This window comes from Vulpes lagopus, chromosome 23 (assembly GCF_018345385.1).
Source record: "Vulpes lagopus strain Blue_001 chromosome 23, ASM1834538v1, whole genome shotgun sequence".
NCBI classification, from domain to species: Eukaryota; Metazoa; Chordata; class Mammalia; order Carnivora; family Canidae; genus Vulpes; species Vulpes lagopus.
The window spans coordinates 23,878,686-24,022,864 of NC_054846.1; the positions used below are offsets into that span (position 1 = coordinate 23,878,686).

General features: G+C 38.0%; 1 protein-coding gene across 4 annotated transcripts; it reads right to left on the reverse strand.

Annotated features, from left to right (window-relative positions):
- Positions 1-243: 243 nt before the first annotated feature.
- On the reverse strand, positions 244-95,466 carry UTP20 (UTP20 small subunit processome component). Of its 4 annotated transcripts, none has more exons than XM_041738209.1 (62): positions 95,268-95,466; positions 94,293-94,373; positions 90,837-90,903; positions 90,581-90,713; positions 89,539-89,727; positions 86,220-86,301; positions 85,295-85,432; positions 84,660-84,815; positions 83,963-84,109; positions 83,746-83,880; positions 82,506-82,583; positions 80,612-80,790; positions 75,457-75,612; positions 75,224-75,312; positions 73,721-73,826; positions 72,132-72,282; positions 71,414-71,476; positions 70,483-70,641; positions 69,339-69,415; positions 66,310-66,389; positions 65,840-66,080; positions 61,714-61,899; positions 57,954-58,044; positions 56,643-56,728; positions 55,948-56,073; positions 48,407-48,573; positions 46,267-46,475; positions 41,165-41,308; positions 40,191-40,270; positions 35,829-36,046; positions 35,145-35,289; positions 33,915-34,002; positions 32,756-32,899; positions 32,510-32,560; positions 32,241-32,393; positions 30,296-30,451; positions 29,830-29,970; positions 29,252-29,389; positions 25,978-26,117; positions 25,430-25,512; positions 22,701-22,990; positions 21,532-21,671; positions 21,160-21,316; positions 18,779-18,877; positions 17,755-17,922; positions 16,212-16,378; positions 15,488-15,629; positions 14,454-14,570; positions 12,925-13,095; positions 12,530-12,661; positions 11,950-12,060; positions 10,026-10,105; positions 9,288-9,357; positions 8,977-9,159; positions 7,979-8,110; positions 7,352-7,484; positions 5,749-5,936; positions 4,926-4,997; positions 2,638-2,907; positions 2,323-2,449; positions 848-993; positions 244-577 (listed from the first exon to the last, which is right to left on the reverse strand). In XM_041738209.1, the coding sequence occupies exons 1-62, from the start codon at positions 95,310-95,312 to the stop codon at positions 422-424; spliced, it is 8,349 nt and encodes a 2,782-aa protein (XP_041594143.1). In that variant the 5' UTR covers positions 95,313-95,466; the 3' UTR covers positions 244-421. The 4 variants fall into 4 exon arrangements, 3 of the variants coding, with proteins under 3 accessions (XP_041594143.1, XP_041594142.1, XP_041594144.1); XM_041738208.1 differs by having other exon boundaries at positions 22,701-23,017; XM_041738210.1 differs by lacking the exon at positions 4,926-4,997 and having other exon boundaries at positions 22,701-23,017.
- Positions 95,467-144,179: the final 48,713 nt, after the last annotated feature.

Consider the following 144,179-nt stretch of genomic DNA (forward strand, 5'->3'; position numbering starts at 1 on the left):
TCCAACTTCTTACAATACTAGATCTTCCTGTCCAAATAACATGGTTATTTTTCCATTTGTGCAGATTTCTTTTAATGCCTTTCAATAAAGTTTTCTAGTTTTCTCCATAAAAGTATTATATATTTTTTTCATAAAAGTATTATAAATCACTTATTTCTAACTTCTACATTCTGTCTTGCTATTTTAATGTCTTAAAAAAATTATCACTACTGTCACGTTTTTTAGACAGTGAAGATACAGTAGAATTATGAAAATGTTTTAATTTAAAAAATCTGAGCATGATTCTATTAAACTGTATAATATACAATATATGCCAGTTTAACTTAAATAATAAAACCTGCTATGATTTCAGACCAGCAGATATCCTGAGAAATTCATGCTTTGGGGTAAATTGAGATACTTTATCAGTAGAGGGGGCACATCATTCCACAATTGCTAAATCTTTCAGGCTGTAGCTCTTTTGTCTCTTGGTCTTACAGCTTGGACGCAAGAACTCTATTTTTCTCTTCTTGGCTTCACTTTTATTTTTGTGTTTCTTGAGCTTTTTCTTGGCAGCAATATCAGGATTTGTTACAAACTTGAAAAAAAATAGAAATTTTATATTACTTTTAAAGTAAATGTTAAACCAATAAAAATCAAATGCAGAAATGGGCCATTTAAATATCACATGCACACAGTCCCATTAAGGAGAATGTGGAGCTCTAGCTGTAAGGTCCCATCTCAAACATAGCCAATCCCTCCTTCTTCCCTGGGTAAGCGTGACACACATGCATGCACACGATTCAAAATACTGGTTCAAAATACTTAAGTCTAATGAACACACCACATTTTCAAATGGCAAACGTACCTCTAAAGCCTTCCTCTTTTTCCGGAGTGCCCTTTTCTCATTAGCCTGTTTCTGTACAGAGGCAAAGGCTAAGGAGAAGTTCTCAAGCCCAACCAGCTTTTTGAGTAACTCTATGATTTCCTGGGACAGATTCTTCAGCAAAGGATCTAATCACAGAGAGTAATAATCAGAGATAATCACGAGGAAAGGGCACATTTAAACATTGCTAAAATCAACAACATGCAAAATTTAAATTCCTGCAGCATTATCACTTTTATTATGTGAGCATTAAACACTGACCTCAAAGCAAGCTCTACGTTTCTGAGATGGGAGAACAGAGTGTTGGGCATGACCCTCCCAGCCAGCACCCCTCTGCATGTGCCAGGAGACCACAGTCTGTGAAGCCTGTTTTCCAGAGAAATCCTGGCTCAGAAGATGCTAATTTGAGAACCAGACAGAAATATTTTGCGTTTCTGTATTAACCTGCTCAACTCTGTGCAGATAGGGGAAAGGTAAGTGTGACTCTAGGCCGTCTCTAATTCACGGGTCACAGATGTTTAGCTGTGTCCATAACCTTTTTTCCTTGAGGGGGACGGTGGGGAGCAAAGACTTCTCAGAGACAAAAATCTTTGTTTTCCCACTCTTCCCTGCCTTCTGTCTCCCAAATGCAAATAACCCACTGATTTTTGTACTCAATTTCAGGAGCTGTTCTAGATCACAAATTTCTTGAAAATGGCGACTAGGTCCTTTGTACCATTGAACCACCAGTTCCTGGCAAATATAGGTGCTCAATAAATGCTAGGTGATGAGAACCAAAGCCGACCCAGACTGGACCACTGCTTTCTCAGGGTTGTAAGACTAAAATAGCTGCTGCTTTGACATTCAGTTCATTTTATTTTAAAACTTAATATCTACTTTACCCCCCCCCCCCCTCTTTCCAATCCCCAATTCTCTCTTTTCCTACTATCAAAAGAGACCATTTAGGATCAGGGAAGGAAAGACATCAAACACCCAGGGAAGAAAAATGAAAAAACAGGAAAAGTAAAAAGATTTTAAAAATACTTTATACTTTTTTTATGTTGGCAAATCAAATTAAAAAAAAAATTGTAGCAGTCCTCTCCCCCACCCCCCCCAAAAAAAAGAAAGAAAAAAAATATCTCACACTTTTGCCTTATAATCCACAGAGAATATTCTGACATATTGTTCATTATTGTCCACAGACCACAAGGTTCAGAACTACCTCCAGGTACAGTTTTCTTTGCTTAGGAGTAAAGCATCTTTTAGGAGAGAAGCATTCACTCTTAAACATGAGGAAGCACACAGAAGGCAGTCAAATAGAAAAGATATGCCTCATTTGCTATTGATTGTTTTGATCTCTAGCAAGTTTTCTTAACATGAACTCTGGCAGGGAGGGTGGACAGAAAGGAAAAAGAAAGCATGGAGGAGAAAAGTGAGGGTTCCTAAGGTGCACGTCTTCAAAGACAGGCTGTAGTTACCCTGGTCCGAATAGGTGCTGTTCAGCTCTCGGAACAGAGGAGCTAGGATCACGGGGAGGTACGGCTTCACCTTGTCCGCGCCAAGATCCATGGCTAGAGCGCCAAGAAACTTAAAGATGCACGTTCTCTGAAAGTACAGATCATTCATGGTCCTTTGAGGCGCTTCTCTTACTGCGGCCATACAAACAATTTAGAAAACAAGGTCTCCTTTTGGGTTAAAACTTCTGAGAGACTCAGGAGGATTGCTCTTACACGCCTAGAACGCTTTTATAAAGAAACCAGCACCTGGAGTCACGAGGCACTCACTGTATGTACCTTTAAGGGGTTTCTAGGTGAATAGGCAGCCTCCAGCTTCGCGATCCGGGACAACCTCTGCACCAACCACAGCAGCGTGGCCGGCCTGCCGTGCTCATCCTTTGCCGCCTCGGTCTCCTCTTTGTCAGGGTCCAGCGTCTCCTCGGCACAGGACGCTCTGGCCCCACCATCTCCTAAAGCTGCTTGTTCCTCCCTCTCAGCTCGCTGATCCTCAGATTCAGGTTCCAGTAAATATAAGACTTTGGCTACAAATAACAAATTCTTAACAACCTTTAGAAAAGGGGAGAGAAAGGAGGAATTGGGACTTTGATTTTGAAATAAATACGGCTTAGGAAAAAATAGGTTCTACAATTAGAGAAAAAACCCCATAACTGGGCATTGCACTATTAAATTGATGATTGTCCTAGATTTTGATCATCTTCAGTTCTACCTCATACTGTATCCAAACCCATTTCCATGTAACTCATCTACTGGGTCCAGATCTACCTTCAATGTACCAATAAGTACATGATTTTATTCCAGACTATCCATTACATTTTTTAAAATTTTATTTATTTATGCATGAGAGACCCGCAGAGACACAGGCAGAGGGAGAAGCAGGCTCCCTGCAGGGAGCCCGACACGGGACTTGATCCTGGGTCTCCAGGATCAGGCCCTGGGCTGAAGGCACTAGACCACTAGGCCACCCAGACATCCCCCTATACGTTACAATTTTTAAGAGAACTTTTCATCCCTCCTCTATTAAATCTCTTCATTTATTGAGCAATGACTGTATACACAACATTCTAATTTAATTCTAAAATATCACTATTAAGTACTATTATCAGGAGAGAAAACCAAGATTCAGAGTTATTAAATGACTCCCCCAAAGACAAGTGGTCAGCCAGGATTGAAGGGTCTTTAGAATTTAATCCTAAATTCTTAAAAACAGATCTTCTCAAATTCCATCTGATCCAGTTAAACAGCCCAGGGACCAATTTTAGACTTATAATAACAGGCCCCAATACTGGGTCCCTAACTCTGACATCCATGAAATCTTGGACATAGGTATTTCACACTAATTATGAGAAGGAGGAAGCCACGTTGGTTTTGAGTTCCTTTACTATCGTGGATGCTCTGTTAGAGGTGCTGTGTGCCCAGAGTTTCCCCCAAATGTAGGACACAGAACCCTGCACATTGTCTGAGGCTAGCCTGACCGTCAGGAATTCATGTGAAGATTATAATTTCCTTCTCCTGGAACCTTGGCCTTCCTGAAGACAGTCCCAGTTTTGGAGGCCTTGTCCCCTATGGCAGCCACTTCACCTAAGACTGGAGTGAACCACATTCTATAATTTCTTTCTTCCTAGGTCAGTACTAGTAAATCTCTTCCTGTCCTGAATTTCTATGGTTGTATCTGTCAACCTCTATCAAGACTGATACTGTGTGAGACCTCACCTGCTACTACTCAGGCAGGGTTTCTTTGGTCTCACTTCGCTATCCACTGAACAGCTTTCCGTTCTTTCTCTGATCCTGCCATATAATGAAGCAGGCTGTATTTTCATGTAAAAAGTGATGGCAGTATTAGGGTTAATGGCATGCTACTTGCGATCACTCTTTGGATACAGCATCCACTTAGTTCCCATTCCATCTTGTCCATAATGACAAGAGTCACAATCAAGTGCATTGCTCATAACTAGGCACTGCATCTGTGTCATCTCTACCAACAGCTTTATCAAAGGAGGAAAAAAATAAAGGGAACGGTAGACCCTATTCAAAGGTAATTTACATTTACTGAACATTTATAAATGCTTCTGTTTACATTTTACTTATAGTTACATTTTATAATATAAAATACATGGAACTTTTTAGTGATTTATCTGCCTTCTGTTCACCACAGACGATTCTCAGACCACCCTGTAACATGACCTTTATTACCTTCTCTTCAAGCTCCAGGGGTAAGAGAAGGAAATGTAGTAATAGAGTTTAATATAGGATCACAATCAATCGGTCAAGCAACTAATGGCCTTCAAAGCTTTGGTCACAATGTGGGATAGATGTTAAAACTGAACATGAGAAGATTAACAGCCTCTCACTGGGAATTTTAAATGGAGCCAAGAGTAACCTCAACAGGGACCCAAGTGCTGATGAGATTTATGTCACAAGTGAACATGTATTTCAGTGTATGTCTGTATTTCATTTAATTCCCCAAGCATTAGAATAGGAAAAGCATACACAAATACCAAATGTAAGCCTATTCCTAGACTTGGGAGACTAGATCCTTTCTATTCAACCAGGAGGATACTACTCACCTGTTCTCCTAGAGACTGATCTAAGAATTTGGAATGCAACTGATGGCAAGAGGCTAGGGAGATACTTTTCATCTGTGAAAACAAAGTGGACATTGGCAGACACAATGCAGGCATTTCTCATTGTTCTTAAAAACTCCAAGTCACTAACCATTATAGTAAACTAGGTGCTAGATTTTGACTTGTATAGGTCTGGAGAGGGGAGGTCCATGACCAGAAAGAAACTGTCACTGTTTCCTTCTACCTGCCCCAAGTATGTTAGCCCCACCCGCCCCCAAAAGGGGGAATACTTTCAAGCTCTGGGGCAATACAGATAATCCCTCAGGTTATCAGTAGAAAACTTGACAACATCCTAATATATTTTTTCCTTCTTTCCTTCCCTTCCATCTTCTCATTCAGTGTTTATGGAGTTCCCACTATGAGTCACGCATTGTTTTAGGCCCTAGGAAATCCAAGATGGATATAACATGGTCTCTAATATTTCCATGAACATGATCTCATTTACGAGGCAGGACAGACAGTATCAATTTCATTTAAAAATATGTATTTTTTTTTTAATACTGATATCTGAAGTGGTAAAAAAAAAAACAAAACAAATAATAGAAGATGAATGTTCTAAATAAGACTGACAGTTCACAAATTCTCTTTGGAAAGCCTTGGCCTTGAGGCCCACCCTTCTCTAGTACCCACTACTCCTATAGGATCTATGTGCAACAGTCAGATGTAAGAGTTTCTGCTGAGGGCCAACCCCAAGACGGTTACAAGAAGCAGAATGAACATCCCACACCGACCTCAAAGAAAGGGAAAAGTTTTAGGGAAACCTTACCTTTTGTTCAAGGTCATTTGTTAGAAATCTTACTGCTACGGGTACTGAGAGTTTCTTTTTAGTGTTTTTGGTCTTCTGTTTTCTAATAAGTTCCTCTGGTTGGCAAGAGGCAAAGAGTAATCCAAAAATCTGGGCCGCAGTGAGCCACACCCAGCTGTGTGGATGTCTCAGGTGACAGTGCACATAACCTAAGGGAACCAAGATGTACCTTCAGTATCTTAGCTCTCCTGACTCTTTGGTGGTAAATATGATTAGCGTAGGCATTATCTATTATCTGCTTGGAGCTAGGGAGAGGTGAGGTGGTGAGAAACCGGAAACAACCAGAAAACCAGCTCCTAACGTGGTGAGTGACAGAAGAAGTATGAGTAAGCCTAAAAACACCAGTTCCATCAGAATTAGTTTCAGGCCCAAGGGAGATAAGGTGGCTGTGACATTTACGAGTTCTAAATTAAGTAATATAAATACATATGAAGGCACACGCTTGTTTCTAGTAATTACTGAAATTGGGGGGAAGTCGTCATTTCTTGAGGCTTTCTCTGTGCCAAGCACGGGGCTAAGTGTGCTACATACGTTATTTTGTTTAGACCCCACACCAGTTCTGTAACATTAGACTTATCCAGTCCATTTCTCAGGTAAGGAATCTTAGACAACGGGCTAGATGAGGTGCTGTGCTTTAATAGGCAGAACTAGGCCTGGGCCCCAGCTTGACCTGGCTGGCCCCAAGCTTGTACTCCTGTGTTACGTGGACACTTTGAAAACCTTGTGGGTTTTAGGGAACATGATTAAAATTCTGGATGAACTATGGCATATCTGAGTTTTAGTCTATGCTGCTTTATTTCATTAACAGGGTTTTACTTTTGTTCTTTGTGTATTTTGTAATAATGTGGCCATGGCTCGGTGGAGTCATACCACAGTAGGCTTATTATAGTAACTTAGTAACTGTAGGACTTCTCATTGAACCCTGAGTTCTCTTAAAACAGCTGTGTACTTAAAGCATTCATTCCAAAGTCTATTTCCTACTGACTAATCAAAATTGAATATGTTAAGTTAAAAATATTAGGATCTTATTTTTCTTTTAAAGAGTGATATTAATAATTTAAATGCCACATAGAGGTTAAACGGTTTACTAATCACGGCACATTTGCATGGGAGGCTATATATAGCCATTTTAAGAAAACTACCTACTAAGTGTGTTATGGTACGATGATATTCTTATTTAGGTACAAACAATATATGAGAGTTTATGTGGAATTATGTAGTCTGTTTACAGAACCCTAAGTCTATTTAACAAAAGACTGGATGGAAATAAATACCAAATTATTACCAAGCAGCAAGGAGGACTCTGAGAAACTTTTTTCCTCTTTTACTTTCCCATAATTAATATTCCTTCTTTTATAAATGAAATATATTACTTGTGAAGTCAAGAAACATTTTCACTGTAATTAATTTGAAAGAGTCTTTTAAATCTTTCTCTTAGGGACTTTTCCCTTGACATTATATACTTTCTAAATATTCATATGCTAATTTACCAAAACTGTTTTCAATAATTCTATCACAACTAGTATGTTTGTTTTTATATTTAAGTTAAAAAGGAAACACTTACTCCAGATTTTATTCAACGTCGCAGAGGGCTTGGTAAACTGAATAATATTACATTCCTTGATGAGTTTACTAATCAATGTAAGAAAACTAAACAGAAGGCGATCTGCAGCTTTTTCTTCAGTCTCCTCCATGATCTAAAAACAGGATGGATAGAAATCAATCAAGACAATTTCAAAGTCTATAATGGCTGTTTTTACTCCAGCATGTAAATTGATACCAAGGTGTCTCAACATCAATGGACATTTTGGGTCAGATAATTCTTTGTTGTGCTGTGGGGACCTGCCCTGTGCACTGTGGGATGATCTGCAGCATCCTGGCCTCTGCCCACAAGATGCTAACGGCACCTTCTACCCTTCATTTGTGACAAACAAAAATGTCTCCAGATGCTACTAAATGTTCAGAGTGGGTGGTGGTAGGCTGTGAAATCACCCTGCTGCAGAAATTTCGATCTTCATGTACTACGGAAGATAACTTACCTTAAACCTCATTTAAAATGAAGACCCAACTGTACTATAAATTCTTGCCTTCGTTAGTAAATATTTTTTGAACACAAATATTTATTAGCTAAGTCATCTTAGGTTAAACTATAAAAATAAGCAAAAGTTTTATTCTCTGGCAAATTACTTACATCTTTAAAGTTTTCAGGATCAATTTCCTTTTCAATCATGGGAAGAACAGTTCCAAGTCTCCTCTCAAAAGAGACTCCTTCACTTTCCACAAACAAGCCACAGATGAGGGCAGCCAGCTGTCTATTTAAGCTCTACCAAAAATAAGCCACCAGAAGACAATGTTAATACAACTTGAGAGGCCATTTACAGAAAGTACAAAATGAAGGTGGGCATGACTCTGTCCTCAATATTATGGGTCATTGGTGGCTAACATGAAAAATATGGAGAAATACTCATATGCAAGATTATAATTTAAAAAAATGGAACTCACCATTATCCATAATTAATACATTCCCTCCCCCAAAAAATCATTGTGAGTACCAAGTAATGTACAGAATTGTTGAATCACTATATTGTATACCTGAACTAATATAACATTGTATGTCAATTATACCTCAATAATAAAATTTTAATTAAAAAAATGGAAATACATTTCATACAGTACCCCCACTCCCATTCTAAATTTATTACTGTATATAATCATTAATAGAATGATAATTCATTACATGAATAAGCAAAATTGAAAACAAAGATATTCATGATCCACTCATGTAGCCATGTAATTGGCTGACGATCATGGACTATATCATGAGATTTTTGTTACTCTCTATAACTTATATGTCCTGGAATTTTACTATAAGAATATATATATATTTTTTTTAATTAAGTTTTTTACTTTAATTCCAGTACAGTTTTAACACACAGTGTTTTTAGTTTTAAGTGTACAATACAGAGTTGATTCATCAATTCTATATATTACTCAGTGCTCAGCTAAATGTACTCTTTACTCTCCACCTATTTCACCTATTCCCCCCACCCAGCAAGAATATATTAACATAATCAACTAAAAATAAAATTGTTTGGGAAAAATTCAACAACGTATAATATGTATTCTTATTTAAAGTGAACACCAAAAGCTAAGACTTTTCATTGAAATATGACTAAAAGCAACCTTTACCTTTTTTGCTCCAAACCAGGTGATAACCATATCAAAGAGCCAGTCTTTTTTCTCAAGGTTGATTTTCCTGAGTAAAGATTTGATTGTCATGGATGCCATCTTTTTGCACATGGCAGAGTCATCATTCACCACCATTAGACAAAGAGGAATAAAGAACATTCCACAGTTCTCATGGAGCAGCCCCTAAAAGAAAGCAAAAGCAGGCAGTTACGAGCACACTCAGACTGGAATTCTCAGAGATGCCCAAATGGGAGGCCTGCAGGCACCCAGGGCTCATGGGGAACACAGCTACTGTTTGTGATTGAAGGTACCTGAGGGAACGTGTCAAAGAGGTAGGAGATCATTTCCAAAGCAGACTCTCTCCCGGTCTCATGTTCATAACTAGGGCAAGAACATGAGACAGACTTGTTAGTATCTTAAATTTACCAGTAATTCTTGAAAAACTTTTATTTTATTTATTTTATTTTTTTAAAGAATTTTTATTTATTTATTTATCCATGATAGTCACAGAGAGAGAGAGAGAGAGGCAGAGACACAGGCAGAGGGAGAAGCAGGCTCCATGCACCGGGAGCCCGACGTGGGACTCGATCCCGGGTCTCCAGGATCGCGCCCTGGGCCAAAGGCAAGCGCCGAACCACTGCGCCACCCAGGGATCCCTCTTGAAAAACTTTTAAACATTGTTTCAGGGCATCCATCTATTTCTTAAAAAGTGGAAAAAACTCCCATTTTCCCAACTTTAATGCTTTTATATATATCATGCTACTATGAAGCTTTGAATGTAAATGTTAGATTTTTTTTTTTTTACCATTCTCTTTAAGTAGACTCTAATGAAAATCAGTGTTCAGACTGAATTTGAAAAGCAACCCACAGAATTGTCATATGAAGTCATGCATATCATTGGACAATCAAGTCAATGACGCACATGGTAATACCCTTAGAGACGGTGCCATTATGTTTAGGATTGATTTATCACTTTCAAATGGCTGCCACGTTAAAATGAGAGAGGTTACTAACCCTCTGCCTGGGTGTAGTTTATGGCTTAAACTTACTTCAGTTGAGCAAGCATGAATTCCAAGTTTGGTCTCAATTTGTCACCCAGGGGATAGTCAAGAATGTATTTCAGAAAAACCTAGAAACAGAAGTCACACAGATGATTACTTGGCTCCTGTCTGTCTCCAGGATTCCTGCTTCCTAACCTGCTTTGAGACACACTTCCCTAGAGTGATCAACCAGGTGAAGCTTGCCTTCTGAGTCAACTGTGCACTTCTCCTTTCTCCTCTGACCTCACTTACTCAGGTCCTGCCCCGCATGCCTGCTTAAGACTAAATGCTGGCCTACCACTGGCATGGTTGTTTTGGGCTCCAAAGCTTAGCTCACATGTAGGAAACACCTCTCTCCCATAGGGTACCGTGTGGTGGACTCAGTGTGGACTACAGTTTAACCCTGCATTTCCCCTTGAATGACAATGGGGGTAAAGTTAATACTGAGAATAGTAACTATTTCATTAATTAAATATCTTCTATATGCCAAGCACTGTGCTAAGTGTTTCTCAGTTAATGGTCATCACTCCACTGGAAGACGGGATATTAACCCCATTTTACACACCAAGAGAACGATGCTGGCGCAGAGAGGTAAGTAACTCGCTCAGGTGACAATGCCAGAATTCCATGCCTAGTCCAAAGTCTCTGCTTTCAAGCCATCATACTAGTCAGCCTCCTCTATTAATAAACTGCAAGAACTGAGGCACATCATGAAACTTTAAGGCCTGTTTCTTCCCAGCCATAAAATGGGGATACCATTTCTTCGGAAGGTAACTACAAACAGAAGTCATGTATATAAAGTGCTGGGCACACAGCTAGTGCTTAGTAAGTGCTAGCTGGCTCTCACTCTTCCTAACAATACTCAAGGAGACTTTCTCTAGAGACATGCTCCTCTCTTTCCAACGTGGCTTCCTTGGGAGCCCACACCTTCCTTCAATCCCAAGTTCATATTTCCCATTCAGACCTTTCCACCTCCTGGGTGTGATGTGCACTCATATAATCATAGGTGAACAAATGTAAAAATACACATCTGCTCATGTCACTCTCCTTCCTCGATTTTAGGGATTGCTATCAGAATAAAGCCCCAAAATCTTTAACAAGACCATAAGGGCTCCCTTCCCCACCTTCATTTAGCTCCTCCAATAAGTGAGACCCTGATCGAACTCAAGTTTTATCCTCCTCAGGCATTGGCTACCCCCTTCCCCTAGAGAGCTAAGCCTTAATCTTCCTTATAGGCCAGTCCTCAGGAAAGCCCTCCCCGATTCTAACACTAAGGTGGTCCTCAACCATCATATGTGCTCCCATATTTTCTCAATTCTGAGCAGTTTTTCACATTTTAATATATCTGAAATTAGAAAATGTCTTAAAACTGATGGCATCTTACCACTGTGTCATAGATTTTTTCTTTCTCTATCTAAATAATGGTATGTCTTGTAAAAGATGAAATATGACAGCACTTTCCCCCTCCGGGCACTTAGGATGTCTGTAATTTTAACTGTGGACTTTTTGCTTTGTGCTTGTCTCTTGTAAAAATTTCACTGATAGAGACTATAGAAATCTTTTTGACTGCTTTTCCAGCAGCACCTGGCACACAGTTATATGCACAATTAGTTGGTTACTGGACCCATAGATGGAAAACCTTTGGTGCAGGCTACTGTGCTGCAAAGGGGAAACAAATGTCTTCACCCATTTAAGACATCTCATGTGTGATGGGCTATACTCAAAATGCTCATTGTTAACTGAAAATGCCCTGAGGACAAAGCAGAGTTGCTGCTCACACTGGATAAGTAAATGGGTTCCTGAGTCTCAGAATAAAGCAACAGTGTGACATAAAATCATCTGCAGAATTCAGGCAGTGTTGACATGTCTCTTTCTAAAAACCAGAGAAGACAGGACCCAGCCCTTCCTATGGGAATAAGGTCTCTCCACTAACCTGTCTGCACTGGACTCTGACAGGTTCACTTTGTGCAGAAATTGCCAACTTGGATACTTTCCGAATGACATCATCGATTTCCGGGACCAATAACTTTCTGGATAAAATGGCCTAAAATACAAAAGGAAAAGACATCTCATTTCCTGTTCTACTGCAGATGGGTGTAAGCCAGCCTGATGTTAAGGCAGTCATAGGCAGCTTCAAAAATAATGAAAGTAATCTCTGAAAGAAAAATAACATATCCTTAAAAATATTTAAGATCATTGAATTTTAGGTTTTATATATATTTTACAATAAAAAAGGGAAAAAAACCTTCAATGTCCAATACAATAACTACAAACATGAAATATTTTTAACATCTATTTATTTTCCTATATTTTTGTATAAGTCTCTGGAAGTGTTAATAGAGAGTTCATGTTCAGTTTAATAATTAGATATACTAGCTTATAATTAAAATCCACCAAAATCATAACAATGTTTGTAAGTTAAGTTTGGGAATCTAAAGCTAGTCAAAACACTGTGTCCCACATTATTCTAAGTATCTACCCTGAGACTCATAAACATTCTGCTGACACCATACCTTCAGAAGACCAAATGCAGTGGCCTGCCTTGAAGAATCATAAATGTCTTCCTCAGCATATGCTAGTAGAACTTGAAGCTGCTTTTCGGTTATCTGGTAAGATTTCACTTTCTTGACAAGTATGGTCACACACTGCAAATTACAATAGTGAGGTTAATAGCCAGGACATCCTACAAATGAAGATCCATCGAAATGGTATGGACTTAATACAACATCAGTGTTTCTTTTTTTTTGTTTTGTTTTGTTTTTTTTAACACAGGATACCAACCTTCTGCCCTTAGCAAATTAATCTGGAAAAAATTTTGACTCAAGACCACAAAGGACAATGGGGACAACTATGACTCTGATGGTAATTCTTGTCCTGGCTATTTTATGCACAATTGAAAATGCCTCACCTTGAAACAATTTACTACCAGGTGGAAGTTCTGGCCCCTGGCAGCTCCCAGTTTTGCATAGTCCTTCAGCAACAGGAAAAGGTGTTTGGTCAGCTGTTCTGCTTTTGTTTCTATGGAAGGCAGAGGGAACCTCATGACCCAGATCAGGCATTGTAAAGCACCTGTGATCACCTGAAAAACAAAAATAAAACCAATCAACTTATGTAGTGACCAAACCCAATAACCCAACACCCGAACCCAAGGCTGTGTAGACTCTAAAAGTGATCAAGTTGAAAGAGTAAAATACTTTGCCCAACCCAGGCTGGAAGAACTGTACCAAAAGTGTAAGAGGATAGGGAGGTTTTCTAGTCTCTGTGATAGAACTTATTGCTTCTCCATAGCAAGGAAAGATATATTGCAAGCAAATAAGAAAGAGTGGTCACTGTATTCTTAACCTGTAGGAGTAAATGACTGGCTGGGTTGGCCAATTTTATCAATTTTGTTTTGTGTGTGGAAAATACATTATAAAGGACTTTTCTTTTTCTAGAATGGCACTGTAACCATTCTAAACATACGCATGTAAGACATTCTAAGTATTAAAAATATAAAGATAGAATCTCATCTCCCTATCTTTTTTTTAATTTTTAAAATTTTATTAAGTAGGCTCCACACCCAATGTGGAGCTTGAAACCAAGACCTGGAGATCAAGAGTTGCATGCTCTACCAATGGAAGACAGGTGCCCCATACCATTCCGCTATTTAAGGAGCAGAGAGCTGGCTCTGAAATCAAGCAGAGGAATAATACACTGCGGAATTCCAAATAGCTAAGTGCTGTGCAAAAAATATGAAAAACATATGCTGGGACCTTAGAGATTGCTGAGATCAGCTAGTTCACCTAATTCAGCTCTACCTAACAGACTCATGCTGCTCTGGTGGCTGTAACGGTCTTGGGCTAAATCAGATGAAAACACAGAGGAAAGGCTTTAGGAGTCACAAAGGCCAGGGCTCAAATCCCAGCTCTGCAGTTTCTTCCCTATTTGACTACAGAGATGTTACTTAACCTCCTGGCATCTTCACTGTAAGACAGGCAATCAGGAAATGGGAGTTGTGCAGGCTCTGGAGTCTGACAGGCTGAGGCTCATGTACCAGATCTGTCATCTGGGCCAAGTCACTTAGCCTAAAGCCTAGTTTTCACGTTGACAAAACAGAAGCCTTCATAATATGTGCCTCGTGGGTCGTTACAAGGATTCACAGCTGTGGCGGGTAGCAGCATCAAGGATGATAAAAAGGATTAGTGCTGACGGGGACCCCACTACTCACCTTCATAACACTACCGTGAGGATTAAATGAAGTAAGTAATGTACATTCCAGGGCTGGTAAAACTGTTAAAGACTATCCAAATATATTGGATTATTACAATGGGAAGCAATGTAATGCAGGGAACAGAAGCAGTTTATAATCTCTAAAAACTCAATCATCTTGTGAAGCACAAGCCTAGAAGTTCTGGAGATTTTGCACAACATAGCTCTTGTCAAAGAACAGAAGCTCACCTTCACATCCACGGAGACAAGGCAGTCTATGAGGAGAGAGACAAAAGGATCCAACATTTCCAGAACAGGTTCACTTGAAGACTTGATCTTGGAAGTCTTCAGACTCAGATGTAGCAGCTAAAAGATTCAAAATAATATTTTATGCCAGGAGACCAAATGGAGTTGGGTACAAGTGAAATGATTTGAAGAGACCCATGTAACATGATGCTTCTGTATGAAGTGACAAAAATTTTGAAGGTATTGGGAAAGATGCTTCTGTATGAAGTGACAAAAATTTTGAAGGTATTGGGAAAGGACCTGGGAGACTGTCAGTAAATGAAGAAAGAGGGAGCTCACAGTGAAGCTGAGATGCCAAGTTCATTTACCAAGTGATTCCTCAGCATTTACTTAGGCACTGGCTCCGCAATATAGGACACAGCAGCGATCAAGATGAGCAGGGCCCCTGCTGATGGAGCTCAGCCAGGAAGACAGACTAGCCAATTGTTAGCTGTAAAGGCAGTGAGCTTGGGGACCTGTGGAATCCAGGTGGAGGGAGGTGCAGGTGGTAAGGTCTCGGAGTGGGAGGAGATGGGGACCACAGAACTGAAAGGAAGCCAGTGTGGCAGGGATGGGTGTTGCAGTGGTATGACAGGAGGCTACACCCTTACAGACCGGATGAAGGTCTGGGTTCTCAGGAAAAATGGGAGCCAGTGAAGGGTTTTAAAGGAAAGAAATAATCAAATTTGTGTTTTTAGAAGCTCACATCTTTTTTAAAAAATAATTTAAAATAAATTTAGAGAAGTCCATGAGCAAAACAGTAGTGAACCCATAAATGTTAGGTCAGAATCATTAATTCTGAGACAGGTAGAGCATCAAATGAAGTATTAGAAAGAAGAAATGGTAAATGGATCAACTCACCTTTTTTTAAAAAAAAATCCTATGATTTATTTATAGTAAGGCAATTAGAATGGAAATGAACGGGACTGGAAATTTAGCAGAGGATTAAAAGGCACTCCCCCGTGGGCAGCAAATTGCACCTTAAGGTTAATTCTTACCCGAAGCCCAGACTCAATAAATATGTGCATGTTGGTTTTCCTGCTCACAACAGCTTTCTGCCCACCTCGAGCTGGAGTTGGGGGCAGCAGAAGACAGCTCTGGGGTGGAAGGCGTGGGTCCGCTGTAGGGGCTGCTGGGTTTCTGTCAACCACAAAGGAAAGATAGGGAGAGGAATCCTGTAGCTGCGTTCCAACAAGTCCCCGCTGCCCTGTCTGCTGACTGCAGCCCAGCACTAAGTAACGTGCTGTGCACTGTGGGCTTTTTCTCTCCTTTAACCATGAAACACAGAGATTATCAGGTTGTTCATCAAGGGCGTAGAACAACTCCAGAAAGAGATCACACTGATGAGCATGCATTTAAATTAAGATGAACAGTGAGGGGATCTTCCTTTGGTTTTTGAAAACATAAGCCAACCCAGAAGCAAAATCCAAAGGAAGGTATTTTAAAAACCTTTGAAGGTCTAAATATCTGTTTAATCAGAGCAAAAGGTGTATATTTAAAATCTATCCTAACTTTGATTCAATAAATAAAACAAAAAGGTCTCAAGATGAAATTTATCACTTAGAAGGACTTTAGCCCAAACACCACAAAGCAGCACCATCTTCTAACTCAGATATGTAACTAAGGTGAATACTAAATTCATCCACTTACGAGTAAATAAGAACTGAATGGCTTATCAGAAGCAAGTACTTAAGGATAACTTTTTTTTTCTTTCAAACTTACTTTTCTTTCTCTGTTAACAGGGGGAGATTTTCACTGACCAAACCATAACTGAGCAACAGGATGGATTCTGCTGTCATTTCTTGATTCACAATTAATCCTGCGATGATTCGGCGCAAGGTTTCATGAACCTTCCGGGCCAGTTTTAAACTTGTGGTATTTTGTAAGACCTAAAGGCAAACATAAAAATCAGGCTGAGGTGATACAGAACTGCATTTTCATTTGTTGTAATGGTAGTTTTTAAAACAGACATTTGCTTTTTAATATTTTTTCCTAATTGAAAAAGAAACATTCTTAATAAAAAATTTCGAACAGAGCATACCAAGTATTAATCTACATGTAACATCAATCCCATAGACAACCACTGTCTACAGCCTGGGGATTTCTTGCACTCCCTCCTGTGCTCTCTGCTGGAGACACCTGAGGACCTAGGGCTGGAGATCTGATGTGACACTTGGAAGATGTTACTCTCCTCATGCATCACAGGCAAACACACACACATATACGACAGTGACAAGATTCAGTCACTACTCCTCTGAAACCATGCTAATAAAGTGCTGAAATGGCCATGCCTCAGGGTTGGATATTAGTAATTGGGCCAAATCAGAGGAACTCAATGGGAATCTAGAACCATCAACCGCAAAAGAAACCTCAGCACTTTATTTGCTTCCCACAGGACACAGTATTACTTACTTTCATTACCTTGGAGGGATTTGATAATATACACAGAAGATTCATATGCTCTGTTGACTCTTTCATCCTCAAAACATAGCTAACATTCTTAGGTTTAGTAAGATTAATGCATTCTAGGAACAATTATGGAGTTAATCTCACACCAAAACATTTGGAATTATGGCTAATTTATGTCATTAAATAGTGCTAGTTTTAGTACATAAAATTGTAATAAAAGGAATTAATAACATTTATTGAATGACCACCCCTGCATTAGGCATTATGAAGGTAAGTAAACTATAGTCCCCACCCAATAGGAGGCAGAATGAAAACAGTGCAGAGCTTTGGAACAGAAAGATCTACGACTAAATCCTTACCTTCCTACTTATCCACGAATCTTCTATCTTTCTGAACCTGTATTTTCTTATCTGTTAGTTAGATGGATATACTACTGATCTCAGAGTGGTTGTGTGGATTAGAAGTGATAATGAAACAGTGCTCAGAACATAATACATGTTCAACCAATGTCAAGAGGGAGAAGATCTGGCATTGACAGCAACCTGGGAGTAGCAATCTGACTCCACCAAAAGCTGTGTTCTAGCTGCTGACTTGACCCAGCTATAAAATTCACCTGGATTTCAATTTTTTTTTTTTTTTTGCTTCTGCATCACATGGTTTACATCCAGAACTCTGGTTCATGGTTTAGAATGCCCAACTAAGACAGCCAGCTAGTGGCTATGTGGTACAGGTGCCCTTAGCACCAGAAAAGATCCTGGTTGTCAAGTGCAGCATTAAGGTTTATCCTGCATGGCTCTTTTTAAGAACTCATGATAGTGTAACATGAAGATCACCTGCACTGCACTTAAGTCCTTACCTCTTTTAATGGAAGGATAAGTTTTGTAACCTGATCTTTCCCTATAAACTTGCCCAGGATTTCATAAGAATCATAACTCTTGCTTCTTCGTGCCTCCATGACTTTGGAGAGGATCTGCTTCACTTCCTTCTCTTCAGCGATGGCACCAAACAACTCATGGTTAAAAATCTTTGAGAGAAAAAAGCCAAATGGCAATTGTCTGCAATTAGCAAGGTATGTCAACAGAAGTAGTCTCTGATACATCCAGATCAGGGGAAAGAAGTTGACAGGACTGAAATCAGATGGTGGAGTTCTATTAGATTACACTTTTTCAAGGTATTTCAGGGACCAATTACTGAAAGGCAACCAAATACAGAAACGCCTAAAGGTTTGTACTAAGGGGAAACAAAACAAGAATACTACACAGATTTACATATATAATCCTATAATATACAGACACTTTTTCTTTGATATTACCAAAGAGTAGCTTAATTTCTCTTTAAAAAACTCATATGATATTTGCAACTTAATTATCACAACTGATGTGTTTAATTTAAAATGTTTAAGTGTCTACATTTTTTAATGAATGAACAAAGGAAGGCTGTGTGGCAAATTTAGTTTCTTCTTAATCCTACCTCCCCACCACCCCCCATGATCACATTATCCAATTTTAAAAGTTGACTGTTAATTGTTTTTCATTATTATAAGTAAAGCTTTATACTTTAATATAAACCCCAGACTAAATATATCTGTGATTCTTTAAAACAGATTCTTGGAAGTCGTTGAAATTTTGCTTATTTTAAAGCCCTTAACACACAACATCAACTTTCTTTCTAGAAAGGTTATACTAAAACTCATAACCTACTAGCAATAGCAGAATGCCTATCTCATGTCACTTGAATCAGCTTTTAAACCTCTGCTGATCTAAGAGATGAGACAGTATATTATTTTCATTTCTATAGGCTATAATTATTTCTAAGTTTGTGAACTGATTTTCTGTCCTTTGCCCACTTAGACAGTGAAACTCCCCTTTTCCAAATCTTACCTCAATCATTATATCTAAACAAGAGTCCAAATCCCCAACTTGTAGCTTGTTGGTGAGGCCTTGTAGCAACATGTACACAGTGAAAGTTAGCACATGGACCTAAAATGCAATGTACAGAAAGAGTATGAGTGTTTTTTTTTTTTTAAGATTTTATTTATTCATTTGAGAGAGAGCGAGAGAAAGAAAGAGTGCGTATGAGTGGGGAGGAGGGGCAGAGGGAGAAGCAGACCCCCACCCCGCTGAGCAGGAATCCCAATGCAGGGCTTGGTCCCAGGACCCTGGGATCATGACCTGAATGAGTCAAAGGCAGATGCTTAACTGACTGAGCCACCCAGGCACCCCCAGAATATGAATAGTTAAGAATACCATACTAGAAAAAAGAAATAAGGTCTAAGTATTGTAGAGAGCACTCAAAGTTTATATCTGTCATTACTGTACGGAGAAGCTTTGACAAATACTACCATCTAAAAGATTTTAACCAATTGATCACTTTGTACAAAAGATGCTCAGAAACACATTACAGTGCTTGAATCTATTACTGTGACTAAAACGGGCCACTGATTTATAAAGAAAGGCATGAGAACCTTGAGCCAACCTGTGAATTAAGAAGCCTACCAATGCTGAGTGTAATCAAAACTGTCATGAAGGAAACAGACCAGTTTTTGCCCTTAATAGTAACCATAGCTAACGTTACTAAGAGCTTACCCTGGGGCCTCAGGAACCAGTGGGATGAAAACAGAAACTCTAATACTCATTCCACTGGAGTTTCAGGAAAGGACAGAGTATAACGCAGAAAAAGTATCTGGAGAAATAATAGCTCAAAACTCCCCAAATTTGGTGAAACTCAGCAAATTTCAAATAGGGTAAGCAAGCTCAGACACATCATAATCCAACTACTGAAAAATAAAGGCAAAGAAAAAGTCCTTAAAGCCGCCAGAGGACAACAATGCATTACTTGGTTTGGACAGTGATTCGACTAATTGTGGAGTATTCATCAGAAAGGCTGGAAGGAAGTGATACAACATTTTTAAAGTGCCAAAAGAAAAGTACTGTCAATGAGGACAGAGGACTAAAATCATTTGCTGCCACCATACCTGCCCTACAAGATTGCTGACGGAAGTCCTTTAGACCAAAGGAAAGTGATCACCAGAAAGAAACATGGAAATTGAGAAATGAAAGAATAGCAGAACTGATAAATATCTGGGCAAACACTATTTTTCCCTCTTGAGTTCTTTAAAATATGTCTGGCAATTACAAGCAAAAACTACTATTGCCTGACGAAATTTTCAATATACAGATCTGTAATAGACAGACTACTATAAAGCAAAAGAAGGGTGAAGGGATCCATATGGTGTTAAGGTTTCTATATCCTACTCGAGGTCATAAAACATGACTTCTAAGTACGCACGTATATGGTAATTCCTAAAGCAACCATTAAAAAAAAAAAACTATTCAGAGAGACCGTTAAATTGAATACTGATATTTTGTGTTAGATTTATAACCTATAGTTAGAAGCTTACCTTTGAGCAAATCCAGATACAGAAAGGAAAGCTACCTCCCAGAAGTCTTGACTGGGTGCTTGAAAAGAACAAGCTACAGTGTTTCTCAAACTTGAGATCACTCAGGGATCTTACTGAAATGCAGATGGTGTAGGGCAAGTGTAGGGCCCTAAGTTGTACATTTCTAACAAGCTCCCAGGTGTTGCTTATGGCACTTGTCCAAGAGCCACTCCTGGAGTTAGTGAGGAGCTAGCCAGCTATGTCACTACTCAAAGAGCTTTGTATTCCACCTGGAGATCCTATTATTATTACTTATGTCATATCATTTAACTCCTAAAAAATGTTTATGTTCTTTATTATTCACGTTTGTGGTAATACATTCAACAAGGATATTTTTAAGAACTCAGAAAATATAAACCTTCGTATCAAATGGTCTGGGGAAAAAAGGTTATATAACCAAGGCCTAGAAGTGTCTTTATAAAAATCAAATATAAGAATTTTTTAAAAATATATTTTTATTGTTTTTTAAAGATTTTGACAGAAAGAGACAGAGCAAGTGAGCAAGCACAAGCAGTGGAAGTGGCAGGCAGGAGGAGAAGCACACTCCCCGTGGAGCAGGGATCCGGATGCGGGACTGGATCCTAGGACACTGGGATCATGACCTGAGCTGAAGGAAATGCTTAACCAACTGAGCCACCCTGGTGTCCCTAAAAAACAGGTTTTTACAATGCTGATTAGAAACTTGTGGATATTCTTGATTGCTATCTTGGTGGATCAACTTTACTGAAGATAGACCCAAATCACCATCACTTAGTGGTCAAATTGCAAATACTTGAACTTCAATTCAACTTGAATGACTGCAAGGCACATAATGCAATTTACCTGATATCCACGGACAAGGGTAGTCTGTAATTCTTTTAAAATGTATTGTAGGTAACGCACACCCAGATCTTCTATTATTTTTGCTAGAGTGCTGCGTGCAATATCTCTGATTTCCTGTGCTCTGTTCTTGAGGAGGGCACATACTTTCAGCAAAATACTAGAAAATGAAACATTGAAAAGCACTAATCAAAAAGCAAGCAAATAAAATTACATCCTTTTGTCTCTTATTCAGTACCCCAATTTCCCAATTAGGATTCTAAATCACAGCAAATTGTGACAGTACTTCTCTTCCTCACAAGAATTTCAATAGTCAGAAAGAAAGAAACACTTTTTGAGTTTCACTGAACTTTTCTAATTTGTCACACAATATACCTTGGCAGATTAGCCTCCATAACTTCTTGAGGAAGGGACTGCATCAGTTTAACCATGGCAAAAGCTAAAGGAACTCGAACTACTTCCTCATCATTCACAACCTTAGATTTTATGAGCTTGTGTTCTTCTTCCCTTTTAGTCTGTAAGAAAAATTTAGGTTAAAGTAAAACAAAAATAAATGAATGGGGGCCCTACAAACACTAGTGCAACCTTGCAGTTGAAAGATAAACTCTTTTGATATATCTTATGACCATTTCTAAGTTTATCATCTGAAAAAACTAAATTATGCAATTTGAGAATAACCTTTTAAAATTATAAAAATAGTAGGAATAAGGTTTTTTTCCCCAAAGCAGCAACCAGAAAAAAAATAAAGCCACATTTTCACTGACACAGATTAACACTGCTGTGAAATACATAAAAATCCTAAGAGATTTCTATCAATTGGGATTTTTCAAGAGTTTACATGACACTTGTTGGTATATAAGAAATACAGCACCTCAAATAAGTTATATCTACAAATATACAAAATGATCATGTCAATATTTTATACCAGGTGCTGGTAAACTTCTGTAGAGGGTCAGAGAGTTAATATTTTTAGCTTTATGGTCTTGGTTGAAGCTATTCAACTTTGCTGTGGTAATGCAAAAGCAGAATTAGACAATATATAAAACAGTAAGTGAAACTGTGTTCCAATAAAAACTTTATTTACAACAGGCTGCTGGACAGATCCAGCCAATGGACCACAGTTTGCCAATCCATGTTTTACAACTGAAGGAAAGGCTCTGACTTCATGAGAATCCACTGTTAACCAGGAAGAAGATGAATTTTGAACATTAGAGAAGTGCCCAAGATGTTGATAAGGGAAACATACTCTAATTTTTAAAAATTTTCTTTTCTTTGGAAATGAGATTCATCTAATTAACTGCTTTGGAGATAGAGAGCATTTATCTACCATATGGAAATCATAATGAAGGAACACTGATGCTTAGCTGCAACAGGAGAGGAATCCAAACATGATGAGACAAATCAAGGGAGGTAAATTCTTAAAGGTTGAGGTAAAAGAAAATCCAAAAGCTGAAATCAATTAATGGTTAGGAGCCTCAGTCTGTCAGGACCCCACAAACATCCAGGTTCACAAAGACCTCCTGAACCCCAAACAGAATGATTACCGTAGATACGAGGCATTTGTGGAGTCTGGGTAGGATATCCCCAGTTATCGTTCCTTGGATATTTTTAATTGTTCTCTCCAATTCTTCCTTATTCCGAGGAAGGAAAGAGATAGACTCCATGATACACTCAGGTTCTTTAGCTGATGTCCCTTCACGACTAGCTGGATCAGGGTTTTCTAATTCCTTGTTGTCGTCTGACAAAGTTTTACATTTGTTTTCCTTCTCTTCCTCATCCATTTGCTCTAATTCCATGGTTTCATGCTCTGGCAACTCAATCACTTCTATTGTGTCTAGGTTTAGTAAACAACAAAAGTCACCTTAAATCAAATAAGGAAACAACACAGTTGTGTTACATAGTCTTTCCCACCAATATCTAATAAAAACTATCTAGTTACCAGTATGGGTAGGTAGGCAGGGTAAGTGATGAGGAAACAGCACTAAATGAAAGGGTTATGGTTTTTTGCTTTCTTACAGTTTGGAGCCTAGTGAGAACAGAGACAGGTAAATGGACAATTATGAATGTAGGACAGCAAGTACAGGGTACTTTGGGAACACACCAGGAGACTAGGCCGGAAGGAGAGTCTTAACCAAAAGAAAGCTTCCAGGGACGCCTGGGTGGCTCAGTGGTTGAGCCGTTGGCTCAGGGCATGATCCCAGGGTCCAAAATCGAGTCCCGCCATCAGTCTCCCTGCAGGGAGCCTGCTTCTCCCTCTGCCTATGTCTCTAGCTCTCTGTGTCTCTCATGAATGAGTAAAATTAAAAAAAAAAGCTTCCAAAGTACTGTGGGTGGAGGTTTCCAAAAACAAAAACCTATATTTATGAGCATGAAAAACATAATGACAACCAACAATTCTCATGCAGAAATGTCCCTTACTATATAGGGTTCAGTTTACTAAAGAAAATTAGGCAGTGCAGTACTATGGGGCAAGTCTAGGCTTGGCTCTGCTAACAATCCATGTGACCACAGTCAATTAACCTAAGCCTAGTAGGCTTTGGCTTCTTTATCAGTAAGATGGAGATGGCACCTACCTTACAAGGCTATTATGAGGATTAATTGAGATAAAGTTTAAAATGCACCCAAAATATGTTTGACAATGCACTGACTTTCAAAAATGGTAGCTTTTAGTCTTTATTCTGTTTACTGGCCATGTAGCTTTAGGAAAGTTACTTTACATTTTTGAACTGTAACTAACAACTAAGGTTCTTATAAGATTCTTATGAGAACAAATGAGATAGTATCTATAAAAGGCCTAGGTCATAGTAGGCACTCAATAAATGTTTCAAACTTCAGTCATATCTAAGAAGAGAGATAGTTAAGCAAATTAAGTATTTTAATTTTTAATGTTTCTTTTTATGCAAAATTGCAAAATGCAGATCCCACTGCCTGAAGATAAACCATTGAGGGGCTTTAGTACATTAATGGTTTAAAACACAAAATAGTTCCTATAAATTCACCCCAGTCTTTGTTATTAATTAGCGTGGCTCTATAGTAATTTTACTGTGAACCAAAGAATTAGAAAATTTTGAATAGGAAGGAATGCTGGGAGTAGTGCAAACTGAAGGCCAGAATATTTCAATGTCTTTAGCAAAAACAATTAATCTATTCACCCATTTAAGTGTTCATTTTTTTCTTTTAACAGGTTAAGGAAATTTCTAATTATTCCTTATTTGATATCATGGATACTGAATTTAATCAAATGTTTCCCTTTTGTCTCATCAAATGACCACATTTTTGAATGCGTTCAATTCCACTAACCAGTTATAACAACTTTGTGAGTTTGTGGAGGCTTCCTCTATCAATCATCTCAAATAGCAGGCATAACATTGAAATTACCCATTCCTTAAATATTTATAGAATTTGCCTATAAAACTGTGAACCTGGTATGTTCATCAGAAGTCTTTTAATTATAGAGTCAATTTCTTTAGTGGTTAGAGAGAGATACACCCAGATTTTCTATTTCCTCTAAAGCCAACTTTTATATTTTATTTTTCTAAGAATTTGTATGTCTAACTCAAGTTTTCAAATTTGTAAGTACTGGGACACCTGGGTGGCTTAGCAGTTAGGCGCCTGCCTTCGGCCCAGGGCGCAATCCTGGGGTCCCAGAATCGAGTCCCACATCTGGCTCCCTGCATGGAGCCTGCTTCTCTCTCTCCCTGTGTCTCTGCCTCTCTCTCTCTGTCTCTCATGAATACATAAATAAAATCTTAAAAAAAAATTTTTTAAGTACAAAGATCATAACATTATTTTACCTTTCATTTAATTGTGACCTTTTAAAATTTCTAATGTTGTTTATTGTGCCTTCTATTTTCACTGACCAATCTTGACAGAGCTTTGCCAACTTATAATCTTTCAAATATCTATTTCTAGATCTGATGATCCTTTCTTATTGAATCTACTTTATATTTCATTAACTGTTGCTCCAATTTTTAATTCTTTTAAATTTTGCATTCATTGCTTAATGTGCTTTCCATACATGCAGGTGTAAAACTGGATTTCTACATAAGTAATCTACAGCTCAGATTTTTTGGACCAGCCTTTTCTACTGCTAAATAAGTTTTTACACAAATTTTCAAACCCTCTGCTTTAACTTTCCCCTGACTCATTCACTAGTCACTGCTTATAGGAGCAGAAAAAGATGGTAACCTCAATTCTGTCATCTTTAATTCATTATCATCAATTATCCAAAAATAGAATGGAAATTTAGTTTAAGAAAGTTTTAAAAACTTACTTTCCTCATTCTGAGCTTTTCTCATTTGTTCTTCAAGAGTTCTGTGGTCAAAGTGGAATGCTTCTAACACAATTACTAGCAAACTGTTAAAAAAAAAAAAGGTACAAAGAAATGTTTGATTCACAATATCATTTGACGATTACAAGGAAACATTTAAAGACTTATAGACATTAAAATTATTTTTATCAGCTTTAGTTATTTTTGACTTTAACAAACATTAGCATAACTTCATTAATAGAAGGTAAAAGTAAACTGAGATTAAAGAGACTGCTTCAGAAAATAATCCAAAATTGATTCTTTTCTTTTTCTTTTTTAAAGTTTTTATTTCTTTATTTGATAGAGAAAGCAGGCACACACAAGCAGGGGGGAAGCAGGCAGAGGGAAAGGGAGAGCCTGCCAAGCAGAGAGCCTGATGCAGGGCTTGATCCCAGGACTCTAGGATCAGGATCTTTGCCAAAGGCAGACACTTAACTGATGGAGCCACTCAGGTGCCCCCAAAGTTGACATTTTAAAAATAAAACAAAAATAAGAAGTTTGACCATACATACCTGACACCCAACTTTTGATTGATCTGTCCTGTCTGTAAAACATGAATGAAATGTTTCAAGTAATATACATATGCTGACCAAGAGAGATGTCTGCAAATAGCTCCAATAACTTCTGTGGCAGCAATGGTTATATTTTCATGCTGTAAAACAAATCCAGAGCATCAATACAAAATAAACATTTGCTAACGAAATACAGGGCTAATTTCATACAGTTAAAAGCTTAGACAGTAGGTGATCAGCAATTACAGCAGAGTGCCCTAACCATACTCCATTTCCCCTCCTAGCTGTAGGAAAAGATGCTGTCAATTAAAGGAGTGACACTGTACTTTAGTATGCTTAAGCCTACAGGCTGTGTCTGAAATTAAATTCATGTGTAAAAAGTTGACAAATGCTAAAGTTAACTTTAATGCACAGCTCAGCATTCAAGAGTACACTGCCTTGGAGACAGCTCTTTCATACCATCAGAGAATAGGGACTGGATTTATCCTCATACCTTAAACCAGAAAAGTAGACAAAAATATATGAAACAGCAGTTTTCAGATTTTGGACATCAAGCAGTACAGTTCAGTGTTCCTTGAGAGAAAGGCAAATGAAGTGTGTCTTATAATTGCCCTAATTCACTGTGTGAAAAGAACTGTCAGGTTCTTTTCATAGGAGGAGAAACACACAAAGGGCTCAGTGGTCTCCCTGATGTACGGAGGCAGAGTTGAGGATGTGGCCAAGTAGTGTCCAAAGGGCAGAGCATCAGAGAGGAGAGAGCTACACAGAGAGGAAAGCTGCACAGGCATACCAAGAAGCAGCAAAATACCTCTCACAAGAAAAACCAACCAGTTGAAACAGATCCCCAAATGACACAGATGACAGACCTATAGTAGACAAAGACAGTAAGACAAATGATGAAATTACATTCTATAAGATCAAGAAGGGAGAGGAAAGCAAGAACATATTAAGCAGAGAGAGATAAGAAATAAAAAAAAAGGCCCAAACTTAATGTCTAGAAATGAAAAAGACAGTTCTGGGAGGGAAGACACACTGGATGGGATTAAAAGCAAATTAGAATCTGCAGAAGAAAAGATTAGTGAACTTGGAGATATAGTGATACAGAAATGAAACAAAATGAAGCCCAGAAAACTAATGGAAAAAAAAAAAAAGAGCCTCAGTGTATTTAGAACAAGTCTGAATGGCCTAATATATTCTGGGGTCTCCAAAGGCAAGAAGGGGACCCAAAAGTATCTTTGTAGAAATAATATCCAAAATTTATGTTTGAAAAACACTACAACTCAGTAGATCCAAAAAGCTCAACAAACCCCAAGCACAAGAAACAAGGAAACTACACTAAGGCACACTGTAATCAAATGATTTAAAACTAGTGTTAAAGAGAACATTTTCAAGGCAGCCAGAAAAAAAAAAAAAAGATACACTCAGAGGAACAAAGACAGGAATGACTTCTTGTTGGAAATTATATAAACCAGAAGGTAGTAGAGCAATTTTCTTTAAAAAACAGAAAGAAAAAAAAAACTTGTCAATCTAGAATTCCATACCTAGAAACAGTCTGTAAAAGCAAAAATGAGAAAAGATAAATAAAAACTGAAAGAATTCATCAACAATAGAACTGTGCTACAAAAAAATTTAAAGGAAGTCTTCCTGTAAGAGTAAAATGATAAAGGATTATGTCTGGATCTACCCAAAGGAATGACTGGAAAATTGTAAATAATTGGAAGAGACCAGAAATTATAAATACGTAAGCAGATATAAAAGATCTTTCCTTATTTTGAAAATCTCTTTAAAAGATAATTGTTTAAAGCAAAAATACTAACAATGTATGGTATGGTTTAAAACTGATACAGAGGTAAAACCTACAAAAAAACAGCTCAATGATAACTAATAAGCCAAGAGAGATAAAATCATTTTAAAAAACCAACTAATCCAAGGGAAAAAAAAAGAGACAAGTGGAAAAATAAATAAAATCAATGATTTAAACCCAACCATATTAATAATATTAAATGTAAATGGCCGGGGATCCCTGGGTGGCTCAGCAGTTTAGCGCCTGCCTTTGGCCCAGGGCGCAATCCTGGAGTCCCGGGATCGAGTCCCACGTCGGGCTCCTGGCATGGAGCCTGCTTCTCCCTCTGCCTGTGTCTCTGCCTCTCTCTCTCTATGTCTATCATAAATACATAAATAAATCTTTAAATAAATCTATAATAAATAAATAAATAAATAAATAAATAAATGTAAATGGCCTAAGACTAATGAGAAGGCAGAGACTGTCAGATTCGATAAAACCAAGACCCAGTTATACACTATATACTAGAAACCAACTGTAAATATAAAGTGATAAATGTTAAAAATAAAACATTAAAAAGATACATCATGTTAACATCAATCAAAATAAATATAATTTATGTTTTGCATCTACACCTTTTCCTATTTTGCTGCCATCAAAGTATAAGTTGGTTGTGCTTACTGACTTTAAACTGGAATTTAGAGGAGTACTTTTTTATTTAGGTAATTCTTTAAAAATTTTTGAAACAAGAGGAAATCTAACTTTGTACAACACCATGTGATCAACACAGTGTAAATTCAAGTCACAAATCCTGATATCACCTCAAATACACTTAAATTTCTGGGTACTGCTTTTCATTAACCTAATCAATAAATATCTATCAAGGCCTTACAACATGCCAGACAGTTTTTGGTACTATGTAGTAAAATAGTGAAGACAGTCCTTAGTTCAAATACTGATTCTCATTCTGTACATCTTTGAGAAAGTTAAATATCTCACTTATTCCCAGGTTACTTTCCTATAAAAGAGTAACAAGAGTCCCCACAGGGTTAAGCTGTGGTGAGGATGAAGTAGGATTATTCCTTTAACTGGTATAGTGCTAAAGAAAAGGTAGCTATTGTTGAATTCATTTCTTATGAGCCATTTGGAAAAATAATGATTGTTAATGCTGATTAATGGCATTTACCATAATTAAGTCTTATGATACAAAAATAAAAGTATGCTATGTTGTAATGTGATCATTTATTTCTAAGAGGGGAAATATTTTGTGGCTGGCCTTTCTGAGCTAATAATAGTTAAAATAAAAATTAAAGCTACAATTTATACAGCATTTACAATGTGCCAAGTACCATTCTGAGGGCTTCAGAAATATTTTAAATCTCTAATTATGGTGACAACATCAATATGGATGTTACCAACTCCATATGCATTTTGGAAAAGTGTGTCCTGGTATGGGTAGAGGTTTAATGGTTTCTAGATCTCATGTCCTACCTTGAGCATTTTCTCATCAAAAATTGGAGTCATGGCATAAGGCATGATGTAATTCTGAAGAGTTTTAGAAGATAGTACAACTTTGCCTTCCATTAGTTGTTTTGCCAATTTCTTCAAGGCTCTTGCTCTTCTGTGAATCTGTGAGTTAAATAAAGTAAGAATTAGTTACTGAACACACTTACCCACAACTAGCTCCATTTCAGCATGTTCCTTTTCCATGAAAAGATTAAAGGAATGAAATACAGGCCATGTGTTATGTAAGCCTGTAACACCTGTGCCTTGATTTGCTTCCAGAGATAGAATCCACGGCACTTACTTAATGATAGAGCCTAAAGTATTTATACATTATCTTAGAAAATGGCAGAGAAATATGACGCTATTGTTTTGGTTTGTAAACCAAAAAAGAAAACAGACCCCAAGAAAATGATCATTTTCTGCGCTAATATGACTGACAATCGAAGACCAAGGAATGAGAAGCTCAAAACTTTTTGGAAAATTGTATCTTTTTAAATGAGCAGAACAGTTTGAAATTCTTATTTTATACACAGGAAAAAGAACAACACAGAACTGTCTTCTACCTGAATGTGTTTCATATTCTCAAAGAAGTCCATTTCTGGATCATGGCAATCAGTAAGCTGCACCAAGTCTTTAAATTCTGGTTGATCTGGAAAGGTTTGAATTAAACAGGAAAGCACTGTGGTATAATCCTGTTGAATATTCTGCAAATGCCAAGTTGAGAAAATTTTTTTTTAAGAATTTGCTATCTAGGTAATACTAAGAAACACAGGAAAAAAAGCTACTATAATTTTTTTTTGTACATTTTTTTTAAGTAAAATGTTCCCACTGTAAACACAGAGGGGGTCACTCTCCTTCCTATTCCCACTCTCAAGAGTTTGGAAGTATTGATGCAATGAAGTATTTTAATTAAACGTACTAACCCTGATTGCTTTTCAACAACAGCATAAGTAGGGAAAATTAAAAACGAAACCAAAACCCATAACAGTAGTACGTAAGAGACAAAGATACAACTCCAAACCCAAATACCTCTATCTGGTTCTTTAATCCTTTCCTTAACTTCTCCAAGAGTGAACGATGAATGATTTCCCTGTATTCTTTCTCTGTGACATTCAAGGCAGCTAGCTTTTTGATGATACTCATTAGGCACATGCTGGCATTATCACTTAAAGACATGTCTCCTAACTGGAAACAGGAAAAAAAAACCAAATTATTCTGTGTAATAACTATAATATGGTATATTACTTTCCAATGGAAGAGTTTATAAAATGTTGCCTCTCTTCTATGCAAACTCCCTCCTAAGAAATGTCCCCCAAGTACATCATACCTAAGGAAGAACCCGATGTAGGGCTAGGCAGGCATACCTCAGAGATACTATGAGTTCGGTTCCAGGCCACCACAGCAAAGTGAAAATCACAATAAAGTGGGTGAAATGAATATTTTGGTTTCCCAGTGCATACAAAAGTTATGTTTACACTATACTGTAGTCTATTAAGTGTGAAATAGCATTATGTTTAAAAACACAAGGTACATACCTTAATTAAAAAATACTTATTATGATCTGTGATTTCAGTATGTAATAATCACTGATCACAGATCACCATGACAAATATAATAATAATGAAAAAGTTTGAAATAACTTGAGAATTGCCAAAATATGACACAGAGATATAAAATAAGCAAATGCTGTTGGGAAAATGGCACTGATAAGAATTGTTCAAAGCAGGCTTGCCACAAACCTTCAATTTGTAAAAAACAAAAACAAAAACCCCCAACAGTATCTGCAAAGTGTGATAAAATGAGGTATGCCTATAGTAAATAACTTTGAAAAATCATGCTTACTGAAAAATAAAACTCTGATTAGGAAAATATGATGAAATAGACTTTTCAATTAGTTTTATTTCTCCAAGCAAAAAGAACAAAAGCACTAAGCCAGTTTTCAATATTCAATATCACATGATCACTGAAAATAACAAAGTTGGCTGATATAATTCTGGTTAGTTGTGTTCCAGTTCCTGGTTTGAGCAATGTAGGTAGTGAACGTGGAAAAAGTATTGCCAGCTCAGCCAACCAGGCAGTGATGTGGAATTCTCTGTGCTGGAATTTGACATGAAGTATGAAGAATTAGCCCCAGATGGGGAGATTACTTTTTCATATATTACATAATTACATAATATCAGAGAATAACTATAAAATTCCACCAAGAGATTACGGATACCCTTACATAGTTAACAATAAACCAAGGGTTTTATTTTCCCCAGTTTTGGGTTTTAATTGAGTGACAAAAACATAGTATTTAATATCGTCCAAACCCTTTATATTTATCAATAAAAGAGGGCACATTGTCAAGTAATATAGAAATGAAACTTCAAAAAACTGATATAATTGAAATACTATAAAACTCATCCTTTTAAAGTGTACAATTCAGTGCTTTTATAGTATATTCACAAGGCTATGTAACCATCACTGCTATCTAACTTCAGAACATTTTCATCAGCCTCAAAACAAAACCCTGTACCAATCAGAGGTCCTCCCTCCCCAAGCAGCCCTTGGTAACTACTAACTTACTTTCTATCTCTATCAATTTCCCTATTTTTCTTTTTAAATTTCCTGATTTTACTACACAGCTTTCAGATTTTTCAAGGTGCTTCCACATGCATTATTTTATTCAAGATATTGGTCTTTTAAATCATGAGAATGTAAAATCAATCAATCAATCAATCAATCATGAGAATGTTCTCATATGGTCTTCACCAAACAAAATAGCCTGCAACTAAAAGAAATTTTAGTTATACTATATGTTGGCAAATTGAAATTTTTTTTTTTTTGGTAAATTGAATTTAAATTAAAAAATATTAAAAAAATTTTACACAAAAACTCGTCTTGCTCAAAACACAAATTAAGAAATCAGGTCACAGTTGTGTTATCAAAACAACGAGAAGCAATTCATAAATTTTTTGCTATAAAAACCTACCTCCATATTATAGAAACAATTATGCATAACTGGAATTAGGTAGTTAACATCCACAGTTTGCATCTCTTTAATGTAAGAGGCGATCTTCTGGAATGTTGAGAAGCGAACATCAAAGTTGATATCATCAAGATGTCTTTGATCAAAGGCGTTAAGCTACAAGAAATAAAAACATTGAAATACAGAAAACATAGATGAAGGTATATAAATCTTAAGGAAACAAAAATGATAATACTTTTGAAGCAAAAGAGAAATAAGACTTTCTCTCTTACCTTGACAACATCAGTAATATATTTTAATCCATTCTCAAAATCAGAAAGCGTCTAAAAGGAATCAAAATAGTATATTATTACTGAATAAAATCTTAACTTTTCTGCCCCCCTCTCTTCAACTCCCTCTTTCCACTTAAATTTATATGAAACATCATATTGGCACCAAGAAAGCTGTTAATATGTGTTATACGTCAGATATCTTTTTTAAAAGGGGTGTGGTTTGGGGTAAAAATGAGTATTACAGACCTGGAAAACTGTACAAAGCAATTGTCTTGACAACTTATTCTTAATAACCGAGAAGAGTTTTGCTAGAGGCTTGAGGAAGCTTGTAGGCTCCAGACAATGTTTTAACAGGTTTTGTACTGTCACCAAAATATCAACTTCTGTATCCTTAAGAAGAAATATTAAGAGAAACATTTCGGTAATTTAGAAAACTGGTCAACTTGACTTTATTATATACCACAGACTCTCTGTCTCAAATAAATAAATAAATTCTTAAAAAGCGGGGGCGTGGAGGGGGGACCTCGGTAGTTCAGTTGGTTGGGCGTCTGCCTTTCGGCTCTGGTCATCATCTCAGGCTCCTGGGAGTGCATCAGGCTCCTTGCTCATTGGGGAGTCTGCTTCTCCCTCTGCCTCTGCCCCTTCCCACCCTTCATGGTCTTTCTTTCTGTCTCAAATAAATAAAATCTTTAAATATGTATTACTGCATAGAAAACAATCATGAATAAGAAGCACAAGTAGTAATTATAAAAGTTATTTTATAGGCCTTTAAAAGTTCTTAGCATCTTAACATAAAATCCACAATAATGTCCATTAACAATTTCTCCCTTTAATTCTAATTCTAATAGAAAATAGAATAAAACTGTCTACTGTCTAGTCCAAAGAAAAATCCACACTTCCGGTTATCTATAGATTTGTGGTCTCCCTACTCCTGAATTACTGTGTGGTAAGAGATAGTGTAGCTACTAAAGCTTCATTAAATTTGAGCCACAGGAAGACTTTTTTACTTGAGATTGAACTAAGGTTTGAAAACCATCTTAGAAACTCAGCTACAAGTGATATTAATATAGTCTGACTTTTCATTCAGTTCTACAACTGTGATCCATATATACGATGCACTTCTTGGGCTCCAGATTTTTTACTGATCAAAATGAGAGAGGGAAAAGAATCGTGAAATGCATTGGAAGCTAAAGAAAGGATTGATGATGAATGCTTTCACCCTTTTGCTTGCCCCCATTCCTACCTCTGTTCCAACGTTTCTCCTCTGTTTTTAATTTTATATTTCTGTGTAAAGTCTTTTCACAAATACATCACAGAATCTAACCACCAAAATTACTGCTCGCTGATTAATCTTAATAATAAAGTGCCACTTTAAAGACAAAGCCAATGTCCTGTGAATTTATACCTGAGCAATATTGCCACGTTGGAGGAAAGGAAGGAGAAGTGTAATGAGTAGAGAACTCTGTTCTTTGTCTCTCATGAACTTGCTGATCCTAGAGAAGGGGAAAAACTGATATGTAAGGAAGACATACAAGTTAAGAATACTTCTCTAAGAAATTAAATTTTGTAGAAAAACATGTAACAGACACAGGCGGTTTTTATGTGTTCATGTAGGAACAGTTTAACACACTTACTCAGCAGTATCTACTTTCCAACTTCAGGTTCACGGCTACTAATCTAATTTCTCTTATAATGTCTGATTTTATAGGTGGGTCAGAGTAAACACCGATGCTATAATTTGACCTATTTCTTTTACAAAGAAAATAACATTAAATGCCATTTTAAGGCTTTATGTGCAGTATTTCAATTTAACTCCCACCAATACCCTTCAATGTAGGAATTATATTTAGCCCCATTTTGTCCAAAAAATCCTGAGACTTAGAGAAGCTGATGTCACATGGCTAAGAAGCAGTAGAGCAGGCCTTTCAAACGTTGGTCTTCCTGGTGTCTAATCTCTTAGCCTCTTTTCACTAGCATACAGCCTGCGATAAAATTTAATGAGTGTATTTTGTGTGGTTTCCCATTCTGAATAACTTAGAAATGCAATAGTAAAAATAAAAAATTTCAAAGAAGTTCTTGAAAGACTCAAATATATCATTTTTGTCATTGTTGGGGTAACAGAAATAAACTGTAACAATTTAGAGCTGAAATAGAAACATTTTCTGCACTCTTGTTTACCAACCTTGCTACAGAAATCACAATTATATATTATTAGGTCTACTGCCAAAGAGTATCTTTAAAAATCTTTGGAAGATCTCCACTCTTAAAAAACAAAACAACCACAACCTGCTCTTTTAAATGAATTATTTTTATCAATTAAACTTAAACAAATATGAAAACCAAGTGATCTCATGTAACTCAAAATTCTAACTGAACAAAATACACAAATCTACTAGTCTACTTTAGAATTTTGAAGACTGTTCTTTCATAATAAAATGAAGATGCCATAAAAGTTTTCTAATGAATATTCCAGGAGAGAAAGGAATTCTACATTAACTTGAAAAGGGAGGGCATTTAAAAATACTGAAAACCTTTTCAACTTGTTATTAAAATAATTGAAAAACTAGATACAATTCAGCAAAAATTAAAACCACGGATAGTAATGTTATCTTTTAAGGACCAGTGTATCACTTACTTTGATAGAATGCCAAGTTCCTTACTGACTTGTGCCCTATTCTTTTTCTTTTTCACCTTTTCTGCACTTATTGTGGTTTTGCTGAGATACTGGAGAATTACAGGTACATGAGGCAGAATTAATCGTCCTCCCATCGTGATAGATTCTGAAAAAACAAAAACAAAATCAAAAACAACAGTGATGTTTTGATTTTAATTAACTATTATCTTAAAGGATAATCACACACTATCTTCATAAGGACAAAGCACTCAAATTTTTATAAATATTTAACAAATTTAAACTCCAAAGATTATATTACTTATTTTCTTAGTCATAATAGATGTATTATTAGCTAAATTAAAAATTTACGTAAGATATCCCTGAGGTTTTATTTAAACCGTTTTTGGTAGTAGTAAAAGAACTGCTAGGATAATATGACAGGAAGAATTCAGAGACACGGCAGTGGAAGTCCTTTAATAATTTCCTGATGGATAGTTGAGTGTTCTGGAGCATAAGTAATCTAAATTTCTACTACTGCAAAGAAAATTCAGTTTATATGAATTGGCATTAATTCCTATTATCAAAAGAAACTCTTTTGATAATATAAGTAATTAAAAGAGTCAAATTGTATTGACTTTTTCCTTTCTGAGGGCACAAATGCTACTTCAAAAACCAGGACTCATTTGCTTTGTACAGCACACATACCATCTGCACTTTCTGTGTATATGCATCCAGTTACTGGCAAGCTCAAAAGTGTTTCTGTGGGTTCAAAATCTGGAAGGTTAAGAAGGTCATCGGCTATATCCATCACCATAGAGGCTGTGGCTTCAGAGAGATTCTTTGCTGAGAGAATTGCAAAAACGTTGGTTAGGATATCATACTCTGGGTACCCAGGCTTCTGTTTAGCCAGGAAAGGGAAGTATCTGCAAAGAAAAACATTGAAATTGTCATCTTATTTCTCAATACATTTATTTCTGAAAACATATTCCATATGAATTTTCATATTGAGTTTATATATATATATGAACACTAATAAGATTACTCAAAAGGGAAATTACTTTAAAATCTAAAATTGGATGGATAATTTTAGGCACCTCACGAACATTATAGTATTTAGGCACTTTATGTATATCTCTCATTTAATCCTCATAACATCTCTATAATGTGGTAACACTGTACCCACATTACAGATAAAAACCTGACTTGTCTAAAGCCACTAAGCTAGAAGTAGTAAAGCTGAGATGTGAGCCATAGTCTAACTCCAAAATCTAAGCCTTTTCTAAAAGAAATGTATTGAAGACAGGCTATTTTTTTATTTAGAAACCTTCTAGAACATGAATGTTCATACACTCACAAAAAAAACCAGTGCTTCAAACATGAGAATCAGGAGTACAGACCAAAGAAACATTTGCTGTACCAGGATATGCAACATTCAGAGATCAGGATCATTTTTTGGGAGAGGTGGGTGAATCCATCCCCAATTATCAAAGATGAAAGACTCACATAAATGATAGGAGCATCCTACCCAGAGAAAACACACCAACAGGGTAAAGAGCACAAAGGCTTTCCACCAGTGGAAAACCAGCAATTGTTTTACATCAAGGATGTAGTCCTCTTAACAATCAACAGGAAGGTAAAACCAAAAAGACTCAGAGTATGGTTTCACCAATTTATCACTGTTGGAAAAAGAGCTCAAGCACCTATAATATACTTAGTAGTAACAAACTGAGGAAAAGTTCTAGGTGGTTGTATTCATACATCTTTGTCCAACAGGTATTACGCAGAGCGTGCGCAGGAACCAAGCAGGGTCCTTTACATGTTATCATCTCTATTATCAGTAAGGTAGGTACTGCTATTATTTCTATCTATTCTACAGGTGGTGAAACTGAGGCTCAGAGAGGCCAATTTTGTCAAACAACCTGCAGTGGTGCTAGGATTTGAATCTAGGTTTGTGTGGCTTTGGAGACTGTTCTCTTAACAGTATGCAGTACACTGTCTTAACATTTTTTCAAGCACAAAAGGTGAGAGGACTGCTTTGATTGCTGCCAAGGTCCTAGCAAGAACCCATTTAAACTCAATGCAACTTCTAAGTGACCATATTGTGTTTACTAAACAGCAGTATAACCTGATGCCAAGGTACACTAGACATGCTCCGTGTACGGCGCTGTCAGAAATTTCAGTCACTTTCAAAATGTAATGAATACCGGGCAGCCCGGGTGGCTCAGCAGTATAGTGCCGCCTTCAGCCCAGGGTGTGTGTGATCCTGGAGTCCTGGGATCGAGACCCACATCAGGCTCCCTGCATGGAACCTGCTTCTCCCTCTGCCTGTGTCTCTGTGCCTCTCTCTCTTTGTGTCTCTCATGAATAAATAAAATCTTAAAAAAGAAAATGTAATGAATATTGACTAACCACGGATTAAGAGGGGCACAAAATCCCCTGTGGAGGGAGATGCAGTAATAAATATGAAACAGTCTCTGCCCTCAGGCAGCTTTAGGTAGGTCAGCTATTAAGAGATGAGTGTACTAATGGTGGCATGTGATCATAGACCCTTCCAGGGGTGGAAAGCTCAGAGGAAGGAGAGATGGAGCCTCATGGAGGCCATGGCAGTCAGAACCAGAGCAGCTATTAGAGAGTGGCCAGGGACATTCCTGGTCTATGCTGGTTGTTCTGGCTTAATTATTTATAGCATCTCTTTTCGCCCTCAGGCATACAGTTGGGATTATATAATCACTCTAGTTAGGGAGCAAGTTTTTGTTGTCCTGAGATCACTTCACTTCTGAGACAATTTAACCTTAGTTATAAGCTTGAAGATACTGGCTATAGTTCAGCTCTACTTGCATCTGTCCAAATACAAGGTAAAATGCTCAACTTCTCTGTAGATGAAAACCTGCTGAAATGTCTGGCACTATGTAAACTGTAACCATCCTTCAAAATGGATTTTTTTTTTCTTTTTTTTTACTGAAGAATCACATTCCAATGAAGGGGTTCTGAAATATTCTTTCTTCAATTCTCCCACACACAACAATATACGCACATCAGCTGTTGGAGATTTCAAATAAAGTTAATCCATCCAAAGATTTCTTTCACATATGAAAACATTTTTTTACATACCGAAAAATTTTTAAAAAGTTCTGCAGCATACCTCCTCTATTGCTCTGTGGCTTCTATTTTTCTCTGACCCATAATGAGAGAGAAACTGCAGAACATATGATGAGGTAGCATCCAGTGATGAAGGTCTGTACCCTAAGTAACAAATGATCCAACTAATATAAAAGGGAGTTACTATTGCCAGGTCTTCTTGGATGAGATGTCCTTCATGGGTCATTTGCATACAAATTATACAACTATAAAGCATTCCTCAAGCATGCCTATGAAGTGCTGCTTATAAATGTCCAGTTACAAGACAAGATAGGAAACTACTTTCTCAAGTTGGGAAATAAGAGAGTCCTTACTACCAGTAAAAATATTTTAAACAGGTTTTCCTGAGGAAGATGATGTCAAGGTATTTGGTTTGTTTCTGAGGACTATTTAATGACGTGGGGTAATATTCATGATATAAAGGTACATAAAAAAATAAAATCAAAAGCCGGTTATATAGTATGATACCAATTTTGTAAAAAGTGATGCCCAAGATATTAAAATGTTGGCATTTACTGAATCAACAGTTTTTTTTTTTTTTAATTCTACCTTTCATTCTTCAAGACAGATGAGGGCAAACTTAAGTCTGTTTCCATCACTGAGATAAACAACATATGTTTCTACACTCTTCAGGAAATGTGCATTAGGTCTGTGACACAAGCATCTCTGAACCATCTATGGAGGAAGGTCCTGTGAACAGCTCATAATGTCCTCAAAAGGATGTTGACTTATGACCATGAGAGCTCTCTAAATATTTGGACGTAGTTTCATAAGAACAGGAGACATCTAGGAAATCTAAATGGCCTGTGAAAATTTTCTGATTTTAAGTGGTAACTGGGAAAAAGACATAGAATGCCAATTACAAATCAGTTTTTATTTTTAAGCAAGAATTCAAAAAATAGTATTATTTATATGCTGGCATAAATACAGGTATCCCTGGCTTTTCAAAAATTCATGTTATAACCACTTTGCTTTTATGAAAGAAGGTGGTAAGCTAAAACAGACTTCACCATTTGTTTTGCAGCAAGCCGTTACAGGGACAGCATGCACCTTTTGAGCAGTGACAGTGGCCCCTGTCAGGTTCCTTCCCTAGAAACTACACTCAGCGTGTCTGCATTCAGCCACCAGAGCTGTGAACTGTGTCTGGGAGCATCTGTGCTTTATCTCAATTTATTTTGTGCATCCCTTAGCAAGATGTGACCCAAGGTATTGGAAAAGCTTAAGAGAAGTAATTTTTTGGATCTAGGAACACTAAAACATTCTTCCATTTTAATTAGTAGTAATTACCTCTTTGTTTGATGCTATTTCAGCTTATGAAAGGTCTCATAGGAATGCTCTACTTTCAGAGAGCAGTGAGAACCTGTATCTGCCATGTTTCACGTTCTGTTTTTCCCTTTTCTGGGCCAAATCAAACTACTGAAACAATTACTACACATTAGAAGAACATCCGTATCAATTCCAATACTTTTGATTTTTAATGAAACTGAACTAGTAAAAGTATATAAGTTTTGCTATAATATATACCCTACAATCTTTAACTTAAGTTGTAAAATGTTATTTTACCTATATTTTCTGTTTTTTAAAATTATAAATGAACAACCCAAAGATATATCATAAAAAGTACCTCTTCTCTGCTCTGGGGTACCCAAACCTCCACACTTAACATTAGTAGTTTCTAGACATTTTCTACTTCATTTTATATTTATATGCATGCACAGGTATATTTCTTGGATTACATTGTTTGGCAACTTGTATTTTTCTTTAAACTGCATATTTTGAAATTCAGCTGCCTTATTCTCTTTAACTGCATCTGTGGTATATCACCACAAATTACATTATTAGTAACCTTGACTCATTCTGGTCAAACCTAGTCCTTTAAAGTCCTTTAAAACACTGTCCTTTTCAAAGGTGGGAGAAAAACGGTCATACCTTGCATTTCTGCTCCAGATACTAATTAGTTTCAGCAGAGGAGTAGGAAAATACTGACTCTCAGATCCAAGCCTTCTGATCTAAGACAAAATTAAAAACAGAAACAAAATAAAAACATATACAGAATTGTTGGGAAAATACAACTGAAAAGCAGGACCAGTATAGAAACCACACCAGAGGGGACGCCTAGGTGGTTCAGCAGTTGAGCATCTACCTTCAGCCAGGGCATGATCCCAGTCTGGGGATCGAGTCCCGCATTGGGCTCCCTGCGAGGACCCTGCTTCTCCCTCTGCTTGTGTCTCTGCCTCTCTCTCTAAATAAATAAAATCTTAAAAAAAAAAGAAAAAGAAAAAAGAAAAGAAAAAAAGAAACCACACCAGAGGATAAAAAGCCAAGGGGCAGAGATTAACATTTAACATTTAAAGGAAAAAAAAAAAAAGGAATCCAAAATAATATCTACAGGGGAAAAATAACAAAGATGAGCAAGAAGTGCTAGACATTTAAAAGGAAGGAGGTACTGTAGGTTTCAACTGGTTAGAAATGACAGAGCTAAAGCAGCTAGAATTCCTAAAATCAAGTCTCCTCTAAACTCTTTTTAGCTATAGTTTCATCACAAAATGGTTACAAACAAGGAAATATGTAACAAGAATATCTGTATTTTATCTTCGCAAAATCCAGAGACACATCATTGAGGTGCTACAACAGTTACATTCCATTTGCTTAAGAGACACAACCATATTCAAATTGACCTTAAGTATAAATGTCATGGTATTACAGAAACCAGCTCTTGAGCTTTAGGTGACAGTGGAGGCAAGAAAACAGTTCTAAAACTTCCAGAAGCAAAGAAAGACTCGCCGTAAAAGAAAAGACCAGGACAGGCACTAGTGTCTGGGTGTGGACTGCCCTGGTTAAATAACACAATAATAAAGGAAGAAGCAGAAGGTATCCATGCAGAGTGTAGTAACAAAGCTCACCTGGGGCCAAACGGCGCCGTGAAAGACAGCATCAATTTCTTCTGTTCTGAATTGGTAAGACTCCCAATCCAAAAAGATGTCAGTTACCATTTTGATTCCAAGACGTCTTAAATTTTTCAGTGGGTTAATAAACCTGAGTTGTATCTGTAAAACAAAGATCTTCCCTTAAAAAAAAAGTTATTTCATTTTTTATCTTTGATTCCTTAAGGAGGCACTATTGCTCAGATGACTAAAAATCAAACTGGAAATCCTATTATTAAGTCTTGTGACTCTGGCTCTGAATCACATGGAAATTCCACTGAGCATTATAGTATTGCTGTTCTCATTGAACAAAATGGGAAAGGAGAGACTTAAAAAGATCAAATGGTGAGATGCGCTCCATTATGTTAAAGTGTCCGTGAGGAGGGGGGATCACAAGTCAAACAGCTGTCTTGTGTCCTACATTGTTGTATTTCTTTATCCAACTAATTGTCTCAAATAAAACCCTGATTTCTTCCTATGAACAGAACATTCTAAATAAAACAAAACTTTTTTTTAGTTTTTGACATCACAATGCCTTAGATTAGGGGGAAAAATTAAACCTTTATATCAAATGAAAGTCACTTTCTTTTTTGTTTTCATAACTTGTATTATTATTTTTTACTTTTTCTAAAGCTAAGAGTTTTCAATTATTCTTGTAACTTAGTCTAGGAGACTAGTTAAAAGAATTTACTGTCTTTCTATGTATTAAATACTTCATACAGTATAAGAGAATGAGGTGCCTGAATCAAGGCATGGGAAGATCTCAAAATATATAATTTAAAGAAAAATATAATTTGAAAAAAATCAAAATTTATCTGTTTAGAAGCACAAAGTCTGGAGTGGGTGGGAGTCTGAATTAACAGCAAACCTCTTTCATAACATAACTACTTCTAGTGGCACCCCCCTTCCCTATGAGTTACAAAATCATAAATATGTGGCCAGTTTGTTCAGGCTCTGAGTAGAATAATTTACTCAGGCCCCACCAATGACCCCAATGGCATGACAGCCATAGTTCTGACTTCAGCTTAAAATCTCACTGAAGGAAAATGTATTAAATTATGTGACAGACTGAAAATGACAAAGATACTCAATAGGAGAGGAATTATAAATTTGAAAAAAGGAAAAGCTTCATGAAAGAGGTAGAATTTCTAGTGGATCTTAAAGGAATGTTGTAAAAACCAAATATATGGGGAAAGGTGCAACTTCTGATTGTTTTTCCATTTGATTAATATACTGTGGGCTCTGGATATATAAGTGGCAACTTATTTTTACATGGGACTTAATTATCTACAAAAATTAAACACCACCACCCTGAAATTTATGAAGACAACACAATAATATAATGAACATCAAGTTTTATGGCCATAATATCATGAAAAAAATGAATAGGGAAGTTATACTGTCAGGAAAACTGGATACTTTGATCAATGGAAGTATCTGAATCTAGGACAACACATTTTAAAGGCAAGTGAAAAGGAATAAAAATTTATTAATATGCCATGCAAGGTCTCAGGTATCATCATATTTCATGTACCCATCAGACTTCTACCATCTACTTTTGGCTAATTATCTCTTTATGCAAGTTACAAAGACAGGAGATAACAGGCAAGCCCCAGGGGATACAGTTGCAGGTCACTGTGCTTTGCTTCATTTCTAGGGCAGTATTTTCATTATCAGCTCTGTCATGTTCACTGAGAGATAAAAATTATTACTGCTTTTGAAAAAACATGGTATCATGATCCCCTGGAACAAGTTTAAGAAACTAACCTTAGCAAAAATATGATATCAAGTCAGATACCGCCACCTTCTCCCTCTTCCCACTGCCCTGTGTAGGATCCACATCTGTTACTATGGTGCCAGCTGCCCAGTTTAATCAATAATTTTCAGTAAACTTGAGAAAAGCCCAGGAAGCAATTGTAGACTCTAGTTCCAGAGGAATAGTCCATATGCCTGAGTTATTCCATTGTTTAAATGTTCCAAAATAATGAAAGCAAAACCAAAACAACCCCTGTGATATTCACTTCAGTGTCAGTCCATGACTTGGAGGAACTAAAAGATACAAAAAATGTAAATGTGTAACTTAGCTCAAACCCACCAACAAAGTTTAACTTACTTAAGCAGTATTACTATACAGTAATTCATTACGGTACCTCAAGGAATTCTTTGAACTTGTCCAATATTTTTTTTTAAAAGCTCCAAACTGTCAAAAAGTTTAGCACCTCACTAACTAATGATCTATGAAATTGCATAAATGACTTTTTGAGTTACTGACTGTTGACTCAGGAGTAAAGCTGCATTACTGAGTAACTTCTTCTAAGTTAACCAACAAGTCAGAGAACTTACACGGTTTATAAAATCTCTAACCTTTCATGATTTAATATATCCATATATAGATAAAGTCATTGTCACTCACTATTTGGCACAAAATGAAAATTCTCAGAGTTCTTCCTGTGGCCATGAAGCTCTTAAATAACAGAGAGAAAGAATTTCCCAAGACTTCTTTTCAGCTTCCACTGTTGCCTGCCCCCCAAGCCTCTTTCCCACAGAGTAAGCAGAGTGAAATTTTAAAAACATCAGAGAGACCTTATCCTGGCTTCAAACCTTTTCAGGTTTTCCAGTATACTTTGGAGTCAATCCATGTGGAACCCATAAGCCCATGAGGCCCCACCTACCTCTCAACCTTATGTGATAGGCTTCTTCTCGCTCCTTGTGCTCTAGCTATCTTGCCCTCTGTTCTTAGAATGTGCCAAAGCGGTTCTACCTCCACAACTTGGCACCACTAGTCATTTTTCTCTGCTTGAAATGTTCTTCCCATAGCTGGGTAAATACATGAGTTCAAATACCACCTCCTCAGACACGACACTGACCATCCATTCCCAGTTTGGTAATTTTCTATCACATCCTCTCATTTTATTTTAAATTCTTCACATCCTCATGTCTCTCCTCAACATGCTCATGTTTTCCTCTACTTTTGTGAATCTATGGAGTATACTCCTACTACCTTTTTTAAGTTTTTGGCTAATTATATCATCTATGCCACTGCTGGGTCTGCTTCTATTGACTGATTTTTCTCCTCATTATGAGGAAAATTTTCATCCTTCTTAGCATGCCTGGTAAAACTTGACTGGATGTCAGACATTGTGAATTTTGTTTTCATTTACATCATTTGAAAGCTTTTGAGTTTTGTTCTCATATGCAATTAATTTGTTTGGGATAAGTCTGATCTTTGTCAGCTCTGTAAGGTGTTGCCAGGGCAGCCTTTACTCCAGAGCTAATCTGGTTCCCCTACTGAGGCAATCCCCTGCCTAGGAATCTTCCTGGTGCCTTGGGCATTAGGAGGATTCTGCTCTAGCTGTTGAGAACATGAGCTGTTCCTAGCTTGTGTTAGAGGACTGTGGCTGCTCCTCTCTCATGGTTTCTCCATATCTCTTCAAGGTGGATCAACAGGGACTAGATTTGGCCTTCCCTCTCAAGCAACTAAAAACTAAAGGGAATACATGAGACAATGATTTTCAGCTACTAGACAGCAGGCAGCAAAGGACAGTCAGTCCTGAGATGGTAAACAGATGAGGTAGAGTCCTGTACGTCCCCCAGATTCCTGCGGGGAGTTTCAGGCATCAGTGTGAGAAGGAAGAGTCCAGGCTCAGGTCAGTCAATGGATATAAACCTGTCTCATTCCCCACCTAGAATGATGTCTGGTAGATAGGAGGTGTGAAATAATATTTATTGAATAAATGGACAGGAATTTTTGTTTGCTTTGTTCACTGTTCCATTTCCAGTGCTTAGAACAGTGCCTGTCACATAACAGGGGCTCAATTAATATTTGTTGGAGGAATGAATGAAAGAATAAAGAAAACAAAATGGTGCCTAACAAAACAGAAGATGTATTCTAAATCCCTGGAGCATGGTAACCAGAGAATATTATTTACCACTAAAGCAGATTTATAACTGTGTGTGGCCCAAAAAACAGCCTAAAATTTTGGCTGTCAATTTTCAGTTATCATGACCATATCTGAAAGGCAGTTGACCAGGCATATCCATAAATCAAATGAAAAGATTTTATCCCAATTAAAACCATGCCTATTTATCATTAACTGAGAATTTACAGTAGAAATCTGAGTCTAGATCTTCAAGTCCCACAAAGAAGCCTTTAGTCCATAAGGACATTAAATTTCCCTAAGCTCTCCAGAGAGTATACTTATGCCCACATACTTCTTCCAACAGAATATAAATATATTGCCTTTAATGCAATTCAGAAAATATTTACTGAGCACTAACTTGTGAGGCCTCTGGCAATTAGGTGGCTGCCAGGTCTTGCTGCTTCTCTGTCTTTATTCAAAACGTTGCACTTATACCAGGCAAGCATTTACTTTTAAAAGACCTCTGGCAACTCTTATCTCAAAATAACAAGAATGATATTATTAACAGTATTTTGTTCATTCTCCAACCATTCTGGATAGTGCTGGAAAATATCCTATACCTCTAAGCTCTTGAAATTAAAATAAGAAATATCAGCTCAACTATCCCTGACTTGAGCTTCTGAGATGTGTACAAAACTAACTCACATCCTATTATTTGAATCTCTTTAAAATATACAAGTGACACACAGCTGACCCTTGAACAATGCAGGGGTCAGGGGCACTAATCCCTACACCGTAAAAAAATCCATGCATAACTTTTTATTCTTCTAAAACTTAACTACTAATAGCTTACTGTTGCCTGGAAGCCTTACTAACACCATAAACAGTTAACACATACTTTGTATGTTATATGTACTACATACTGTACTCTTTATAATAAAGTCAGCTAGAGAAATGATTATTAAGAAAATAATTAGGAAGAGAACGTATATTTATGGTAGTGTGCTGTGTTTATTGGGGAAAAAAATCCCATTTATAAGTGGACTCACACAGTTTAAACCCATGTTGCTCAAGGGTGACCAATAATTTGCATTCTCCAACTACACATAAATATTTAGAACAGTGAAGACTGCTAGATATTCAGCTCCCAACCAATTTTCCGAGTGAAATGCAGACTCTTACTGGCCCAAGAAGAAAGCAACTGCAGTGAATCTCTCTCACCTTTTCTCGTTGGTCGAGGACGTGTGATGCAGTTGCTGTCAAGCATAGCAGTATCTGCAAAATCTTTGGTAAGTATGCACTGATCAGATGACTAATGTTCTTCAATACTATTTCAAGGCTATTTAGAATACCATGCTGACGACCTAAAGGCAGAACTTTAGACAAATCCAAGTCTTCTACTGCTTGAATGACAGCAGAATGGCATTCTCCTAGATGGCGTGTAAAAGCAAATATTAGTTACTTACTCTCTAATTACAGCTTCCTCTTAATTTCCCTCAATGATACAGTATTTTCTGTTCTAATGATTTATAGATGATAATATACTTTCCTAATGTATTTTCTCCTGATTCTCTTACCAAATATTCAATGAGCTAGGCATGTTGGGTTTTAGTATTAGCACTTTGTAGATGAGGAAACTGAGAATAAAGGAGAAACTTGTGCCAGGACTAAGTCTCTAAGCCCCATTCTCATCCTATTTAGACTACTTCCCCAAACCTGAGTTATCAATAGTCTTTTGTTCTACCTAGGGACTTCCTATACATTTTTCTCATTCTCAGCTTTCACTGTCTATGTTGACTTGAGCAGTTTCAGAGAAAATGTCCTGTCTGCTACATTAGAAGCTTCTCAAGTGCTGAGAATCAAATGTTTTCTCTTGCCGCCCCTGGTGAATGAATAAAACAATAGTCCTTTATAAACAGGTACCAAATTGATTCTATAATTTACTTAAAAGACTTGAATTGTTATTGCTTGAGCTTTACTTGAAACCAACTGGTATGGAATCATGAGCTTACTAATTCATACACCTAAATAATCTAGCCAATAAAGAGTATCATTTATAGCTGCCCTCTTACAATGGAAGTTGTTTCACTGAGCAAAAAGCCTTTGTCTTCATCAGGGCCAACTTCCTTCACAGGGCAATATTATACTGAACAAAAACATTTTAACAGCTGAACCCATTATCACAGAAAAAATACAAAACTTCATCCAACACATTAATGTACAAATAAATACCTGTGTTTGCCCAAGGCAAAGCAATTTTGGGATAAGAGTAGAGATTCTGTAGTCAGAAAGATCTGCCATTTTTTTTTTAAAGATTTTATTTATTTATTCATGAGAGATACAGGGAGAGAGAGAGGCAGAGGCACAGGCAGAGGGAGAAGCAGGCTCCATGCAAGGAGCCCAACGCGGGACTCAATCCCTGGAGCCTCCAGGATCATACCCTGGGCTGAGGTGGCTCTAAACTGCAGAGCCACCGGGGCTGCCAGATTTGCCATTTTCTAGCTGAATAGTCATAAGCAAAATACTAAACTCTTTAAGGCTCAGTTTCCTCATTGGTAAAATGGGAATGGTCAGGTAATGATACCTCAGGAGGCTGTCTTAAGGATCAACGGAGTTGTACGCAAAAGGGCCCATTATAACATCTGGCATGAAGTAAGCACTCAATAAATGTGAGCTATTATTATTGTTAATTACTAACACTGCATACCAGAGAACAGACCATAGAGCTGTTGGTCTATGGCATTCTCCTAGATATGGAGAATCAGTTCACTGTACCTACTTATTACCTCTACTTTGTTTAGGTAGTGTGGTTGAGAGCATCAATACTTACTTTTCTGCTTTCAAAAGTGAAAAGTGTACAGGAGGTATTCAACAAATCATTACTCCATAGATAAATGACTTTGTGAATGGATAAAGAAAAACCTATTCATTATATTTGGGTAAGTAACATTTTTCAAATGCCTAAATGCACAACAACAATACATGTTCCTTATCTTTCCTTTTTAGTTTTCTTTTTTTTTTTTAAAGTAATCACTATAATCAGCATGGGCCTCAAACTTACAACCGCATGATCGAGTCACATGCTCCACCAACTGAGCCAACCAGGTGCCTCCCAAAATACACATTTTCTAATTAGGGGCTTATTGATCCATGGATGATGGTAATCTCCAGGATCAACTGTGAGCTCCATCTAATTTAATCAAAATTTTAAAATGATTATACTTTAGCCAAAAGGCAGCCAATGAGATTGGGAAGAATAATCCTATTAGAAGATGTCCAAGAGCATGGGAAATCTAGCCTGAGACATTCAAAGTCTACAGCAGACAACACACATTCAGAGTAGCAGGAAGTTGATAGCTACCATTCTTGAAGTGCTTCACAGGTTCAAACAGCAAGTCTAAGAACATCTGGATCTCCTCTGGTTGGGTCCCAGCGAGGAACCTCAGAACAATGGACATACGAGTGCCTGAAGCAGATTTCCCCTGAGTTTTACTGCCAGTCTTATTCTTCATTCGGCCATACAAAATTCTAAAAAGTCAAAAAACATTATTTTGTTTGCACATTAATCCTAAAACATAATGCTAGTCATTTTGTTTTTCTAAGAGGTTAGAAGAGCAATTCAAAAGACTTAAAATATAAAACAAGGAAGGATGAAAATAGAAATTAGATATTGAACATACAAAATTTAGAAAAACAATGACAACAACAAAAACTATGGCTGAGGGAAACAGGAAGAAGAAAATAATAAAAATAAAGGCCAAAAGGTGGTTCTTTGTAGAAGGAAAAAAGTAGTAAAATAGGCAAGCCAAATGAAAATGAAAAAAAAAGAAAAAGAAAAAAGAAAAGAATATGTAGATTAAAAGGAAATAAGTGAATACAACTAAGTAAAATAAGGAAACTGGAAAGTCTTAAGTGGGTAATTTTCTGAAAAAGAAAAAAACAAAACAAATAAGGAAAAGGAACTTAAGAAGAAAACCTGAACAGAAGAGTAATCATGAGTAAACATGAAACTCAGATGAATTTTTTAAATTTTTAAGGAAAACTAATTCCCATGCTATGAAGTTTCATAGATAAGAGAAAGAAGGAACAGTCCTTTTCCATTTATGAAGGTGGTATAACTGTGATACTGAGATGAGATGATGAACAAAAATAAAATTATATACCATTCTTGCTTATAAACATAAAACCCATTTCTAAATACAGAATCCAGTGCTGCATTAAAACAATATTAAATTTTCCCCTGGAAAACAAGAAACAATCACTAGCAAAGTCTAATGAGTTGATATAGATCAATGGCTCATTGGAAAAATATTATCATTTTAATCCATGCTTAATAGACATTCTAAAAAGATTCAACATCCATTCCTGATAAAATACTAAACACCCTAGTCATAGGACTTACTTTCTTAGTACAAGTGTTAATTTATAACAAATGTTATTGCTTTAACATTCAAAATTTAAACACCGTGGTTTTTAAACTTTTCAATATTAGAACCCCTTTATACTCATCAGCATTTTTGAGATCCCCAAAGAGCTGTTGTGTGAGTTTTATTTACTGATATTTATCTTAGTAGAAGTTATTTTTAAAAAATATTTTATTTATTTGAGAAAGAGAGCATAAGAGACAGCGTTGTGTGAAGACATGTGTGAGCATGCACAAGCAGGAGGGAGGGGCAGAGGGAGAAGCAGGGAGTCTGACATGGGACTGGATCTCAGGATCCTAGGATCATGACCCAAGCTGAAGTCAGACACTTAACCTACTAAGCCACGGTGCCCTATCTTGGTAGAAATTAAAATGAGTTAATGTAAGTAACATTTTTAATGAAAAATTTTATCTTCCAAACCTCTCCCCACCAAAAATTAGTAAGCCTAAAGGCATACTTTAATTTTTCCTCCCCACATTTTTTTATTGTCTTGTTTATTAGAAAATAACTGGATTTTCCTATCTGTTTCTGCATTTAATCAGCTGCATTATGTTACAGCTGCAGAAAAGCCAGCCGTAAGCAAATATGCAGTTGGCGAAGGGAAAAATATTTCATAAACTTTCAGATAATTCTTTTGAGATAATTGTGGATATTCCACTTTGATACTATACCAGACCTCAACAAGTGGTAGTTTCTTAAAGGCTAGTTGCAAGGCAGATTCCAGTCTTATTAATAAGCTTTGTGATCTCTGTTACATTAAAACCTATCTATCTTGCACTTTGAATTGATCTTTAGCTGTGAATGATTGTGTAGCATGCATTGGTTATTTGGAAAACATGCCAATCAATGGGATAACTAATATTCAGAAGTGCTTTATGCGCACTTCCCATTTTGTCATATAAATCAATACAATGACAAGCACTCAAGGATTAAGATTCACCAAGAACATGAAATGAAACTAGCGTTTGTTTTTTTTTTCTTAAACACCAGCTGTGTGACAATGAAGACTGACTCGTATGGTTTGGAGCCACTGTCGTGATTAGTGCTAAGGCACTGGCAGTTTTACATTTGTTTTTTGCGTTGTCAGCACAAATGTTGGCAGAGTGGGAAAAGGTGTCTGAGTAGTATTTTTTTTTTTTTAATTGGAGTTAAATTTGCCAACATATAGCATAACACCCAGTGCTCACTGCGCCAAGTGCCCCCCTCAGTGCCCACCAGCCAGTCACCCCAACCCCCTGCCCACCTCCTCTTCCACTACCCCTTATTCATTTCCCAGAGTTAGGTGTCTCTCATGTTTTGTCACCCTCACTGATATTTTCATTCATTTTCTCTCCTTTCCCTTTATTCCCTTACACTAACATTTATATATTCTCCAAATGAATAAGACCATATAATGTTCGTCCTTCTCCGATTGACTTATTTCACTCAGCATAATACCCTCCAGGTCCTCCACGTTGAAGCAAATGGTGGGTATTTGTTGTTTCTAATGGCTGAGTAATATTCCATTGTATACATAAACCACATCTTCTTTATCCATTCATCTTTCAATGGACACTGAGGCTCCTTCCACAGTTTGGCTATTGTGGACATTGCTGCTAGAAACATTGGAGTGCACGTGTCCCGGCATTTCACTGCATCTGTATCTTTGGGGTAAATCCCCAGCAGTGCAATTGCTGGGTCGTAGGGCAGATCTATTTTTAACTCTTTGAGGAACCTCCACACAGTTTTCCAGAGGGGCTGTACCAGTGCACATTCCCACCAACAGTGCAAGAGGGTTCCCCTGTCTCCACATCCTCTCTAACATTTGTTGTTTCCTGTCTTGTTAATTTTCCCCATTCTCACTGGTGTGAGGTGGTATCTCATTGTGGTTTTGATTTGTATTTCCCTGATGGCCAGTGATGTGGAGCATTTTCTCATTTGCTTGTTGGCCATGTCTATGTCTTCCTCTGTGAAATTTCTGTTCATGTCTTTTGCCCATTTCATGATTGGATTCTTTGTTTCTTGGCTGTTGAATTTAATAAGTTCTTTACAGATTTTGGAAACTAGCCCTTTATCTGATAGGTCATTTGCAAATATCTTCTCTCATTTTGTAGGTTGTCTTTGAGTTTTGTTGACTGTTTTGGTGTGCAAAAGCTTCTTATCTCGATGAAGTCCCAATAATTCATTTTTGCTTTTGTTTCTCTTGCCTTCATGGATGTATCTTGCAAGAAGTTGCTGTGGCCAAGTTCAAAAAGGATGTTGCCTGTGTTCTCCTCTAGGATTTTGATGGATTCCTGTATCACATTTAGATCTTTCATCCATTTTGAGTTTATCTTTGTGTATGGTGTCACATGACTGTCCAATTTTCCCAGCACCATTTATTTATTTATTTATTTATTTATTTATTTATTTATTTATTTATATTTTATTTTTTTATTTATTTATTTTTTTCCCAGCACCATTTATTGAAGAGACTGTCTTTTTCCAGTGGATAATCTTCCCTGCTTTGTTGAATATTAGTTTATCATAAAGATGAGGGTCTACTTCTGGATTCTCTATTCTGTTCCACTGATCTATGTGTCTGTTTTTGTGCCACTACCACACTGTCTTGATGATCACAGCTTTTTGAAATCCAGCATTGTGATGTCCCCGGCTCTGGTTTTCTTTTTTAATATGCCCCTGGCTAAAAAAATAAAAAATAAAAATAATAAAAACAATAAAAATAAAAAAATCCCCTGGCTATTCAGGGTCTTTTCTGATTCCACAAAAATCTTAAGATGATTTGTTACACCTCTCTGAAGAAAGTCCATGGTATTTTGATAGGGATTGCATTAAATGTGTACATTGCCCTGGGTAACATTGACATTTTTTCACAATATTAATTCTTCCAGTCCATGAGCATGGAATATTCTTCCATCTCTTTGTGTCTTCCTCAATTTCTTTCAGAAGTGTTCTGTAGTTTTTAGGGTATAGATCCTTTACCCCTTTGGTTGGGTTTATTCCTAGGTATCTTATGCTTTTGGGTGCAATTGTAAGTGGGATTGACTCCTTAATTTCTCTTTCTTCAGTCTCATTGTTAGTGTATAGAAATGCCACTGATTTCTAGGCATTGATTTTGTATCCTGCCACACTGCCGAATTGCTGTATGAGTTCTAGCAATCTTGTGGTGGGGTCTTTTGGTTTTTCTATGTACAGTATCATGTCATCTGCGAAGAGGAAGCGTTTGACTTCTTCTCTGTCAATTTGAATGCTTTTTATTTCTTTTTGTTGCCTGATTGCTGAGGCTAGGACTTCCAGTACTATGTTGAATAGCAGTGGTGAGACTGGACATCCTTGTCTTGTTCCTGATCTTAGGGGAAAGGCTCCCAGTGTTTCCCCATTGAGAATGATATTTGCTGTGGGCCTTTTGTAGATGGCTTTTAAGATGCTGAGAAATGTTCACTCTATCCCTACACTCTGAAGAGTTTTGATCAGGAATGGATGCGGTATTTTGTGAAATGCTTTCTCTGCATCTCTTGAGAGGATCATATGGTTCTTGTTTTTTCTCTTGTTGATATGATCAATCACACTGATTGCTTTACGAGTGTTGAACCAGCCTTGCATCCTGTGGATAAATCTCACTTGGTCATGGTGAATAATCTTCTTAATGTATCATTGGATCCTATTGGTTAGTATCTTGTTGAGAACTTTTGCATCTGTGTTCATCAGGGATACTGGTCTATAATTCTCCTTTTTGGTGGGGTCTTTGTCTGGTTTTGGAATTAAGGTGATGCTGGCCTCATGGAACATGTTTGGAAGTACTCCATCTCTTTCTATTTTTCCAAACAGCTTTAGTAGAATTGGTATGGTTTCTTCTTTAAACGTTTGATAGAATTCCCCTGGGAAGCCATCTGGCCCTGGACTTTTGTGTCTTGGGAGGTTTTTGATGACTGCTTCAATTTCCTCCCTAGTTATTGGCCTGTTCAGGTTTTCTATTTCTTCCAGTTCCAGTTTTGGTAGTTTGTGGTTTTCCAGAAATGAGTCCATTTCTTCTAGATTGTCTAGAAGACAATTGGCATATAACTGCTCATAATAAGTTTTTAAAATCGCTTGTATTCCTTGGTATTGGTGGTTATCTCTCCTTTCTCATTCATGATTTTATTAATTTGAGTCTTTTCTCTCTTCTTTTTAATAAGGCTGGCTAATGGTTTATCTATCTTATTAATTCTTTCAAAAAACCAACTCCTGGTTTTGTTCATCTGTTCCAAAGTTCTTCTGGTCTCTATTTCATTGAGTTCTGCTCGAATCTTTTTTAATTATCCTCTTCTGCTGGGTGTAGGATATATTTGCTGTTTTTTCTCCAGCTCCTTTAGGTGCAAGGTTAGCTTTTGTATTTGAGTTCTTTCCAGTTTTTGGATGGATGCTTGTACTGCAATGTATTTCCCCCTCAGGATGGCTTTTGTTGTATCCCAAAGATTTTGAATGGTTGTATCTTCATTCTCATTAGTGTCCATGAATCTTTTTAATTCTTCCCTAATTTCCTGGTTGACCCTTTCATCTTTGAGCAGGATGGTCCTTAACCTCCACATGTTTGAAATCCTTTCAAACTTCTTCTTGTGATTTGGTTCTAGTTTCAAAGCATTATGGTCTGAAAATATGCAGGGGACGAACCCAATCGTTTGGTATCGGTTAAGACCTGATTTGTGACCCAGTATGTGGTCTCTTCTGGAGAAAGTTCCATGTGCACTTGAGGAAAATGTGTATTCAGTTGCATTTGGTGTAAAGTTCTGTAAATATCTGTGAAATCCATCTGCTCCAGTGTATCATTTCTTTGGACATGTTGTGCTTAGAATATCTGTCAATTGCAGAAAGCACTATATTTAAGTCACCAAGTATAAGTGTTATTATCTAAGTATGTCTTAACTTTGGTTATTAATTGATTGATATACTTGGCAGCTCCCACATTTGGGGCATAAATATTCATGATTATTAGGTCCTCTTGTTGGATAGATCCTTTAAGCATGATATAGTGTCCCTCTTCATCTCTTACTACAGTCTTTGGGATAAACTTTAATTTATCTGATATGAGGATGGCTACCCCTGCTTTCTTTTGAGGACCATCTGAATGGTAAATGCTTCTCCAACCTTTTATTTTCAGGCTGTAGGTGTTCTTATGTCTAAAATGAGCTCCCCCTTGGATGCTTTTTTCCATCTGTATTTTTTTTTTCCATCTTCCTACCTTGATAGAAGCACAAACTCTTCTCACTGTAGCGTTCCAGCTGTTCTCTCTTTAAATCTTAGACCGAATTCATAGGTTTTCAGGATGATTTGAAAGTTATCTAGGTAAGTGGGTGGGGACAGGTGACTTGGGGACCCTACTCCTCCGCCATCCTGCCCCACCTCCCTGGGTAGTATTTTGAAAAAAGCTTTAACCTTGTGGGCCCCTGAAAGCATCTCAGTGACAGCCCCCGCCAAGAAGGAGCAAAACAAATTTTAAGAAGGGCTGCAACAGAAACATTACTGTTAAATCCAGCAGCAAGACAAGGATAACCACAAACACTACCACCACAGTAAATTCTTCTATACTGTGTGGGTAATATGCAAAGTAAAAAAAAGAAAAACAGAAAAAAGAGGTTTTAAAAAAATCTTTATGATTAAAAATTAATTAAATTAGATTAATTAGGCTTAGATTCACTATAGGCCATGGAGTTTACCTTCTGGCAGGGGAAACAAATGATAAACAAGAGGCTATGTCAGATGATTGTGAAGAAAAATAAAGCAAGGTTAGGGGACTAAAAGGTGATTAAAGGAAGGTGGGACTTTACACAAGGTGGTGAAGGGAGGCAACCTGACAATGACATTCGAGAGGAGACTGAATGCAAAAGAAGAGCTAGTGCTCACGTGTTCCAAGCACAGGGACCAGCAGGTCCACTGACTTTGAGGTGGGCTCCGAGGGGGCCAGGAAATGGAAGTGGTGTGGTTGGACAAGAAGTCTGAAGCTAGGTCATACCAAGCCCTCAAAGGAGCAAGGATTCCCTACTTTTTTTTCAGTAAAATGGAACCTCAAAGGGTTTTTTAGAAGACTAACAATTTGATGACTATTACTGACTATTGCTTTTTCAACCAAGAAAATTCAATGAAAACAATTAAAGCTAATAACAAAGGTTTGTAATGTGAATGTTTAAATAATCAATACCAAAAATCAACAGCTTTTATACCTCATAATTAGTTATACACCAAATGAATGAATTATTTTTATTATTTCTCAATAATAAAACTTAAGAGGAATACAGGATTTAATTTTAACATTATTATTAAAATAACTGCATGGCAAGATCTTTCCTTATGTTACAGACAAAATATTTTAAAATAAGTCTCTATAACAATTTGACTTTGTTAAAAAAAAAACAAAATAAAAAATGGAATATTCCATTATAATCACTGAAAATCATAATACCATATTCACAATTACTTTTGTAATTAACTTTTAAAAAAATTCAGTTTTAAACTGGGTAAATACCTCATCAGAACAGGAAACAGATCTGCTCGGTGGGCCGTTTTCACTACCGTATTATCTTCAGAAATGCTAAAATGCACTATCTCTTCCTTAAAGCTTCTGTCTTCAAGCAATCTTTGTAAGTTTTCCCTTTAAAAACGGAATATAGAACAAATCATCACTTAATAATCAATGGTATTTTTAAAAAATGCAATACAGTAGTACAGTGATATGTATAATAGAAATAGGAATTAATATATTATAGTTGACATTTATAAAGGAAAATTTTCAGGAAATGACAAGTTTTCAAATTTTAAAAAGTAAAGGTGATTATGAGGAATTAAAACTTAGTCAACAATTCAGCCATTTAAAAAAGATTAATACAAAAGCTTTCTTCAGTTCTTATAGAGAGTGATCATGATTCCCTAAGTAATCACCAAGATTCTGACATCACTGAAGCAACAAGAAATGATATCGCCAAAAAAAAAAAAAAAAAAAGAAATGATATCGCCTTCTCTTTTCTACCTTATCTTTGGAGAAGCACTCTTAATACACAAATATACTTTGAGTTTTCATTTTTTACCTGAAAATAGCCTTATGATTATAGTCAAAAAGGGAAATTTCCCAGGCCTTCACAAAATTATTTTAGAAGAGGTGCTCAGGTAGAAAGGTAAAAATCAGCCAAAGAAATAGCATTTCTTTAGCTTCAAATAACTTACCTGTAAGGGAGGATATGTGGATGTTTATATGTCATTATACAATCCAGGGCTATTTTTTGCACCGTTTGATCTTGATGTAGCAACAACTAAGAATAATATTTTATAGAATAAATTAATGAAGTCACATATACACATACCATGGAATAGTAATTTACTTGGGTTAATGTGCTAAATTAGATTTCTTAGAATCTAAATTTTTTAGATGTGGGTTAAAGGTGATCCCTGACAACAGCCTTACATTTTCCCAGAAGTGCAGCATGAACAGAATATGTGCAATGAACTAAGTGAAAACAAAACTCTGACCCCTGAATCCTACATGCCAGACTCTCGGGTTTATCAGTCTTCTGGTCAAGGCCAATTTCCTACATAAATTTGGGTTCATACCAGCTGGGCTGGTCCTATGATGACAGAAAGCTCCCATAATGCCGTGAAAGTAATGGCAGTCAGTAAGATGCCAGGAAAGAGGGCCTAGTACAGAGCCTCTCAGATCAGATGGTTTAGAATTTAGCTTCCTACAGATTTGAGCTCTGGCTTTATAAACAAACTGTATCTGAATTATGGGCATAACGAGGATAAATTCTGCTGAAATCATATAAGTTCCATCTAAAAAATTCCAAATGAGGGGATCCCTGGGTGGCTCAGTGGTTTAGCGCTGCATTTGGCCCAGGGCCTGATGCTGGAGACCCGGGATCAAGTCCCACATTGGGTTCCCTGCATGGAGCCTGCTTCTCCCTCTGCCTGCGTCTCTCTCTCTCTCTTTCTCTCTCTCTCTCTCTCTGTCTATCATGAATAAATAAAACCTTTAAAAAAATAATAAAAGACATCCAAATGAAAAAAGGAAATCTTGTTTCCCCAGATGGCTTAGAATGACATCCAATGCTTACTCTGTTTCTGATATTAAATTTTTTTCTGCAATCTTTTCTGTAACTGAAAATTATACATGTGACTACAAAAGATACTTACTCCAACTATAAGCTTTTACTCAGTGTAATAGATCCTGAAATCCCAGCACTCTGTAAGGTTACCTTACCTAGAAGTGAAAAGTAGCTAGCTTCTTTTGACACAGCCTCCACTGTTAATACAGCTGATCAAGGTTTAGACACCTAAAATGTGTTTATAATCAACAAAATAGCTAAAGTCTAAAACTGTTTATCAAGATACAGAAAATAGTTATTAATTTTTAAAACACAGTACTTAAAATGTAGACATGGGCCTTATTCATCAACAATTATTAAAAGCCTAAAAGTTATTTTGGTAAACAACAGAGAAAAGTCACAAAAAACTGCAGTGGCAAACATTTATTTTACTTACCTGAAGATATAGCTCATATAATCTGGATTCCAGATATAAGGCGCGTGGATTTGAAAACTTAGAGAAAACTTGCAAATGAGCAATTAACTGCCTAAAAAACAAAAACCAAAAACCATAGGGTAATACAGAATTAAAGAAAAGAGATTTTCTTTTTTTGGGGGGGAGGGGAGAACACACATGTTGGGGGTAGAGGGTGGTGAGCAGAGGGAGAGGGAGATGGAGAATCCCAAGCAGATTCCACTCCTAGCATGGAGCCCAACATGGGGCTCGCTCTCATGACCCTATGATTATGACCTGAGCCAAAATCAACAGCTGGACACTGAACCAGCTGAGCCACTCAGGCACCCTCAGAGATTTTCTTAAGATGATAGTACCCACCAATTTTAGTCTCTCTGACAAGTATGCCAAATGCCCTGACTATAGTTTCACTGTTAATTACACAAACAAGTTTTAATTATTTGCATTTAGGAACTTATTCTCCGGAAATTCTAAATCTTAGGCAGGACTTCCCCTGAAATTCAGGCTTCCCTACCCCAGAGAATCATTCAGGATGTGCTTAGAATGGTTTATATTAAACCAGACACGGGAAGAAAGTAATCAAAACAGCGATACATTGCAAAGCTGAACACAGATAATTTTTGGAATGATTCCTTTTCTAGGTTCTATGCAGCAGAAAGGAAGATTGGTAAGGTACATTCTTCCTCACTTTCATATGACATAAACACTGATGCCAGGAGCCAGAGGTCCATATGTAGATAACCATAGCTCTTGCTTAAACCAAAAAGGAAGATGAAAGAACAACATTCTGTGGTCAAAAGTTAAACACGGAGATGAGACAGCAAGCCAATTACATCACCCACTGAAAGAGGTCGAGAAGAGAGCTTCTACAACAGCTACTCACTCGACTTCTTAATCCACAGGCTCCAGGAAGCTTTAAAAATATTTGGGAAACAAACTGTTTTATCTCTACATATAATTGATAAGAAGTATTAAGGCTTAAAACAAACAAACCCTGAATGAATAAACAGTCACAATTTGGGGGGATTTTATTTGCCTATCTCAAGAACAAAAGTGGGGAGAAGTGAGGAGACAGAAAATACAAGCTGTGTGTGTGGTACTGACTCAGGGGGATGGGACTGAGTGCTTCAGAGCCTCATCTTCCTCATCTGGACAAAGAAAAGACCCCCTGGACTTTGTGCAAAGACTGAACAACAACAACAAAAAGAGTTGTGGGGCCTCTGCTCCACAAAATAAATTGCTCCTGGGCAAAAAATGCAAAACTGTAAAAGTCCTACTGGTTAATACAGACAAAATAACCTGGCCATTATGACCTTCTTATATATGATAGAGAAATACGTTAGCACTTTTGCTTATATTTAGCTTATGTGCCAACCTGTCTACATTATGTGTTTGGTTTTGTTATCAAACACTAATTTATGTGTTGCAATGCAAGTATTTTGTAGATGTTCGCATTTATAATCAGCTGACTTTAAAGGGGACTGCCCTCAGTAATGTGCACTGGCCTCATCCATGAAGCCCTAAGTGCAAAACCGGGGGTCTCCCAGAAAGATTGAATTCTACCACAAGACCAGGACACAGAAATCCTACTCTGTGAATTTTGAATCCAAGGCTACAATAAAATCCTGCCTAATTTTCCAGCCTGTTGTCTTGCCCTACAAACTGTGCACCTACTGGGTGCCATAATTGTGTGAGCCAATTCCTTACAATAAACCTGTTTAGTCATACATATGTACACCCTCATCATATCTGTCTGCTTCTCTGGAGAGCTCTTATATAATTATCACCAAGCCCTTGCAGTTTTACAAAGTAACTTAAAATTTTCTTTTGAAACATCCATTCTTTTCAAACATTTATTATTATTATTTTTATGAGCTATGTAGCCTTCAAGACCCAAAGAGAGGGACGCCTGGGTAGCTCTGTCAGTTAAGCATCCGACTCATAGCTCACTCAGCTAAAATCTTGATCTCAGGGTCGTGAGTTCAAACCCTGTGTGGGGCTCCATGCCCAAGGTGGGGCCTACTTAACAACAAAATAAGAGTCAAAGAGAACAGAAGCCAATTTACATGTTTTCAATAAATACTCGTCATCAAGGAGCATGTTCTGTGAAGGATTATGAATGTATTGAGGGGGCACTAGGAATGTGATTACCCATTTACTCACACTTTCAATGGTGTATGTTAGCAGTATTCTAATTTTGGCTACGGGGGGGGGGGGGGCAGAAAAATTAAGATGTGGACCTTATCTTTGGACTTTCTGATTTACCCGGCAAATCTGTAAAAAAGTAACTAACATCCAAGGTAAGGAGAAGCACCATGCTAGAGGTGTGGACACCTGTTCTGACAGTCTGAAGCTGAGTTACTTGAACCTGCAGTCTAGAAGACAGGAGAAACACTGGTGAAGAAGTAGCGCAGGAACTGTTTCTGGAAGTAGGAGCAGAACTTCAGTCGGCAGAAATGAGGCAGGGCCACAGAAGGAGGGGAGGACACAGCAAAGGTCCAGGGGTGAGAAAGGAAGAGACATGACTGGTTAAATAGCTTATTCAATTATTCAGCAAAGAAAGATGAGGACTAATCTTCTGCTAGCTATCTGCTGAGAACATGAAGCAGAAAACAGCCATCTTTCTCTGAAAGGAAGTAGCAGGGGACAGTTCGTTCGCTCAGGGTTCTGTCAGGTAGAAACAGGACGGAGCTACAGCATGAGGAAGCGTGGCCATGCTCCTTCGTGCCCCTGTGCTTTGCACACTGCTTCCACGAGCTGGCAGGGGCCTTCCCTGCCCAGCTGCCCTTTGCCTTTCAGCCTCAATGGGGCCCTCCCCTTGGTAACAGTCTTCTCGTTGTGGTGGAGTTAAGTCATCTCTTAGTATGCTCCTAGAACTCCTCGGTGTTTTGGTTGTTTCTCTATTTGTCCTCTCCTAGAACTCCTTTAAAAACACTTCTTCTATAAAAATATTCAACCAGGTGTTAGACTGTGCTTCCTGTATAGCAGAGGCTAAGTAAGTACCCTTCATCTTTGTAGCCCGATACTTAGCAAAAGGCACCCAATACAGCTGCTGAATGGATGGACCAATAAGTGGCTCGCGGGAAGACTGGACAGGTAGGTGTAGCAGATTGAGATCTAAAGTGTTAAAATAACACAGTAGCACAGATACACGGGTCCTTGTTGCCCTTAATTCAGTCTTCAAGGAAGCTGCAGTAACTTTTGAAAGCCTGATCACTCCTACTTTCTCTAAGGTTTCTTAACAACTTAGGTAAATGAACAACCCAGAGAATAGGAAAGAGAATGTAAAAACATGGAAACAAAAAAGGCAACCAGACATAAGTCAAACAGCAAAGTAAAAGTGCTGATGCATTTGTTTTAAGAGAAGGGATATTCCATTACATGTTCCCCTAGAACACAACCTTAACACATGGTGCCATGAAAGTGACGGGCAAAGGCCAAAGAGCATTCAATCATTACAGGCCCAATGCTCTATTTGTAAAGAGAACTTATGATGAGAGAATCCTAAAAGTCCCAACTCTAAGAGTCTGAGACCAAATAAAAAACAAGTAACAACAAGCAAGCAAACAGCTCTGAAGGTAGGATGTTTTCTTTGGGCTATAAAACAAAATCCCAGGGGGATGCAGCACTTCAGTAACTATCTGAAGCCTTGTCCAAGGCCTTTTCACATATAGGCCATCAGAGGTCTCCCCATTTCTCCTAGAGCCCTGTATCTGTGCGCTTTCAGCAACACTGAATTTACTTTGCTGCAGCTCTTCTGGTCTTTTTCTTCTGTGAGGGTTCATCTACGGGCACCGCCTCCTCCTCCAGCTCTTCATCATCTCCAGCAGCAGGTTCCTCTTCTATTTCCTCTGCTGCCACCCCCTTGGCTTTCCTTCGCAGATCCTGGGTCGGAGCGACTTGCAGGTCTGCTGGGTAATACTCATTGCTACAGTGAAAAGAGATGAAGGTGAAATGTCTTCATTCTGTTTATGACAGATGTGTGACCATGGTTCATAGTCACATGCCGAAAAGTCATCAATGGCACCTTAGCCAAGCCTCATCACATTCTTTTTTATTCAGCCCAGCTTAAGTACCCTACTTGACAAATCTATTGCTAACTGCAGTTATGCTTTTAAAATCCCACTGTTACACTGCCATGAAAAGTCCCTTTTGGACTGAATTGAAATCAGTCTCCCTGTTTCTGGAACCATAATTGGAGGAGGGTGGGTGTAGGATTGGATTATGTTAAATAATTAAAGCATAGCATTAAGACCATGCTGGTCACTCTGCACCAGACGCTTTCTACTTTGCCAGTGTTCTTTTGCAAATACAGTGCCACAACAGAATTCCGTCCTCTGGACGTGGTCTGCTAAGACAGACGGACTGACAACTCCGTGGCTATGGGGACAGTCATGACATAACACAGACTCAAACTGGATGTCCAGGCAATGAAAATCAGTCAGTCTTTATCTTTTGTCTCTTTAAACTAAGCTTGTATACTTGGTGTTCACATTTATTTCATGACATTCCATCCCTTTGTGACCCACTATTCTAAGGAACTACTATCATCTTGTATCATCTTGAAGGCTGTCACAGAGTGCATTGGTTTTGTATTACTTTAATTCATTCATCCAACAGTTATTCATTTGTTGTCTGTTTTGTGCATGGCACTGGGCTATGGATATAAGGAAACTGATCAGATGAACCTTAAAGTCTGCATTCAAAAACATACTGGTAAAAAAAAACAAAAACAAAAACAAAAACAAAAACAAAAACAAAAACAAAAACAAAAACATACTGGTGAAACATGTTTGCGGATAGCATCCTACCAACCTGGAAGTAACCCCAGGTTAATAATGTTAAACTCCTGGTAAATATACTAAACTGCACCTGGAGAGCTGGGAAGCTACACCTCATTCACCTTCGTATTCTCACCCAGCACGGTCTAGTGCTTAACACATAAAAAATGGATGAATGAATAAAATGAGCAAAGTTGCTGTGTCAGTTACCAACCATACCATCATCCATTTAATGACGTCCCTGCTGTATTCTCAACACTCAGTTAACCATATAGGACATATTTGTTTAAACCTTTTCTGCATGCTCAGCATGTTCCCTCATGTTTATTAAGTAAGATAACTCAGAGCATTTACAAGCATGCTCCCAATACGCAGCAAGTACTCCTTAGATGTCACCTTTTTCACTGTATTGTTGCCATTGTTGGTCATTCCAGCTTCTGGTTTGCTCCTCTCAAAGAATGCTTACAACAGATTCACGAATTAGTTCTAATATTGAATTGTTTGAAACATATTTAGAAATGCAAACTTCTAGTCAAAAAATAAAAAATAAAATAAAATAAAAGCCTAAAATATATTTTGAAGATGGAATTAAAGGTGATATTTAAGTTTTCCATTAGCTTGGATCATCTATAAAAGTATTTGCTACAGGTAATCATTGCCAACTAATTTTAAATATCTTTAAAAATTGTATATCTTTAGTTTCTAAGTCTTCTTAAATGCAGAAAGCTCTTCTTTTTACAGGCTCCTTTCCCCATCTCCAGTAATCCATTTGTAACCTACTTCTTTTTTTAGGGAAAAATTTGGAAACTCAACATAGTGAGAAACTGATTTCCTATTAACACCGTTAGTCCTAGCTTGCATATGTATAGCTCTTTGAAATTCACAAAACAACTGATAAACATTATTTTGCCTGCAAAACAAGGCAAGGAAACTAAATATCACTGTCTTCATTCTATAAATACAATTAAAGCCTGAAGAGTTACGTGAAAAAAATCACTACTCTTCTACCACAGTATCGACTGACCTGCCTGAATCTTTGCTGCAATGAATTAGTCACATAAACTTTTCTACTTATGCACTGGATCCTATCTTCTTTTAACTATTCAAAGACAGGACTCCAACAATTTTATTCCCTTTCTTGCATTACGAATTTTCCCTCCCTTCTGGATCATTCATACCAGCATGATACAGATTTATGCTGTTTAAATCTTAAATAGCAACCTAGCAACAGCAGCTCTCTCTGCTCTCACATCTCCCTCCACCTGTCTGCTTCCTTTTTTACAAGAAGTGTCCATACTTGCTGTTTTTGTTTTTCATTTCCTTTTAAGCTCATTTTAATCAAGCTTTATCCCCTACCCAGTTAACCAAAACAACTCTTGTTAAGTTTACTTCTAAAGTCAATGGTCAAGTCTTATGCTTCATCTGACTGATGTCTCAGATACGTCTGATCCAAGTCATTACTCCATTTTGAAATACTTTTTTAACTTAGCTCCTGGGATACTACGAGGTCTTGGTTCTTCCTCTGTCACTCACTCTGTCCTGGCTTCCTTTGCTGGTTCCTTATCTCCAATCTCTAAATATCATTATGAGTCCTTGGAAGTCTTCTCTCTCTACATTTGCATTTAGGCATGGCCTCATTCCCCATCTCCCAATTTAAGAAATTGTCTGTATACTAACGATTTTCCAATTTACAATCTTTAGGCCAATATTCCCCTTTTGAGTCTATACTCCAAATCCAACTGTCTACCTATTACCCCTACTTAGATGTCTATTCAGTATCCCAAACTGAACACGTCTAAAAATGAACTATCTTCCCTCACAAATCTGCGAACCTCTGCAATCCTCCCAATCTCAGTAAATGGTGACTCTTCTTCCAGTCGCTCAGATCAAAACCTTAGGGACATCCCTAGTTGCTCCTTTTCACCTTCCTCTACCACTCCCCAGCACCCCCAAGACCCAGATATCTGATCTGTTGGCTGACCAAACCCCACAGAGGCTGATCTGGTTGCAATCCTTCAAAAAGATTTTTTACTGAGTTGAAATCCAAGAATATCCAGAATTCAACCACCTCTCATCAGTTGCACTATGTACAAGGTATAACTAGTACCTAGTACCTTGGTACCTTGGTCAAGTAACCATCATTTCTTGCCTGGAATTTTATAATCTCTGAAACCGGTCGGTCTCTCCGCTTTGGCCAACCTACAGTCTATTCTCAACATGACAGCTAGAAAAATCCTCAGGAAAATTTAAGTCATGTCCTGACTCTGTTGAAATCTTCTAATGGCTTTCCATTTCACTAAAAGAAAAAAACAAAGTCCCTTACTATTACTTAAAGACCTCACACAATTTGTCCTGTAAGTTTTTGCCCTCATCTTCAACTACTTTCTCCAAGGGTCACTGCTGCAGCCACTCAAACCTCCTGGCTGTTCCACAAACAAACCAAGCATGCTGTGGTTTGTAGCCTGCTTACTACACCAAGAATATTTTCCCATATGATGAAACACTAATGGAAAATATGTATTTTTACTGAATAATTAGTACTGCTCTGTACAATACATCCCTTATCTTTAGAGTTTTAAAGCAATCCAACTCTCACACAACCTATCTAGTCAAAACAAAACAATGCTCCAGAAAGTTCTTATTATCCTTTGAGAATACATTCCATCAGCATCCTGGGAAACATTGGGAGGCTCACCAAAGAGTGGCAGGGGTTGTGTTACTGGAAAGTACTTTAAAGCCTCAGGCAGGCAATAAAATGACAAACAACAGGGCAAGAAATAACAAGGGCTTTGTACATTGATCTAATATGATGGCCTTTTTTGTTTTGTAACCTGGAATTTTTAGATTTTTTAATTTAACCTGGAATTTTTATTAACACCATTTATAGGCTGGTAAAATCCTGACTCATATAAAATCAAGTGGTGAATAAAACCAGTTGTTCTCTGAGACAGCCAGTGCTTTATAGAGGTGTCGATGATCTGAAAATGTGACGGACATATAAAAACACTGAGGCTACTTGAGAGCTTAAGACTTTGCATCTTCTCTTCCTCACACCCTACCAGGACGTTCCTAGAAAGGAAGACTTACTTGATAAATCTCAAGAAAAGTGGAGAGAGCTCCCTGGACCGTGGCTCTATCCTCTCTGGGAATTTTGCCAGAGCTCGCCAGAGCAAAAATCGAAAGTTGGTGTGGTCCAATCTTTCCTGACAGTCAGTTTTCGACACTAACTGCTCATGATAAAGAGCTCCAACATCTCCTTCCTGAGTCTGCTCCCAACTTTCATCTCCAATGGACTTCTCATCTCTGACATCATTTTGTAGCTCCTTCTCTGCAAGGAAAAGGTCAGAACCGTTAAAGAACTGTAAACATTTGTCCTACGTATTTCTTCAAGTGGGGGCATTTCTTTCTCTAGTAATATGAGGAAACAATAAACTATATCGAAAGATCATCAAAATAATAAATTCCTCATTTGTTTCCCCATTCATGTGCAATTAAGCAGGAAAAAATTAAACAATCTCTTTTCTTCCCAGTCACCCCCTCCACTTCTGCTTACATACCAGCATGTACAGCTGCTTTTTCTAGATGTTCATAGTAGACCTTCCAAAATTGTTTATTTTCCATTTCGTGTGCATGAGAACTAAGAGAAAAGATCACAAAAAAAAGTATGTGGAATAATCCTTTTTAAAAGATCTCTTGCAGGAAAAAAAAAAAGGTGAAAAGATATAACTAAAATTTAATTAGGTTATCCCCAAGTATGGGGCTTAAAAATTTTGTACTTCTTTATATTTTTTAAAATGCCTAAACTGAGCAGGAATTATTATTACTACTATTATGATTATTGAGTATAGTTGACACACACTATTAATTTTAGGTGTACAACTTAATGATTTGACAAATTTATTACATTGTGCTATGCTCACTATATGTGTAGCTACCACCCGCCCCATTGCATTGCTATTACAATGTCGCTGACTATATTCTTTAAACTCTGTCTTTTATTCTCATGACTCACTCCATAACTGGAAGCTTGTATCTCCCACTCCCTTTCCCATTCTGCCCAACCCCTTCACCTCTTCCCCTCTGGCAACCATCAGTTTGTTCTTTGTACTTGTAGGTCTGATTCTGCTTTTAGTTTTGTTTTTTTTTTAAGATTCCATTCATAAGTGGAATCACATGATACTTGTCTTTCTCAGTATGACTTATTTCACTTAGCATGATATCCTCTAGGTCCACCCATGTTGTTTCAAACGGCCTGATCTCACCCTTTTCTATGGCTGCATAATATTCTGTAGTATACCACACCACATCTTTTTATCCATTCATTTATTGATGGACATTTACATTGCTTCCATATCTTAGCTATTATAAACAATGCTGCAGTAAACATATGTCTTTTCGAATTGGTGTTTTTGTTCTTTGGTAAATACCCAGTAGTTGAATTACTGAATCATGTGGTATTTTTATTTTTAATTTTTTGAAGAGGAATTATTTTTAGAGTCATAAAATACTAAATAACATTTTTGAAAACCTATAGATCCCTATAAGAACACTTTTAAAGGTACAATAATGGGAACAGAGCATCAAGTATGAAGCATGGCACATTAAAGAAAGGAGGGAACTGGAGAGAGAACTTAGTTTGTTCAAAACTAATGTTAAATATTGTTTTTTCTTCACCGAATTAATATACTTATCATTAACAAAAAGGCAAAATAAATAATTACATGAAACATCTTTCAGAATTTGAAGCAATGAATCACTTAAGTGTTTATATAATCTGGTATCATAAAAATGATAGTCTCAAAATGTTTATAATCTTTCTGCCATTAATTTTCTAAGAATACTTTTTTTTTTTTTCCTGTTCCTAATATCTTACTGGTCACCTCTAGCCCTGTGCCTGACCAGACAGGCTCCAGAGAGAGGAGTATAGTTCTTTTACCAGGACAATTACCAGGACCCAGATGGAGCATGAGAAGGCCTTAGCCTAGCTCTTGGGGATCACTGACTATGGAGTTTGAAGGAGCAGGTCTGGCCCCTCCTGATCAACACAAGGCACCAAACCAGGGGCACAGGTAAGGACCAAGAACCTTCTTTTTCACATTTGGAGATTGGATATCATCTTTAATAGTAATCCCCCATCTCAACACTCTTTTTACTACCATAGCAAGTTGTGATTAAGTGTGTGTCTGTGTTCCCGGACAGATGAGGGGCTGGTAGAGACTCTCAAGCAGATCTCAGCCAATAGCGCTACTGAGGAGCAGCTGGAAGACAGTCTCCATAGAGAAACAGGCTGGATTCTTGCCTCCCTTTTCCCTGAGCTGCTTTTCATGCATTTTGAGCCCCATGCCAGCCCAGATTAAAAGGCTTCTTAGTAAAGATCAGTCTCCAGTTCCCAGGCATCACTTCTCTGACCACAGGGATGTCCCTGGGCAAAGTACAGACTGCTAGGCAAAGGTGGATAACCATTATACAAGACATGAACTATGTATGTTGCTGACCATACGTGACAAATAAATGTACTTAACTATACATGACAGATAGATGTACCCAGCAAGAGGACAGCCTACCAGCAATGGAGAACCATTAAAGGCATTCAGTAACTGAGAAACCAACATTTTTGATAATGGGCTATTAGAAACACATATATCAGATTCTTCCCCCTAAGCACAATAAACAAAATTATGAAGTTGATGTTAGAAGGCCTTGTTGTCATCATAATGGTCTAATGGTTCTAAAGAGCAGTAAAAGGCAGACAAATTAGTTCCAAATAGGAAAGAGATTGGTTTATTCTACTTCTGTCAGATAAAAACTGATGGTTAGGGTTTTGAGAGGTCACCCATATTTCTAATCTGACAAAAAGCCAGATCAGACCATCTGAAGGCAAATGCCTACAAAAGGACAGCCTACATATAAGGCATACTATATGTATTTTCTATGTGATTATTAAGGTCCTTTTTAGAGCTATAAGGGAATTTTGGACACTGGACAACTAGGGTTTTAAAAAGTCCTTATTTTTATTTTTTAAATTTATTTATTTTATTTAAAGATTTTATTTATTTATTCATAGAAACACAGAGAGAGAGAGAGAGGCAGAGACACAGGCAGAGGGAGAAGCAGGCTCCATGCAGGGAGCCAGACGTGGGACTTGATCCTGGGTCTCCAAGGATCATGCCCTAGGCCGAAGGTGGCGCTAAACTAAGCCCCTGGGACAGCCCAAAAAGTCCTTATTTTTAAACTAAAGTTTGGCTCACTGACTCACTATATAATAAAATTTTGCAATTATTAAACAATATCCTGTTACTCTAAAAAATAATTCAGCAATAAAAAATGTTTCATAAAAAGTAAAAAGACAAAGTCCTCCAAAGTTATTTCGAAGCACAAAGAAACATACACAGAACAAACTGTTGAAAAACTTGGTATTAGAGAGTTAAGTGATGTTTACTTTTTCTTCACTTTGTCCAAAGGACTGGAGCTACAGATAGTATACCCACCCATTCATTTAAATCACACCTAGATGGAGTATAATACTGGCCTGATCATTCTACAGTAGTTAAAACATAATAGCGTCATCATTGTAACCCACGTTTACCTTATTAGTTCAATAACAGGATCCCAGAGGGCACTGAAGTTAACATACAACATTCCTAATAAATAACGAAGTGGCACCTGCAATTATAGGAGACTAGTTTAGTAAATGGGTAATAAAGCAGAATAGAAGGCGTGAAGATACAAATATCCCAACTCAAGACAACTGGAGGTTGGAAAGAAGCCTGTGCTTTAAAGGAAAAAGCTGTAGGTACCACTCCAAACTTCAGTATATAATAATTTCCCAACTCTACCTCAAATATCACTCGCTATTTAACAGAGAAGAATCCCTAAAGCAAACGTACTCAACACTTGCTCCAGATGTTCACAAAAGATGTAGAATTTGAAAAGACTTGTGATTAAATTCCCACCTAACAAACACGTTCTTCCTGTCCCCTTGTAAGACAAAACCTAAAGGGTAAACAGTAAGGCACAGATCCCCAAGAACCCAAGATAGTACACTGTGAATGGCAGCTAGGGTTTTATAAGCAGATGGCTGAGTTTTCAAACTCTGCATTACAGGCATTCAGTTCCAAAGGTCTAAAGTTTTCTCAGTTGCCTTGAGAACAATTGTCATTACTCACATCCCCATGTGCTAGGGAGGCATTATACACAATGGTAGCTCTATTATAATTGGGAGCAAGGTGTTTGTGACTATTTTAGCAGCAGAGCCCTTTTTCCAAACGAAATGTAGCAAAGGACGGTAATATATAAAACAGGTTAAGGGCGGAACTGCTCTGATCTAAAGGGAATTCCTCTACTTGGCCTTCCTCCCAAAGGCATCTCTGATCCACATTCAATGCTCATGGATGAAAAATACCATACAAAAGGTAGGTGTGCCTGACATCCTGCGGTAGTGAAGAGACCTGGAGAAGAGCATCAGGTTTTAAGCCTGATGTTGAGTGCTCCTGTTGCCATGTACTTCCTCCCTTCACGTATTATGCACATACTCAGGAGAATGGAGGAGGGTAAATTATTTCCACTGTTGAATAGGCTGGCAGAGCCATTTAATTCAAAGCATCTAAAAAAACTGGAGATTTACGTAGCTTAAAAATTTTTAACTACTTGGTATGTTTCTCTTTTCAAAAGCCAGCAAAACAGATCATAAAGCATAATTAAGTTCAAAAAACATGGACACTTTTTTATACCTCCTGCAATGGCCCATCAGGGACTGTTGCCTGCACCACATCATGTCTTAGTTTTCTCAAGTGAAGAAGTTTTTCTCTGTAATCACTCACAGTTGCTGGAACGAGTTCTGCCTGGCGTAACACAGCAAAGGCAGACTGACGCTCTGAAAGCCCATCATCCTGAGTGAATGGAGAAAACCAAGGAGGCAGGTCAGTACTTTGATTTCCCAAAAAAGACCATGAAATGGAGCCAAAGTTCTAAAAAAAGAAAAACTGGGATATGTTAATGTTTGAAATTAAATAAGGAACACTTTTTTGAGTAAATGATTAATTTTTCCTCATATCATTTGTTTTTCAAGAGATAATTTAAGATTAATGTTTAGCACAGAAACGACAAGTAAAAAATGGAAAACTAATTCTCAAAATGACTCAAATTGATTGGCCACATTTGTTGAAATAAAAATGTGTATATATACTTCCACTCTACAGTTCTGCTTTTAGAAGTAGTAATCTGCATTATGGGAATATTTCCCTATTCAAATACATCAGCATAAGGATGTTCACTACCCTTTTATTGGAAATGCTGAAAAACTACAAACAACCCACGTTAGCATCCGTCAGCAGAGAACTGGTTATGCAAGATATCTTCAACTGTGGTACAATGTTGAAGCTTCAAAAGAAATGAAGTAAGCCTACAGGTACTGATACGGAAAAACCTCCATGAGGCCATTTGTTTAAATTATACATGTGGATACAAAAAATCTGAAAGAATATTCACCAATTACCAGTGAATTTTCAGTGTGGGCAGGAGTAAAAATTACAACAAAGAATTTCAGTTTTTAAGATAGACATTTGTACAACAGTGTTTGAATTTTCTGCACAAGTGTCCTTTTGGAAATAAAAAAACTGAGTAATATTTTTAACAAGTTATCCAAATTAACAGTGAAAATACCTCCATCATTTCTGGAAGTCGAACCTCAAAATGGTTTAGGATCCTTATTGTCAAGAGCCGAATCTAGACAAGGTAAAAGCCATGTTTCAAATTCCAAAGTTTACACATAAGAAACTGATTTATAGACAGTGAGATTCCATGTTATATAAGACTAAGGAAAATAAACCACTTGTCAGAGAAATACATGTTATTCTATCCCTTATTTCATATTGGACACCAACCAAGACCTCATTCAAATAGTACATGGATCAGTTTAATGACCAGACTAGACTGAGAAGATAAAGTTTCCCAGAGAAGCACGTTTTCCTTTCAACTATGACACTATGAGCATCTCTGTAAATAAGTACAAAGAATCTCAATAAATTTACAATCTTGTTGCAATTAGTGATTTTTATTTGTATGTAATTTATTTGGGTATTTACGTACACTTGACCAAACAGCAGAATCACATAGGGGGCTTTAAAGAACTATGCAGATTTTTCTGTTTCAGCCCTACTGAGTCAGAATTCTGGCCTATGAGGATCTAGAATTCATATTTGTATTTAGCTTCCCAATTAATCCTGCTGCAATCAGATTATAGGTCAGTGTTCACGAATCACTGTTTTAAACAGAAATCATCCCACAGCAGCATTTTCTGATTAAGGGGCTCTGATAATGATGGGCAATACATACATATCAAAAGATGAGAGACCGAGAACATGTCACAAAACACCATTACCTTGGATAGACCAGTTGAAATGTTTGCTTGTAACTTGGGAAATAATTCCATTAAGGCTTCCTCAGAAAGTGGCCCTTTGCAGCCACATAATGATAACCTCTGATAATAGAGATCAGCTAACAGCAACACAGATGGCTCCAAGGGAAATGTTCTGCAACAAGATATTTATTAGACCCAACCCGCACCATACAGCCGACTATTTAGACTATAACAAAAACCACAGAAAATCATCACTGGTGAAGGGAATGTACAAGGGACCAGGTTAAAGCTTTATGTAGACATCTAGCATCATTTTAGAATCTGAGGCCTTGCAACAATGAGTGATGTGCTCAAGGACATACAGCTTAAGTGGAAGCATTCACATATATCCTATCTCTGTGGGAACTGCAGGGGGATGTCTCCTCAGAGGAAGAACACAGAAGCTGTGGCACCTCCCATAAGCTAACACGCTCCATTCGTAAGTCATTCTTATCATGACATACTTCAAGGATTTGAGATGGCTGAGGTGGCCTCACACACACCAAGAAAACAGCTCATCCCCGCGAATCATAGTTTTGACTACATGCAAGGACTGTGCCTGCTGGAAGTTGGCTTGGTGTTGCAATCAAGAGAAAAGTTCCACAATGGCTCCTTGCTGGGCAGCCCCTCCAGTGGCGACGCTCAGGTCTTCCGGGACAGGAATGCAGGGAGCCTCAGATCCCAGATCCCCCGATTTACTTCCTTGATGCTTCTGCGTTTCTGCTCAAATGTCTCCTTCTTGGTGAGGCCTTCCCTATTTGAAAGTGTCCTTGTCTCTAGCCCTTCAGACTCTCCCTATCCCGCCTCTGCTTTAATTTTCTTACCACTGTCTAATGTGCTATACAGTGTATGTATTATTTTGCTCAGTATTTCTTCTTGCTAGAACAGCAACTCCATGAAGGCAGAGTACTGTGTGTGTCTCACTCACTGAACGTGTCTCCCAGTGCCACGGCCTGGTACATGAGAAAAGCGAGTGAATATTTACTGAATGAAGGAAATGAATAAACCTGTTTTAAAATGCATAAAATGGATTAGAGTCTAGAAAAAGAAGTCAACTACTTTACCAGGTTTTACTTTTAGAAAGGGTACTGGGCTGAGTAGAAAACAGCTCCTCAGTAACAGCCCAGGGCTACTACCAAAGTTGGGAACAGGCTGACATCAACTTACAAACAAACAATGCACTGGGCTGTGTTTGTATGCAGTAAAAGGACCACAGGAAAGTATTCTGAAACGGTGAATGTGTGGACATGAGACTGAGTGTAGTAGAAATATGTATGCTGGAAGTACTCAGGAAGTTACAGAAGGTCAACATGGGGAGATGCTAGGGTTGGGGACAATCTACAACACTAGTTTACACACATGGTAAAATACCTCTCCACAGAGATGGATCTGCATTTAAAGGATGTACTTATTTTAAGGATTCAGATCAATAACAAATTTCTAATACGAACACAACTAAGGTATAAAGTAGATCAAACCAAGGACTTTCATTATGCCCAAGTTTTCACAAGAACAGAAGCTTTTTTATATTTTATTTGTGAGTAAGATAAACCGGGGGTGTATTTACTTACATTACTAAATTCTTCACGCGTTCCACAGGAACCAAATGAAGGAGTTCAGAAGATTCTTCCAAACTTAGCAGAGTATTTACAGCTTGACAAAGAACAAATAAGTTTCCTGAGGGCAGAAAAACAGGACTAACCATATAACTCATTCCTTTGACAGATTAACTACTAGACATCTCATTTATCTAATACTTGCTATTTATAGAAGTTGTTAAAGTGAATTTGTGCCTTCTAAAGAATCATCTGTCCAATATTCAGAATCTAACAAGAAGGAACTGAAAAGACAAGGTTTCCAAGTCATGTATTTTAGCTTTTTAAAGAAAAAAATATTCAAAAACAAAGAATACATGTTCCATTAATTAAGATGAGGAGGAAGTTCGATGGTCCCACACAATGGCATTACCCAAACTAGAAGTTTTAAGGAGATGCACTTGTACTTTTCAAAAGCTAATAAATTATTTTCCTTTAATTTGACATTCATTTATTCCTAGACCAGAGGCTGGCAAACTTTGGTCCACAAGTCAGACTTTTTGTAGCCTTTTTTCTATATGGCCCACAAGCTAAGAATGCTTTTTACATTTTTAAAGGGATGTTTGAAACAATAACCAAACAATAAAGAATATGCCACAGGGACTGAATATGAAAACCTAAAATATTTACTCTCTGGTCCTTTACATAAAAACTTTGCCAACCCCTGCTCCAGAGACGAGGAAAGTGCTGTCCAATACAGCTTTCTCCAAGGACAACAGTGTTCTGTACTTGTGCCAATACGCAGCTGCAGTCCAAGCCACATGTGGCTATTGAGCACTTGAACTTGTGCTGAGTCTGCTGTGTCTGCTTAGTATCTAACAGAGAACCTAGCACAGTAAATAAACGAACTGCCATACATGATGTTCAAAAAGAAATAACTGCGCTAGGATGAAACAAAATGCCTACTTTCAAACTGCTGTCCTAGGCTAGTGAGAGGAGATGTTCAAGTATGTAACTGGGAAGGGTGCTCTGGGCAGGGAAGGCTAATACTGCCAAGAAAGTCACGTAGGCCTTCCCGGAGGAGGCGTGCTTGAAGTGAGTTTTGAAAGAATATCAGTAAGAGTTCCTCAAGTGACAAAGACCCAGAAAGGATTCCGGCAGAAGAAAGAGTCATGAGGGTAGTCAGAGGGCTGTAAGAGATAGTATCTCGCTCAGGGTAAGCAAATGGAAGTGCCGGGAGTCCAAGGTGTATATAGGGATGGCATGCGCGTGGGACATTTCAAGCTGTGACTTAAAAATGAGGCATCCTGGGTACCGGAGTGTCATACCCTCTGATGCTCCATCTTCAGATTCGGCTTGCCCTCATGCCACCCTGACCCAGTCACCCTGTGATGAGGCCCAAGCGCAGCACCTCCAACCTTACTGTCTTTCTTCTGGATTTACCATAAAGGGGGTGTGTGTCAGAGCACAGTGTGAGCCCAGTCACTCTGGGTGTGCCAGACAGCAAAGAGAAGAAAACAAATGGAGATTGTAACTGACCTTTTCCAAAGCTGCCTCTGTCAACATTCACGAAGAGTGACTCTATGAAGCATGTGACTAGTGGTATCACCTTCTCCTTCTCTAGAGGTCTGTACAAGAAGTTGGGAGACAAAGGGAAAAGTTCAAACTGGCATTCAGTGGCTTTGTCAGGGAATGGCAAGGCATGGCTAACAAATACTTAAATCAGCACACTAAGTGCCTCTTTCAAATCTAACCATAGTTTATTTTCTCACCTTATATGAGGTAACACGACAAGGGCTGCCCAAGACTGTGAGAGGTAAGTAATATCTTTATCTGGGGGTAGCTGAATTATAGACAAGAGGTGGTCCAATACTGGGATCTGTTCTTTTCCTCCCTTGGGTCTAGTCTTCTTCTGCCTTAAATAAGATCTGAAGGAAAAGAAAAACGAATGTTTGAAAGAGGAGACAATATAATCGCTCTTGCCCTCTGAAGTTTGAAATAAACCTGGTTCCTCTCCATGCATGGAACATTTGTCCGGGGGAGGGAAGCAGTGGGTGAACATAAATAACTAAACAAATGGGACTCATTTACTGATTTTCAGTGAGAGGCTTTTTCGATGCCTGTGGTTCTACTTCTAATTTTCTATTTTAATTTGCTTTGTAACTTAGAGCCAAGGCTCTTCTGGTTTTAGCTGCTATTTCTGAATTTTCTGATTCATTCTGATTCGGTCTTTTCTGTTCACTCTGCTGATGGACATGTTTTTTGAACACCGGAGAGGTAATATGTTGTAATTAACAGACTTCCTCTAGTCCCTCCTTCCTTCCTGACACAAATTTTACTACTTTACAAATGTCACTGAAGTGATTACGATGGAGAAGTAACTTTCTCCACTTCTTAAATCTCATAGATGTTTACTCAATGACATTTTCTGACATGACATTTAGCTTTAGGTATCTGTGACTTTGGCACTATTCTTTGTTTGCCTCTTTTCCTTTTTGCCAATGAACTGAACCTAGGTTCTATTTGAAAGACAGAAATCTAATTGAAAGAAAAGCCACAGAAACAGTACGTAAAATGATTTGTTCTGATTAATTTATCCTCCATGTCCAGTTTGGTTAGCTTGTGACACATGAGAAGTGGAAGATCAGGTTTCTATTCTTGTGTCTTTGTGATCATGAAAATTAACTTAAAAAGTTCTATTCTTTTTTGTTTCAGACTTACCAAGACATTGAATGTTTGGAAATTAAAATTGTTTATTTAATTTCACTGATAATTTCTGATAGTCATTACACTTTGATATAGTCTTTCTAGTAGTAAAGACTCAACAATCTGCAAAAACCCTACGAGAAAACAGACGCTTTGAAAAAAAAAAAAAAAAAAGGTGGGTCATTGCCCTGCTTCATCACACCTGCCAATGAGCTCCTCCAATAAAATCCACACTCTGAATCTCACCTTACAACGCCCCATGTGATCTGATCCTGGCCTGCATCTCATTCTACTTTCCTCCTTGCTCAATGCTCTGTACCCACACAGGCTTTCTTTTTGTTCCTCAAACATTCCTTTCCTCAAAGAAAGTAGAACCATACTTATTCATATCCTAGAACTTTTACACTAAGTCTTCCCTCCACCTGGAAAGCCTTTTGCCTAGATCTTTGCAAGGCTGCATCCTTCCCATCACTACAATTAGTCCAAAGGTTCCGTCCCCCAAGAGGAGTCATGTTGCCTTCCCATTCATTCTCCCTCTCAACACCTTAGTTTTATTTTTCTTTTTATTATTAAAATTATCTTGCTTATTTATCTCACATCCCAAGAATGTCATCTCCTCAAAAAAAGGTAACCTCTTATTATTATATCCCAATGCCTAGAACACTGCCTGATATAATTAGCATTTGTCAATTGATAAAATAAACGTATCTTCTAAAGAATCTTTTTCATATCCATTATCTCTTTCTAGTCTCACAACAAATCTGTGAGATAGGTGAATGGAGTATTACTAAGAATTACTGAGAATATTCAGACAAAGGTGACCATTCACATATATCCTATCTCTGTGGGAGTTGCAGAGGGATGTTTTCCCAGAGGAAGAACACGGAAGCTGTGCAAATGCCTTAAGATAACATGCCTCCATTTATTTAATTATTCTTATCATGACATACTTCAAGGAGGACCTGAGATGGCTGAGGTGGCCTCACACACGCCAACAAAGCAGCTTCATTTCCACTGCTCAGAAGCCACAGGCTGGGCTGCATGCAAGGAATGTGCCTGTTAGAAGCTGGCTTGGTTTTGCAATCAAGATAAAAGTTCCAAGAGAATAATTCTACAGGAGTTACTAATTATTCACTCCTCAGGAATCAAAGCTCAGTAAACTGAAAAACCAACAAGATTCTATTAGCATGTTTTGATACAGAAGCTACTTTTAAGGTCAGTAGAAGAGCAATGTGTGAAGAAGAGGAGTTCTTCCAGAATCTCAAGCTGATCCCGAATCATAAAGTAACTCTGCATGTGTGACTGTGGGGACAATAACACCCATCTCAAGAATACTGTGATGCTTTAAAGCTGAGTACTCAGCAAAAACTCAAGGAATGTTCATCTATTCCTACTGCCCCAAAGCACACCACAAATGCAGCAAGTCTAACAAATCCCAGAGAAAAAAAGAAACTTAAGCATAAACATATAGGAATTTGATAAGGGAACTGATTTCCTAACCTGTAACTTCTAAAAACACAACCACAATTACTGGAAAAATGGTAAGCAGAATCCTCTCACATATTTATATGTCTTCTTTTCAACATCTAAGGGTACAATTTATTTTTAATGCAATTAAGAAAGTAATCCATGGCTCTTTTAACAATTCAAACAATGCAAAGGTATATAATCTAAAAGTTAACAGTCACTTCTTTCTTCCCCTTCCCAGCCTCCTAACATAAACAAAGTTAAAAGTTTTGTGAATCCTTAGGGAGATGCCAATTCTCCCCCAAATTGATCTGCAGGTTTAAGGCAATTACAAATAAAATCCTAGCAAGTTTTTTTTGTAGACATAGAGAAGATTCTTCTAAAATTTATATAGAACAGCAAACGACCAGGAATAGCTGAAATGATCCCCACCCCTCCCCCACCCCTCCCCCACCCCCAAAAAAACAGAATGGGAGGAATGAGGATTTTTTTTTTCAGGATTTCAAGACTTACCTTAGAGTTATTGTAGTAAGACAGTATGGTATTAGAGGAAGAGAATACATGGATTGATGGAAGAGAATAGAGAACCCAGAAATAGAGCCACACATACATGCCCAACTGATCTGACAAAGGTGCAGAAGAAGTTCAATGAAGAAGAATAGTCTTTAATTTTTTTTATAAAAATTAACTCAAAATGGATCATGGACTTAAATGTAAGACATAAAACTATGAAACTTTTAGAAAAGTAGGAGAAAATATCTAGGACCTACAGCTAGGCAAAGAGTTCTTGGAATTGACATCAAAAGCCTGATCCATTAAAGAACAGTTGGTCAACTGAACCTCATCAAAATCTAAAATGGTGGTCTGTGAAAAATCTTAAGTGAACAAAGACAAGCTATCAACTAAAACAATAAATCTGCAAACCATTTATCTGACAAAAAACCTTTGTCTAGAATATACGTGTTCTCAGAATTCAACAGTAAAGAAACAAACAATCCAGTTAGAAAACCGGCCAAGGAAATGAATAGATATTTCACTAAAGAGGATATACACATAACATAACATACATATAAACCCAGGAAAAGATGGTCAACATCATTAGCCATTAAAGAGATGCAATTTAAAATCACAGTGAGGGGATCCCTGGGTGGCTCAGTGGTTTAGCACCTGCCTTTGGCCCGGGGCGTGATCCTGGAGCCCCGGGATCAAGTCCCACGTCGGGCTCCCTGCATGGAGCCTGCTTCTCCTTCCGCCTCTGTCTCTGCGCCCCCCTTCTATGTCCATCATAAATGAATAAATAAAATATTAAAATAAAATAAAATAAAATAAAATAAAATAAAATAAAATAAAATAAAATAAAATAAAATCACAGTGAGATTTCACTATATCTTATTGGACTGGCAAAAAATAAAGCCAGTGATAATAACAAATGCTGGAGAGGATGCAGAGAAACTTGATCATCCACACTGCTGGAGGCATATAAAATGGCATAAACACTCTGGAAAACTGCTGGCAGCTTCTCATCAAACGGAGACGTACTTATGATGTATAACTTAATTCCACTTTCGGGCATTTATCTCAGAGCAACAAAAAGTTATGTACATGAATGTTTGTAACAGCCTTTTTCATACTAGCCAAAAACTAGAAGTGATCTAAATATCTTTCAACAAGTCTGTCATTACATGGACTATGCTACATCCATGCCACGGGCTGCTACTCCAGAACAAGCACATGAAAAGATGTTCAACAAAGGGATGGACTCTTGATATACACAACCTGGATGGGTCTCAAGGGAACTGCATGACTGAAAGACAATCTCAAAGGTCTACTCTCACATTCTATTTATATAATATTCTTAAAATGACATAATCATAAAAATAGAGAACAGATTAGTAATTGCCAGGGGTTAAGAATGGAGAGTGGAGTGTCAGAGTGACTGTGGCTATGAGAAGGTTGCATAAGAGATCCTTGTGATGATGGAACAGTTCTATATCTTGACTCTGGCAGTGGTTATGAATCTACACGTGATAAAACTGCACAGCACCATACCGCCATATACACACAAACCCAGAGATGAGTGCGTGTAAAATTGATGAAATTTGAAAACTGTCAATTTTATGGTTGTGATATCACAGTTAACTTATGCAAGATGTTACCACTGGGAGAAGCTGGATAAAGACTACACAGGACCTTTCTACACTATTTCTTTCAATAGCATATGAATGTACAATTATTTTAAAATAAAAGATTTAAAAAATTAATAATCATCTCTTTCTTTCACATACCATCCTCCTGACATTAACTAGGTTAACCTGTTTGTGTATCCTTCCACATTTTTTCCTTTAAAAAAAAAAATTTAAAGATTTTATTTATTTATTCATGAGAGACACAGAGAAAGAAGCAGAGACATAGGCAGAAGGAGAAGCAGAGTCCATGCTGAGAGCCTGATGCAGGACTCAATCCCGGGACTCCATGACCATGCCCTGAGCCGAAGGCAGACAGACGCTCAACCGCTGAGCCACCCAGGCATCCCTTCCACATCTTTTCCTTTGCTTATTTACACTTTTTGTTTTAACTCTGAAAATTGAATTCATACTCAACAACCATTCTATAACTTGCTTTTTTCACAGAACAATATATCATGGATACCTTCCCAGTTAATATATAGAGATCCTCATTTTTTACAGTATTCTTGATGCATTATAAAATGGGTAATCCTACTAATATTACAGGGAATAGACACTTAGAACTTACCCCACCGTCTGATGTGAAAAAACCAGAGGGTACTTCTCAATTGCCATCGAGCCAGCAGTGGGAGGTGCTGCTTTGTTCAGAATGAGCTTAGCCAAAATGGCCAGAGCTTCATCTTTGGCAGTAGCCTCATCAGTCAAGAAGCAATTTTCAATATACAAGAGAAAGCTGGGTAGAAAAAGCTAAAAATAAGAAAGGAAATCACATTTATTAACAGATATACATTTCATAACACTAAGGAAGAGAAGATTCTAACACGTCTACAGAGGGAAAAAAAGATCATAAACACAGGATCAGAAATCATAAAGGCATTAGACCTCTCCACAGAAACAATGAAAGCTAGAAGACCATGGAACAATGCGTAAAAAAAAAACTGAAGGAGAATGACAAAATCTATAATTCTATAACTCATTCTACTAGCAATATGAATAAAGACATTTTCCAAGGTAATAAGTCTCAAATTTTTATTTCTATTCGTCCTTTCTCTAGAACCTCCAGAAAATGTCTATCATCAAAATAAGAGAGCAAACTAAAACAAGGGAAAGGTTTGAGAACCAGGAAATAGGAGAAAAGCAAAAGGAAGTCCTGTTATGACATCTGTGCCATGGGTTGAGAAAGCAACCCATTCAGACTTGCACTGCTCCAGGAGGAATGATTCCAGGAAACAAAAGAAAAACAAAAACTTGAGCTGATAAGTTTTCTGACATGTGAAAAGCATTTTAGAATGCTGTTGACAGACAGACTCATTGACCAGCTATTCAGGGAAAATCATTTCTAGTTTTTAAAGGATGAGGTAATCTATAACTTCAGGAAAAGTGAAAAAGTATACAAAAAAAAAAAGAAAGAAAGAAAGAAAGAAAGAAAGAAAGAAAGAAAGAAAAGAAACGAAACATAAAATACTCCTTGTTTTCAGAAAGGTTAACTTTATGGTGATTAAGAATCCAACCAAAATTTGTGATGTAACTCTATTGAACGAGAGGTATCAAAGAACCAGAACACATCCACCATAGGAGGAAGTCTACAGAAGAGTACTAGAACTAATGGATCAAGGAAAAGCAGTGCATTAGAAAACATAAAGGAACAGAAAAATATAGACAAAACCCAAGAAGAGATGTGGTTGTTCTCAGTGAGGAAGAAGTTAATAGAAATCAAGTGACTAACTTTGTGCCTCTGACTTTTAAAACTCTATACAAAGGGTACTCTGACAAAAATAAGATGTTTATAAAAAGACCAGAGTGAACAGGAGTGAAGGAGAAGATGTAGTTGGTAAGAAAACCAGAGTAAGGTAAAGGGCTCTCACCAAATAGTACAAAACAGGGCTAGGATATGCATGAAGAATGTTTTTCTTGAAGCAAATCAGAATATATTAATGACTACAGGGAAAATCAGAGAACAGACATATAGACAGGCTTCAATGAGGTATGCAATGGATGATCAGTTATAAGAAGTGGCAAATATTTGATGGAAGGGAAAGGAAAGGGATAAAATAAACTCAAGATTTAATGGGAAGAATTTCTACCTCATTACATATTTACTCAGTAGCAATGAAGTGCATTAGCAACCTTCCTGCAGTCCAAATGTTTCAGAAACAATTTTTTATGCTTCAAATTCACATGAAAATTCCTTAATGTCTTTTTTCAATTTTACCACATGGTTCTATTAACTTCCTAAAGGATTATTTAAAAATAAGTTGATTATCTAATGTCATTTTAAATGCCCTAGCATCTGGAATAAAGTTTTACTTATAAACTAAAATTGAAACGTAACTGCATTAAAAAATATGGACTAAAATATCAAGTACTTACTCTATTCCTCTCAAACAAAAATCATAGCATTTTAAGTTTATTTTATCATGACAGATTCATAACAAAACAAATTCAAAACTTGAGTTGCTCACCTGCTCAAACTGCTTCATGACAAACATAACTTCAGAAAATTCCAAAATTAAACGTCTTTCAAATCTGCTCTCAAAAGTCTGTAGACCACAGGTAAAAAACAGTAAGTGCACAGAGAATACTTTCCCTATTCCTGAAAATAAAAAACATCCCACACCTTCAAGGTCCTCTAACTTGCAAGCAAGAAGTGGTGGGATGCTTGATACAAGTTAGTAAGAGTCATGGGAGGCAAAAAGAACTTGATGACTGAATTTGCCACCACGCAGAGGGGCACATCAGGGATGAGATACAGGCACTGAACCCTTCTCCTTCGGAAAGCAGCTGGAGTAAGGGAGGGGCAGGCACACTTCAACCGGTTTTCTGTATAAATGCTCTGCCCTTCAGCTGAAAGAACTTATAGATGTTAGGGGCACTGGGTTTTTAGAGATCATGCAGGGCTCTGCCTAAGAGCTGCTTGGTCACTTCACAAAGAGAATTAGAAAAGGGCGAGCAGCACTGTTTTACACCTTTCTCCATACTGCTTACTGCTGCACTGCAGGAACCTAGGAGGAATCTAACTGGTTTTTCTATTTTCAATCCCACTTCCTTATAAGCCATTTTCTAAACTCATCAAAATGCAAATCTTATCAAATCATTACCCTGTTTAAAATTTCTCCAGGGCTTTTCAATACTTGCAGGATAAAACTCAACCTAACTTTTCAAAGTCAAGCAGAGCCTCGCTAATACACACACTTCCTTATGTACGCATGTGCTCAGCAGGCATACATTTTTGGACTCCAGGTATATTTAACCCCTTCACTGACTGGCAGATACTATTTAACCGTCAAGGACTATCCCAAATATAAGTCCTTTGAAAAGTATTCTCTGCCCCTCAACCTCACACAGAATTAATCATTATGTTTCAATATGACATCAATAGATTAATTCAACAGATTATAACAGCTCACTCCCAGGGCCCCACTTCCCTAACAGTCAAAAACCACAGGCACCATAATGTCCATCCTGAATACCTAGTCCATACCCAGCACATGGTAAGTGATACACATTTGTTGAATACTTGCTGAACATTTATTTTATCACACTTTGCTTTGCCTCTTCCTATTACAGCGTGCAACTCACTCCTTAAAAAGATTATAAATTTCCTGAAGGCAGAGCCTTACTACACTTCATTTGTATTCCCGAGGAAGCTTACTCAATGCTAAATATCTAATTAACTACTCAATATTTGTTGAAGTAAATTACTTTTTGAATGGTTTCTCTGATAAGGGTCTCTGGCAAGGAAACATTTTCACCCAGGATTAAAGCAGAAATTACAGCCAAGAGGGTTTCCCGGCAAGTTGTAGAAAGATTGGCTATTTGTAACGTCTGAGATAACACCTGTAAAATAAAAGAAGAAACAATGCACACTTAGAATAGCTTTTAATGAACAACCTCAAAGCAAATGAAGTTGGGAACTCACCTTACAAACATCAACAGGTTTGGTTATCTTTGATCCATTCCCATGTTTCACAAGTATAAGATATGTTTCTAACAACCTTCTTATCTGTTCAGAACTTTCCTCACAGTTAGCTGTGGTTACTTTTGTATGTAGATCTAAGAGTGATTCCTGCCAATGAAGAAATTAACAGAAAGAATAACTATAAGATATCAAGCTCATCTGTTAACCTAATAATGAAAGTATTGGGTGAAGCAGTTCAAATTTTCACATTCTTTTATTTTGAAAGAAAGACATATTTACCAGGAGTCACTAAGGATACTAATAGCTAACATTTCTGAGTGCACAGCTGTAAAGTGCTTTGTAAGTATTTACTCACAACCCTCATAGCAACCACAATGTATTGAATATTACTGACCCATAGTCTCACCAGATGAAAAAACTGGGGAATACAGATTTAAGTAACTTTCCCAAGTCAGTGACAGAGCCAAGATTCAAAGGGAGGCTGTCTGGCTCCAAAGGCTGTGCTCTTAACCATTATGCTCTACTCATCTCAAAATATCAAAAAAATACAGAAGATGGGGGGCTGGGGGGAAGGGGTAAAGTACAAAGAAAACAATTATAAAATATAATCTCCAGGAGTGGTCTGCTAACCTGAGAGCAAGAAGAATCAACTCTTGGGCCCCCAGTTACATACAAATCCTTAAAAATTAGAACTCACTTGCAAACATTCAAAAAATGTACCAAAATGTTCTTTGTAGATGTAGAACACAGTGGATTTGACCATGTTTTTGAGTGTTTCTCCGACTAAAATCCATGGTAGTTGAGTTTCTGTTTCAGTAACAGGTCCTAGTTTTTGCAAAATTAGTTTCACTGCCTGTGGGAATCCAATAATTATTAAAATGGACATGTACACTCTTATTTTTAAGTAATACACTGTTATTTCCCACTCTGATTACTCCCCGCTCTGATTAAGCTATATTGAAATCTGATCTGGACTAATCAAAAATACAGCAGCTTTGATGGTTGAGCTAACTACATGTCCCAAAAGGAATTTCTAAACTAGCATGGAGAATTTTACCATCCAACCGCTCAGTCTTCAACTCATTAATAAATTTATGTTCCTTTCTAGGATCCAGAATAAAGAAAACAGCAATGATTCTATAAGTAAATATGCCTAATTACTTACATCCTACATTAGGTAATAAGCATTCTTATTAAAGCCCTAATGCTCCCCATTAGGTGCTTTTTATTTATCCCACACTATGCTCTCTCTACACCATTTACATAAACCTCATCTATTTTTTTTTTTTTATTTCTTTCACACAGACTCAAAATATCCTCCCGGTCATTTACCTTCCCTGTACAGGAATGAAACATGTTTCTAACTCCTTTGCACATTTCAAAGAGCAACTGTCCAACTCCTTCTACCTTTTCTGGATGTCCATCAAGATCAACAAACATTAAATTGAAAAGTGCATTTTTATCAGAAACCTAAAACACAAAATACAAATGGAAAATTGTATTTACAACACAACAAATCCAAATGAAGACATATCTATTCCACAGGTTCATAGTTAAATGTAATTGGGATAAAATTGTAAAAGGAAGAGACACAGTGATTTCAAACTACTATAATGATATATACCACTTCTAATTTCACACACAACACTGATTCAGGAAATAATATGAAGGTCTGTGCCAAGAAAAACTATAGAAGACAACATTTTATCTTTTAAAGTAAATCATATACTAATGAGTACAAAAGAAATTAATACCAGTGTTTTTATTTCATTACAAGAACCTTCTAAAATCTACTACGGAAACACATGCAACATTATGGTATCAATTTCTTCCAGGAAATTATTATAAAAGTTTCTATTACTCTCACCATTTATTTACTGACTTGAATCAGAGGGCACTTCTGATATGCATACAATGAAAGCTACCAAAAACCTAAATAACAATAAAAGAATGACTCAAAATTTTTCCCATTAGTGAGCAAAGATAACCTAATGATGAGATAAACTCAAAATAGTAATAGGTTTCTTCATATATATATATATATATATATATACATACACACACACACATATATACACATATTTATATATATACATATAAAAAAAATATATATATATACACATATAAAAACATTAGTCCATAATAACAACAGCATGATAAAAGATATCTGCTTCTCTTCATCAGATTCTTGATTAATGAACAATAAATAAATATCAAAAATAAGTAAATAAATAAATAAATAAGATATCAGACTAACCTTTCTCATCAAAAAAGTAAAACTTTCAGCAGCAAAATTTCTTATATGTAGTTTTTTATGAGCCAGGAGTGTACTGTACATGCTATAAATGAGAAAATAAGACTTGTTTAATTTAATCACATTTTAATAAGTATACACTCCATGTCAACGATATGCCCCACACAGTGCTAGGTATGCAAGGAACACGCTGCAAGTATAAAGCAAGTGGTTTAAAATCTCATTCAGTTACAAGACAGAAGATCAAGGTAACAGACATGAAAAATCCTAGAATTGGTGGTGCAGGCCTTACAAGACTCCACGAATAGTTAAAACTTGTAGTGATTCCTGAATGATGAGAAAAATCCAGGTGGGTACTGGAAGGCCTATGACTAGAGATAAAAGTGAAAGCACAGACAGGCAGGGCAGAAATGATCACAGCCAAAGGACAAGGAGGCTAGTCCATCTGAAGGAGAAAAGGTGATGTGTTTGGGGAGGGCTACTACAGACAAAGCTGCCCAGGTAAACAGGTGGCTCTGAACACAACACAGAGGAAACTAGGCGTTGGCATACACCTATGTCACCTCCTCTAACCAACACAATCCCCTGGAGTATAGATATTGCCACTCTGGCTTCACAGATAACAAGCCAGAAAGGCCAAGCAACCTGCTCAAGGTCACAGAGCCACATAGCTATAACTAATTACTTGTATAATCACGTTGTTTAAACTGGTCTCCCTAATGACAGGAGAGCACAGATTAGATCGCTCCTATTTTCACCATATCCTCAGTAGCTCACACTTCCTTGCCCACAGCAGGTACTAATAAATATTGGCTTAATAAAAACTGAGTATTTCAGAGAGATTAATTTACTAATAGTATGCAGGATGAAATAAATGAAGAAGCTGGCAGTCCAAATAGAAAGCTGCTCAAGTCATGGGAGCGTGGGCAAACATGGGCATGAAAGAGGCTTGTGGCAGAGGGAAATGCTGAAAGATGGACCCAAGAGACATTTTAGAAGCCCTTGCAGTGGCAGCAGGCCTTATAGTACCCACAAAGCGCTCATGATTTGGACCCTACTAATAAGACACGGCACTATCTAATTACTCTCCCCTTATACACACTGCGGCACGACCCAGGACTTGCTGTTCCTCGCACATGCCAGGTATGCACCTAACATGTTCTCTTGCTAAAGTATAAACTTTGGACAAAGAGGGATTTTCATCTGTTTTGTTTGCAATTTTACTACAAATGCTGTATGCACAGACAGTGCTCAGTAAATACTTACTGAACTGAGTGAGCACATGAATAACAGAAACAAGAGTCCTTGAAGACAATGGCATCAAAAACACCTCTAAGACACCAAGCCTCAGGTGACAGGAAGAAAAATGGAATCACTGTTGGAAAATGGACAACTAAACAGGGCCTAGCACAGAGTGTATATTTACTGAACACACGAATGAATGAAGAGTTAGTTTGAGTAGGAATGCATTGACTTTGATTTCAGTAAGACTTTGAGAAAATACCCAGGCTATTGAAGATGTCACACCAAGAGCAGATAAATTTAGAAGTGGAAAGTCTGACTCAGGAGATATGATATAAAAGAAACAACAGAAGTCATGAAACCAAAAAAGCTATACAAGGGTCCCCACCCCCTTATCTGTGGTTTCACTATCCATGGTCTCAGTCACCTGTGGTCAGCTGCAGTCTCGAATCAGATGCTGCTCCTACTCATCATCGTCAGAAGGTCCCTAGGAGCCCAGCATTAAGCCATAAGGCCTACATCACTGTTCACCTCACTTGTTCTCATCATGTAGGCATTTTATCATCTCGCATCAATACGAGAATCGCGAAGATGGTACAATAAGGTATTTTCAAAGAGAGACCACATTCATAAAACTTTTATTACAGTGTGGTGTCATAATTGTTCTAGTTGTTGTTAATTTCTTGCTGTGCATTTATAAATTATACTTTACCATACGGACGTATGCATAGGTAAAAACCACATATAGAGCTCAGTACTGTCTGTGCTTTCAGGCATCTACTAGGGGTTGCAGAACAAACCTCACACATGATGAGGTACTGCTGTGTTACCTAAGTAGTCTCGGTTTCTAATACATTTTACCAAAAGCTTCACAGAGAGCTAGTAAAGGCTGGAAAAATATCTTTCTCATTCTTTGTTCAAAGGAGGGTAAAGGGCAAGGTTCAACAAAGGGTAGAGAGAAGGGGGAGTTGATACAAAAACAAAATCTATAGCCCTATCCCATACCCATACCTATGTTTGGGAGGAAGGTGGTAATCTTACACATTCCTGTGGCAATGAAAGTATGTAGAAATAATCAGTAAACCAAGTGGGAAATTCCAGCAAGCCCCAGACTGAAATCAATCGTAAACAACCTTTCTCTTAAACAGAAAGCAACCATGGAATTCGTCCTCTTTCCCTGTCTATATCTGCTCACAATGTTCCCTAAGTGTCTCTTTGGGCTTATTAAATAAGTTAGAGGCTGGGTCAATGCAGATATCTAAGACTGGATTCTTTAAGAGTTCACAGGTTTGTAAAGGACATTGTTATGTTGTGAACAAACAATCATTAACAGAGGTTGTGTGATGTAAGTGTAGAGAATGCCAGAGGGGTTCAGAGTTCAAAGGTTACACCTCTGGCTAAGGTGCCCAGAAATATTTGTGGAGGTTATGAAAACCAAGCTTGGCTTTGACAGTGAGAGGCAGTATTTTGGTAGCTGGAGATAAGAGAAGATCAGGTCACTGTACACTAATAGAATAGACCATAGACCCTTTTGGCTGGAGAACCTACTTCGTAGGATGAGAGACTGAGCTGGAAAGGCAGTATGGAGTCAGACAGAACTCAAGGAAAAAATCATCAAAAGGCCATGTCAGAGTCAGGCAGCTATGTCGGCAGGTTTGCATGATGGATACTGTGCATATGGGATGGGAGTGAGAAATCCTGGTTCTCAGTATTGATAAAGACTGCACTTGACTGAAAAATAAAAACTTGAAATGTAAATGCTGAAAAATTTCATTACTGAGGGGGACTGTTCTAGTTAAGAAGCCTCAAGCACACAACTGTGTTCACAAAGGCTATCTTGAATATTTAACAGGTGTATATTGCTTTTGCTCTCAAAACTGATGCACGTTGGGAGCGGGACTGATCGTAGACAGACTTTAGAAATCTTTTTGGGATTATGGAAATGTTCTTAAAATGGATTATGGTGAGATTTGCACAACTTCATAAAATTACTAAACAGCACTGGATTGTAGATAAGATAAAATAAAACTCAAAAGCAACAAAACAAACTGGAACCCGTCTTAGAGAGAGGAAGAGTCACCTGTATATATTGGACATGTCCTTCACCATTTGCCTCCACAGGTACTTGTAAAGATAGGATAATGAGGTGAAAGCCCATTCTAGTAACTCCGTGTCCTGAGTCTCCAGGATTGAGGTGATAGTCAGGAAAAAGTCCTGAAAATGTGGATAGAAGTCCATCTGCAGATCTCGTGCCAACTGTACAACCAAACTGGATTAAAAATAAGAAGTAACTGATTGAGACACATATGTCAAAAAACAAAGACCGCAAATCTATTTCACAAATAATAGCAGACTGAAACCTTCCAAACCAAGTCTAAAGAGACATAAAAAATATTTCACATTTTAAGGGTTTAGCAAAGAAATTGGGCTGGAACAAGAAGGTGCACTTTATCACAAGTTATGCTCAGCCATTCCTGTAGTGTGAAAGAAAAATGGGGTTTTCTTAAATGTATAAAACAAAAGCAAAAAAAAAGAGGATACCTCTAAGATTCTGTTTTTTGGCAAGGCACTAATGTTCTGATCTAGTGGAAAAGGTAAAATTCTTGTTTTAAATTCAAACACCATATCTGAGGCAAATGTAGCAATAAAACACAACTTTTTTTTCTTTCTAAAGATTATTTATTTGAGAGAGGGAGACAGAAAGAGCAAGCATGAGCTAGGGAGGGGCAGAAAGGGTGGGAGAAGTATTCTCCACTGAGCAGGGAGTTTGATGTGGGGCTTGATTCCAGGACCTCAGGATCATGACCTGAGCCAAAGTCAGATGCTTAACCGACTGAGCCACCCAGGTGCCCCATAAAATACAACCTTTCTTAAAAGTGAGATAAATGTCGGGGATCCCTGGGTGGCACAGCGGTTTGGCGCCTGCCTTTGGCCCAGGGCGCGATCCTGGAGACCCGGGATCGAATCCCACATCGGGCTCCTGGTGCATGGAGCCTGCTTCTCCCTCTGCCTATGTCTCTGCCTCTCTCTCTCTGTGACTATCATAAATAAATAAAAAAATACCTTTAAAAAAAAAAAAAAAGTGAGATAAATGTCATTGAGCTTTCTCTCAACATACTTACTCCAAAAGGGGCTGATAGGCAAAACTGTTCTTGATTTGCAGGTGAGTCTTCAAACTCTGAACTATCTCATTTTGATGATAGACCAACTGATTGAAGGACTGGCATTTGTCAATAACTTCTTTGTAAAATTTGCCTGGGGGTGGGGAAGGAGGGAAAATAGAGAATAGGTTCTGCTTTTCTATCATACCACTATTTAGTTATTTTGAACACAAGTACAAATGTTGGGAGAATAAAATAGAAACAAAATAGAAATTACCAAAGTGTTCTGTAAGGTTCAATTCTCTCCATTTCAGCAGACCCTCAAAAAAGTAGGTTTCAACTTCCTGCCAAGATTAAAGCAGTCCATTAATCAGGCAACTCAAACATTATGATCAAAGTAAACAGGAATTTTGATATATTAATACCTTAAGACAATGATAATAATCAAGAGTTTAAAAACATTTCTTTTAAAGAGCATTAACACACTTAAAAAGCAATCAGGTATACAGTATGGGCATATGGTTCATAAAAATAATATTTTATTGATTTGGTTGCAACAAATAATTCTCTAATACCTATGTAATAGTCACACTAACGAGAAAAAATTTTTTTTCAGTTTTCTACAATTTTAGGCCCAGAAAAAAAATATGCTGACCCCTACAATTTTTTTTGGAAATACGAATTACAACTCTGTGGAGAAGTACTTTGGCAATTATTAAAATGAAAAACAACCAGGTATGTCTTCTGACCTATCAATTCCTCTTTAGAGATATTTCTTATATTTACAAACACACCAGTATAAAGATGTTTATTCAGCTTTCTTGTAGTGGGGGGAAAAACATAAAACAACTTCAATATCTAACAATAGGAAAGTGCTTGATGTAACTTATGGTCCATACATACTAAGGTATATTACGTGGCTATTAAAAATAGTTCTATCTTATATTGAATTAGAATGATGCTGATGATAAACCCCTAAAGTGATAAAAGCAAGTTATATAGTGAAGGATATAAGAGGAACCATTCTTAAAAAAAAAAAAAAAAAAAAAAAGACCTCTATAAATCACACATTTGTACATATTTGTCTAAGAAAAAAGTACAGAAGAATACATATATACAAAATTGTCAGTATTAGTTTCCTTGACAATAAGGAGCGGGAAGGGTGAGATAACAGGTTTTTCTAAGTTCACAAATATGCTGTCATGTTATTTAGCTTATTATCACAGTATATTTTACTTTGTACTTTGAAAACTAAAATCAATAAATTATTACCCTGTGTGTGTGCGTGTGTGACAGAGAGGGAGTATGGAGAGAGAGAGTACAAATTAGTACACACACAAGCATGTCAAATATGCTATAATCTAATCTCAAAAAAAAAAGGGCAAACCTTTAACTGTGCTTTGCAATTCTTTAAAAAATAAAAGTGAAGGAAAATCAATAGGCAGAATAGAGGGAAAGAAAGAGGATCCCATTAAATTTTGTTGTCTCTTAAGGCAGTAGGGAAATATGCCTCAGTTTAAAACCTAAATGTAGAAGACATTCCCAGACTAGCAGAGTGACTGGGACCTATCAGCCGTTTGTCCCTGTCCCTTTGCAGTGTGAGTCAGGGCTCCCACCACAAAGGGATGGAGGCTATTTCCTCACTCCTTGAATCTGGCCTGGCTTTCTGACTTGCTCTGACCATAATGCACAATGGAAATGATCTCGTAACTGCCAAAGTTAGGCTCCAGAGGCTTTGTAGCTTCTGCTTTCCCACTCTCAAAAAAGATTCTGCCATCATGAAAGAAGCCTAGTCTACCTTGCCGGAGAATAAGACGCCATGAGGACAACCACAACTAACAAGCTCCAGAAGGTGACTGAGACCAATGTGGACCATCTAGCCCAAGATCCTCTCCTAGACTTTCTTCTCTACTAACGTGACATTCTACCTCTTACCCATCTACCTCACCCGTGGCTTAACCTATAAACCATACACTGAATGCTAAATCTATAATTCCACGTCCAAAGTCATCTGTACTTCTCCAGATCCATATATCCAAATATCTTCCGGACACCATCACACAGACAGCCGTAGGTATATCAAATTCAACAAGCTCCAAATGGAACCAACCCTGTGCTTCTCTTCCTATAAATCTATCTTGATAAGTAACATCCTCAACCACCCAGTTAGAACCAAAAACCTTAACCCCCTACCAGCAGATCACTAGTCTTATCCACCCTACTTTTTTAGTATCTCTGGAATCCTTCCCTTCTCTCCATCTTGACTCCTGCTACTACAATAATTTCTTACTTAGATGACTACCATACCCTCACACCTGGCTGTCCTGACTCCAATCCCATTCTTTCTTTCACAGTAAAGCCAAAAAGATCTAAAACTTAAACTTGATCATGTCACTCACTCGTTTGCCTCAAAACCCCCGAAGGACATCCCATAGCTTCAGGATAAAATGCACACTTAGCTTGACATATGAAGTCCTTTATGCTCCTTGACTATTTCTTCAGCTTTATCTCAGCTTTATCCCTCCCCTATCCCAGTCATCATCAACACAGACAAACACCATACATACAATTATAACCACATTGAAATGTTTTGGTTTCCCAGTTTCTTGAATGTGACATGTATTTTCTAGCCTCTGTTTATAAGGCTTTTCTCTCAGTTTGAAACATCTCCTGTCTTCTTTGCCATGCTGCATCCTATACAAATAACAAGACTCAATTCAGCTATCATCTTGTCTACATTACCTTTTCAACACCCTACCATATACTCACAAGGAATTTAGGTTAGCCTCCTTCAGGATGAGTTGCCAAAGCATTATGTGTTTACCCAGATCGTATCACTTAATATGCTAAATTCACACACAGGAGATAAGGCATCCAAAGAGACAATGAGCAAAGTCTGACCAGAGTCAAGTGAAGAACTAAGAACCAAGTGAAGTTGAATCCCTAAGTGAAAGGCACGATATACAGGACCTTAAAAGGCAAACAAAGAAATAATGACTTGATGTGGGAAAACAAGATTTTTAAGTAGAGGTGTGACTGAGTTAAGAGCATGGTTAGAACTAGAAAAAATTATGTTGTGTAGCCCCTTTCTTTTTATAAAGGAGGAAACTAAGCCCCAGGAAAGTGATGTGCTCAAAATCTCTTTAAAATGGTAGCTTCAGGGGACGCCGGGGTGGCTCAGTGGTTGAGCATCTGCTTTTAGCTCAGGGCATGATCCTGGGGTCCTGGGATCGAGTCCTGCATCGGGCTCCCCATAGGAAGCCTGCTTCTCCCTCTGCCTGTGTCTCTGTCTCTCTGTGTGTCTCTCATAAATAAATAAATAAAATCTTAAAAAAAAAAGGTAGCTTCAGGAATATGAATCTGCAGCAGAGCTCAGAATGCCCATGGGAAAGGGAGAGGCTGGAATCACAGAAGCCATCTAAGCATCAAGTTAACTGTCTAACACAGCATTACCCGATAGAACTTTTTGCAGTGATGGAAATATTCTGTATCTGCACTTGTGCAACATTGTAGTAACAAGCCACGTATGGCTATTGAGCCTTTGGATTTTAATTTCCTTTAATTTACATCTAATTTACCATGTGTAGTAGCTACTGTATAAAAATCACATAGGTCTAATGCATTTCATTTTCCAAAAGGAGTGGCCTGAAACACAATTCATTTCTACTAAGAGGAGAGACTAAAAAACCCAACTATGAATATTTGAAGATTGGCTAATACAACATTCTCTTACCTCATCATAGTTTGTAGTTCTATCAATCCGGTGAATAATATCAATATTCACATTCCCCAGTCGTTCAGCAAATGTAAGAAACTGTGGGAGGGGGATAATTAACATACAATCATCATTCAATACATATGCCATCTTGAATACCCATTTTGAGTGCACTGTATACTAATCACACGTTGACCATTTCCTTGTGAAAACAAAGTTTAAAGTTTCAATAAACCTCCTCCTGTCCCGTCATTACAAATAAGGGTATGGTGTACTTGCAATGTCAGATTTGTATTTTTCAACCAATCATAAAATATAATTGTGTTTTGAAACTCGAAGTAGACATCACTGATGAGTCACAAAAGTGTAAAAACAAAAAGACAGTCTTAGATGCCCTGCACAACTTAATGAAAATAATTAAATACTTCCATGTGTGTAGTTGCAAAAGTTCAGTTGTGTCTTTTCAAATAAAATTACCATGCTAGACTGTGATAGGACCCAGGTGAAAGTTGGCGGTGTGGCCTCACCAGACCTACTGCTAGGTTTCAAGACCCGCTACAAGCACAGGGATCTGGTTAAGTCGTTGCAACAGCAGTGTCATCAGACAATGCAGACACACGGTTGCACAGTTCAGAAATTCTCAGGGAACCAGCAGAAAGTGGGGTCACAGCCCATTAGCTGGAAATCATTCACCTCCTCTTGCCGGCTCGCTTCCCAATCTAGCCTTTAAGAGTAAAGGCGATGGAGAGCATCCCCTAAGCAGTTAGTCCGTGATCAGGAATTTAATTCTGGGACACGGGAATCCCAGGCAGGCCTGACCCCACAAACCACCGGCGGTCTACTGCCCGGACGTCGTTCCTCACCACGTTTAACAAGCCTGGCAAGTCTCCCTCTTGGGCCCGATAAGGGACTCAAGCTGGGCCCAGACACCGCAGCCAGGCCCAGGCGGCAGACACCCACACCACGGTTCCGGGCCCAGGTTCCTTCGCTCACCCTGTACGTGTTCTCCGTCTTGTGGGAGACGGGCTTTGTCTTCATGGCTGCAGAGAGGCGGGGGCGCGCAAGGACCTAAGTGGGAGCGACGGAATGCAATCCACGGTACGGAGGGAACCCCGCTGACTGTCCTGCACACTCCGGCTCCCACGAGCTCAGACCTCATCACATGCGGCTCGCACCCCTGGGCGCCGCCATGTTGGGGGACGGGGAGGAGCCTGGGAGGATCACGTGGACGGAAGCAGCGCCAGGGCCGGCGCAGCCTACGGGACCGGCGGGGCCTCGGGCAGTTCTGCGGCTGGGGGCTTGGGTTTATTTTTCTCCTTTCAGGAAAGCGCTAGAATAAAAATGTGTGTTTTTATTATAAAAGAACACTTGCCTGTTGGCATTGTCAGCTAGCAGCCTTACCCTTCACAATGCACCCTGCAAAGCTCTTTACGTCAATAATTTCAATTTAAGCACATCGTGAACGCTCCGTGAACATAGAGCATTTTTTTCTTATTTATTTACATTTTTAAAAATTTAAATTCAATTTCCAACATACAATATAACACCCAGTGCATATTTTTAAACCCGTTTGGCGTATGAAGAAAGCGGGAATGCGGCCTGGTATGTGGCAGTCTAGCAGAGGTCTCCCAGCATCAGTCTGATACTCTTAATAATTATCATCTAAATAAAGTTGAAAAACAGGGAAGGATTTTTAGGGGAAGAAAAGTCTTAGAATTTCACGTGCATTTAATATTTCAGTGTTTTTCCTCCCGCTCTTATGTTGTGAAACATTAATTGTAAAAATAGTTGTGTGTGTGTGTGTGCATTTTTGTCACTCATTCAACAAGTATTTCTTGAGACTCTACTATGGGCCATGCCCTGTTCTGTGAGCGGAACAAGACAAACATAATAATAATTCTGTTTGGAAGTATTTAATACGAGATGTTTACCTCTTAGGTAAGAAGAGATGTTGAGTAGAGGACTGAATGCATTCCTGTCCAGATGGCAAGGTAGGGGTCAGAGCTGGAGGTGTGACTTAAATGCCTGAAATACTCTTCACTGCTGAACCATGTGGAGAATTTAAAGCCATGGAACTGGTTGTGATCATTTAGGGAGAGAGTGATGAAAAGGATGAAGAAGACAAGAGGATCCAGTTGGACCTTGGGGTGCTCCAACACTTAGCAGTAGACTGGAAGGGGAATGGGGTGGATAGAGCCAGTGACATAGATAGGGACCAGTCTTGGCATGGAAGAAGAACCAGGGGTCAACTATGCTGGAAGCTGAGGATAGGAAAGCAGCTGCAAATCTGACAAGGTGAAGGTCACTGGTGACCTTGACAGGTACAGTCCTGTGTTGAAGAAAGGAAGAAAAACACGCGTGGATTGTGGAGGAAATCGGGTAAGGAAGTGAAGTAGGTACTTTTGTATTTCGATACGAAAGTATCGAAAGTATACGTATTTCGTATTTCGATAATACTTTCGTATTATCGATTGCATTACGACATGAGTATTTTCTATGTCATCACGGAGTTGTTTTAAGTATTTTTAATGGCTCCATAGCATGTATGGATTTTTTAATGATAAAATATAGAAGTGCCCAATATTTGGCTGGCTTCCAGTAAGCTAATTGTTTTGTTTGTTTGTTTTTTAGGTAGATCTTCACCTTAATGCATCACAGCTCTCTTAAGGAAATCTGTGAAAGCAGTAGATCTTCTCCTCAGAATAAAGTAAATAAGCTCATTCACACTAAAGTGTGTAGATGATTTCAGAAAATTAGAAGTCTGCAGTCATCTGAAGGTAAAAGCCCCCACTCTAAGCAATATTCCCAACCTGTTGCTAAAATCATCCCCACATAATTGTGTCCTTCTCATTCTCTGTCATTGGTTTTTGGTATTAGAGTTAATGGAACAATAAGGAATAGAGAGTACAATGAAGATCAAGGACAGTAAATGAACTGATACTTGCAAGTTACATATAGCATTGTTACTCCTTATATGATCCTCATATACAGGCATAGCTCACTTTGTTGTGTTTCACTTTATTGCACTTCACAGACACTGTGTTTTTTACAAACTGAAGGTTTGTGGCAACCTTGTGTTGAGCAAGTGTATCAGTACCATTTTCTCAGCAGCATTTACTCCCTGCTTCTGTGTCACATTTTGGCAATTTTTGCAATTTTTCAAACTGTTTTGTTACTATGATATTTGTCATGGTTATCTCTGATCAGATATTGCCGAAACCTTGGATGATGGTTAGTATTTTTTATCAATAAACTATTTTTTAAAGTTTTTATTTAAATTCCAGTTAGTTAACATACAGTCTAATACTAGTTTCAGGTACACAATATAGAGATTCAACACTTTTATAGAACATCTTTCATCCCCTCCTTGCCCCCAGCTTTTTCCTTCTGTGCCAAGGCCTTGAGTGGTCCATACCATCCTCTTTCCCCCACTGTTTGTTTTTCTTGATCCACTCATTCCAGTCAGGAAACAGAGTTCCGTCATTCCTTTCATCTTAAACTTGATTGCGAACTCCTGGAAGTTTTCCCTTTTAATTTTTGTTTCCTTATTGCCTAGCATGCTGCAATTTCAAGCCTATGGGACTATATGATCACATGAGTTTACTCACCCTAGACTCGGAAGTAGAGTCCAAAGAAGGCTTCTGGGTAGAGGTAGCAACTAAGCTGAGTCCTGGAAGATGACTAGAAGTTAGCCAGGCAAGGGAGGAACATGGACATGAATGATGCTATCTAGATAAATGGAACAGTGTATGAAAAGGTTCAAAGTGGTTGAGTATAAATTTGGTTATTTTTAATGCCTCATCCTAAGCCACACCCTGTCTAGTCAGCACTGAGCCTTGGCATTACCCCATCATCCTTGGGCTAATGGAAGGAAAACCTAAAGGACAGGGTGAAACTGAGAGGTGGAGCAAACCTCAGTTTCCTGATCTATAAAGTGGGGACAACAGTCATACATGGTTGCTGAAAGATTAGCTAAGGTATTATATGTGATGGCCTGGAAGGGGGCGGGTCTGCCTGGTGGCATGGTGTTGTTTAGAAAGGGGACCCAGGGGTGTTTGTCAAGCCAGAGGTGAGCCCCATTCAACAAGGGACTAAGGAGGTAAGGTCTCAAATGAACAGAGGCTAGTGAAGTGAATGAGATGGTTGTTTTCCATCATAGTTGCTTCTTTGAATGAGAGCTGGAGTGAGCTTGGATTCCACTGCTGGGCCTCCCAGGCTCCCTTGCTCTGCCACTACTGTGTAGGCCTCAGTTTACTGAGGCAATTCAAGTGTCCCTCATGGGGTTGTTATGAAGAATCACTGACCTACTAGGTTGATTTTTAAAGTGTGATCCCCCTACCAGCAGCATCAGTGCCCTATGGGAACTCGTTAGAAAAACAAGTTCTCAGACCCCACCTCAAACCCACTGAATCAGAAACTCTGGAGATGGGGCTCCTGTAATCAGTGTTTTCACAAGCCTGCCAGATGATTCTGAAGCAGGCTTAAATTTGGAAATCATTGATTTAATGTATATTGAAGCACTTAGAACATTGGCACACACCTCACTGTCGGTGTCTGAGGTTCAGGTTAGGTATCAGGCAGGGCCTGTGTCGTAGGCTGTATTTCTTTGGCCAAGTAATTGGTTCAGAGATGAGCATGTGTCCCAAGCTGGGCTAAGAGCCTTATCTGGAACTTTGGATATAGCTGTAGGGAAAGAGATGCTTCTCTTTTTTGGATATGTCAAGATAATAGGAGCCTGAAGCTGTTGGTGGCCATTGTTGTCACTACAAGGAGAAGTTGGCCTGAAAATGAAAGTTAATGCAAAGGAAAATAGAGCTGGGAGAAAAATAGGGAGAGGAGGAGGAGGGAGGAGACAGAGAGGGAGAGGAGAGGGACAGAGAGATGGAGAGGTCAGAGATTGAGATTAACTACTTTGAGCCACTGGATCCATCCAGTCTTTGGAGTTTTCAGTTACTGTACTTCATTAATTCCCCCTTTTGTGACTAAGCCCATTTTAATTTGTTGTATTTTATTTTGTTTTTAAATATTTTATTTATTCATGATACACACAGAGAAGCAGAGAAACAGGCAGAGGGAGGAGCAGGCTCCCTGCAGGGAGCCCTATCTGGGACTGGATCCTGGGACCCCAGGGTCACACCCTAACTCAAAGGCAGACACTCAACCACTGAGCCTCCCAGGCGTCCCACTAAATCCATTTAATTAATTTAATTCTGTCGCTTGTAACAAAAATAATACCTACACAGCTAGTATAAAATATTTGTGTTGCTGATAAACAAGGCTGGAAACTTAAACTTTCTTCTGAATATAAATATATATATATAAGAAGTAAGAATCAAAAAAGTCAAATACAAAATCTTGATGATAGGAGTCAGTGTGTAGGATTGGAAAGAACATCAGGCCAGGAGTCAGAGAATCTGGGTTCTAATCTTGGGAGGTTCACTCTGCTGTATGTACTTTGTAAAATTAACCCTACATCTAAAGAAGTAAAGTATGTATTCGTGATTTAAATGTTGCATTACGTGAAGTCAAAAAATTAATAGAGCTGTTTCTAGAACTCCTTATATGTATAAAGTGGTAAATTTGCAATATTAGTAAAGAGATGTAGAGGTAGGGACACTGCTTAGTTTTTCATATACCACTCTTTGATCCATGATAGAATATTTTAAAAGATACACTTAAACATGCGTCTGAAGAGGGTGAAAGACCAAGCCACAGGATGCAAAAAAAATATTTGAAAACACATACCTGAATAAAGACTTGTACTCCGAATAGGCAAAGAACTTTTAAAATTCAACAATAAAAAGCTCAATTAAAAAATGGGCAAAAGAACTGAGTAGCACTTCCCTAAAAAGGATACACAGATGGCAAATAAACATATGAAAAGATGCTCAATGTTGGGGTGCCTAGTGGCTCAGTTGGTTAAGCATCTGCCTTCAGCTCAGGTCATGATCCCAGGGTCCTGGGATGGAGCTCCATGTCTTGGTTGGGCTCTCTGCTCCAAAGGGAGCTTGCTCCTCCCTCTCCTTTTGCCTGCCACTCCTTTTGCCTGTTTGTGCGAGTTCACTCTCTCTCTGTCAAATAAATAAATAAAGTATTTTTTTCAAAAAGGAAAAGATGCTCAATGTTACATGTAATTAAAGAGTTACAAATTAAAATAATAGTTAGATACCCCTACACTCCTATAGAATGTCTAAATTCCAAAATAGTGACACCACCACATGCTGGAGAGGGTCTGGAGCAATAGGAACCCTCATCCATTGCTAGTAGGAATGCAAAATCAGTTAGCCATTTTGGAGATTTTTAATTTATTATTTTTTTAAAAAAATCTCTACATCCAATATGGGGCTCAAACTCACAGCCCTGAGATCGAGATTCACATGTTCTACAAACTCAGCCAATCACATGCCCTGGGATAGCCATTCTGTGAGACAGTTACCTGCTTCTTACAAAGCTAAACAAAGGCTGATCATATGGTCCAGCAATCACTCCCCTAGGTAAGCTAATGAGTTGAAAACTTACGTTCATACAAAAATCAGCACATGGATATTTATAGCAGCTTTATTCATGATTGCCAAAACTTGGAAGAATTAAGATGTCCTTCAATAGGTGAATGGGTGGATAAACCATGGTATATCAGTGTGATATGGTGTTAGTCATCAGTAAAAAGAAATGAACCACCAGGTTACAGGAAAACATGGAAGAAGCATAAATGCGTATTCCTTAGTGAAAGAAGCCCATTTGAAAAGGCAACATACTGTATGACTCCAACTATGTGACGTTCTGGAAAAGGAAAAATTACAAAGACAATAAAAGGATCAGTTGTTGACAAGGGCTTGGGGAAAGATGGAGAGGGAGAGATGAAACCAATGAAACACAGGGGATTTTTAGGGCAATGAAACTATTCTGTGTTATGCTTTAATGATGACTACATGACATTATACCCATAGAACTACATAACACAAACACTGAACCCTTAGGTAAACTTAGACTTTAGTTAATAATGGTAGTATTAATATTGGGACATTCACTGTGACAAATATACCCTACAAATGTAAGGTTATTTATAATGGGAGAAGTTGTATGGGGATAGATATAGATATAGATAGATATAGATATAGATGATATAGATACAGATACAGATATAGATATATTTTCTCTGTTCAGTTTTTCCATAAACTTAAAACTGTTCCAAGAATAAGGGCACCTGGGTGGGCCAGACAGTTAAGCATCTGACTCTTGATTTCAGCTCAGGTCATGATCTCGGGGTTATGAGATTAAGCCCCACGTTGGGCTCCATGCCCAATGGGTTTCTTGGGATTCTTACTCTTCCCCTGTTTCTCCCCACTCTCTAAAAAACAAAACAAAACAAAACAAAATAACCAAACAACAACAACAAAAAAAACTGCTCCAACAATAAAGTCTATTAATTTTTTTTTTAAATCATACTTCCTCTTAACTTTTTCTCCTTCTAAACCCAAGTCCTCTGGAGAACAATATGGCTAACTGAGATGGGATCTGGAAAGACAGCACTCTGCTCTCAAATTCTGAACGTGCCAAGAGGCATTTGGACCAGAATCTCAATACTAGAAACCAAGAAAATTTGGATCTGTGAGGTCCAAAGTGAATTAGAAAGAGAAGTGAGTGCCTCAGAACACCAGAAAAAAAAATCATTTACTCACTCAATAAGTCTTTATTGAGTGCCTACTGTGTTTTAAATCTGATCTAAGGATTGAGGATACAGCAGTAAAAAAAATTCTATAACCTCATTAGACTCATATTCTAGTGTGAGGAGACAAAAAATAAACATGTAAATCTGTAGATTATTAGATTGCAGTAAGCACTATGAAGACATTGTGGGTGGAGAGTGTGGCAGAAACTCTTGTTTCACAAGAAACAAATTTGTTCTCTGAAAATTTGTTCTCTTTTTCATCTTTTAGAGAAAGAACCCCCATCTCAAGTTTTACCTGGTAGTGGGGCCATACATTTCCTCCCCTCCATTTTGCACCTGAATATATTGTGACCGAGGTCAGGCCAATAGATTATGAGGGGAAGTGTTTCATGTAATTTGCAGGTCATGTGCTGAAGGATAAAGCCACTTACCTTGGAACCTTTCTATCTCCTCCCCACTGGCTGGTAAATAGCACTGACTGAGCCACTCTAGGAAGCCAAGTGTGGAAGATGGCAGAGCCCCCAGCTTTAGAATGTTCAATTCTTGCTTGTTGCATGAAAAGGAAATAAACATATATCTAACATGAGCCATTTCATTTTTGCATCTCTTGGTTATCATAGCTTAGCTGGTACCTAATTCCAGGAGTATTAGGGCAAAGTGGGGAGGGTTTGCTATGTTATATAAAGAGGTTAGGGAAGCAGAAACTTGAAGGAAGGGAGTGGAGGAGAGAGCCATGGGGCCATTTGGATGATGATAATTCCAGGCAGAAGGACAGCAAATGCAAAGGCCCTGAGGCAGAAATAAGCTCCATTCTGGTCCAGGACTAACCAGGAGCCCAGCTTGTCTGATATACAGTGAGTAAGGAGGAAAGGAAGTCAGAGTTAGTATGGGGAGCGGACTGCATAGGGCCTAATACACTATAATAGGAAATTCCTGACACAGCCTCTTAGAAAGACCTGAGAGATCAAGGCAAGGACAGTGTAAGAAAGTCCATGGAGGAGGACATTGCCAGATGCCTTGTAGGATCGAAGAAAGGAAGACAGCCATCCTCTCCTAGTGTGTTTATAAGTTGATCTGTGCTTCTATGCATGTAGTCATTGTGGTCTCAATATATAGTCTTGGATGTATTCTCTTAATCAAATATTATACTTATGATACAATGCCTTCTGGAAAGATGTATTTTCCAGAGTTTCAGTGGTGATTTAACTGAAGAGATGGGTAACTGTAAGTGATCAGAACCCTCTGTCGCAAGAGCCATGCAGTCACGGTATTGCAAGCATTCCTTGCTTTATAGCCTGGAAAGCCTGAGAGAAATACAATGACTCTCCCAAGATGACACAGTAAGTTAATGGAAGAACCCAGAACTAGAACCCAGATGTAGTGACCCCCAATTTATTTATTTTATTTTTTAAAGAAGATTTTATTTATTTCTTTGAGGGAGAGAAAGAGAGATAGCAAGAGGGGGAAAGAGAAAAGCAGGAGGAGGGAGCTCAATTTGGAGCACAATCCCAGGACGCCAGGATTATGAAATGAGCCAAAGGCAGGCGCTTAATCAACAGAGCCACCTGGGTGCCCCCAATCCCCAATTTAATAGTTTCCATTACAATCAGCTTTACTTCATGCTAGGTATCAAGGTGGTGGTGGGTGTTTGAGATCACAAAATAATCCTAAATGACTTTTGAACTAGGTTTGGTTGGAGAATCCATTATTTTATTTCAGCAGCAGATTTTCTGTCCTAATAATTCCTTAATCAGAGCCATGTAGGATGGAAAACTTTCCCTGTGAACACACAAGACAGACCCTCCAGGTGGCAATGATTGGTACTAACAAAGGACTTAGAGTTTTCCAGGAAGTTAGAGCTCATCCTCTCTGATCCTAAGGCAGCCCTGTGAGGTAAGCAGAGTAGATCTAATTTCTATCATATTGTAAAAGAAAAAATAAAATTATTCCAGTGACAATAGGTGACTCAGCCAAGGTCACACTTGGGCTGCACTTTCTTACCCCAGGTTCAAAGGACTTGTTGCCACATACACCTCCCAGATGATTAATAGCTGACACTTTATAGCTCTTATTACCACATACCAGATACTGTTTAAAGCTTTGCACATCATGACTCATTCACTGTTCCTATATGGTAGATTCTATAATCTCCGCAAATTGTTGGGAAAACAGGCACAGAAAGACTAAGGGACTTCCCTGAAGTCACATAGTGTCATAAAGCATAGTGTCATAGGGTCATACCTGAGACCCAAACATACACAGACTGTATCAAGAATCTGTGCCCTTAACTACTGCACTCTGCTACCCCTCCAATTAGGACTTAGAACCAATTTTCTGATTCAGGTAGCTTATAGGCACCCTTTAAGAGTCTTTGAGATCAAGTTCAGAGACCCGATAGCTTCTATGGCTGTCACAAACCCCTCCTTTATAAGTATGGCCACTTGATCTTATTATCTACTTCCATGACAGATGTGATCAAAATCCAATTTATACACCATCTATCTAACCAGAATGGAGAATGCATTGTGTGTAGCAATAGCTACTTTGAGATTAATGTTGAGAAGTTCTTATGGATAGTTGTGAATCATTTACTGTTCTGCAGAAGAATCAATGCTAAGAAGTCATCACTTCACTCTCTTTTTCTTTAATTCATTAGTAATTCTGAAGAGTAGAGAAGTCATATGTTGTTTTCATCTACTGCCAATTGTTTGGTAGCAGTCCTTCCCTTTTTGGTTTATTCTTAGTCTGTGTGGTTTCAATACCAACACATCCCCATTCTCCCGGCTTGGATGCATGACCCAAGCCTAGGCCCAAGGTATCTCCGTGAAAAAACAGGGGTAAGTGTGTGATCCTAGTCGGTCCAGTGAAAGTTGACCCTAGGACTTTTACTTGAATTATTGGGAAACAGAAATCCTCCCTCTGCTTAATGATGAATACAACAGAGTATAAGCTGAAAGCTGTGGGTGTCCATCTCACCCCATGAGGGATAAGTGTGCATGAGTGTGAATATAAGACTGACAAAGGTGGAACCAAGAGATGGAGGGAAATCAAGTTCTCAATGACAAATTTGGTACATCTGGATCTGTGTCTACCCTTGGACTTTTCAATAATATAATCCAATAAATTCCCTGGTGTGTTTAAACAAATCTGGGTCAAATTTCTGTCACTTGCAACCTAGATTAGTTTTCCTGACAAATTATTCTGATTAATACAGGCAAAACTCATTTACCATATTCTCTGCTTTGCCTGAAAGTTAACTGGTATCAGTTGTCCGTTGCCACAGGAAAGCCTTACGAAAATAATAACAATGACAACAAAACCAGCTGTAGGGGCATACAACAAATCTACAAGTTGGCTGGGTGTTCTGCTGTTCTGGGTTGGTCTTGGCTGATCTTGGCTAGGATTGTTCAAGAATCTGCGGTCTGCTACAGCCTGGTTGGGGTTGGCTAATCTAGCATTACTTGGGATAACTTGGTTCTGCTCCATTGTGGCCTCTCATCATCCAGCATGCTAGCCTGGGCTTTCCTTGTGGCCAGGTAGAGGCCTGAGGGAGCCTGAACGGTGCAAGGCCCAGGCCCAGGACTGTCATACCATCACTTGCACTGTATTTTGCTGGGCAAACCAAGTCACAAAGGCAGCCCATATTCAAGAAGTGGAGAAATGGTTTCCACCTATTAATTGGAGGAACTGCAAATTCTCATTGCAAACAGCATAGTTACCAGGAGGAGTGGAGAATTAGGGCTGTTTTTGTTTTTTTTTGTTTGTTTTTTTTAAATTGTATATCCTTTTTTTTTTTTTTTATGATAGGCACACAGTGAGAGAGAGAGAGAGAGGCAGGGACACAGGCAGAGGGAGAAGCAGGCTCCAAGCACTGGGAGCCCGACGTGGGATTCGATCCCGGGTCTCCAGGATCGCGCCCTGGGCCAAAGGCAGGCGCCAAACCGCTGCGCCACCCAGGGATCCCTAGGGCTGTTTTTGTAATCAATCTACCACACTCATATTTGTTCCCTTTATAAAATCATGGTGGTAAGGAGGTAACATAAGCAGATGGACACCGCAGCTTAACCAGATGCTCACCAAGGCAATCAGATTCCTTCAGTGCATCAAGCAGGGTATGATGCTACCCTGTTCTTATTTCACTCATTTAGCATGAGTGATTTTTCTTTTTTTATTTTATTTCTTTATGAGTGATTTTTCTTTACCTTGTAAATACAGAAGCTCTGTTCTGAAAAAGACTTGAAAGGTCATCTGGCCCACTTCCACGTTTTTCAGAAGAAGAAACCAGACCCTAAATTAGGGCCATCGCTCTGACTTCTGTTTCTGTCATTACATCACCTTCCCACACAGGGTCATATAGAGGCAAGCCTGGACCCTTGTCCGGTAACTCCCATCATCTGGTGCTGTTCTCTTCCTACCCCAAGGCTGAACAAAGTGAAGACTACTTAGTCAAACTTTGGAGTCAGCCAGCATGATTCTAATCCTTGTTATCACTTATGGGCTTTGAGACCTTGGACCAATTATTCACCTCTTCTGGACATGGTGCTAATAGTGCATACCTCATAGGGCTGTTGTGGGGATTAAACGAAAGAAGGTAAATAAAGCACATAGTAAGTGTTCAATAAATTTTACCTATCTTTTTTCTTAAAACATGGCACTTTTCTATTTAAAACTTACTCCTGCCTACATTTAGTATGGCTTTATGATTTTAGGGGAACTGAAAATATCCTAACTCCTAATATTTGGATGTTAGACAGTAAATCACGTTTTAAAAATTATGGGGGAGTACAATTCCATGTTTCTTAGGAGAAGGGATGCTTATAGCCTAGCTCATCTGTTTATTTACTAACAAATATTTACTGAGGGTGTCTTCAGAGTCAGGCATTGTATTAGTTTGCTATTGGTGCAACATATTACCACAAACATAATACCTTAAAGTAATGTGTGTTCTGGAGGCCAGAGGTCTACAATGGATCAGACAGGGGTGCTTGGGTGGCTCAGTTGGTTAAGCGTCCAAACTCTTGATTTAGGCTCAGGTCATGATCTCAGGGTCATGAGGTTGAGCCCCATGTCAGGTTGTGTACTGAGCATGGTGCCTACTTAGGATTCTCTCCCTCCCTTTCCCTCTGCCCCTCCTCACTGCTCCCCCTTATTCATCCATGTACTCTTTGTCTCTCTCTCTCTCTCTCTCTAAAAATAAATAATAAAATAAAATAAAACACTCTAAAAAATTAACCAAATAAAATGGGTCAGCCAGGAGATGTTCTTTCTGGAGGCTCTAGGGGACAATCTACTTCAGCTTTTTGAGGCTGCCTACCTTCCTTGGCTCATGGTCCATATCACTCCAGCCCCTGCTTTTCTCATCACGTCTCCTTCTCTCCTGTTTCATGGTCTTACTGCTTTCTCTGACCTTCCTGCCTCCTCTTATAAGCCTCTGCCTGTGGTTTGTGCTTGCATACAGCATGGGGCCTGGATAGTCAGACTTCTTACATGGCACCTCGAGGCTCCTAGAATGACTCTTCTCAATAAGCTAGACAAGAATCTTCAAGGCTTTTTAGGCACTAATCTGAGACATTACAGTCTGCTGATTAAAGCAGTCATAAGTCTACCTTATTTCTAAGGGAAGGGACATATATCACAGGTCTTGAAGGAAAGAGCTTAAAAGAATTTGCAGTTAAACACCCAAATGGAAAAAAAAAAACACCCAAATGGACTTCCCAAATATGAGGAGGTCTTTTGGTTTTGTTTGTTTGTTTGTTTTTTGCTTTGTTTTTTTTCAGTCACTATATTTCCCTACTGTTTCACCTGCCTTGGACTGTGGAGGAACCTGAAGTCATCAGTGGTTCCTGCAGGCTTCTGGGTTGGGTGGCAGTAGCTCTCTGGCTCTGAGGCTACAAAGCTGAGAGCTAGTAGGAATCTCCCTGAATTTAGCTTCTGAAGCCTTTCTGCCAGTCCTGCAAGCCTCTAATTTCCTGTTTTAAGTACCCTTCTACTTGAAATACCTACCTAGAGCGCTGTTTTCCTTACAGCATCACGACTGATACAAGCTCCAAAGTCCGCTTTCTTAACTGCTACATGTCATCTAACCTTCGCCACTTTTCTCAAGCTCCGAGACCATTCCCTCACAACCTACCCTCACAACTGCACAGCGAGCATGCCATTGGGAAGATGACTCTGCTGCTTATTGCTCAGAAAGAAAAAAAAGAGTGCATTAGGTATGATCTTCCTCAACCATCCTGTCTTCCCAACTGGATCTATACCTACCTTTTTATTTCTTTCTTCTTCATCATAAAAGGAATTATTTTGTACTTTTGGGGGAAAATAGTATAAGACTTTTTTTTGTGGTGGTACATGATATCCTTCATTTATCTTTTCAACCTAATTTTCTGCCATTTTCTCATATGTGCCAATATTACAGTAGATTAACTGCATTAATAAGGAGACTCATAAAATAGGTGGAATTGTTGCTGTTAACAAAAGGACCCAAAGATACATAATGGCTCAAACACCATAAAATTTATTTCTTGCTCAAGTAACAGCACTAGGCAGGTGAACAGTCAATGGAGCAAGCCCACCTCTATTTAGGGACCTGAACTGATGGTGACTGGACAGACCATTTTCAACACATGCTTTCCAAGGTCACGCTTTCTAGATATCCAGAAAGAGGAAAGCATATGGAGGATACACATGAGTGGTTTTATGGGTCAGGCCGGGAAATGACACATGTCTTTTAGTTAGAATCCAGTTACATGGCTACACCTAACTGCAAAGGAGGCTGGGTAGTGTAATCTAGCTGAGGGCCCTGGAAAATGAGATAATGGATTTTGATTAATACCTATCAGTATGTGCCATTGTACCTTAAACCTCAGAAAATGTATTTAATTTGTCAATAGTTCAGTTTTGTCATTTATAAAACTGAGGATAACAAATGTACCTCCTTCCTAGGGTAGCTGTAAGAATGAAATGTATTGGTATTGGAAAGATTTTAGAGCATTGGCTGGCACATGGTCAGCATCTCATCAAAGTTATCTGCTACTATGGTAATCCTTAGATGTTACTTCCTGTGTCAAGCTTTTCTTCTCCCTTTTTTCATCTTGCCTAATTCTTTTAAAAAAAAAAAAGGATTTTAGGGGCACCTGGGTGGCTCAGTGGTTGGGTGTCTGCCTTTGGCTCAGGTCATGATCCCAGGACCCTGGGATCGAGTCCCACATCAGGCTCCCCGCAGAGGGTCTACTTCTGTCTCTATGTCTTTGCCTCTCTCTCTGTGTCTTTCATGAATAAATAAAATCTTTTTAAAAAAATAGAAAAGATTTTACTTATTTATTTGAGAGAGAGAGAGTGGGGGTGAAAGAGGGAGAAGCAGATTCCACTCAGAGCCTCATGTGGGGCTCAATCCCACAATGCTGAGATCATGACCTGGCCCAAAACAAAGAGTCAGACACTCAACCAACTGAGCCACTCAGGCTCTTTTCTCTATCAGAGTTGCATTTGTATTGTAACAACCTGTTTTATGATGTATTGTTATTCCTCTATATGCTTCTTGATGGCAAGAATTTAGTTGTTTTTATATCTCAAGTACCTAGTAGTCCCTGGGATGTAGGTACTCAATATTTATTGAAGGAGGAAGAAAGGAAATGAGAAAGGAAAGAAGGAAGGAAGGAGGAAGAAAGGAAGGAAAGCAGGCTGATCACATAAAGATCAACATCTTGTCATGAGTAGATTCATGAAAGGTCAGCTGCAGAGCAACTTTATTAGTCACTATATCCCAAATCCCAGAGGGTCACTTGGTACTCCTGCCCATTCAGGACCAAGGCTGTTTGCATCATCTTCATGCTTTGCATTGGACACCCCTTGTATGCTGCCTCATATCCACTCAGCTTAGTTTTACTCCAGCCAGTGCCATAGCATCCAGCTACTGGAGGTGTGAACCTACAATCCCTTGTCTCAGATGCATTGCATCTCATTCTGCCCTGGGCTGCTCTTACTCTTCTTTGGACACCTGCAGAAATGTGTTTTGGCTTCCGCATATGCAAACATGCAAGGGCAAGGGATTTGGCATCTATTTCACAGGCCATTTAACCAGGGAAGGATGGGAGCTAGTGAATAAATGTTTCCCTCTTCTGGCTCTTGGGAAGACAATTCTGATCCTAGTTGTCCCAGGACTTTCCTGGGATTTTTGCACTCAAAGTCCCATGTTGCAGGAAGTCCCTAACCCTGAAAGGTGTTCTTTAAGGTTCCTCCAGGGGTTCTAGTGAAGTCAAGTCTAGTGAAGTCAAATCCTAGTTGCCTAGATCTTAATAACATATCTTTATTGCCCATCCCTGCTTCCCCAGATTACAGCCCCAAATAAATGACCTCCATGCAAGCCCCTTCTCAGGCTCTGCATTCTGAATTGGGTAGCTCTGAACTTACCTGTGTGGTGAAGAGTGTTTTCAGCTCTAGAAAACTAAACAAACAAACAACAACAACAACAACAACAACAAAAGCAGAGGCAGAGGAAATGAGTCATGGCCCAAAACAGCCAAATTATCACTATCCTGATGTTGCTACAAAATTAACCTAGAAGATATGGTGTGGTTCAAAGATATTATCATGAAGTGTTTATTATAAGGTTTAATTGCTTCAACAGCAAGGTGTTAGAAACAGGCAGAAAACTTAGCTTTTAATTCCACTTGGAGTATTTAAAATCCTGTATGACTCTTTTCACTTTTGTTTTCCTTGGGCCTCAGTTTCCTATCTGTAAAATAGAAGGTTGGATTAATAATTTTTGCCTTTACCGGTGGTCCTATCCTTGGCTGTTGTAGTTACTCATGGGGTAGAGGGAGGGCAGAGGCTTGAGGGGGTAGGTCAACAGGCCTGGTGGCTAGGGAGGAACAGGGGCTGAGGGTTCATACCCATATCAATAGTTGAGTACATGTGGCAGAAAGATTTTATAAATGGGTCCCTGTGGGCTGTGAAGAACCCTTAACATATTTTCTTAATATTCTTAAGATCTATCAATCTCAAGTCCTCTGTCCACAGTGCCAACTAGACAAGATTTCAGGGTGAAGAATACTTGCCACTGAGCTTTTTAAAAAATTTTATGTATTTTTTCCAAAGGGGGGAGCAGCAGGAGAGGGACAAGTAGACCCTGCATTGAGCACAGCCTGACATGGGGCTGGATCATAGGACCAAAATTATGACCTGAGCCAAAATCAAGAGTCACATGCTTAACCAACTGAGCCACCCAGGCATCCTTTGCCTCTAAGTTTTAAGAAAGATCTTTATAATATCCAAAGGACTGGGGACACCTGGGTGGCTCAGCGGTTGAGCGTCTGTCTTTGGCTCAGGGTGTGATCCTGGGATGCAGGATCAACTCCCACATCAGGCTCCCTGCATGGAGCCTGCTTCTCCCTCTGCCTGTGTCTCTGCCTCTCTTTTTTTCTCTCTCTCTCATGAATAAATAAATACAATCTTAAAAAATATATCTAAGGGACTGGAGGCCACGACCACCACAGACAAGTGAAACTTCCAGCCAGTGGTGTGTTGAAATGGCTTATAAACCTGCTTGCAAGAGTGACTGCTGGATATCCAGGAATTTTGTGAGCCAAACTATGGGTAGCTTGAAACCAGTCACGATAGGAGTGTTGACGCCATAGAAAATTGGAAAGCACTATAAACACATTGGGGCTCCCTTGGCCCCTTGAGATGGTTCACCAGCACATCATTAGATCCAGCTTTGAACACTGGTAGCTTCTTATCCAGGACTGCAGATAAATTAAATATGTATGTTTTAAAAAGAATTTTTTTTCTTCCGTGCTGTTTGGTTTGTGGACATAATGAGCAGGGTCATTAAAACCTGTCTTTCCCTCTCCCTCACTAGTGGCTTTACAGATTCTATGAATCTAAAAGTATACAAATCCCTGCAGAGACCAGGCAAGTTCCTACAACTCCAGGCTCTGCAAGTTCTGACAGGGGCTAGCCCTGCCAGGAAACTTTCAGAACCACATCAAGGTGTCGTGCTGCTGTTTCAGGGGAGTTTGTCCTCATGAATGGTCGATTTGGTGGCTTTGGGTACTTCTTTAAGGGTTTTGGAAGCCTGGTTAGAATACTTGCTCTGCCACTTGGGAGCTCTCTGATGGGCTTATGCTTAACCTTACTGAGTTTCCTCATAGGTAGAACAAGTAGTACCTCCTTGAGAGGGTTTATGGGTTGGGGCACCTGGGTGGCTCAGTGGTTTATGCATTTACCATGAAGCTAAGAAAGTTCAAACATGAAGGCACCTCACTTGTACGGGCCCCTTGTAGGGAGTCTTTAGGCATGTTGTGTTTTCAATTCTATAATCTAAAGGATCTCCATCCCACCCTAAAGTGTATAATCTTAAGAGCCTCACACAACTTGGATCAGCTCCTGCTTGTGGGAATGAATCACGTCACACATGTAAGGCCCAGGGTCTGGCCCATTATGAGAACTTCATAAATAGTCCTTGTTATAACACAGGTACTTTCCCTCCATCACCATACGTCCCACCTGATTTTCCTCCACTCCCTAAGTGTCATCACTGAACTGCATTCTGTTCATAGTTTGCCTTCCTTCCACCTGGAACATTGGTTTCTGCCAATCTCTTGTCACTTTGCTCAATGTATCTATGGAGTGCAGCATTCAGCGTGTCACTATGTTCATTTTAATGATGGGAAAACAACATAAGCAATTATGCTCTTCAAAGAAGTGATGTGACAGCAGGGAGAGATAATAAATGAATTGCCCAAAGTTCCTTGGGGTGATGGGAAATCAAAGTTGTATTAATGCTTAACAAACATCCAACAGGACGATGAAACAAAGGGCAGTTGGGGCAACACTGTATATTTTGCCAGTTATAAAACAAAGAAAAACAAATTGTCAGTCAAGCATGATGTAGAGACACTTCCCTTAAGAGCACATGTACTCAGAATTATCAAAGGGCTCTAAGTCACCCTAATAATGGGCTTCTACCACAAGTAGAGAGAATGAAAGCCACATTTGGTCTTAAGAGATGCAGCACTTTGCCCTACAGTTGCAATAAGATTTTCACAGCCAATTGTCTTTATTTAGGGTGAGGAAAGAGGTGAGTGGATGCCTGTGAGCCTCACATGGTCTCCTGCCCTGAACAGTAAGAAAGGAACTTGACTCGGATGAAATTTAGGTGCAGCCATTATCGACAGCCTGTTGTGTACAAGGCGTCATAAGTGGTGATGAGTAAAGCCAGGTCTCTGGTGCTTTCCACCATGCAGTGCTGGAAGCTGGCCAGTTGAGTAGAAGAGAGTGTGGCCATTGGGATTAGATGAATCTGGTTTTTTTTTTTTTAATTAACTTTTATTGGTGTTTAATTTACCAACATACAGAAAAACACCCAGTGCTCATCCCGTCAAGTGTCCACCTCAGTGCCCGTCACCCATTCCCCTCCAACACCCGCCCTCCTCCCCTTCCACCACCCCTAGTTCGTTTCCCCGAGTTAGGAGTCTTTATGTTCTGTCTCCCTTCCTGATATTTCCCAACATTTCTTTTCCTTTCCTTTATATTCCCTTTCACTATTATTCATATTCCCCAAATGAATGAGAACATACACTGTTTGTCCTTCTCCGATTGACTTATTTCACTCAGCATAATACCCTCCAGTTCCATCCACGTTGAAGCAAATGGTGGGTATTTGTCGTTTCTAATTGCTGAGTAATATTCCATTGTATACATAAACCACATCTTCTTTATCCATTCATCTTTCGATGGACACCGAGGCTCCTTCCACAGTTTGGCTATTGTGGCCATATGAATCTGGTTTAATCCTGGTTTTGCCTTGTACCAGGATGTGATTTAAATTATTTATATAACCTTCTTGAAACTCAAGTTTCCTTATCTGTAAAATGGGAGCAATGCTACTCATCTTGTGGGATTGCTGAAACATAGCAAATGCTCAGTAAATGTTAGTTTTCTTACCTCCTTCTGAAATCTGTCGAATCCAAGTGCAATTTTGGTCCTCTCGAAAGCTGTTTATGTAGCTTTTATGAATCTTGTATTATTTTAGTAGTTGAAACATTTTTTTCTAATTACAAAAGCAATGCATTTTTGTGGCAGAAGAATTAGAATAGGTGAGCAAAAAGAAAAAAAATAAAATTGCACACAATTCGAATATGTATTATAGCTTCCAATAACACCCTTGGGTATATCCTTCCAGAACATTTTTTATGTCTATAAATATGTATGTTACTATAGTTATAATATACAATACATGCAATTTCACAACCTGCTTTTCTCAATGCAACAGGTCATTATTATGGGAAATCCTTGGGAAACTCTCTTATGACAAGGCCAGATAACAATATTTCCTTGTCAGCGGAAGTGGTTGAGATTAACACACTATGACAATCATCTATTGTTATAAAGTAAGTTATACCAAAATTTTGGTGCCCCTTTCCCAGAGAAAGGCCATGTAGCTGCTAAAAGGAAAGAAAACAAATAACATCTATAAATCCCATCTTGAAATCCCTTTATTTAGAAATCACACTTGTTTTAACAGTTTTATAAAAACTAGGAAGAAAACTTATCCCATTGTATTTAAAACAAGGCAAAAAGAAATTTATGATTAGGTATTGTCTTAGCTTGGGCTCCTGTAACAAAATGCCGTAGACTGGACAGCATAAACAACAGACACTTATTTTCTCACTCTTCCAGAGAACTGAAATCTGAGATCAGGATGCCAGCAGATTTGGTTCCTGGTAAGAACTCTGTTCATGGTTTGCAGATGGCCACCTTTTTAGGTGTGGCCTTACATGGTGGCAAGAGAGAGCTCTGGTTTCTTCTTCTTAAAAAGACATTAACCCTGCCATGGGGGCTCTACCCTTATGACCTCATGACATCCTAATTACCTCCAGAGGCCCACCTTCTAATACCATTATATTGGGAGTCAGGGCTTCAACATATAAATCTGGGGGGAGGGTGGATGCAAACATTCAAATCATAACAAATACTGTTACAGACCCATAACTTCTGCCCTAGAGATAATAAAAGGGAGCAAAATACCTTTATGATCCACTTCGTAGGAAAAAAATTACTGGATTGACTCAATTAGGCAACCAGTCTACTGTTTGGATGGTTGAGAAATCTTACCCCTAAGAGATGGAAGCAGTACTAAAATCAGTATGTAACTCAATGGAGCATTTTATATGGAACCAAGGTAGAGTGGCACTAGTGGTCCCTCTAATATCTCTTGTGCCTTCAAAATCCTCACTGAAAGGGGGAAAAAAAAGTAGAGAATCAGTATAAAGTCTTGTTATAAGAGGAGCCATTTGCTTAGTATGATCAAGTTTTAGATCAATCCTGACTATTTTCCCATACAATACATAAAATGTTTGCACTATATGCAGTTTTATAGATTGTTCCTCAGTTCCTCATTAAAAAGGAGATTAATAGAATGATCCAATTATGTACAAAAAGCCTATAAAAATTTAGATCCTGAACCTAAAATTTGAGAACCAGATTTTGAATCTTACCTTGCCAAGATATTTGGAAGCCTTCTTCATTTAGCTATCACTCCATAAATATGGCATTTCTTGAGTGATAGAAATTTCTTAGAAATACGGTCGTCTGCAGCAACATTTCAACTGAATACACACAAAAAACTCTGAGACTGTAGACTTTGTGGTTTCAACCCATGAAAAATAGATTCTGGAATAGGGACCCCTTTTTACCTTTGTCCCTTAAAGTGACTAGCAAAGTCCTGTCTGAACAGCAAGCTGGCGTCTCCTTCATTGATATCTCCCTATAGGTGTATAAAAATTTAAAAATCAAAGATGGTGACCAAAGCAAAGTGAATCTTTGTGAATTTGGAAATGCAGCCTCTTAAGTCTGAAGGGGTAGTTTGAGAGCACTGAAGTTTCAGTGAATGATGAGAGAAGCAAAGAGGATTAAATCAAGTTTCTGTTGTGTAAGTCTTTAGTGAAATTAGAGTTGGCACAGTTTTCTTTGACTCTGAATCCGAGCCATATTTTGAAAACAAGGTGGGGCCACTGCCAAGAATAACCTGCCCTTTGACCACTGGGTATAAAGAAACGTAATAAATTTTTGCAAATGCAGGACTTGTAGTCTCAGATGGGCCTTCTACTGTTATGGGTTGAATTATGTCCCCTCAAAAATGTGTATGTCGAAGTCCTAACCCTCAGTACCTTAGAACCTGACCTTATTTGAGAGAGGGTCTTTATAGAGATGATCAAGCCAAAATGAGATCATTAGGTGGAGGCAAAGGGCTTAGTTTCTTAGGGCTGCTATAACAAATTGCCACAAACTGGGTGGCTTAAAACAACAGAAATTTATTTTCTTACAGCTCCGTAGTCTTAAAGTCCAAGATCAAGGTGTCATGTTTTCTCTGAAGACCTTAGGGAAGAATTCTTCCTTCTATGCTGCTGGTGGTAACTAGCAATCCTTGGCATTGTTTAGTTTGTAGCTATATCTATATCTATATCTATATCTATATCTATATCTATATCTATATCTATATATATCACTATATCACTCCAATCTCTGCCTACAATTTTACATGGTGTTCCCCTTTCTGTCTCTGTGTTCAAATTTCCCTCTTCTTATAAGGATACCAGTCATTGCATTAGGGCCCACCCTAATCCAGTATGATCTCATTTTAACTTAATTACATTTGCAAAGACCCTCATTGCAAATAAGGTCACATTCACAGTTACTGTGGCTTAGGATTTGAACATATCTTTTTGAGGAATACAGTTCAGCCCACAACAGATGAGCAATCCAATCGGTGTCCATTACACAAAATTTGAACACTTTTGTTAGTTACTGCCACTTTTGACTTTTCTTTCTCCTGGGATTAACTAGACCTTCTTATGCCAACAGCCTGACTTTTCAAACCCACTGTCTGTTAGCATACATCATCAGTCATCTCTTTTGTCCTCTTATCTCTGAAGAAGGGTCTGGATAGGGTTATTGGATAAAATACAATTAAATTTGAATTTCAGCTGAATAATGGCTAATTTTATAGTTTAAGTATGTCCCAAATATTGCATGGGAGTCTTGAATTTTTATTTGCTAAATCTAGCAACTCATGTTCTGCACTTAAAGACCTAAAAGTGTTCTAGATGGAGCATATGTTCTCCAGGATCCCATCACACCAAAATATCTATACCTGACCTATCTTTTTCAGTTAAGTCACCTTTCTGTTGCCTGTTAGGATTTCAGTTTGAAACACCTAGTTTAGAGTTAGAAGCCACTTAGAAGGTGAAAGTTGGGTGGAAGGTGACCAGAGACTGAACTAAGGCAAAAATGTAGAGATGAAGAGAGGAAGGATGGATTTGAGAGCTATTAAGATACAGAATGAAGTATTTGATGCCTGTTTGAGTGACCAGTTTCATTGTGGGCTACCAATTAGTTAATGGAAATAATAATAGAGAAGGAAATGAGGTTGTGGGGTGAGGTGGTAACTTTGTACTTAGTTGTGTTGGGTTTGGGGCGTCCTTTAGATGGTTGGATGTGGAATGCTCAGTGAAGAGGAGGGGCTGCAGATATAAGTTTAGAACTTTAAACATGTACTGAGATATGAAAGTTGAGATAGGAAAGTAGTTGGGATTTCCTAAAGAGAAATTATGGTGTTAGAAGAAAAGAAAATCCTGTGGAAGACCAATATTTAAATAGTAGAGAGAATCCAGCAAGAAAACAGATGTGATTAGGAAGTAGATGAACCAAGTAAGAAGATGGACAGACGTGTTTGTGCATGGTAACATTGTAAAACATAAGAAAATAGTGGGATAGGACCTAAATATTCATCAATAGGGCATTGGGCAAATATATTTTACAACAAGCGTACAATGAAACTAGACAGCTGAACAAAGAGTAAGGAAGCTTTATGTACTGTTACAGAGGAATCTCAAAGACTTGTTACGTTGTTAAGTGAAGAAAGAAAGGTGCAGGGGGGGGCATCTATAGTTTGTTGTGAATACAGGCATAAAGAAGGGGAAATATGTATTGGGATTCATTTGTGTATAAAGAGAAACAATCTCTGGAATGTTACACAAGGAGCTAGTATGAGTGGTCATTTATTGGGGGAAGGTAGGGATTGGTTAGATGAGGGGGCAGATGTGGGATAGAGAATTTTGACAATAATCATTTTTAGAGTCTTAGAATCTTCAGTTAGGTGAACATAACATGATACATAATCTGTTTGAAATATTATATCAATTGAAGAAGGAAGGAGGTAAGGAAGAGGAGAGGAAAGGAGGGAAGAAAAGGACGTGTTTAGATTCCACCAAGGTCTACGACAGGGTACTGGGAAGGCCATTTAGCTCAGGACATTTGGGAAAGGTCTCAAAATCACGTCTCCAAATGGAATTTTACTTCCATTCACCAAGATTACATTTATCAGCAACTTTAAACTTGTGTCCTGTTATCAAGTATATTTTGAAGTAATGTTTTTATAAATACTTTAATTGCCCTTTCAATAGTATAATTTGTATACCATATTATGTTTTGTTTAAAAATTAACTTGTTAGGGGTCCCTGGGTGGTTCAGTTGGTTAAGCATCCAACTCTTGATTTCGGTTCAGGTCGTGATCTCAGGGTTTGTTAGATGGAGCCCCACATCGGACTCTGTGCTGGGAGGGGAGACTGTTTAGGATTTTCTCTCTCTCTCTCCCAGTCTCTAAAAAAATTGTTGAATTATTAACTTGTAAATATTTAAGAAAACCTGCACATCAAGTGACCATGTGTTTGCATTTATTTATTTTATAGAGTTGGGAGTTCCAGAAATAGTAATGGCCTGGACTTCTTTCTATGTGTTCCTGCATCAGACCTGACCCATTTGAGTTAATGATTGCATTCAGGAAAGCAGTCTTGGGTCTTCCATAACTTAAATATGATTCTTATTCATAGTAGGACCTCAAACCAAGTCAGTCTCATTAATTTTTATGTCTGGGTTGTTATACAAAAGTGTGTATTTGCAAACTATTGCTTAGTTTGAACTGTGAAGATTTAAGTGGAAACTTTGCTTCTACAATTTTTCTAGTATTGTTCAGTGGTTAGGAGTACTGGCTCCAGAACCAGTCGGGGCTACATTCACTCAGCTGCTCCAAATGTAAGCTGCAATCGTGGGCAAGTTAGTTAATTGTGATAAGTCTCTATATTCCCATCTGTAGCGTGGGTATAACAGTTGTTCCTATCAATTGTTATATCCACCTCATAGGGTTATTGCAACATAAGAAAAAAGTAAAAAAAAAAATGTAGTAATGTCAAGCACTTAGAAACAGGGTCTGGCATATAATAGAAACTATGTATGTGTTGGCCATTATCCTTCTAGTAGAGTCCTAACAGGACCGGCAGTTTGCTGAGTGATGTGTTTAGTTCATTTGTTACTCAAACTACACATGATATCCTAGATGCCTAGATACATCAGGTGCTCTGGTGACTTCTGGACAACAAAGCACAATGCCCATTTTCCATTTGCTAAAAAAAAAAAAAAAAAAAAAAAAAAAAAAAAAAACAAAACTAAAAAACCCCCACACAACCCAAATATACAAATCTTTTAAAAAACCCTTCGTGGATAGAGGGTCCCTAGCCCTTTATCTAAAGAGGGCTAGAGGTCCCTTTATCTAAAGCAGGAATCCAGGCAGCCCCTGTGGCTCAGCAGTTTAGCGCCGCCTTCGGCCTGGGGCGTGATCCTGGAGATGGGGGGGGGGGGGGGACCGAGTCCCCTGTTGGGCTCCCTGCATGGAGCCTTCCTGCTTCTCTCTCTGTCTCTAATAAATAAATAAAATCTTAAAAAAAAAAAAAAAGCAGGAGTCCTCTGTGACTTACTTGCAAAGAACTCCATCACTTCACAAGAATGAATAATACAAGGAGGTGTGTATTGAGGTCCCCAATGCCAGCTCTTCCTGCATGTGCATCTGTGCGACAGTCCGAGCTGCCAACGTTGGCATTGTATGGTGACATCAAGGACAGGGCTTGGTATGGAGACATACAGTTCCCAGAATTTGCCCTGTTGGCCCCCCATGGGGTGGCCTCTGTCCTGCTTTCCAAAAATTTTCCTCCAGCTAGTCTAAAGCTGAGATAATGAGCTGTAAATTTTTTACTTTGAAAATTCTGACTCTATTCTAGTTAAATCTTTTGTACACATTGTTAAATCACTTGCATAATATGAGAAACGTGGAGGGTATCCTGCAGTGCATTCCTTTTCATTTTATTTAAAAGGAATTTATGGGGCTCTTTCACTTTGCATTAAGGATGAGAATGTGGAAGGAAGAAAGTGGGGTAAAAGTTAACATTTATTTAGCACTTTCTCTGTGCCTGGAAGTTTATATATGTGTCTTTGTGGCGGGTGGGGGCGGGGGGAACCTAGACTAGACTAAGGTCTGTGAGGCCAAGGCCACATCACTACCCATCTGCATATGTACTGCAGCAACTAGCGCACTATCTTGTCTGTAGTAGGTGTTCCATGTACTGAACGATATGAATATATATATATGTTATGTGTACACATGTCTGTCTATCCATCTGCCTAATTGGTGCTAAATCTTATGTCATTTAAAATTATAATTACCTTGGTCTCAGAGAAAGACCATACCAGAATTTCCATGTCAAGTAACCGATTTTATACTTACAACCACAGGATAGCTGCAAAGCTAATTATTTTGTTATTATAGTCCTTTGACCATGAAGTTGTCTTTAGTGGTGTAGACTTAATTCATCTGTGGGTTTGATGAAAATAACTTTTCAATTAAAATAGTAGCATTGAGCTTATTTTCATTATCCATAAAACAGAATTCCCTGTTTTCTTAGGGTGAAATTTGGGCATTGAAGAGCAGTTGGAGATAAAACCATGCATATTGGAAAGTAGAGTGGTGTGGGGAGAGAGAAAGTGGGGTCACAGGAGGTATATGTCTTAGACATTTTGGGTCAGGATTCAGAATTGAGATGAACTAATTGGAGACCTCATCTTCTAGGAGTTGTTTATGTCTTGTAATACTTTAAACATACATTAGGCCAGTGATTCCCAAAGTTTAGTCATTGTGCACTACCTTCACAATATTTGCTCCCAATATAGAGGGCTTCTAAAAGACAGGCAGCAAAATGAGATTTACCCTGAAAGTAATTAAAAGGAATGAAATGAATTTTCAAAGGAATAACTTTCTCCCCAGATAATTCAATATATTTTATTGCCTGTCTGAGCCCTCACCTAAAATGAGCCCTCGCCTAAAATTATATATATATATAATTATATATAATATATATATATATCATCCCACTGTTTCAAAACATTTTGTTAGAGGATAAATTTCTCATAATTTTGACATTTGCTGCATGCACATTTTTTTTGTTAGAAAAATGGAAGAAGTAGTCTTCCATGCAGAAGTTTAGACATTTCAATTTAGTGTGTCTGATAGAGATTTTCCAGTTAAAAGCATACTGACCACAATGTCTTGCCCTCCCTTCACCTCTTATAATAAAAGAAAGTACCTTTTTAGGGGCCAATGGGGATAAGGGTCCAATGGCCTATCGTAGTTCTAACATCAGTTACTGCTTTGGAAAAGTATCTTCTTTCATAGAAGCATCTACTGTCACTTGGGAGGAAGTCCCGAATATTGGTTCACAACCCTGATGATGTTTCTGGACTTAAGAATTCTTTCTAGAGGTCTTCCAGGCTATTGTCTATAGCTGTCAGTGCATTTTCCAGAGAGGTCCTAGTTCTCCTTAATGCACTGCAGATCTCATCTCTCCCTGCACTTCATAGATACTTCAAGTCAAGGGCTGCAGAAATTTACTTGATAAAGGATTGCAGATTAGCACCAACCACATACTCATAGTAGAGTTGCATGAAATGCACATTTAACTTGTGTGTGAGAGAGTACAAATTGGAAACATGCCCAAACTGCCATGGTTGGTTTCTATCATGGCTTCTTCTGAGGCTGCTCTCAATTCTTTTACCTCTGGAAATCTTGAATGTTTTAAAAAAAAATTACGATTAGATCCCTTTTCTGTTTAATAGAGTGGTCGGTTTGTTAGAGATGTGTGTGTGTGTGTGTGTGTGTGTGTGTGTGTGTGTGTGAGAGAGAGAGAGAGAGAGAGAGAGAGAGAGAGAATGAATCTGTGTCATGAATTCTTCCCCAGGTGGGGGAGTTGGACTTTATTCCAACTCCATTTTTTTACTATCATAAGAATCCCAGTGGGAGGTCTTCATTCCGGAACAGACAAAACTCTTACAGTGCTGGCAATGCCAGCCACCCTACATATTCTCCAGTTTATTACTATGAAAGAACATAAATGCACATTCTTTTTTTAAAGATTTTATTTATTTATTCATGACAGACACAGAGAGAGGCAGAGACACAGGCAGAGGGAGAAGCAGGATCCCTGCAGGGAGCCCGATGTGGAACTCAATTCTGAGACCCTGAGATATCACGACCAGAGCTGAAGGCAGATGCTCAACCACTGAGCCACCCAGGCATCCCATAAATGCACATTCTTATTAATATATATCTATACCTGAGCTCATAAAAGTGACATCTAGGAATCAGATTTTTTTTTTCTTAAATGGGCTTATAAGTGCATTGAGAATGTACCATATTCTTTTTTTTTTAAGATTTATTTATTTGAGAGAGAGAGAGAGAGAGAGAGAGAGAGAAGACAAGCCAGGGGGAGGAGCAGAGGGAGAGAGAGAGAAGCAGATTCTCTCCTGAGCAGGGAGTCCGACTTGGGGCTTGATCCCAGGACCCTGAGATCATGACCTGAGCCAAAGGCAGATGCTTAACTGAGTGAGCCACCCAAGGCTCAGGTGTCCCCAGAGTGTATCGTATTCTAAATAAATGCTCTCTAGATACAATTTTGGATATCAATTAAGGATTTCCTTTCATGTGCAAAAATTAAAGTGTTGATTCCACACTAGCAGAAATAATAAAAGCTCTTTATTTATCAAACACTTAGAAAGCACTTACATGTCCTAGACACTATTCTAAATTGCTTTATAACAACTCATTTCAACTTTATTACAATCTTATGAGCACCTACTATGTGACTGTAAAGCATTGCACTTTATTACATTATTTCTTATTCTCACAATAATCCTGGAAGATACTTAGTAGTATTTCCAATGTTGTGACTACTGCTCAGAAATGAGAGGGACCCCTACCCCAAATTGGGTTTGCATGGCAAGACTGATGATGGCACATATATACCAAGAGGGTTTGGAAAGGTTTATTACATAATGAGACTTTTCTGGGAAAAGCAGGATGGCTCCTAAGGAGATGGCTTGAGAGAGAGCAAGGAAATGGGACTGGCTTGGGTGTTTTATTTTCTTTTGTTTTGTTTTATTTTGATAGGCAGGGTTTGGGCCAGGGTGAGGATTTAGGGAATTTTGAACTTCCCATCAACATCAAAAGAGAGAGCATCTTGGCTTTCTCACCAGTTTTTCCACATGTAGGGAAGAAGGGGTGCGGCTTAAAAGCTCTCAGTAGTCAAACTTCAAAAAATGGAGTCAGATTATGTATTACACTGATTTTACCAATGAAGAGATTGAGATTCTATGAGATTATGTTTTGAATTAGGTATGATGTTAGATCAATCCTTTTATGTGTAATTTAGTCCACATTGTTCTGTGGTCACATACTAGGTACCCATCTTGAAAATGCACACCTCTCTGATTGAGAGGGAGTGAGAGACATAGGAAAGCCAAAACACCATTGCAAATCTATCCATACCGGATCGACTGGAAAAATAATGTAGCTTGGCATTGGTGGAAGGAGCATGGCCTTTACAATTAGATTATTGTTTGACTTTGCCTTGCTTTGCTTTGGATTTGTTCACCTTGCTGAGGCTTAGTGATACAGAATACCTCCAGTGACATGGAACTTTATGAGACATCCCATTCCATTTTAGGAAATTTTTTTTTGAAATTTCTTTCTACATAATGGCATTGTGCTACATTAAGTTTGGTCTATATATACATTCTTTGAACACTGGCATATCAAGACAAGTTGTCAGGAATTCTAACGTATGAACACAACTGGCCATCTGGAGAAAATATGAAGGAGGACTTTGGGTATTAAAGAGTAGATATGGGGACAGTAAGAGCAAGTTCAACAACAGATGAGAGGAAGGCCATTCTCGGCCTTTTGGAATTCCAAAAGACACTGGAAATTACCCCAAGTGAGGAAAAAGTTGCTGTACTTAGAACATTCATTGATTATTCAGAATAATTTTGGTATAACACATTTGCTATTCAAATGTCACTTCAACACTGTCCCAGGAAAGCTTAATTCTCAGACTGGCTCTACATACAACAATTTTACAAGCCCCAAAGTAAATGCCTCTTTTGTAATTGTTCTGGCAATAGTCCCAACTCTCATTGATCCAAATTGAATCATGTACTCACATACCTGTCCATGAACCAATCACTGTTTTAATCACAGAACAATCACTCTTATCTGTTAGGCCTGAGTGACTCATTTGTGCACCCATGGTGTGTGGTAGTCAGCTTACTTGAACTGCATCAATGAAGAGCATGGTGGGGGGTGGGTAGATACCCATGCACACTGAAGCATTCCCTGAACTGAACAGTAAGAAAGTGATGCTGGGGAGGCGCAATAGCAGATGCTCATGACAGGTCTGTAAAGAGTGACCTGAATCAGTTTTCACTTACTTCTAACTGTGTGAGAACTCAGCATCTTCCTCAAAGGTAGCATTCACGTGGGCAATGCTTTGCTCTTCTTCCTCTTTCCCTGCTATCATGATTTCTTCAGCTTCTGGTCTTAATAGGTTTTCAGTAGATGGAGGGGAGATAGGACTCAAAGCATAGGCTTCCTTAGAGATACTGGGAGTTCAGGTAATCGTAGTATTCATAAGTCCCAGTGCACAGAACCTAGTTCCAGGGCCTTCATGCTGTGGATTCAGACCTTCCAGCACACATACGTGCTTTCTCTATGACAGAGAAAATGGCTACTAACTACATCTTCAGAATTCTTTCATATTTATCATAGGCCATGTGTGCCTCTGATAATAATAGTAGTCATCATCTAAGGATTGCTTACAAATGAGTTTTTGGAACATTGCCTGTTCATAAGCTGGAAATTGCCTGTGAATTTGGAAATGTTTGCCAGCATTAACCTGACTAGACATGCTATTTTGGTCATAAACCAATAGAGTTTTCTTTTTCCTGTGTTTGACATGAATTCCTTTGCTCTATTTTTTAAAAAAATATTTTATTTATTTATTCATGAAAGACAGAGAGAGAGAGAGGCAGAGACACAGGCAGAGGGAGAAGCAGGCTCCATGCTGGGAGCCTGACGTGGGACTCAATCTGGGGTCTCCAGGATCAGGCCCTAGGCTGAAGGCGGCGCTAAACCACTGAGCCACCCAGGCTGCCCAATTCCTTTGCTCTAAATCATTTAACTATAGATACCCTTTCTTTCTGAGTTTTAAGTTTGTGGTGTATCTGTGATTTTAACCAATTTATCTTGCCTTCTCTGATGTATGTCTTAACTTACAGGGGATTCCAAATAGATGACGAATGTAAAGTCAATTTAAAGTGTCTAATGGAAAAAGAATAAAGTACTTGACTATCAGTATTCTTATAGCAAAATTTTCATAAAGATTATGATATCTCTTTGATTTCTCAATGTTTCAGAAGTACAGAGATGTCATTACAGAGGTATGATTACGAAGGTACCAAAACCAAGTTTTCCAATTTGGATTTAGAGATTTGTTTTAATTTACTATGCATCATTTCCAAGCTCCTTGACCTTCTAGATCCCCTAGACCATTCTTTTTTCTCTTTTCTTTTAAAAAATATATTTTTAAATTTATCTGACAGAGAGAGAGAGAGAAAGCACACGCATGTGAGCACAAGCAGGTAGATCAGCAGAGGGAGAGGGAGAAGCAGGCTCTCTGCTCAGCAGAAAGCCTGATATGGGGCTTTATCCCAGGATCCTGGAATCATGACCTGAGCTGAAGACAGACACTTAACCATCTGAGCCACCCGGGCAACCCCTGAGCCCATTCTTTTTTTATATATATAAATTTATTTTTTATTCGTGTTCAATTTGTCAACATATAGAATAACACCCAATGCTCATCCCGTCAAGTGCCCCCCTCAGTGCCCGTCACCCAGTCACCCCCAACCCCGCCCACCTCCCCTTCCACCACCCCTAGTTCGTTTCCCAGAGTTAGGAGTCTTTCATGTTCTGTCTCCCTTTCTGATATTTCCCACTTATTTTTTTCTCCTTTCCCCTTTATTCCCTTTCACTATTTTTATATTCCCCAAATGAGTAAGACCATATAATGTTTGTCCTTCTCCGATTTGACTTATTTCACTCAGCATAATACCCTCCAGTTCCATCCACGTCGAAGCAAATGGTGGGTATTTGTCGTTTCTAATGGCTGAGTAATATTCCATTGTATACATAAACCACATCTTCTTTATCCATTCATCTTTCGATGGACACCGAGGCTCCTTCCACAGTTTGGCTATTGTGGACATTGCTGCTAGAAACATCGGGGTGCAGGTGTCCCGCCCTTAGCCCATTCTTAATGAATACATATACCAGCCATGGATACATACCACGGCAAACAAAGGGTGCAGGCAAGCTAATAATTTGGTCCCCCTTCAAAGTGATATTATTTAAGTTTGTATGCAATACCCCAGTCAAGCTTTCAGAGGAGACCCTTGGCTGACAGTTGATTGCAACCTTGTTTGAAACCATGAAGAAGAGTATCAAGGTAAGCCATCCCTGGATTCCTGACTCACAGAAACAGGGAGATAATAAACATGTGCTTTTTAAAGCCACTACATTTGCGGTATTTGTTACACAGCAATAGATTAATAAAGTACTGAGTTAACTAAACATATCTTTCAGAGACCTTACCATCTGTACTGGTCAGAACTCTTTGGGCTGCAGGCAACAGAAACCTACTCATATGTAAAAATGAGATTTATTGGCTGACATGCCTGAATGTCAAAGTGTATACCAAGTACCCTCAACCTCAAATCTACTAGAGGGGACTATAATTGACTCTTTTGGGGATATATGCCAGTATTGGACCAATCATTGTGTCTAGATGGATAGGGTGCTCTAAATAGATGGCTTGAGTTGCCCATATATGCTGGTAGTAGGGAAGCCTCAACATGAGGCTGAAAGCCTCACCATGTAATAATAGTTATAAAAAGGAAAATTGAAATTTCATTTCTAGAAGAGCAGGAAGTATATAGGGCAGGCAAAAGAGCAGCTGTCTACCATTCTGTCTTCTACCCAGCATTTCATGAAAATATTGCTTCCAACTTCATACAAACATCTCCAGAGAAAATCTGGTAAATATGGAGCACTAGGACTCTATAATTTTGGTGATTAAAAAAAACTTTTTACTTAACAACAATGTGCATTGTAATGCACACAGAAGAGTCCAGATGGGTGAGTTTTCATAAACTGAGTGTACCGTTATAGCCAGTACCCAGATCTAGAAATATTACCATCACCACAGAAGCCCTGCTGCACGCTCTTTTACAGTCGTTATCCGCACTCTCCTTCAGCTTTCAAGGATAACCGCTGTCCAGGAGCACCTGAGTGGCTCCATTGGTTGGTTGGTTTTGGCTCTGGTCATGATCTCACAAGTCATGTGATAGAGCCCTGTGTGGAGCCCTGCATGGAGCCACATGTCAGGTTTTGCTCCACTTGGAGTCTACTTGGGATTCTTTCCCTCATCCTGTCCCTCCTCTGCCCCCTCAACCCCAATTATGTCTGTTCTCTCTCTCAAATAAATAAATAAATCTAAACAAACAAACAAAAAGAACCACTGTCCACTTCTAATAACATTGATTAATTTTGCCTATTTTAATATTTTATATAAAAGGAACAATAGTATATGCTCTCTTTCACGTTCGACTTCTTTACCCAACATTGTTTTCAAGATTCATCCATGTTGCTATTATGGTTCTAAATTACTCATTCCTATTTCTGTACAGAATTTCATTGTGTGACTACATTAAAATTTATTTATCCATTCTACTATTGATGTGCTCTCAGGAAATTTCCATTTTGGGGCAACTATTTAGAGTTCTGCTACAAACATGCTAGTACATGTTTTTTTGGGAACACATGTATGAATTTTTGTTAGTTATATAAATAGTAGAATTGTATACATTAACTTTAGTGCAAAACAATTTTCCACGAGGTTGTGTCAATTTTTTTAATAATTAATTTATTTTTTATTGGTGTTCAATTTGCCATCATACAGAATAACACCCAGTGCTCATCCCGTCAAGTGCCCCCCTCAGTGCCCGTCACCCATTCACCCCCACCCCCCGCCCTCCTCCCCTTCCACCACCCCTAGTTCATTTCCCAGAGTTAGGAGTCTTCATGTTCTGTCTCCCTTTCTGATATTTCCTACCCCTTTCTTCTCCCTTCCCTTCTATTCCCTTTCACTATTATTTATATTCCCCAAATGAATGAGACCATATAATGTTTGTCCTTCTCCGATTGACTTATTTCACTCAGCATAATACCCTCCAGTTCCATCCACGTTGAAGCAAATGGTGGGTATTTATCATTTCTAATGGTTGTGTCAATTTATATGCTCACTATTCGTGTATGTGGATTCTGATTGCTACAAATCTTTGCCAAGTCCTAGTATTTTTCATCTTTTTCATTTTAGCCATTCTGGCAGGTTAGTTGTAATAACATATTATGGTTTTAATTTCTAATTCCCTGAGTCATCCCTGATGACTAATGAAGATTAACACTTTTTAATACACTTATTAGCTATTTGGTATCATTTTTAAAGTAAATCTTCTAGCTATTGTCCTATTGTCTTTTTCTTAATAATTTGTAGTTCTTTATATATTCTGGATATAAATCATTTGTCAAATATATTATTGCAAATATCTTCTCCAGCTTTATGGTTGCTTTTTCATTCATAACCTTGTCTTTTAATGAAAAAAATTCTCAATTTTGACATAATCTATCAATTTTTCCTTTATGTTTAGTGGGTTTTATGTTCTATTTAAGAAACTTTTGCAAACCAATTGCAGCAATGTTTTATCATATCTCAGCAACACTTTAGGGGCCACAAATTTAGTGACTTCTCATTAATAATGGACATCAACTTAGGCTGATAATTCAGTTATTTTTGAAAGACCCTTGAGTTTTTTTGTTTGTGGGTAGAACCTAATTTAGCCAGCAAATGTGTTTTGGAATGTTACATTTTAGTAAAATGTTATTTTCACCTATTTTTTGGAAGGTTATCTTTTTTCACTTTTCAAATTGGAAAGAAAACTCAAAGCGTTGGGCAGCCCCAGTGGTGCAGTGGTTTAACACTGCCTGTAGCCCAGGGTGTGATCCTGGAGACCCTGGATCGAGTCCCACGTCAGGCTCTCTGCATGGTGCCTGCTTCTGTCTCTGTCTCTCTCTGTGTCTCTATGAATAAATAAATAAAATCTTAAAACAATTTTTTTTAAAAAGAAAACTCAAAGTAATATTTACTTTGTGAGAGATTGGCCTACAGAAAAAAAGCACCCGTTTACTACAATGAGCTTTTGTTAGATGCTTTTTGGTAGCAAATCATTTACTCTCTCTTAGCCACAGTAAACACATCTGCAAGCTGGGGAATAATTCTCCCCATGTCAATATCACAGTGTTTTTATGAAAATAACAGCAGCAGTAATAACAGTGACAATAAAATGATAAAATTCCTGCAATACACCAATTCTTTATGGTGTAATTACCATAGGAAGACACACTGTCAAGAAGTTTGGCAAATAAGAATGAGTATAACATAGAATCTGAGGCTTACTGCCCACTAGGAGTGATAGAAAGCTATCAAAAATGATTGCAATTATGAGGAAAATACAGTCTCTTCCATAAATTGTTCTGGTAAAACTGGATAGCTACATACAAAGGAATGAAACTGGTCCATTTTCTTATGCCATACACAAAAATAAAATCAAAATGGATTAAAGATGTAAATGTGAGACCCAAAACCATAAAATTCCTGGACAAAAACATAGGCAGTATTTTTTGACATTGGCCATAGAAACATATTTATAGATATGTCTCCTCAAGCAAGAGAAACAAAAGCCAAAATAAAGTATTGGGACTAAGTTAAAATAAAGCTTTCGTGCAGTGAAAGAAACCATCAACAAAACAAAAAGGCAACCTACTGAATGGAGAAGATATTTGCAAGTGATATATCTAGTAAGGGGTTAGTATCCAAAATATATAAAGAACTTACACAAGTAAATGGTCCCGCCAAAACAGTCTGATTAAAAATTAACAGAGGGCTTGAGTAGACATTTTCCCAAAGAAGACATGCAGATGACCAATAAACACATGAAAAGATGCTCAACATAGTAATCATTATGGAAATGCAAATCAAAACCACAATGAGATATTACCTCATATCTGTCAGAATGGCTAGTATCAAAAAGACAAGATATAACAAGTGTTGGCAGAAGAAGTGGAGAAAAAGATGCACTGTTGTGAGAATACAAATTGGTGCAGCCACTGTAGAAAACAGTATGGAGATTCCTTAAAAAATTAAAAATAGAATTTCCATACATTCCAGTAATTCCATTACTGAATACTTACCCATATATAACAAAAACACTAATTTTTAAAAGGCATATGCACCCCTATGTTTATTATAACTTCATTTACAATAGACAAGATATGGAAGCAACCCAAGTGTCCATCCATGGATGAATGGGTAAAGAAGATGCGGTGTATATATATGGAATGGAATAATTAAAAAGGCATACAAAGGGGCCTTAAAGATCATGAAATCTTTTTTTAATATTTTATTTATTTATTCATGAGACACACACACACACACACACACACACACACACGAGGCAGAGACATAGGCAGAGGGAGAAGCAGGCTCCACGCAGGGAGCCCTATGTGGAACTTGATCCTGGGACTCCAGGACCACACCCTGGGCTGAAGGCAGGCGCTAAACCGCTGAGCCACCCAGGGATCCCCATGAAATCTTGAAAAGACAAAAAAAACCATGAAAGCATTTGCAACAAATGAATGGATCTAGAGGATATAATGCTAAGTGAAATAAGTCAGAGAAAGACAAATACCGTATGATTTCACTTATGTGGACTTTAAGAAATTAGACAAATGAACAAAGAAGACAAACAAATATAAACCAGGGTCTTATATACACAGAACAAACTGATGGCTGCCAGATGGTAGGTGGGTGGGGGGTGGGTTGATGAAATAGATCAAGGGGAATAAGAGTGCACTTATTTTGGTGAGCACTGAGCAATGTATAGAATTGTGGAATCATTCTATCATACACTTGAAACTAAAATAAAATTGTAAATTATGCTTCAATAATAAAGATGTTCAAAAATGGAAGCTAGAAAGGGCTTTTTAGAGAAAGGGATCAGTAATTTTGCTTTGTTTTACCTAACTATTCTGTTGAGGTCTGTTCAAATATCTCCCTATTTCAACAAACCCTGAGATTTTTTTCAGGAAAAAAAATGATTGCAGTTTTTCATGGAGAAAGTTAATTTACCAGGGAGTAAACTCATTTGAATTTCTCTAGAGAAATCTTCTTTCTTATATACTTCTTCCCAAAGAACAGCAAAAGACTTAATAGAGTTACATGTCGATGATAAAACTAAGCCAGAGATAGAGCCAAATATATAAAATGTTTGGTAGTTGAATGCAAATCCTTAATCTGACACTAATATTTGATAACTTACACAAACTTGTGGTTCTGTTTTGTTAGTTTCTGCTCAGAATCTGGCTTTCTCATTGATTATTTTGGAAGGCTAACTACTTTTTTCAAAGCCTGCCATTAATTAAAGCCATTTTAGAACACTCTAAGCATACAGCCCTTTATAAAGCCTATCAGAAAACCTGTCTGCTTACTTTTTAATGTTATTTTAAACCCAAAGTGGCATTAATCCTTCTTGGCATCACCTCACTTTAAAAGACTTTAGACTGTCTGAAATCATGATCACCTTCATGGAAGACTGTTGTCATAAGTTGTTTACATAGAAATGCCCTTGATATAGGCTTGGTAGAGTTAGCTAATAAAAATACAAGATGCCCAGTTACATTTGAGTTTCAGATAAATATCAAATACTTTTTTAAAATTGAACACCAATAAAAATTAATTAAAAAAAAAGATTAGGAACTGAATTGAAACCCTGATCTCTCATTAGAATTTTACAGATTCAGAAGTTTTCTTATATTTTAGGGACTCTAACCTGTTTAATATTATAAAACCTATTGAAAGCGTAACTACAAAAAATTAGGTCATTATTAGGACTCTCATTTAAAAAAACAGTGGTGCATTTTTTTGTTTAAAATTGTGTTGAATAAATAAAAAATCTTGCTGCGTTAATTTTCAAAAAAAATACTTTTTTAATATGTGTGTTCCATTTTTATGCTTAAATTCAGATTTAGCTGGGCATCTTGTAATTTATCTGCAATCTCCACCCAGGTATTGAAGATAATTTAAAGAAATGGATTTAAAAAAAAAAACTGCTTTGTATAAGTGGCATTACAGAACTAGAAAACACATCTAAATGATATTTTTTTTTTTTAAAGGATCACCTTATCGGGATCCCTGGGTGGCGCAGCGGTTTGGCGCCTGCCTTTGGCCCAGGGCGCGATCCTGGAGACCCGGGATCGAATCCCATATCGGGCTCCCGGTGCATGGAGCCTGCTTCTCCCTCCGCCTGTGTCTCTGCCTCTCTCTCTCTCTCTGTGACTATCATAAATAAATAAAAATTAAAAATTAAAAAAAAAAAAGGATCACCTTATCTTACTATGAGACTTTACACCTCTATAGCCAAGAAAAGTATGCATCAGGAGACAACAAACCACAAAAATATGTGTGTTTCATTAGCGTATACTGTTTATTACATCTTGACCAGTCTCTTAAATTAATAAAGTCCCTTGTAACCTTTCTGAAGTCAGTCTAAGTTTATTTAATGAGTCAGATTGACTTAAAAAAACACTTTATGGAAGTATGATATGAAAAAGTCATACATATTTAATATATACAACTCCGTGAGTTTGGGTAGGTCCACTGGTTTTATGCAAATATCGTAGGGAACAACGAATAAAACAAATAGAAAAATTGTACTACTATGCCAACAAATGAAATGGGGAATTTCCCATTGAAGATGAGTTTTAACTTTGATTAGTTCCTGGTCTCCACTTTGTTTCCTCTGATTTCAGTGGTGGGGAGGTACGAGAATCTGGAAGGGAGCGCCATAGTACCTCATGCCTTGTTTAACCATTATCTAGTACTAGCAACTTGTTCTTACATAACCCAAGCAGTAAAACACCATCAGCATACAGAGGACTTGACTTGATAGAAATGAGAGGGCTGGGACTGGGATGTATGAGGCATGCCTTCAGGAATTTTGTGTCCTTTTAAGTATTTTAATAATGCCTTATATACAGTCAGTGTTTTCCTGACACGGTATGCCTTCTACACTCAACATGAATTTCCTTTGAGTTACATTTCCTTATGCTCTTGGTAGCTATAGTTTTATTTTTTTTTTTAATGAAAGTTTACTTTTCTGTGGAAGGAAATTAATAGGGGAATTTTGCCAGAAGGCAGGCAAGGCAATAAGGAAGTTTTTTTTTTTCTTTTTTTGTACTGTCAATAAGAAGTATCTTTTAAAAACGTAGACTTTCTTTGATGAGCCAGTTTTTTTTTTTTTTCAAGAATTGTATCTCAATGAGTACAAAGTGAGATTCCTAAAAGTTGGGGAAAAAGTTGAAGATTGTTACTGTTTTTGCAAATCTGATCTTGCAAATCTAAATCTTGCCTAAGGACAGAGTAATTAGGAGATTAAAGATAAAAGACTTGTTAAGAGATTCAAAGAAAATAAGCAAATAAAAAATAAAAGAGAAAAGCAAAAGATTACATAAGAAAACACTTTATACACTATGTGACTTGGCTATGAATAGTTATATAACCATAGTAAAACATATGCTGAATTTTTCTCTAACAAAAAATTATGATACATCTCTATGAGGAAAATTGGGAACGGGATGTGTGTGTGAAGATGAAGAAAGGAGGGACCTGATAAGGGCACTAAATCCTCAGTTTCCCTGGTAGGGGGGTAATAGAAAATACCTAAGCCTTAAAACATCAAGAAATAGCTATAGTACATAGCTACTTAGAAACCTGGGGTCAATACTAGAAGAAACAGCTAAAAGAATGAAAAATGGTTTTTCAGGAGTGAGGACTTGTCGGAGGGGGGTGCTTTCGCTATAAGCCTTATAGTCTCATTTGACTTTTTCAAAATCATATACATGTATTAGCTTAATTAAATTAAAATTTTAATAAAACCAAGGGCACCCCCCAATAAAACATGTCAAATTTTTTAAAATAATAAAACTAAAGGAGGGGACTGTTTTAAGGCATGGTGTGGGAATATATTCTTAGTTCCAAACACGTTTTGTAAATAAATAAATAAGAAGACTTAGATCCATCAATAGATTATAGAAAGATAGATATAATGTAGATATCCAGGTAGATATCCAGATAGGTAATAGAGAGATATAAAAATATAGAGAGAGATATATAAATATATAGAAATATAAATAAATAAATTACTCAGCCATAAAAAAGAATGAAATCTTACCATTTATGACAAGGTAAATGGACCGAGACGGTATTGTGCTAAGTGAAATAAGTCACAGAACAACAAATACCATATTATATCATTTATATGTGGAATCAAAAAATAAACAAAAAGCAGAAATAGACCCATAAATCTAGAGAACAAATTGATGGTTGCCAGAAGGGAGGAGGGATGGGCAAAATGGGTGAAGGGGAATGGGAGATACAAGGTTCCCGTTATGGAGTGAATGAGTCATGGCAATAAATGGTAGGATCATAGGGACTACAGTCAATTGTATTATACAGTTGTTTGGAGACAAATGGCAGCAACACTTGTGAGCTTGGCATAATGTATAGACTTGTTGAATGTTGTACACCTGGAACTAATGTAGCACTATGTGTCAACTATACTTCCATAAAAAAAATGCAAAAAATAGACTTTAGGAGCATAACCTAGTCGTGAGGATGAGACTTTCTACCTTTAAAACTCAATCATGGTATGAGGTCCATCTTAGGAAATTCTAGATACAGCTTGGCTTCCCCCACCTGGCTCTCTTGCTCAATCCTTTCCTGTTACATATTGGGGGTGAATAGCATTATTGCCTTTTGGAGGATTGCAAAGCACTAGCCTAACAAAGCTAATGTTTCTAGGACCAACGAACTCAGTTTTCCTAGAAATAAGCATGGGAATGAAGTTTTGAAGCCTAATGAACCTTTTTATGATCAGAGAGGCTGGGCCTATTTGGTATAGTAGATTGTTCTGTGCTAGTTCTGTTACTGAGAGGACAACAATCCCTAGAGATGATTTTCTATTATAGATTCTTTTTGCTTTCTTCTTTTTAAAAAATATTTTATTTATTTATTTATTTATTTATTTATTTATTTATTTATTTATTTATTTTGAGAGAGCAAGAGAGCGAGCACGAGCAAGCGAGAGGGAAGGGCAGAGGGAGAGGGAGACTCAGACTAGCAGGCTCTCTGCTGAGCAGACATAAGACTCCATCTCAGGATCATGACCTGAGCCAAAGGCAGATGCTTAACCAACTGAGCCACCCAAATACCCCTTTACTTTTCTTCTTAAGTCCTAGCTCTACAATGAGAATATAAGATTCTTGAAATTGAAGATGGTGTGATGCATTTCTTTTGATCTGTTTCTTTTTATTTGATCTGATTCTATCATAGATCTTACACAATAGACCGTACTATATATGCTATGTGTTGATGATGACATTTACAAGTACTTTCCTCTATTTAAGCAGAATATTGAAAAATAGCCATCATAAAAAACCCGGGTTAGGTCTTCTTTTTGCTTATCTGCATATTCTAATTTTTCTACAATGATTGGGGGTGGGGGAGACCCTCTTCCTTCAATAACATTCTTGCCTCCTAAAAGGAAAAGGGGTGACAAATTGTATTGGAACATTAAAACTAATTTAAGTACATATATATATATGTGTGTGTGTGTGTGTGTGTGTATATATATATATATATATATATATACATTTAAAAAATAGTTGAAGCTCTTTTATTGAATACTTTATGCCAGGAACTACTTTAAGCACTTGACATGTGTTAGCTCATTTAATCCTAAAAATTATTCTTGTAATCACTGATGTCTCACATTATATTAAGAAACATCCTATACTCAAAAGCTGGGTTATTTCCTGATTTTACGCAAGCAGACTGACATACTTACTTTATAATCCTAGTCATTATGATACAGTAACACCTGTCTGTACATTCATTTGAAAGGCTTTAGGGAAATGGTCAATATGTTGGCACAGAGGTGTGCCTTCACACCATCATGAAATCAGGACTTGTACATGTCACAAGTACAAACACAAGTGAACTAAAGGAATTATTTCTAATTAGTGGAGATTTTGAAACTGATGGTCTACTGGGTCCCACATCACTGCCTCATGACATAACAAGAACTCGCTCACCAAGTGACAATTCTCCAAATATCCCTCTGCTCTGCTTAACTAATTCATAGTAAGCAGGATGGAGGGACCACACGTGCCCTTAAAATGATTCTATTTAAAGTGAAATATAGCCTGTGTCATGGAGTTTTTGAGGTTGGCCTTCTAGCTCTGAGGATTCCCCCATCAGACAGGGCAATGGAAGCCACCTGAGATTCTCTGATCTTGCCAGGGAAGCGAAAATCATATGTAATGAAAGCAGGGAAGTTGGTGCCAACCCAAGGCCAACCCATCACCCCACCCAAACCAGAAAAGCAGGAGCTGGATGCCATGGAATGTGCTAATTCCTCCTGCCAACCACCAACTAGGCTGAGGGCTTCCTGATGAACAAATGGACTTGAGAGAACAGGTCGTGCCACTACTGTCAAACTGGAGCAGCCACTGCACGAATAACAGAATCTATCACTTTAAAGAAAATAATAATCATAAAGACTGTTAACAATGAAAACAATCCTACCTATTTAGATTGGCCTACTGACATTATAAGAACATTTCTCCACTGTGGCCCAGAGTGAAGAACAGATGCTATAGAGGGAAGAAGTAGGAGTAGCTATCGTTGGCAGAAAGAACAATCAGAATTTCGAAGCTGGGAAGTCCTAAGACCTTCCATTTCCCAAAGAGGAAACAGAGGCTCAAGAGCTTCAGAGACTTACCTGTGATGACACAGCACAGTCAGTACCGGAATCCAGATTTCTGGACTTACCGTTCAGTGTGCTTTCTCTTGGATATTACCTTTTTTTAAAAAAAAAAAATAATGTAACATTTCGGAAAATGGAAAGTTTAGGAAAAAATTGCCCATGATCACAACTTTCCAATAACTACTGTCATTTTTGTTTTCTTCTAATGTCATTATTTTCAAGTCTTTAACGTAACTATAATCATTAATCATTTGTTTCTCTTTTTCAAACCAAAAAAATAAGTGTTTTCTCCCTTAAAATTTAAGTGAATTGTTATGTTCCTATTATTACTTTTTTGTTGTTTCATGTAGTTATGAACAGTTATATGAACTATATGTTCCTATAGTTAACATATAGTGTAATAATAGTTTCAGGTATAGGGTTTAGTGATTCAGCACTTACATACAACCCCAAGTGCTCATCCCAAGTGTGGTCTTTAATCCCCATGACCCATTTAACACACTCATGCCCGTGCACCTCCCCTCCAGGAGTCTTCAGTGTGTTCGCTATAGTTAAGAGTTATGGTTTGCCTCTGTCTGTCTGTCTGTCTGTCCCCCTTTTCCCCTCACCATGTTCATGTGTTTCATTTCTTAAATTCCACATAAGAGTGAAGTCATATGGTTATTATTGAATGTCTACAGGCAGCAGTGTACCATTCCCTGTCCCACAGAACTAACGTTCTAGTGGGATAGAGATAGAATACATAAATAAGGAATGTACAATGTCCCCCAACCAATGAGGATAATTTATTTCCGAATAAAGGCCCTTGTGGGAGAAAATGTAGCTCATTTTCTCCTAGGCTGAAATTGTAACTAGCATTAATTTCAATTGGAAAAACACTTTTTCTTGAAAGTCCATTTATGCTAAAAACAAAGCCAATCCTATTAAAAATAGACACAATTCTACCACAGGTGAATAACTATCCTAGGACTGTGCACACAAAGCCTCTGTATGCTACCCAGTGTTTATGTAATTAAATGTTTTTTTTTTTTTAAAAAAAGAGCAATAAAGAATAAAGACATGAACAAAAATGGTGTACAAAATGAATACTCCATGAGTACTTTAAAGGGAGAAGCATGAGTGCTTATGCCAAATGTGCCATGGCTTCCTAGCCCAAGAAGTCCAAATCCATCTTTCCGAATGTGAAGAATGACTCATGAGCTGAAATGAAGATATTACTTCTTGTAACATCCCCCCTACCTCTGCTGCAAATCCAGCACAGCAGAACTGAATAGAATCGTGGCAGGTAGTGGTAAGGAAACAAAAATTCAAAAATATTTTTAATATATTTTAATAAACATGTATGTAAATGTATATGTACCTTGTGAGTACAGTCCTACAATTTATACATACACTATACATAGTATAGTGTACACATACATATATACATATATATATAAAGAATACATATATATATGTATGTATACTACTATACAGAGTATAACTAGTAGGCTAGAGTCTCTCTGGTTCAACCTCTTCTGGAAGTGGCATTCAGTCTTTTGCTGGGGTGGAGGAGTAGCTGTTGCCCATGTGCCCAGGGTAGGGATAAAATTTCCTCATATATAGATTTTTCAACCAATTCTATTTTCAGCACCCCCATCCCCAGCACTCTGTCCCCGTCAAGAACTATTGCTACTGCCAATTCCTGATCTTTTGGGGATTTGGGGGACACAAACAACCCTGCTTCCCAGGCTTCCTACTTTGTTGGCTTTAATTTTAGCTTCCTCTCTCTTCTAAGTAAGTTTCTACTTATTCATCTGCTTTCTAACTCCCAAAATTTTATTCCTCTTCTTTTGTCTTTCACTCTGTTCCTCTTTTATGGCCTATGCTATTTTTGTTTCAGTACAGTCATGTCATTGAGGTTTGAGAGGGAACAGAGGTGGATACGTGTTCAATCTGTCATGCTGTTTAAAAACTAGTTTTCTTTTAAATTGTAAAATATTTGCATACAGTTTAATGAATGATTATAAAGTGGGCAATCATTGACCAATGCTCAAATCAAGAGATAAGACGTTGCCAGCACCCTGAACACTCTATGTGTCCCTTCCAGAGGGCAATGAGCTCCCTCTTCCCAGAGATAATACCATTCTACCTTTTACGATTACAGCTTCCTTCTTTTTCCTTATGGTTTTACCACTGTTTGTAATCAGTGTGAAACAACACAGTCCAGTTTGGTCTATTTTAGAATTTTATATAGAGTCCTACAGTGCATATTCTTTTGTGTCTGACTTCCCTTGGCCAACTTTATCAAATTCTACCGTGTCATTGCACACATCCATTTTGATCATATGCAGATACTACAAACTCTTAATCCGTGTTACTGTGGATGCACTTTTGGGACTGTTTCCAGTTTGACGTAAGCCTTATTGCTATGGACGTTCTTGTGTATACTCCTCGGTGCCCAGATACATAAATTCCACTTGGTATACAACGAGAAGTGAAAATGTGGGGCCACACTGCATGAATACCTTCATCCTTATATTACCAGTCATTGTACAGAGTATTCATACCAACATTGCATGCATGTTTGCATGTTCCCACTGCCCTACATCCTCACCAATGCTTGGAGTTATTTGACTGTAGTTTTTGCCAATTTGGTATCTGTACAACCTGACATACTTAGCAGGAAATACAGTTGACCCTTGAACAATGTGGCTTTGTACTGAGTCTATCCACTTGTCAATGCATAGATTTTCAGAAAAATACAGAACAGTACTGTAAATGTATTTTCTCTTTCTTATGATTTTCTTAATAACATTTTCTTTTCTCTAGTTTATTCTATTGTAAAAATACAGCATATACTCTATATCTATATCTACACACACCATACAAAATATGTGTTAACTAACTGTTAATATTATTGGTAAGGCTTCCTGTCAACAGCAGGCTATTATTCAGGGAGTCAAAGGTTATCTGTGGATTTCCACCATTCAGTTAGGGTCAACGCCCCTAACTCACACATTGGTCAGGAGTCAACTGTATTTTGCTTAGTTTTCCGTGTATCTGCCATCACTTTATCACTCCCACTTTTTGAAAGAATTTTTAAAACTCCTCCCTCATCAAGGTCAAGCTGTAAGGTGATCTATATGCTTCATTGTTTTTTTCTTGGATATGTTCCACATAGAGCTTCCTAATCTCCCTGGATCCCCGGTTTCCTCACCCCCATGTCTTCCTCTTTCTGCATTTCTCCCTGTTTTTATAGAGCACTTTCTCCAGAAGCTTCATAAGAAATGTGTTTGAGAATACAATTTTGGAGACCTTGCATATTTGAAAACATCTTTATTTTCTCTGACATTTGCTTGACAGTTTGACTGGGGTAGAATTTTAGGTTGGAAATAATTTTCTAAAGAATTTTGAAGGTACTTTATTGTCTGCTAGCTAACAATGTTGCTGTTGAAAAATCTGATGCGATTCTGATTTCTGATCTCTGTATGTGACTTCATTTTTTTTTTTAATCTCTAGAACCATTTAGGCTTGTCTATGTATGAGGTTCTAACATTTCACAATGTTAGGTCTTGATGTGGGTCTTTTTTTAAAAAAAAAAATTTATGTATCTATTTATTTAAGAAAGAGAGTGCATGTACTTGCAAGCCAGGAGAGGAGCAGAGTGAGGAGGACACAGAATCCCAAGCAGATTCTGTGCTGAGTATGGAGCCCAACATGGGGCTTGATCCCAGGATCCTGAGATCATGACCTGAGCTGAAATCCAGAGTCTGGTCGCTTAACCCATGTAGGCACCACGGTGCTCCTTTTTGTGGGTCTTTTTAAATTCACTATCTATATATTTGGTGAATACTTTCAATCTGAAGTTCTCAAGATTTGGGGGAAATTTTCTTGAATTTTCCTTTGATAATTTCCTCCATTCTCTCTCTAGAGTTCCTAAAGTCAAGTTTTTGATTCCCAAGAGTGAATTTCTAAATTTATCCTGTGTTTCATCCCTCTGTGCTTTTGTGCTGCATTGTAGAAGGTTTCTTCAACTGTGTCTTCTGACCTTTCAGTAATTGTTAATTTCTACTTCTGTATTTTTTGATTTTTCAAGAGCACCTTCTTATCCTCTGTGAAATTTAATATCAAACTCTTCACATTTCACAGCATGCAGAATTCTCCTTGTTTCTCAGAAAATAATAACTCTAGATTTTTAGGGTTTTTCTTTCCTTCCTGCATTGACTGTTTTTTTCTTTTAAAGATTTTATTTATTTATTTATTTATTTATTTATTTATTTATTTATTATTTATTTATTTATTTATTTATTGAAAGAGAGAGCATGAGCAAGAGAGATGGACAGAGATAGAAGGAGAAGCAGACTCCTTGCTGAGCAGGGACCCCTCCATGCCAGGGCCCTGGGATCATGATCTGAGCTGAAGGCAGGATGCTTAACCGACTGAGCCACCAAGCACTCTGTAATGTTTCTTTTCTAGTTTGTTTTTATCTCTGTCTTTCATGCAGAGGGTTTTTCTCTAATGGATAGTGATCCCTGACTATTCATTTGTATTAAGGAAAGAGGCGCTAGAAACTAATGGGAAAGTGTGCGAAGGCTGGGCTCATTGATGAGAGGGCAACATTGGAGGATGGTATGGGCAGGGGATGGGCTGCTTTTTTATGGAACCCCTGAATGCCAGCATTCTCTTGGGCTGCTTGGTTACCTCAGGAAAAAATCCTCTCCAATCCTGCCTGAGGAAGGATACAAATCTGGGAGTCATGCTGGGAGTTTCGTAGAGAAAAGAATGGGGAGGGTGTCTCACCATTTATTATACAAATTTTCTCTAATCTCTGTCCGCTAGGAAACTGCCCCACTCTAGTCCTTAAGCTGTGATACAGGTATCCTGAGCCAGAGGTTTTTTTGTTTGTTTTTTACTTTAACCTTTCCAGATTGTATCTGTAGTTTTCTACCAAGAAGAAGGGAGAGGCACTTGCTTGACTACCGGTCCCAAAGCACTCCTTTTATTTTTTATTTTTATAAATTTATTTTTTATTGGTGTTCAATTTGCCAACATATAGAATAACACCCAGTGCTCATCCCATTAAGTGCTCACCTCAGTGCCCGTCACCCAGTCACTCCCACCCCTCACCCACTTCCCCTTCCACCACCCCTAGTTCGTTTCCCAGAGTTAGGAGTCTTTCATGTTCTGTCTCCCTTTCTGATATTTCCCACTCATTTTTTCTCTGTTTCCCTTTATATTCCCCAAATGAGTGAGACCATATAATGTTTGTCCTTCTCCGATTGACTTATTTCACTCAGCATAACACCCTCTAGTTCCATCCACGTCGAAGCAAATGGTGGGTATTTGTCATTTCTAGTGGCTGAGTAATATTCCATTGTATACATAAACCACATCTTCTTTATCCATTCATCTTTCGATGGAACTGAGGCTCCTTCCACAAGAATACAGTTGACCCTTTGGCTATTGTGGACATTGCTACTATAAGCATCGGGGTGCAGATGTACGGGCGTTTCATTGCACCTGTATCTTTGGGGTAAATCCCCAACAGTGCAATTGCTGGGTCGTAGGGCAGATCTATTTTTAACTCTTTGAGGAACCTCCACACAGTTTTCCAGAATGGCTGCACCAGTTCACATTCCCACCAACAGTGCAGGAGGGTTCCCCTTTCTCCACATCCTCTCCAACATTTGTGGTTTCCTACTTTGTTAATTTTCCCCATTCTCACTGGTGTGAGGTGGTATCTCATTGGGGTTTTGATTTGTATTTCCCTGATGGCAAGTGATGCGGAGCATTTTCTCATGTGCTTGTTGGCCATGTCTATGTCTTCCTCTGTGAGATTTCTGTTCATGTCTTTTGCCCATTTCATGATTGGATTGTTTGTTTCTTTGGTGTTGAGTTTAATAAGTTCTTTATAGATCTTGAAAACTAGCCCTTTATCTGATGCGTCATTTGCAAATATCTTCTCCCATTCTGTAGGTTGTCTTTGGGTTTTGTTGACGGTATCTTTTACAATTGCACCCAAAAGCATAAGATACCTAGGAATAAACCTAACCAAAGAGGTAAAGGATCTATACCCTAAAAATTATAGAACCCTTCTGAAAGAAATTGAGGAAGACACAAAGAGATGGAAAAATATTCGATGCTCATGGATTAGAAGAATTAATATTGTGAAAATGTCAATGTTACCCAGGGCAATATACACATTTAATGCAATCCCTATCAAAATACCATGGACTTTCTTCAGAGAGTTGGAGCAAATTATTTTAAGATTTGTGTGGAATCAGAAAAGACCCCAAATAACCAGGGGAATATTAAAAAAGAAAACCATAGCTGGGGGCATCACAATGCCAGATTTCAGGTTGTACTACAAAGCTGTGGTCATCAACACAGTGTGGTACTGGCACAAAAACAGACACATGGATCAATGGAACAGAATAGAGAATCCAGAAGTGGACCCTCAATTTTATGGCCAACTAATATTCGACAAAGGAGGAAAGACTACCCACTGGAAAAAAGACAGTCTCTTCAATAAATGGTGCTGGGAAAATTGGACATCCACATGCAGATGAATGAAACTAGACCACTCTCTTGCACCATACACAAAGATGAACTCAAAATGGATGAAAGATCTAAATGTGAGACAGATTCCATCAAAATCCTAGAGAACACAGGCAACACCCTTTTTGAACTCGGCCACAGTAACTTCTTGCAAGATTCATTCCTGAAGGCAAGAGAAACAAAAGCAAAAATGAAGTATTGGGACTTCATCAAGATAAGAAGCTTTTGCACAGCAAAAGATACCGTCAACAAAGCACTCCTTAATATGAATCTTCTGGGTTTTCATTCTACCTCATACCCCACCTTTAGAAGTATATGGCCCCTCCGATTTCTGACTCTTCCTTGGGCTATTATTGTACAAACTGCTTCGTTCTTGTTGGCTTCCTTTCCTCAAGGTACTTCACAAGTGAGGAAAGCTGAAACCTATGTCACTTTCCCTTTGTCTGTCTGCATTCATTCTTTCCAAACTGTGGCAAACC

Coding starts and splice junctions, on each gene's coding strand:
- UTP20 (XM_041738208.1), bottom strand. CDS start 95,312: ATGAAGACAAAGCCCGTCTCCCACAAGACGGAGAACACGTACAGG. Junction 72,283..73,720: donor CGCGTGAAGAATTTAGTAAT/GTAAGTAAATAC, acceptor ATCTTGTTGCAG/AACATTTCCCTTGGAGCCAT. Junction 15,630..16,211: donor CTGTTAACAGAGAAAGAAAA/GTAAGTTTGAAA, acceptor TGTGGTTGACAG/AAACCCAGCAGCCCCTACAG.